This window comes from Manis javanica, chromosome 8 (genome assembly GCF_040802235.1).
Source record: "Manis javanica isolate MJ-LG chromosome 8, MJ_LKY, whole genome shotgun sequence".
Taxonomy (NCBI): domain Eukaryota; kingdom Metazoa; phylum Chordata; class Mammalia; order Pholidota; family Manidae; genus Manis; species Manis javanica.
Window position 1 is genome coordinate 32,006,941 of NC_133163.1, and position 117,295 is coordinate 32,124,235.

The window sequence follows — 117,295 nt, forward strand, 5'->3', positions numbered from 1 at the left end:
TCTTTCTCTTGGTGGGGAAACTCTCCTGTTCATTATAGGATATTTAGCAGCATCCCTGGCCTCCATCCACTGGAGTTCTGACAACCAAAAATGTCTCCAGATATTGCCAACTATTCCCTGGGAAGAGGGTGTCAACCCAGGGTTGAAAAACGCTGGGCTGAAAGCATGGTTTTAGGAGTCACATATATGTGTGTGACTTTGGACTAGTTAGCTACCTCTCTGAGCCTTGGTTTCTCTGTAAGATGGAGACAATTCTCACCTTGAATATGGAGTTTAAATGAAATAATTAGGTGAAATGCACGGTCTGTCCCATATTGGACACTTGTTGAGAGCAACAAAGACCCCCCCTCTTTCCTCCTCACATCCAAACTCAAGCTTCTCAGTTTTTTTTTTTTTTTGAGAGGGCATCTCTCATATTTATTGATCAAATGGTTAACAACAATAAAATTCAGTATAGGGGGGGTCAATGCTCAATGTACAATCATTAATCCATCTCAAGCCTAACTCTCGTCAGTCTCCAATCTTCTGAAGCATAACAAACAAGTTCTTACATGGTGAACGAATTCTTACATAGTGAATAAATTCTTACATGGTGAACAGTGCAAGGGCATTCATCACAGAAACTTTCGGTTTTGATCACGCATTATGAACTATAAATCAGGTCAAATATGAATATTCATTTGATTTTTATACTTGATTTATATGTTGATCCCACATTTCTCCCTTTATTATTATTATTATTATTATTATTATTATTTTTAATAAAATGCTGAAGTGGTAGGTAGATGCAAGATAAAGGTAGAAAACATAGTTTAGTGTAGTAGGAGAGCAATTGTAGATGATCAGGTGTGTGCCTGTAGACTATGTGTTAATCCAAGCTAGACAAGGGCAATAAACCATCCACGGATGCAGAAGATTTCTCTCAAAGCAGGGGGGATGAGGTTCTGAGCCTCACCTCTGTTGATCCCCAATTTCTCACCTGATGGCCCCCCTGCGACTGTGCCTGTCTTAGGTTGTTCCTCCCTTGAGGAATCTTACCCGTCTCTGGCTGACCAGTCATCTTCCGGGGCCATACAGGGAGATGTAAAGTTGGTAAGTGAGAGAGAAGCCATATTGTTTGAAAAGGTTAGCTTTTTACTTCTTTGCAGATTTATGCCCTGTGGCTTCTATGCCCAGCACTTGTCTCGAGGTATCTTTACCACCTGGAGGAATTATGATACTCGGTAACTTCGATATGAGGCACGAATTCTATTTAAGGGTTGTAATTAGGAAGGAAGAAGAAAAGCTATAGAGGTAAGCTTCTCAGTTTTATCTCATGTTTCTTGTCCATCCACTCTTCTTGTTCTGCCATACACTGAATACTAATGTATTCCCAAATTCATTTGTCGAAACCCTAAACTCCAATGTGATGGTATTAGAAGGGTAATTAGGTTATGAGGGCAGAGCCTTTATGCATGGGATCAATGGCCTTATAAAAAGAGAATCCAGAGAGGTCCCTGCCCCTCCTACCACATGAGGACATAGCCAGAAGGTGGTCATCTATGAACCAGGAAGAGGGCTTTCACCAGACACCTAACCACCTAATCTGATCTTGGACATCCCAGTCTCCAGAACTATTACCAATAAATGTCCTTGTTTAAGCCACACAGTTTATAGTATTGGTATAGCAGCCCAAATGGACTAAGACACCATTCCTAGCTGGATTATTGCAACTGCTTTACAACTAGTTCCGACTGCTTCCAGCAGGCCTTGATCCCCTGAGATCCACACTCCACAGGCACCCAAGGCCCTTGTGACCTGGCTACTCCCCACTGCTCCAGCCTCATCTCTTGCCCCTCCTAGCCTTGAATTTCTAGTCTAGCCACGTGGAAATGCAAGGCATTCCTTTTATACCATGTAGTTTCCTTCCCCCGTGTATTACTGACACTGTTCCTTGTGCCTGGAATAACATCCCACACTTCTCTTCATCTGGCTGACTCTTGTTTTTTAAGGCTCACTTGAATTTTACCTCCTCCAGTTATACCTGGGGCCTCCTTTCCCATGCTGGGCTCAAAGCTCCTCCTCTGTGCCCCATAGTTTCTTGCATCTATCTCATGATAGTAAGCAAGATCTATCTCCTTGCATCTATCTCATGCAGTAAATTTTTGTTTCTGTGTCTGCCTCTGCTGGGCTGCATGGGGGCAGGGATTGTCTTTTTCATCTCTGTATACATAACATCTAGCCCATCTCCTGACACACAGACTGTGCTCAGCAAGTATTTATTGAGTGGGTGAATGGATACGGCACAATCATTCCCCTCTATGTTAGGTTTAGAGCCATAGTTTAGAAGTAGTTATAAAATGCTTCATAAATCTGCTGTCTCTATGGCTTAGAGGCACTGCTTCCTCAGTCAGGAACTATGGCAGGCACAGTGCTGATCCGTAACACCTGACAGACGTGAGAGGCTGACTAATGATGCAGGGAGCATCACCACCACCCATATCTGCTTACAACAGCATCGCTGGCTCTTCTGAGAGTCAGAGGCACTTTCTTTACCTTTTCCATCTGTGGCCTTTCATATATCCTAATTCCTGGCACTTTCTGTCAGTGAATTTCTTTCTCTTAACTCCTTCACTTCTCAACTGATATACTGACATTTTTGCAGTTGACTAGGCCACAATTTTGCAGTTGATCAGGCCCACAAATATAAATTAAGCACCACTGTGTGCATAACCTATTTGCGGTCTACTTGCTGCTGTTCTTCAGTCCTGGAACCCCTTGGAGCAGCTTACCAGGACAGGAGGCAGGCAATTCTCAGTACCTGTCACTGCTGGACCAGCTGATTAGACCTTCCTCTTATAGGCCCCAAGAAGAAAGCTTAGGCCAGCACTAATGAGTTAGAGATGTTGAGTCAATCTTGCCCTCCTTCCCCCAACAACAATCAGGCTTTAGGTTACAGGGTTAGCCTATGGCATCCCGGGAACCTGCTAAATCCCTTTGCAGGGTCAACTCTTTGAGCCTCAGTTTCCTCATTTGTCAAGTGTGTGTGGGGCAGGTAGATCGCTCAGGGCCCTCCCCTCCAGTTTTCAGGATGCTGCCCAATGTGTACGAGGGCAGCCCCAGCTTCAGCAGCGCGCGGGACAGGCAGGGTAAGTCCCTAGCCGGAGCGGTCCCCTGAGCCGGAAAGGACCCTGCGGTGAGGCGGGAAAGCTCTTTTGCCTCTGAGCGCCTATTGCTTGCAAGAAACCGGACTCTCTGAGAGTAGGGGTCCGCTGGGTCGCGCCGGGCGGGGCCGGGGGGTGGGGCCAGAGTCAGGAAATTCCCAAGAAATTCCTTTCCATTCCGGCATTCCCCGCCCCTTTCTGGGCGCCAACCTCTCCGGACCCTGGGAAAGAGAAAATGAGATGCTTTTCGGGTTTCCTGGCGTCCCTTCTCCAGATCCTGGCAGCTTGGGGCTTGGAGGGCGCGTGGGAGCGCCGAACGCCCGCGCGCCGGAGTTCCGGCCCTTCCCGCAGGCGGGGAGCGTGTCCAATCCCCGGAGGCTCTGGGGGCCCCCGAGCTCGCTGCTCCCGAGCTCGGGGAGGCGTCCTCCGGCTTCGGTCCCTTTCAGCTTAAGCTAATGTCACATGAGCCGCGGGGGAGTGGGCACCCAGGGAGTGGGCGGGGGCGTGCGCGCCAGGAGAGGGGCCGCCCAGTCCACCTATATGCGCCGCGGCCGGCCTGACTGATGCCAGGAATTCCCAATGAGAGGCGATGGGGGGGAAGTTTGGGCAACTCGGCCTGGCCAATGGAGAACCTCGGGAGGGCTCTGCCCCTTCCCCCCGCCCCCGCCCCAGCCCCCGCCCGCCTCGGCTCCCGCAGCTCGAGTGTGTCCCCCGGCTCAGTGTGCGTGGAGATTAGGTCTGAGCGCCGGCTCGGAACAGGCAGTGAGTGAGCTCCAGCCGCCGCCAGCAGCGCCGCAGCGGACAGGGCTTAGAGCAGCTAGCCCGGCCGCGCCAGCCCAGCCCGGTCCGACTCCCTCCCCACGCCGGGGCAGCCGCAGCAGCCGCCGCCGCCCGCAGAGAAGGTGGAGGAAGAAATCCAGCCCCTAGCACGCGCGCACCATCATGGACCATTATGATTCCCAGCAAACCAACGACTACATGCAGCCCGAAGAGGACTGGGATAGAGACCTGCTCCTGGACCCGGCCTGGGAGAAGCAGCAGAGAAAGGTCGGTAGCCTCTCCAGCCCGCCTCAGCCCCCTGTTCCGCCCGCGGTGGTCTCAGCTGCGGGCTCCCGGCTCCGAACGGGTTCCAAGCTTGCACGAGCGGGGGCGGGAGATGAGCGGCCGCTGGGAGGTGGGGTGTTGGGTTACAGGCGTGGGTCGGAGTGGGGAGAGCCGCTGCCCCGGAGCCCGCGAACGCCGAGCAAGGAGCGCGAGGAGGTGGGGCCGCCGGTGGGCAGGTTGTCTTGGGGCCCGCGATCCAGGCCACTCGGCTGTAGCCGCACCGTTTCCGTGCGGACAGGGCGCGGGGGCGGTGCTCGGGAGGCCGGGGCTGAGTCCCTGGCTCCGTAGCTGTTTGCTCAGGATCGATTTTGCCTTCCCTTTCCCGCCCCCTGGCCGACTCTCCATATGGCGTGCAGTGGCAGTGCGCTTCCTGGGCTGCCCTGGGCTCAGTACCTGGAGGGGGCAGGCTGCTTGTGGGCTCTGCGCCTGCCAGCCCGAAAACCGAGGGGAAAGCCAGCGACGGAGGGATTGGCAGCTGCCTGCCGGTCTGCCTAGAGGTGGACCTGCTGGAGTGGGGTTGGGGCTGAGAAAACTGGGGAGCATATGCTGGCTCCCCAGTGGGCCCTGTGGTAGCGGGGTCAGGACTGCAAACCGTTTTATTACTTAACTCAGTGGGTTGGTAGCTGCGAAGGGGTGTCTATCCTGCGCCTCCGACCCCCGCTCATTCCTGGGAGAAGGAGAATTTGGGTAACTGGATCAGAGTTGAGGGGTTCCACGGCGAGAAATTGTCTCTGGGGATATTTGGGGGTCAGTCTTTGGGGATCTCTGCTTAGCCACCAAGCCGCGTCCCCAGGCGCCGTGATCCGGGTGCGCATTCTGCCACCGGGGCCGGGCCCCGGGCAGCATGGGACCCAGGCACAGTGGCCGGTGGCAGGAAGAGGTCAGAAACCACTCCTGTGGGAGGGGTGGGGAGGGAGCCCCAACCCTGCCTCTGCTTCCTGCCAGCGCTGTTAGGTCTTGCCCCAGGCGGCCACGTACCCTGAACACCCCCCCTTTCCCGCTGCCCGCTTCCATCCGGTCCCTCCTCATTTCATATTACCCCCCACCCCCGCTGATCTAGGAATGGGGGGGACAGGATGGCGCGTCCCTCTGGATAGTGCGGTTAGGGCTGGGCTTGAGCGAGAACGCTCATGTCCAAAAATGGTAACATTCATTCCCTTTTTTAAACTTAAAAGGGGGGGAGTTTAGGGAGCCGACTGAAGTTTTTTTTTTTTTAGCCAAAGGCATCCTGTATTAGCTCACTCAGGAATCCTAAGCCCTGAATCGGCGCCCTTTTAGTCACTTCATCAGACAAGCAGAGGTAATTTAAAACACACTGCACAAAGGGCTTCCTCAGAGCCCAGCGACCTGACACCCATGCCTTGGCTTCTGCTGGCACAGCCCTGCAGGGGGACATTGGAAGGTTGTGGCCCCTGTCACCACCCCCCTTGAGCCAACTTCTTTGCAGTGTGGCAGTGGCTTAAACACTCCTCTCCGTTCCTGTGGGCCCCTCAGGGAGAGCAGGGGAGGCTGTGACAGCCCCCCATTCACAGAGCTTATTTCCTGGGACAACTGGACTGTTGGTGGAGAAAAGGGGTGAGAAAGGAGTGGGTACTTTGGAGATTCCTGTGGGGGCCAGGCAGGGGTCCCTTTTTTAAAATTTCAGTCTGAAACCTTGAGAATAGATTTTAAATTGGATGGGAGGGGTTGAATTAGGGTGGTGGATGTCTTGGGATATTTAATGGGGAGAAGAGAAGAAATCCCTATTTACTGAGTATCTACTGGGTGCCTTGTTGGGACAGAAGTGACGAGACTGCCCAAGATTTAAGAATTAGGCCATTGTGGGGACTGTGGGACTACGTGGGGTTGGGGCCACAGAAACACTGATCTCCCAGCACTGAGCACTGGACCTGCACATAGTATTCAGTATTATTAAGTGAATACATCAAATGTATTTGGGGAGAAACATAAGTGCCTGCCTCCTCCCCTCCCCATATACATACATATACACACAGATATATATATATATATATATGAAAAACTCTGATCAGGGTGGTGGTGGGTGTGCACCAGGCTTCTGGGCAGCCAGGTGGGAACAGGGTCTTCTGGGAAATTTGGTTATTGGTGGCAAACTCAACAGTTCCTGGCATTGGCTGATGTGTGCACTGTTCTCATCTCATCACATGTGTTGTTTCAGTTATTACTCCCAACAGCTTTGTGAGCCAGGCACACATAAGGATGAGGAAGTGAGGGGCTGAGGGGGAAGTAATCAGCCCAGAGCCCCAACTGGTGCATGATGGGGCTGGGATGCAGCCGTGTTCTGGGCAGGTCGCTTCCCCTCACTCGTTCCTCGTTGGTAAGGGAGAGAGGAAGGCTGCGCCTGGCATCCAGAGTCTGCAAGGGTCTCTGGGCCAAAGGGAGCCAACACCTGCTGTGGGGTTGGTGGAAGTGGTGGCACAGCAAAAGCTCTCCTGACTTGGAAAACCCAAGGTTGTTTTTTCTGCCGATAATTCTCTATGTTACCCTGCATTGGCCTCGGTTCCCTTGTCTGCAAATTGTGCCTCGTTTACAGAAGGGGGTGAGGTAAGATGATAAAGCAGTGGTATTAGATGTGGGGGATCAAACCTAAAGTAACTTATTGCTTTTGACACCTTCCTCCTGCACTGTGGTAGGTGGGAGTTGAGTGGGACCAGAGCGGACAGGTGGACTGAGGCCCACGACTCCAGATGGAGGCAGGTGAGTGAGTACGTGGGAGGAGGAGGACGCAGCGCAGCAGGATACAAAGGCCACTAGGGGAGGCAGAAGCCCGTTTTTAGTCCGGTGCAACCATGACAACTTGTGAGACTTTGGGCAAGTCATTTCACTTCTCTGAGCTTTATTAGATTATCCAGCAAATACTCCAGCAAATACTTTTTGAGTACCTTCTCTGTGCCAGATGCTGAGGATAGAGAGTGGGTGATACAGACGAGGTCCCAGGTCTTGTGGTGCTTTCTTTCCCTTCCCACCTCTGTAAATGGGCAACATTCTGCCCTCTGGTCATGCCTGGGCTCTTCCAGGGAGCAGATTAATGACCTGGGAGCAAGACCCTTGGTGAGTGGTAAGTCCTGCTGCAGGTGCCTGTAGAAGTCTGTGCAGGCAGGAGGCATGACTCAAGATCCTGCATCAGTTGGCTGTGGCTTGTCACTTCTTAAAGAAGGCTTCAGTGCAGTTCACTGGGCTGGACTCCCTGCCTCCAGACACAAAATGCAGTGGATTAGGGGAGTTCACTGGCTTTCACAATCTTTCTGACCTTTGGGGCTGAGCTCCAAAGCCACCTTTTCTAGGGGCAGCAGCTGTGAATGCCCATCTTTTCAGGATGGTTGTAGTTTATTCCCTCGTGTGCTTAATGCCCCTGCCCTTAGGTGTGTGTACCACGTGCGCCGGTGTCAAGCAGGAGAGAGCATAGACTCTGAGGAGCATCCTGGCCATCCACTTTCATGCTTGTGACCTTGGGATAAATTAATTAACCCCTTGGCCTCCAATTCCTTATTTATAATACCTCCGCTTTCCCTGGGTTGGCTGGAGAAGATATGTAAAATGGCTCTTAAATCCTGGAGGCTCTAATGTGTTTTCCCACAGGTGCCAGCCCTGGGGTTTTTACATGTAGGAGCTTAATCAATATTTGTTGAGCTAATGGATGTTGAAATTAGGAGGTAGCCCTGGCAGGTGAATGAGTGTGGTTGTAAATAAGCCCAGGTCCTGAGTCTGCACCCACATCAAACTAGGTTGCAGGAAGACAGGCTGTTACGTTCATACATGCTGCTGGACTGCAAGACCCTCAGAAGAGCTGCGCAGGGCCACCAGTCATGGTGGAGGACTGCAAAGAGGGGAGTCCTGCTGTGGATGGGTTTACCTGAAGAGGGACAGGATATCTGCCTGCCCTGAAGGTGAGGACATCTAAATGCCTGGTGGAAGTAAGGCCTGCAAGAGGAGAGAATCGACTCTAGCCTCCATCCTCACAACCCTCACGGCTCTACACTCCTGTCTGCTTTACTCTGTGCTGGTGTCCATGGGGACAGGGGCCCAGCCTGTCCTGTTCTCTGCTGAGTCTCTAGTGCCTCGCATGGGGTCAGGCCTGTAATAGGTGGTTAAGAAATAACGCTGAATAACTGGATAAATGGCTCTCAGCTCCAGGCTGGTGGGTGGAGATGGATTAATGTTCCAGTCAAACCACCCCACCCTGGGGCTGCATCCTGCCTCCAGACTGCAGATAGATGTGCTCTGGGCGCAGTGGGTTCAAATCCCATGACTAGCTGCATGATAGCGGGTGAATCCCTGCTGTGTGCCTGATGATGCCGAGGGGGAAATGGGGATAATAGTCACTCCTGCCTAATATATTTGAGTGGAGGTTTAAGCCAAATAATGTATGTGGTGACTTTTGCATAGCATCTAACAGCAAGTGCTCAGTAAATGTTAACTATTTTGAGGAACCAGTTTCTATGGCCTTTACCCAATATACTTTGAGATAAAATATAGGATATAAACCCATCTCAGAGGGAGCCAAGATTGGCTAGGAGTGTATGGGAGTTGTGTTGTTCTTGATTTCTGATCCTTAAGTCAACTGGCTCATTCAATGTCCTTTCCCCGGTAGATCTGTGTGGAATCCCTTGCCTACTTTTTCCCTACTTCCTGGGTACCCAGTGTGAAGAGATGAATGCTAAAATGCCCAAAACCATTGTCAGCTGGTTATAGTTCACATATAGTGACTTCAAAGTATGAATTTCCTCTGAGAGAGACAGCCCAGAATGTCTTCAGGCCATCCCGTTAAATAGCTGAGGGCATTCTTTGGGCCTTCCTACACCACCCAGGCATCTTCCCCAGCCCTGCTTTCCTCCAGGACCTGTTGCAGCTGCTTCCTCTCCAAAACCTGCACCATGTGGGTGTGCTGAGAACAGGTGCCCCCTGGTTGGCGATGTGATTGAAGTCAAGCCTGAAGTTAAGATGGGGTGGGGGTGCTGGGGCAGCAGGGCTGTGAAGGCCAGCTGGCCAGAGTCAGGCAGGTGGGACTGTTCTGGCTGCCACTTAGGCTGTCCTAAGACAGGTGTGAGGCAGCCTGGAGCACTTTGCAAACCAGATTTTCCAGTTTTGAGGAATGGTGAGACCCTGAGGGGCTGTTGGTCCCTGGAGATGGCCTTGTAGGCGTAAGAAGCTAGTAGACTCCTGCAGGATCTGTGGTCACCAGCCTTGTCAAAGGAGAAGGAGAAAACTCATTTTCTGAGGTCTGACGCTTGAGGAGGGGCTGCCAAGGCTGTGCTCAGTGGGTGGGAGGAGGCTCTGACTCTATGACCTCTCCCCTGTGGGCAGTTCTGAATGTGAGGAGGGTAAACCAAATGGGTGTCCTGTAGCTTGGGGTTTGTGGCTGGGGTTTGGGCCTCTCCTTCCATCTTCTCCAGGAAGGCCTGAGGCTGGGCTCCTGGCCAGTGACCACAAACCAGAAACATGGCTTGAGGACTTGTCACGCCAAGACCTGGTACTGCCTGTGGGTTTGGAGCCAGGGTAGGGCAGCCCAAACCTGACATGTGGCCTCATCACAGACCTGCTACTGTGTGTCTCTGCTCCTCCACCTTCTAGTCCCTTGATAGTGTGAGAACATGGATGATTTCTCCTTGTGGAGTCAGTCAATGAATGCTGCTTGAACCCTGATTAGGTATCAGATGCTCCTGGGGTCATGGAAATCACGGTTTAGGTGGAGAGGGAACCGGAAAGACACAGAAAATCACACCAGGCCTCACCAAGAATGGCCAGAGGCATGACATTGGCCTCTGTAGGGCAGGAGCCAGCAAGCTGCCTGGAGTGGTGGAGAGGGGAAGAGCTGGCGGCTTTTGTACTGCATGTCCAAGGATAGGCAGGGTTTGAAGGTTCTGCTGGGAAGCCTCCTCTTTCCTTGGCATGCGTGCACATATGTGTGTGTGTGTGGCAGGTAGCACCAGCAGGGGAAGGGGAGAGGGCTGGATGGGCAGAACAGGGCAACAACTGCAGGGACCTTCAAGCTACTGCAGGCTGGGGAGCCCCCTGCATTGTTCTTGCTCATCTTCTTTCCCACTCTTTGTCCCTCCCAGAGCCGACCTCTCCCCTTTTTGAAAGGCCAGGCTGTTTTGTTCAGCTCACAGGTCAGAGCCCAACATCTCTGAGCAGGTGGTGTTGGGACCATCTCAGCCAGTTAGCCCCACCAAGCTGTGCCCACATGTAACCTGCCCAAGGTTTTCCTGGGACCTGGTATGTGGCCAGGGGCTGTGGTTTCAGGGCATCTTCCCCACTGGTCCTGCTTTTATCCCCTCAGAGATGGTCAGTGGGCCCACATCTCTGCACGAAGGGTTCCTATGAGTTGGACTGCGTTACTCCCCAAGGATGCTGGAGAGGCCTGGAGGCCGCCAGCCGGGGGTGGTTCGGTGAGTTTAGTCTGCAGCTCCCCAGAGAGCTCAGAGCTGAAAGGCTGTGGGCAGAGGAGTCCCTCTTAGCCTGGTTCCTTAGTCCTGGCCAGGCTGGGTCAGCTACGATTTGGCTCATGATTCAGCCCAGGTTTCTGTCTTCATCCACCGAGGTGCCAGCATCCTGCTAAGTGCTGATTGCCCAGATGTGGTCCTGGCTGAGGCAGGGAGCCTTGGGAGTGGTAGGGGCAGGAGACCCAGCAAACCAGGGCTCAGGGCCCCTCTGAAGGCCAACCTTTGTGTTACCACATCAAGGTTTCTCACTGGTTTTCAGGCTGGGTGTCAAGTCCAAGCACCTGGAATCCCTTGTTCCCAGTGGGTGGGGGTTAAACATATAGAGAAGGCTGGTCGTGGAATCTCCTCCCTGCTCCGCTGCTGTCCCCTTCGTGTCCTGGCTGGGATTATCTGGCAGGATCTCCAAACGAGAGTCTGGTGTAGAGATGCCTGGGCCCTGAAGCCACATGGACAACAGTCATGACCTCCAACCTTCCCTGTCCATGTTCAGCCCCGTTCAGCCACCCCAAGGGGCACCATTGGTGGCAGAGGGGCTGATGAGAGTGCAGGGCCTTAGTCCAGCTCTAGCCCCCTCCTGAGAAGTGAGCAAAAAACAATGGCAGTTCCTGGCAGCCTGGGCAGGGTCATCTTCCCAGACCAGGTCCAGGGGCTGGGCTGGACTTTTCAAAAGTCATGGTGGCTCACCCTTTCTGAGCACTCTATCAGGCACTGTCCTGGGGACTCTACATGCATGAACATGTCTAAGTCTGTGAGGTGGGCACTACTATTGTCCCCATTTTACAGGTTAGAACTGGCTCAGAGCAGCTCCATTTCCAAGATCATATAGCTGGCAAGAGGTGGACCAGGGATCTGAAGCCAGGCAGTGTGGCTCTAGTGATTGCCTCCTTACCACTTTGCTCTGCTGCTTAGGAAACAAATGCTGGCACATCTAGGAACATTTTAGCAAAGCCAAACATATACAAAACAAACCCAGTGATGAAAATGTCCTTGAATTATGTAGTGGTGAGGGTTGTACCATCTTGGGAATGTACTAAAGATCATATACTAAATCTACTAAAATGGAATTGCATGCTTTAAATGGCTGACTTTTATGGTATAATAATCATATCTCAGTTAAAGAAAGCCTCAGAAAATGCTAAGTAATATAAAGGAGAAATTGACAGTTGCTCATCATCCCACCTCCTGGAGGTAAGCACCCTCACAGGCGTTTCTGATGCTCTTGTTCCTCTTCCTCATTCACGTGTCACCTTTTCTCTCTTGCTCACTGTTTACTGTGCAGTCAGGGATCAGGTTCATGGTTAGTGAGTGGGAGAGCAGAAGAGGAAAATAATCAAGAAGGGCAGCTTCCCTGATGTGACCCTTTTCAGGACAACTGCTTAAGAATAGATCACAGGTAGGCGCAGGCAAACGGAAGGCTGGGCCGGGGAGGAGGGTGGCTTTCCTTATTTCCTCAAGGTCAGTCCCTCAAGGTCAGTCCCTTACCTGTACCTGTAAACCCTGATGGACAGGGCTCCAGGGGTGGAAGGGCGGTGTCCAAGTGGGCAGCTTTCCCCAGGCATGGGGAGGGCAGAGGAGGGCTAGGGTCCTCCGCCAGGAGGCAGCTGCACCACTCTCAGGTTACCTAGCAATAATGGGAAAAGGTGACTTAGCCACTTCAGAGGCAGGAGGAGAATAAAAGGCAGCTGGGGATGGGACTGGGAGTAGATGGAGAGGAAACTGTTGCCCTGGAAACTGCTTGCTTGGTCCTTGGCTACAGCGGGCTTCTCATGGGCTGGGATCTGCTCTTCACTGACAGGTTGTGGGGCTTGTCACACAGAGGGTCTTGGGGTGTGGGAACCCCACTTGGACGCAGCCTATTAGCTGTTCTGTCGACAGCCTCATTTAACATTCACAACAGCCTTGTAAGGTATGTGGGATAATCATGCTTGATAGGTGAAGATCCTGAGCTTAGAGATATAAAATAACATACTCCCAGCTTCACAGGGAGAAAGGGCTGGGAATGAAGGTGCCTGTACTCTTAGTCCTTAAAGGGAACCGTTTGTGTTGGTTTAAAGCATTTCACAAGCCCAATATCTGGGAGGTATGGAAATATCATCCACCTCCTGGTAAGGGAAGAGAAGATGAGAGAAGGAAGGCTGGAAAGGAGAAATCTGTTTTATATCAACCAACCAGTATTTATTAAGAATGTCTTAGTTCCTCAAATAAGTAAGAACTAAAAGTTCACACTGATTGAGGGCTGCATGGTTTGGATCACCTCAGTCTACCAGATAACCCTTTGAGGAAGTTACTGTTCTTTTCCTTGTTATGGACAAGAAAATTGAGGTTCAGAGAGGTTAAGTAACTTGCCCAAGACTGACTAGCTAGTAAGCCAGATTATGAATGGACCCAGGCAGATTGACCTTGGAACTCAACTCTTACCCAGAAGTACTGGCACACCTTTTGCTATTCTGGTGTCTGTTTTGAAACACAAGGTTTATATAAATGAAATAATAAGGAGCATCTCAGGGTAGTATATAATCAAGTACTCATTATATGATTCACATGTAGCTTTTGTTTCCATTAATCACGATGAGCAAATTTGTGAGTTTTATCCCCATTTTACAGACAGGGCAAGTAAGGCTCAGAAAGGTTAAGTGACCTACCAGGGTCTCTTGCGCAGCCCGAATGGGGTAGAGTTGGTTTTGAATCCAGGTCTTTGGAGGGTCTGCAAGGCTAAGGGGGTGGGCCTGGGCCTTCCCAAAGTTACTTTTCTTCTTTGAAAAGATAATGAAGGGTTCTTGTTATATTTCTCCACATTCTACAGTAGGTGTAACTGTCAGGTATAGACTCAGCCCCTGAACTCGGAGGACCTCACATGTCCCTGGTGGCCTTTTGTAGAGCTGACCCCAGCTGTTGGAACTGGCTTGAGGGCTTCAAGATTCAACCCTGTCCCTCCTCCCCGCGTCTCCCCTCCCCTGCCCCCCCTCCACCCCCTTTAGTTCCTTCAGTATCACCTGCTCTGCCTTCCCTTTGGTCACTAGGGGAACCTAACAGGCCATGAGCTAGGTAGCTGTGCCTCAATGTTTATTTTGATTTTAGAAGCCTGTGCATGTGAAACACAAAGTAGGAGGTTCTTGTTCAAGCCTTGAGACTGTTAAGGAAGTTTTGCGGGGGAAGGTCTGGGGGCTGAGGTTGGGGCAGGCAGCTCTGGCTTTCAGTGCAGTGGGCTGGGGGCCTGCCGGAGGCTGGCCTTAAGGGGAGAACAATGCCCTTCTTGACCCCCAGCTTTGAACTTTTCCCCCCAAGGTCTAAATCAGAGGCCCCATGTGGTCCAGCTGACAGCTGAAAAGCGATCCTTGAGGGAAGGGAGCTTTTGGAAAAGTGGCCACCTCTCTACCTCGTTTTTCCTGTTTCGTGGTGGCTGGTACTGTGGGGCTGTTCAGAGCGTGGTCACAGGCCTGTGATTTGAGGCCAGGCCAGGGCTGGCAGGGGAGTGTTTTTATGGGCTTGAAGATTTGTTTTCTAAAAGCCATCTGTAAAACTGATTATAGACCGATGGGAATAGAATGGAATCATGCTGAGCTCCCTTTTCAAATCAACTGTAGGTGAGATGACATGAGGGGTGGGCACATCGAGGTGGGTGGCCTCCTTCAGGCAGGTCTCCTAATGGAACTTGGCTTTCCATCTTGGAGGAGAGACAGCAAGCCTTGCATGTGGGTGGGAGGGGGCTTGTCACAGTCAGACTATCTATTCTCCTTATTCCACTGTGGGAATGTCCACATGTCACAGCCTGTGGTTTGGGGTGGAGAGAAGTGGAACTTTTAATTCTTCTAGGTCCCAACACCAGGAAATAGGATCCCTACCACCCAGCCTGTGGGGGCCTCGGGAGGGGCAGCACTGTTGCTTAGGGCCTGCTCTCTGGACCTCTGTCCTGCTGTCTGGACCTCCTCATCTGTCTGGTCTACAAGTGAGTGAGGGCACGTGTGTCTCTCTGGCTCTGAGAAGCCCCTCTGTTAATTCTGGCCGCTGCTTTGACACTGGCAGAGGAGTGGCTTCTTTTCAAACACTGAAGACATCCTCCAGATAACATATAATGGCACTTGCCAGTTGAATTCCCGATATTTCAGAAAGGCCTTTCCAGGAACCCGAAGTGCTTTTCCAGACTTGGCCCCGGGAGCCAGGAGATGGAGGAGGCGGCTCATGAATCCTGCTTTCCTGGAGCAGGGGAAGTGGGGGCAGACCCCTGGTTTCCTGCCCTTTATCCCGGACACAGGCTGGGACTGTGGGGAGGTATCTTTTGCATGTATGAAGCCCAGAGGCCTCTTCTGAGAAATTTGGACATTTTCCCAAACTTTAGCCTCAAAGAAAGCCGCCTATTTTTTTTTAAGTTAAGCAATAGTTAATTTAGAGATTCTTTATACATAATTAGTTTTTTTTTAAATTGAGGATTGCTACACTGGGGTCTTAGTTCAGTGGGGCTGGAACCCTCTTAATGGGGCTGCTTGGCACTGGCAGTGAGGCCACAGTGAGACCCAAAGGTGCCCCGTGGAAGTCCTGTCCCCAGTTCCCTTTCCACAGAAACTGCTGGGGTTCAGAAGGCCCAGTTTAGGCCCCCCTTGTGGCCCAGGGGATGGGCCTGGGAATGTGGAGCTGAGCATCCATCCCCTTCCATGCTCCAGGCTGAACTGACCTGGTCCTGTGCTGTGAGCCAGGCATGCTTCTAAATGTTTTCCAGACATTAATTTAATCCTCACTAGACCCTTATGAGTTAGATTATGAGATAGTTTAGCTGGAGGCAAGGAAATTAGAAAGGCTTGCAAAAGCTCAGGAAGCTACATCTGTTTTTTCTAGATTTTCTGCTCTTGAGGCTAGTTCACAAAGACCATAAACACCATAGATGCAGTCGAGGCCCTAGCGTTCTTCCGAATCCCATTCCTTCCCTTACTGGAGTTAACTACTGTCCCAGGTTTGATGTGTTCATTCCTAAGTGTATGTTTCTACAATTCCTGCCTGTGTGTAGTTGTCAGTGTTTCTGTGCCTGTTTAAAACTTTACATAAATGGTGTTTATGCTTAATGTGTGGCCTTGGGCTGTCTTTTCTGCTCAGACTTCCTGTGCCCTGGGGCTGTTGAGTTAACCTGGCCCCCTAGCGCCTGTTTCCAGGGGGAGAGGGCTGAACCCTGTAGGCTCTGGAGGTTTGGGGGACTTGCTCCTGTCACCCAGCTGCTTACAGGTGGCAGGTGGGACTAGAAGCTGGACTTCCTTCCTCTGCGGGTAGCTCTTTGTGTTATACCTGCCACTTTGCACCCCCGAGTTCAAAAACTGCCTGGTATTCGATGAGGGAGGGCAGGAGCGGGTATTTTATTTTCTTCCCTCTGAGGCGTGTTTCTGATGCCTGGCTCCTATCCCCTGGGGGGTACCTGGACCCTTGCTGCTGCCCTCTTTTCCTGGGGGCTTTGCGAATCTGGCTCTTAGGGACTCACTGCTTTGTCATTTTTTTCTGTAATGAAAGTGGTTGTGCTTTCATTACTCCTTGGTGAAGTGAGTATATGGTGACAGAAAGTGACTGTGAATCTGGGGGTGCTTCTGAGTGAATTTGTATTTTATGTTTCATGGTGGCATCTTGCAACATTTGCAACTTAGTTGTCTGCATGTAGAATTTTGGAGGAGGCCAGAGGTGGGGAGACATGGCTGAGCCCCTCTTGGCTGGGCCCCAGGAGCAGCCAGTGGGGTTCCAGTTCTGCCCCCCTGTCCCCACCTCTATTCCTGGCTCTGACCTTCTCTTCCTTCTCCTCTAGCCCTTGGCCACTCAGCGCCTGCCTTGCTCACTTAGCGCCTGGGTCGGGGATGGACTGGAGAGAGCTAGGAAGGACATGAGTGTTGGCAGCCTCCTGGCAGCTCTCATCACCCTTGCTTTGGGCACCATTAGGAAGCCCTCAGCTCTGACGACATGCGGAGGGCTCCCAGGGTGTGTGTGTCCTTGCTCTCTCGCCGACTTGGGGCTCCCTGGATGGCTGAGGTTGGGCGTGTCCGTCTCCTGGGCCACCCTAGTAAGGGGTTCATTATTGGGGCTCCTGGAGGCTGCGTCACTGGGATCCAGAAACACTCATGCCACACCCCCAAGCCTTGAAGCCTAGAAGGATAGGGGTGGTCTGTGGAGTACAGTATGGTGCTCAGACTGGAGCCTGAGCAGGCATCAGAGTCACCTGGAGGGCTTGTTAACATGGACGGTTGGGCCCCATCCCTAGAATTTGTGAAGGTCCAGGTTGGGGCCTGAGATCTGCATTTTTAACAGGTGAGAGGGCCCTTCAGAGTTATTTGCAAAGAGGGTAGCTATAGACAGAGTGAAGAACTGGAACTGTTTTTGCAATTGACAATAGGGGGTCTGGAGTGAAACTAACTTTGCTGCTATTTACTCCCTAGTACCTCCTCTCTGCCCCCACAAAGAAGTAAAAGCTGTGTTCTTTCTCTTGGGGGAGGGAGATGTGCTCCTATACCCTGAGCAAGGGTGACTCCTCAGGAGCCTCCTGCTAGCACACAGTAGGCGCTCACTGAATACTGGATGTGATGAATGGTGACAGTGGCTGCCTGGAGGGGGTGTAGCAGCCACAGTCCAGCAGATATCTGGCAGATACTAAGGTGCTGGGTGGCATGTCTGAGTCACTGAGGGCCACTCCAGTGACAGGGCTGAATTCAGATCCCAGAGCAGGGCCTGGGCTGGCTCCCTGGCATCAGAGTTGTGCCCTGGAGTCAGGAGGAGGCCAGAAGCCAGGGAAGCTGGCTTTATGTTTGCGATGGGCTTGAGGCTTGGATGACCTCAGGCCTTGCCATGCAATACTGCACCCCACCCCCTTCCCTGGGCGCCCAATTGTGGGGGTAGGAGGGAGCCGGCATAGGCCCCAGCTCCCTATTAGGCAGTCCAGCTGTGTTTTTTCCTCTTTTGGCCAGCAGCCCACTTCAGATTCCTCTCCTGAGGTACTGGCCAGGCTGACACGTCCCTCTGCTCCCTGCCCTTATTGTATTTGGCTGGAGCCCCTACTTTAGAAAATCTTAGGGAGTTTCTGGTCCTCTTGTGTGGGTTTGGGGGCGTCCAAGGAAGTAAAACCCAAGCCTTGGTCCTCCTTCTCTCCCCAGTCCCAGCACTGAGAGTTCCCTCTAGAGTGGTACGCGTCAGCCAACAGCCTGCTTTCTTTAGCCACAGTGTGCCTGGGGAGTGTGGAACCAGACAACCCCTCGGGGGCCCTCTAGCTCGCCAGCATGTGGAGCCCAGCGGGGACTTGGTCCACCTACCTCCTGCTCCCTTTCTTTTGGGACTCTGCAGGGTGGCATGTAGGAGAGGAGTAGGTGTGAAAAGACTGTCTTTTTAAAACTATTAGGCCAGGGAGCTGCTTGGGAGGCCCTTGTCCTGTCCCCTCAGTACAGGGAGAGGGCTGTGCATTCTGTACCAGGGCCGTGGAAGGCCTGAGATCTTGCCTTAGCATTGCCCACTGCGGCCGTGTCATGCTGGCCTTGTCACATCTGATCCTCACCTAGAAAATGAGGGCTGGCTTAAGGATGGTGCTGGTGCTTCTATGGTAAACACCTAACTTGGCCTGTCACATGGAGATGATCTCTAGGGTCTGGGTCAATGCCAGCATTCTGTGTTTCTGTCCTTTTGGTCAGGGGGTCATTTAGCAGACCCAGGCACTTCTAGAGCTGATCTTGAGGTTCACTCCCAGGCTTGCCAGCCCGGCCCTGAAATTAAGTGCTCTGCTGACACATGGAGTCTTGTCTTTAGGAGTCTCCTGTGGCCTCAGCTTTCAGGAATCTGTTTCTACCCTTCAGGGAGGGTGTGGGTGGGGCCAGGTGAATGCACTTCCCTTATGGATCCAGAGATGCTGTGTATCTTGGACCCTGAATGCACTCTTATCCTGGAAATGGCCTGCTTGGAATGCGGCCAAGTGGGAAGGAAGCCGGGTGTCTGGGGCAGGGCGCATGGGGGAGGCCTTGTTTGTGATTGGTGCAGGTCCCTTAGCTCTGCCTTCTAGCCTAGATGCTCCACGTGAGGTTGGGGGCGGAGGTGCATGGGGTGGCTCAGGACAAGTAGGTGGGGAGAGCATCTCTGCCCACTGGAAGGTAGACCATTCATAATTGGTCCTCTGTGTGGGCGTGGCTACCCAACAGGCCTAGTGTGTGGGAGGTGGCCTGCCTGTGGGCTCAGTGGGTAGGAGAAACTGGCTGGAGCCAGGGAGCAAGGATTTCAGCCTGGAGGCTGCCTTGCCTTTCACTTTATTTACTCCCAGGAACCAGCTCTGTCCCTTCTTTCCCTTGTAGTGGTTTGAAGAATCACATAATAGAATGCCCGAGCCAGAAAGGACCCATATTATCACCTGCTTAGATGAAGAGATTGAGGTCCACAGTGGTGATCTGACTTGTCCAATGATACTCTGCCATAGTTCATTCCTTGTGGGGCAGGTTTTGGTAAAGACTGTTTATTCTGGGCCCAGCCCATAAAAACTGTCTTCTGAAGTCATCCTTGCAGGTGGGCTCCAGAACACCTGCTAACAGCCAGGCAGGGTGACTCTGCTCTAAAGGCAGATGGAGCTCCTAGTGTGTGGGTGGTCAAGGTCAGATGAATCTCACACATGACAGCAGCTGTGCTCTGCCAGGTTGGAGATGGTGATGGACAGGAGGGCCCTTTGTATGGCTCCCCATACACTCAGATGTTCCTGGGACCGGCTCCTGAGTTGCAGTTGAGTAGGGAAGTGACAAACTGAGCCAAAGGAAAAGTGGTGGTAGCACTAGTGGCCCTAGTGGTTCTGGTGCTGATATGAACAGCTAACACTACCACATGCCCAGCCCTGTGCTGATTCCATTGCACACATTGTATCGATGAATTGTCATAACCACCCTATGAAGTATAGATATATTACATCTGTATCTCCACTTTACAGAAGAAACTGAGGCTTAGCAAGATTAAATTATCTGCCCCAACCCACACGGCCCCTGTGTGGGGCTCTGGCCTTTGAACCCGGGGCAGCCTGGCCAGAGTCCACACTGCTAACTCCAGGCTACCCTGCTGCCTCCTCGCTGCCAGGTCACTCCTGCTTGGTGGCCAGCACCAGCTGTCAGCCCTGCTTGGAGAAGGGAAGGCCCTCACTAGAGATTGAGCTAGGTCTCCGCCCTCCTCGGGCTGCAGGTGCCTCTCACCTGACACACTTCCCGAGGAACCAGGAAGTGGCCGCCTCTCTGGTCCCTGACACTACGCTCGTCCCAGCGCCGTGTGAGCAGTGGAGGGAGGGGAGGCTCAGGGTCACATGGGGGCTCTTTATCCCCCTCCATAATTCTCTTTGCCCTCTTCCTGTCTTCCACATGTCTGTTCTCTTTCCCTTCTGCCCGGCGGTGACAGCTCCAGTTTGTCCAGTGGACCTCACCTGGCAGATGGCGGCTTTCCTTTCCTTCCTGAAGCTAAGGGGCGCTGGCCGTGCCCTCACTGGCTGGCCCAGAGCAGGGCACCTCCGTGGCTGTGTCAAAGTTGGACTGCTCCTGTGTCTAGAGGGGCTTCAGGCCTTCACCCTCTGAAACAGCTGTGGTAGTCTTTCTCTCTCCTTGTTGCAGGCCCGGTGCGGACTGTTTCATATACACACACTTATTCCATCCTCACAAGTAGGTAGCGCTATTTACAGGGCTTAGTAATACAGGAATTAAAACCCTGGTAAGTCAGAGAACACACTGAGACTAGTACGCTACCGACTGAGTTTCACACCCAGACCTATGGGGGCTAATGTGGCTGCACCACCTAGTCTCAGAGTGAGCAGAACGTGGCAGCTGGTTCCAAAAAACAAAACCAGACCCCCAAATAACAAAACACTTACCAGCCTGGCTTACTACATCCTGGGTCCAGGGGGTGGCGGTGGTAGCGGGGGTGGGGTGGGGGGGGAGGGTCTCCTGCCCAAGAAGCGTTGCTGGCTTTCTCTGAGAGAAGAATCCAGATGGAAAGCATTTATAGGCTTGTGGGCATCTGTTACCCATCAGGCTGGAGCTGGGGCATTGCTCAGAAATCAGGAATTGTATCAGGCGGGCTGATACAATAATGCCAGGCAACCAGAGGCCGGCCAGAGCCTGTCCCTTGAATCTGGCCTTACCTCTGTGGCTTCTTCTTTGCAAAGAGAGTTTCACGCCCATTGCCACCTAGACCAATTAACATGCTGTGGGAGACTGGTAAATAATAATAATGACAATGAATAATAACAGTAGTATAAGAGTCATATGCCCTCACTCTTGTAATGATATGTGCCTGGCACTGTCCTTAGCTTTTTACAGATAAGCACTGGGACAAGGGTACTAGTAGCCCTGTTTTACAGATGGGAAAGCTGAGGCCCAGAGAGGTTGGGTGGTTCGCCCAAGGTCTGGCAGCTAGTAAGTGGTAGAGCTAGGATTCAAATCCAAGCATTTCCAGTCAATAGGGCCGTGATTACCTTGAGATCAGGGACCTCCATGTGGCCTTTATTTCTACCCCCCGCAAAGCTGCCCTACCTCCTGATACCGAGCGTGCGCTGGGAAGTGTTGTAATGGCAGAATGGAGGTGTTTAGATCCTGCCCTTTGAGGGAAGGTTGCCTTGAAGTTGCAGGGATCCTGTAGGTGTGTGAGATTGTAGCAGTCTGAGGCCCACCCTTACCTTCTTGCAGCTGCTTCGTGAATTGGGGGAAGCCCCAGTTTTGGGGGGAAACCCAGAGTAGGCAGAGTAGCAGGGCCGGGAAGACAAGCCCAGGAGACATGGTGCCTGCCATTAGCTCTTTGTTCCTTTGGGGAGGTCAGCACTGTCTTCATGTCACAAATGCCAATCAGTGCTTCATTCCCAGGGAGGGATACAATAGCAAATAATTTAGAATTTATTGAAGTTTCAATTTGTGGAAGGGGGAAGTTGTGTCTTATTTCTCTCTTTATCTACAATGCCTGGCATGTAGTAGGCACTTAAGGAATATTAGTTGGATGAAGGAATAAATTTAAAAAAGACTCTGATTATGGAAAATTCAAGCACAGGAGTAGAAAATAGTATAATGAGTCCCCTTGTACCCATTACCCAGCTTCAACAATTAGCGGTGAAACCTGCCTGGGTTTTCTGGGTTTTATTTAGCCATCTGGGTTATCTTATTAGGAGATGAGCACAGCATGTGAACTGCTAGAACTTCTCAAGTGAGAAGGGACAAGCGGAGATGAAATGATCATTACGGTACTAATGCAAACTCAGCCTTGTGACACTGCAGTGTCAGGCTCACCTGAAGTTTGAACCAACTGCTCCCTGGTTGGCCGTGTGGCTTCTGCAGGATGAGTTGGGCCAGATACATGAGATGCTCAGACATACACACTGGGGCTGAAGGCAGAGCAGCTAATGGTAGTTTATGCACTCACTTCACATTTACTGTGGATCATTATTTTAATGACATTTCAAATATAAGAAAAAGTACAGAAAATAGTAAAACAAGTACTTATGTGCTTGCCACCCAGATTTAACAAATATGAAGCACTTGCTCTTTTTGGAGCAGGGCCAGATGCGTGATCTGCCTCTGAGGAGGCCAGGAGAGACCCACAAACTGGCATTTTCCTGCCATGTCCATAGATGTCACATGCAGTATAGTGAAGGGGGCCCAAGGAAGGCCTTACTCCATCTTGGAAAGTACAGGATACAAGACTTCTTGGAGGAGATGATAACGTAAACTGAAAATTATATCTAGAATATGTAAGAGTGAGTCAGGCAGTGGGGGTGGTGGCTAGAGGGCCAGGCAAACAGCATGACCAAAGGCATTGGTGACTGCTAAGTTCTGGGAAGGGAGGGGCAGGAGGTGAGTGTGAAGCAGTGGGCAGGGAGTGGCTACAGAGAGAGGCCTGGGGGTGGGTGACGGCACGGGGCGAGTCAGTGGAGCAGCAAGCTCAGGCCATCTTCAGGGCAGTGGTGGGCTCCAGACTTGTCCCAAGTCCTGCTTAGCGCTCAGCTGTCTGAACTGCACACTGTGCATTGAGCAGATGAGAGGCAGATATAATTCCATGGGAACGGTGGGCACCATGTCACAGGAAGAGTTGAAGGGACCTGGCTGTTCAGAGAAGGCTCCAGGCTGTTTTCTAGAGGACATGCTGTGTTCGTAGGCCCAGGGGAGCAGTAGTGCTGGGTGGAGTTGGGGGGGAGATGGAGTCTAGCTCAGAATTTCTAACAGACTTCCCAAGGAAGGAATGAGCTGTTAGGCATGAGTTTCCTGGTCTTGAATGTGTGACTTGGTAGGCTTGAGCTGTTGAAGCAGGAGTGGAGAGGGAGGTAGAGGGTGGGAACTTCTGCCATGCCTGGCCTTCAAGGCCTCTTATCACTATCTGTTCTAAGGATCTGCGCTCAGGGCAAGCTGGTTAAGTGACCCTTGGACACAGGCAAATGGTATTCCAAGGAAGGCGGCTGTGGAGGGGGTGCTGGCCTGTTGCCAAGGGAGCCATGTCAGCCATGGGTTACCAGTTCCGAGGATGCCCTGGGAGGGAATGAGCTCACTCCTCCTGGAGGTGATGAGTCAGCCTGCCTCTGAAGTGCTGTTTGCTCCCCAGGGCCAGGCAGGAAATTGAGCAGCAGACCTTTCCTCTGCATCTACTCGGACCACTGACACTGCTCTGCCCCATGAGGGCTGTTGTCATTAGAGAGGAGATGGAGGCTGTAGAGGCAGACACCAGCCATTCTGGCGGCCTCCAGTGGAGGGAGGGGGAACCTCTAGTCCAGCTGGCCAAACCTTGGCCCTCAGCAGGGCTAAACCATCCCATCTGCTGGCCACTCAGCTCAGCTCACATGGAAGGAGTGCCAGCTGCAAACTGTGCCGCCCCCCCCCCCCACTCACAGCATGGAAGCTGGGGATGTGATTTCAGGTGCACTGAGGGTTTTGAAGGAGAAGTGCAGGAAGTTTGTTTATGTTGATTGGTCAGATGTGGGGGTAGTTTCTGGGGGTGGATGAGAAAGCTGCCTGGAGGGAGTGGCATTTGATCTGACCCTGGAAGGCATTTCTATGAGGAGCTGAACAGTGAAATCTCATCCTATTATTTCTGGAGGTTCAGCCTAGGTGAGGCCTCAGCTCCTGCAGATGCTCATTGGCATTTCCTGGAGACTCACTTGAACTTGTTTGATGGGGGCTGCAGAGCCCGGTGTTCAGAGGTGTTCCAGGGGTGGAACACCTCTTCTTTCCAGAGAAAAGAACTTTTTTTTGCTTTAGATGCTGGGCATGCAAGGGCCAAAGCTGCTATTTTGTTTGGAAAACTAGAGTTCGGCCCACTCCACCTTTTCAGAAGGCTGTGGAGGCCAAAGCTGTCCTCTAGAAGTACTTTCAGGCCTGCTCTGTGTCTCATCAGAGTGCTCCTGGCCTTGGGTTCTTTGCCGCAAAGCAGGGGCGAGGCTTCAGGAAGGAAACGATTGTGCCTGTTGGGGCTGGGCCCTGGCCTGGCTCCGTTACTGGCTGCCTTACTCCTCAGCTAGGTGACATACACTTAATGCTCCCATTTATTGGATCTTTTCATGGTTTCCAGTTTTTGGCTATTGTAGATAATGTCTCTAAATATTCCTTTCATGTGGACATTTTCCTGTATTTTAGGATAATATATAGGAACTGGGTTAATCAAAGGAGATGATCATTATTTCTATGAGTCCTTTTACATATTAATCAGTTGCCTTTATAAGACAACTGCTTAATGTGCCACCAGCAATACACAACCTGTTTTTTTTGTTTTTTTTTACTAATTAAAGTAATATTTATGGTGGAAAAATCTGGAAAATACAGCAAAGCACAAAGAAGAAAATAAATAAAGATTACCTGCAATTCTACTACCCTGAAAGTGTGGTTTGGTGTGATGCTGCAGTGAGCCTGTCACCTCTTGGCAGGCAGGGGTTTGAGCTGAGCCTGCCCCTGTTAGCGGCTGACCCTGGGCACCCCATTCCAGGCAGGGGGGCACCTGATTGACTTCTGACCCAGAATATCTTCTCAGCCCCTGGCCTGTCTGGCTGTGGGCTTGCATTTCTAAGGTTCTGAGGCTTTGTTAACATTTTTAGCTAGTGCTAAATACATAGAAGGTAGTTCAGAAAACTGTTGGGATTTAAATATTTGGGTGGAACGTGTGAAATATTATTAGCCACTGGCAACTTAGCAGATTCCTCAGTAGCTACCACAGGCCAGGCAAGACCTAAGGGGCTGGGGCACCAAGCTGATGAATGCCGGTAGAATCTGTAGAATCTGTGTCTGAGAAGATTTTGCCCAGACCTGGCTCCTGACCACATTCCCCTAGTTCCTGTCTGTCTATGAGGCTGGTTGGAAGAGCCAGGGTGTTTTAGTAAAACTGAAGGGAAGTGGGAGACATCACATAGGAGAACCTAAACGTGTTGTCTCCTGCTCTCACTTCCCCGGGGCTTTACTTCTCTGACCCAAACATTCCCCAGGCTAGGTGACCTCTCCTCCACCCACTTTGCTAGGAGGAGCCTCCGGGGCAGGAGAGACAGCTTCCCATGCTGGCTGGGCCCTTGCTGAACTCTTGGCTGGGGTGCTGGTTCTGGGCTGAGGGTTCCTGGCACCCCCAACCTGCACTGTTACTTGTGTCACTGGGCAGCTCCAGTGTCACCAAGCAGTTCTGTATCTGACTGAATTTCCCAGATGCTGGGATGGGAAGTAATGGCACTGTTCATAAACTTGAAATTCACTTTTCAATGATTTGACTTCAAGCAGGGAATGAGGTCTCACTCAGTCCTAGGAACTCAGAGCTGGCTAAAGACTTACCAGGTGGCTTCAAATGCCGAGGGTGAATACACTGGGAGCGTTTGGTGCCATGCAGATGGGAATGACACACCTGGATGTTTTCCATAAGTAGGGGGTGATACAGAGAAGATTCTTTTTCCCAGCTGCTCGGACCCTCCCACTGAGTTGGGTGGGATTTGGGCAGGGACCTAGCTGTAGGTCCACAGTATTTCTTGGGGGAGGAAGGGAAGATGCTTAAATGGTGGTATCTTAGGGTTATCTGGACCCCTGTCTCCATGTGTGAGACTCTTGGGCTGTCGGGAGGTGCACCTAGAAGGTACTTGATGTCCTATTGCAGAGTGTCCTGTGGCCAGCCCACCTGACACAGTGAGGGACAGTGTTCCAATGTCCAGGGGCTGAGGATGTCAGAACTTTGGAGCCATGGGATTCTCCAGAGAGAATCTTGGCGTTGGGACATTTCCTTGGGGACAGTGAAAGGGGAAGCCACCGGAATGTCTCAGCTGCTGTCTGTGTCATTTGAGTGAAGAGCTCCCTGTTGGGGCCTCCTAGCGCTCCAGCTTGTGGCCATGTGGATGGGCTGGGATTGATTTGTTCTGTCTGGTTTGTTAGACACTCTGCGCTCTTTGCCTCTCCCCACCCAGAAGGAGCCCAGTGAACTATAAGTTCTGGGCCACTTAAGATTCATGGTAATTGGGAGGGAGCGAGGAGCTCCAGAGGAGACAATGGCTTGTGCTCTGCTCTCTGAGGGAGAGGTTCCTTTGCTATGAGGAGTGCAGGCGCTCAGCCACTAAGGGCCTCCTGTTTCCACCTTATTAAATGATCAGCCACTCCAGGTGACCACAGCTGCTCTGTAGGTATCTGGTTCCCATGAACCTCTGCTACCCAAGTGAAGAGTTTCATCCAATTCCATATTCCCTAAAGTGTGGTCCGTGGCCCACCTAGGGTTCATGTACAAACTGTCGTCTCCTGGGCCTTGCCCAGACCTGCCAGACCAAATGCTCTGGGCTCAGAGCCCAGGAATCTGCTTTTCTAGCAAGCTTCCTACTTAATTTTTAGATAACACTGGAGACCTCTATGAGGGATTAACTGGGAAATACTGTTGCTTCAGTCTCAACAATAGGAGCTCATCTGAACAAATCTAGCTCTTCACAGTCATGCACTCTTCTTCCAGAACATTCTGGTGACACTTGTCTTCTTGTAGACTTAGACCATAAAATCACTGGCTCTCAAGAAAAAAAATATGAATCTGTACAGAGGCAACTCTTATGAAAGTATATTGAAATGGTTTCAACATTTTTTATGTATGTTGTTAAAAGCTTATTTGGCAAGTAAATTACCACACACAAAAAAGAAAAAAAAATCACTGGTTCTCCAAAATGTGAACCAAGTGTCTCTTCTGGACCCCATGCCTGCATGACTTAGAGGGAAAGTAAAAAGGAAAGAATCTATTCTTGTTTCCCTTGATGCAAATTGTCTTTGGCTTTGGAGCAGGTGGGCCAGTTGGTATCTGCAAGGCTGCTTTAAAACAGTATTGCAGTGAAATGATGGAGGTCATGCTCTCATCCTGGGCATTCTGAGGGGCTGTTGGTATCAGACAGGTGGCCGACCCTGCCCATCAGTTCCTCATCGCCTGCTCAGTGGGCCCTCCCTGTCACTGAGCACAAACATCTGTGTCCTCCAGTGACCTGCCAGTGCTGGTGTTCGGTTTCCTGCAGAGAGAGCGCTTTTCAACATTCTGTATCCTGCCTGGCCCCGCTCCCCTCCCTGTCCCACCTTAGTGAGCTCTAACCCTTTAGTCTCCCCTGAGCCAGATTCTAACTGTGGGCTGTTGTCTGGGTTGTAGCTTTCATCCAGCCAGTGTGACAACAGGGGTTTGGGTTGGCTCTAGACTGTGTGAATTCCTCCGCATTGTCATGATACTGCGTCAGTTCAGCCTGGGGTCTGCCAGCAGCAGCATGTTTTACTGGCACAGACTCAAACTGCCCCCCTGGAGACAGGCCCACAGGCGGTGGGAAGCCTGGCCTGTAGGACTCAGTTTAACAGGCAATCCCCTCATGACTCCACATCCCTGGGGGCCACACTGGGGGCTCCAGGCCAAGCAACCCTCTGGCTGCCTCTGCCTGGTGGGAGTTTCTTGGGGGGATGTGGCACCATAGGAGCCCCAGTGTGGAGAGTGATCTGGGGTCTCAGAAATAGAGGTGGGGAGTGTGACAGGGAAGGCCTCAGGGAGCTAGGACATGTCCCCCTCGCAGAGTGGACTAGAGTTTCAAGGATTGGTGTAGTGGATGTGGCACTTGAAGCTAAGATTATGAAAAAGGGTCCCCACAGCATGTACCCTGGAGGCCCCGAGAAGGTGGAGTCCTCCAGTTAGTACAGCTTAACTGAGGAACAACTTTAAAAGGGGGACAAAATCCAATCAGGCAGTACTCTAGTTGAACAAATGGAAGTGCTCATTTCTGAAGGTGTTAAGGACTGGTACAGCTTCTGGGTTAATTACATGGCTCATTTCTGTAGCAAAAACTATGAAAATGTTCATACCATCTGGCTTGGTAATTTCGTCCCCCAGCATTGTGTCCTAAGAAAACTGCCCAACTGAAAAAAAGAAATGGCAAAGAATATTCTCTGTGCCATCTGGAAGAGCAAAATGGGGTTGCCGGGGGGAAGCTTCCATGTCTAATAGAAGGAAAGGGTTTTAACAAACTATCCTGATACATTATAGTGGTGGAACATTTCTTTCAACCTTTAAATTGACATTTAGGAAGAGATGTACAGGAATAAAATGGTCAACAGACTGTTGAAAGTAGGAAAACATTATGTAGTATGTGCACTATAATCAGTTATAACTATAAAAACCAGCATAAACAGGAAGAGAATGCAAAAATGAAAACAGCTGCGATAGATTGTAGGATTAAATACTTTTTAAGAAAAATAGCCTTTAAGTGTTATAGCAAGTTAGGGGATTTCATTCTGAAGCACTGCCCTGTTTCAAGTATTTTGCTGCTGTCACCTGTCCCTTGGCTTATGTAATGACAGCTCCTTGAGATTTAACTGTCTTTCTGAGCATTTTCAGTGTGTGCTGTGCACCGCTAGGCCCTGTGGCATGCACAGAAGCTATTAGACATGGTCCCCTGAGCTTAAGGGCAGGGGATGTGTTGCTGGGGAGGAGAGATCTTCCTCTGCTAGCAAGCTGATTAGTGCTGGGTGCTGAGGCATGGCCCTGGCTCAGGTGGAGTGCATGGGGATGTGAGGGGAAGAGAGGTGTTCTGTCTGAGCCTTCAGCTGGGATTGAAAGCATCTGTACGACCAGGAATCTTTCAAGACAGGGGAGCTGGGAAGCCTGCAGGCCCAGCAGAGTCCACTTCTGATGTGGGCATTGTCTGGATCGTACAGCTTTGAATGAAATCAGAGTTAAATAAGATGCCTGTATTCACTCCATTTTTCTACAGACTGTAAACTCAAGTCCTGGAAATGAACTCTTCCAGAAATCGTCAGACTTCCCCAGGGACAGAGCTGGTGCATGCTCCCTGTGAGCTGGCTGCCCTCCCCAGGGGCACAGGAGCCAACCCTGAAAGGCTGCCCTTTGGAACCTTTTGGGCTGGTGTGGAGGATCAGTGGACCTTCTCCAGTGACCTTTTTAATCTGTCCCTGGCCTGCAGGGGTGCCAGGCACTCCTGGGGGGCCGCCCCATCCGCACTTGCCATTTGGGGACTTTGACATTTTGTTTAAGCAGGAATGTGATTGAGAGCGTGTGAGGGTGAGAACCGGAGGTGCTGGCTCTTTAAGTCTCAGCCTTCAAATGAATTTTGGCAGAGGAGACACTGAATGTTTAATTTTAGGGCCAGGAGGGGGTGGGGGAAGTCCCTACCACATCTGGTTTGTGTTAAGTCTTCCCCTTCAGAAAAGGACTGTGTTTATGGTTCAAATCCGGCAGAGACGGGGCGTCAGGGGTGCCTCTTTCCCTACTAGGCAGTGCGACTCAGAGAAAGCACGAAACTTCCTGCTGGTCCTCTGACCCTATCCCAAGCCAAATGGTTCCAACTTTGAGAAAACTGTGACATCCATTTTACCCCCAAAATTAAAGCAGACTTTTGCTTGCAGACGGCTTCCAGCAGCTGGACTTAGCCAGGCTGGAGCTCTGTCCTGGTGCCAGCTCAGCTTGTCTGGAGTCCGCAGGGTCCCTGGCAGGTCAGTGGTGCTGCCGACGCCCTCAGGCCTCCCTACTGCGCCCCCGGGATTGAGGGCTGCCGTCCCAGAGGTGCCCAGGCTGCCAGCGCTGAAAGGTCCTCCAGAGACAAGACCCTCTTGACATAGGAGTGAACTGAGGCCCAGAGGGCTGAAGAAGCTCATGCAAAGTCACACATCAAATCAGGACTCAAACCACACTTTCCTGACTCTCAGTTTGGTTCGGCAGTGTTTTGGGGCCCAATGTGGCTTCCCCTTCTGCCTGTTATTTGTATTAATCTTCCGGGCTCTGCTCCCTCAAAGAGCCGGCCTTGGGGACAGGGGGTGGGGTGGCAGGTCTTGAAACCTGGTGGAGGCATTCACGAGGCTGTGAGTACCTTGAAGGCTGGGCTGCTCACCGCTGTTCCCCAGCACTGGCACAGGCCCTGGCATAGGGCAAGAGCTTAGAAAATAGTGAATGAATGAATGACTGGGTGGCTTGGCCCGAGTGTGGGGGTGCTGGTGCTCCAGTTAGAAACATTGCTTCTGGGGTGGGGGATACCAGGCAGGAACCTCTGTACCAAAGCTCTCCTTGTCCCAAGGCTGTCCTGTCTTCTCCAACCCTTTCTTGGTTCTGGCACATCAGCCCACTCTGCCAGAAGCCTAGGGTTTTGGAGCTGAAAGGAGCCACTGATAGCAAATGTTCCATCCCCTTCTTGTTACAGGTGAGGAAACTGAGGCAAGGCCACACAGCTAGTCAGTGGGAACATCAGGGCCAGAGCCCAAGCCTGCATCCCTGCTGGGAATTAAGGGTAGGAAGAGGAAGGGCCCATCTTGTCGTTGGGCCTGAGGCGAACCATTTCCTCTGTCTCCCTTCTCAGGCTAGCTCCCTCCACCCCACCATGAAGGATATGGGGTGGTTTCACCAGAGCCGCCTAGGGGGAAGGTTGGGCAGGTAGGGATTAGGCCAAGTCATTCCCTTGTGCCTTCCTAAAAGGGGAAAAAGCATAGGCTGGCTCACTTCCTTCTGGGCAAACTAAAGCCAGAGTCACCTTGGAGTCAGAGCAGAGGGAGGGGCACCAGAGTGGCACTGCTTCTGGCCTGGGGCACGTCCCTCCTGCCCTTTTCTGAGGGGCGCGGGGCCAGCCCTGTAGCAGGCCCACCCCTAGGTCTTCTGTGACCGCTTTGGGTGGGGGGGTGCTTCTCGTCCTCTGTGAGGAGGCTAGCCCTGATAGTGAGGAGGGGTGTCAGGTGATACCATCGCCCCATTCTACAGAACAGCATGTCTTAAGCACCCTCATGAATCTTCAGGGCCTTTTTTTTGTTTTTAGTATGAAAGTATGACATGTTTGTGGTTAAAAAAAAAAATTTGCCCACAGGTAACATGGTTATTTTTCTATGCCTTACATCATATTTTATATGTTTATATATTTTTTACTATGGTAAAATACACAAAATGTGAAACTTTCCATTTTAACCATTTATAAGTGTACAGTTCAGTGGTATTAAATACATTCACGTGCAACGACACCACCACCCATCGCCAGAACTCTTCATCTTGCAAAACTGAAAGTCTGTACCCATTAAACAACACTCCATTCCACCCCCCACCTGTAAGTCTGGGGAGAAGAAATCCCAGGGCAAAATACCTCTAAAAACCAAAATCAGTTAAAAAGAGAAATAAAGTTTAAAACCTGTTTATTGCTTACAAACTGCAGTCGGGGCCCTTCTGTCTTTCCTGCTCCAGCAGAAGCAAAACTGGCACCACCCCTCACCTCTCAGATACAGATAAGCCCTCCAGTTGCCCAGGTAATTACCCATTGATATGGAGGTGAACTTCTCTCCACCCCCTGGGGATATGCAAATGAACTAAAGCCACACTTCTCCCCACCCTTGAGTGCCTATTGATATGCAGATGTACTAAAGCCAGGCGAGATATTCTGGAAATATTACAATTTTACCCACCCCATTCTACTTTTTCTGTGAATTTGACTGCTTTAGGTACCTCATTAAAGTGGAATCACTCAGTATTTATCGTTTTGTGCATGGCTTATTTTACTTAGCATGATATCCTCAAGATTCATCCACATTGTAGCATGTGTCAGAATGTCCTTCCTTTTTAAGGCTGAATAATATTCCACGGCATGTACTCATCACAGTTTATTCATTCGTCTTTTGGTGGACATTTGGATCGCTCCCACCTTTTGGCCGTTGTGCATGATGTTGCTATGCACATGGGTGTACAAATATCTTTCAGTCTCTTCTGCATATACCCAGAAATAGAGCTGCTGTATTTTCTGTATTTACTGTTTGTGCCTTTCAGGCAGTTTGAGTCCCTGAGGCAGGGTGATAGGCCAGCAGAGGGCCCTGGACACCACCCCTCCTTCCTCCTCCTTCTCTGGTGCTGGGTTCCTGGACAGCTGGGCTTGCCACAGTAGCTGCCTGCACAGGCGGAAGGGCTGGCCAGCTGGGTTGCCGCGCATGGACCGTGTTGGCTGCTGGCTGCTACACAGCTGTGGGAAAGTCTGGAGCCACTGAGCTAATGAGAAACTCTGGCATTTTCTCATGGAGAGAGCCATTTTGGGCCAGGTCCTCACCTTCCTCCTGCTACAGACCCTGGGAAAGGCATCTGGGGACCCCAGAACCAGCAGTCCACTCTTCTCATTGGCCTTTTTCCTTTCCTTGTACTTCTTTCTGCCTCAGGGTTTTCTCTGCCAGAGGCTGTCCTTGAAGTTTAGTGTGAGAGAGATTTTTGGCCAGTGAATTACAGAGACTAATGTAACTTCCTAGCTTGCTTTGGAGAAAAGTTTTATTTCTCGTTAACAGGGCAGGATCTCCTTTTCTGATTCCCGCTTTCCCCATGTCCATTGTGCCCACAGCTGCTACTGTCCCAAGTCAGGGCCCCAAATATGGCCACACCCCAGAGCCCTGTGCAGAACACACTCGTTCCTGCCTGCTTGCAGGTGTAGACCTCTACCACAGGCCTCATCCCTGGCCACCCCCAACAGGGAGGGGTCTGTGCATTGCTTCCTTGTAGGTGCTCGGTCTGTGACTCACTGCCAGGTGGGTAGGTATCTGCCAGCTCAGCTGTGGCTCCTGAGCGTGGGGCCATCTCTCGTCCTGGTCGTGACTGGTCCAGTACCTGTACTTGGAGATGCTGAGTGAGAGGAAAAGAGAAAGCAGTGGGAGGAATTTGGAATTTGGTGTCAGGGAATGCCTGGCTTGTGGGTGAGGGCCTGCTCTTTACCAGGCTGGATTATGTAACCCTCTAGAGCCTCGTTTTTCCATCTTTTATTAAAAAGAGGATCAAAATCTACCTCTTCAACTTGTTGTGAAAAGTACATGTGATAATCAGTTCAAAGTGCTTAGTAAATATGTGTCACTAAATGTCAACTGTTGTCACTGTTGTGTCCTCCAAGTGTAGGGGGGTTGCCAGCCTCCCGGGGAGGACTCCGTGCAGGAAGGTGGGTTCAGGCTGCCCTGCCTCTTTCCGTCTGCTGCTCAGCTGCTGGGTCCCAGGCCGAGCACTCCTGGAGAGTTTAGGTGAGCAGGGAAGGGGCGTGTGTAGCTTCCGCTGCAGGAGGACATGCCCTCCTCTCTGGGGAGCTGGCAGGTGCAGAGCTCTGTCATGGGGCCCACTGCTGCCTGCTAAGCAGGGATTATGTGTTGGGGGAAAGAAGGGGTCCAGGGTACCTTGGGCTTCATTCCACATCCATTCTTGGATCTGGGCACCCTTCCCTGCCGGAAGGAGCCCTTCACTCAGAGGCATGTTGGCTCAGAGCTCTTCCCTGCCCTGGGTTGCTCGATGACTGTTTCGTAGGTGGGTCCTACCTGTTTTCCAGATAGCAGGCTCCGGGACCCATGTCTTCCTCGTGTTTGGGGACAGAAACCAGCAGCCTCCATCCCCATGCAGGAGAGTGCCCTTTTCTCCCGCAGGATGGGTGACTCAGCACCTGTGCACAGGTCACATCCATGCTTGGGGGGATGGACTAGGAGAACAGTCCTGCTCGGAGCTACCTTCTCCCTGTTCCTCCCTGTAGGAGGGTCCATCTTGCAGAGGCTGTGAGGTGTCAGAAAAAGCCTGGTTTTGGAGCCAGCAGTCCTGGGGTGGAGGGAAGCTCTGCCATCTTGCAGCTATGTCCTTGAGCAGGTCCTCATTCTGAGCTTGTTTCTTCATCTGTAAAAAGAAGTCAGTCTGTTTTGTGGGGTCCTTGCCAAGGCTAAAAGAGATGTTGGATGTCAACACCCAGGCTGACATCCCAAGTGGGGGCTTGTTATTTTGTATGTGTGCACAAAGCCAAGCAGCACTTCTAGCAAAAGCCCTTCCTTCCTTCTCTTCTCTGCATGAAAGGTAAGCTGAAAAAAACTTCCTGTACATTTCTCAAGCCCAGAGTTGCTCAAACTTGCCCAGCTATAGGATCAAGCTGAGTACTTGTTACTTGTTAAAATACTGTATCACAGGTCCCACCCCCGAACAACTGAACCAGAATGACAGGTGTCGCGGTGGGATCTGCACATTCAATATGTTTTATAATTGGGCCAATTTGGGAAATGTTGCTACTTCTAGATTCCTCTCCCTGAGGGGCTCTATCATTTGATCTTCACAAGGGCCCATTGAGGCAGTTATGGCCCCATAAACAGTGAGAGTCTTTTTTTTTGAGGTATCATTGATATACACTCTTATGAAAGTTTCACATGAAAAAATGTGGTTACTACATTCAGCTGTATTATCGAGTCCCCCCCACATACCCCATTGAAGTCGCTGTCCATCAGTGTAGTAAGATACCACAGAGTCACTACTTGTCTTCTCTGTACTACACTGTCTTCCCCCCGACTCCCCGATACCATGTGTGCCAATCATAATACCCCTCAATCCCCTTCTCCCTTCCTCCCCATTGGTAACCACTAGTCCCTTCGTGAGTCTGCTGCTGTTTTGTTCCTTTAGTTTTGCTTTGCTGTTATAACAGTGGGAGTCTTTACCAGTGAGGCTGAAGCTTAAGGGACAGGCCTGAGGCCCTTGGCTTCCTTGTGGTAGAGCCAGAATTAGAATTCACATCTCCTGGTGCTGTGTCTCCAGTAGAATGTCCTGCAAACATTCTGCTAAAGCATGGTAAAGGTGGAGGGTGAGAGAGATGGAGTGACAGGAAAGAGGCAAATAACAAAGCCGCAGGTTGATGAGGGGTGGACAGTGGCCCCCTTCTCCTGCCCCTTGAGGGAGGCCCACAGAGAGCAGCCATAGGGAGCAGTTGGTAGATTGGCAGGGCCGGAGCCCTGACCCCCACCCACCAGGATGCTTCCCCAGATATGCCTTCGGAAAACCAGGGACCAGCTGAGCATGGTGACCTGGTGGCTTCATCTCAGAGCCCTTGGGAATCAGCAGGTGGAGGGAGATGAGGGAGGCAGCCTGGGCCAGGTGGACAGGGCCTGAACACCTGCCCAGGGCGATTGGCGGAGTCCTGGAAGTCCAGTGGGCGGATAGCGTCCACTTCTCCCTCCTTTCCTGCCTTTTATGGTCATGTCTGGAAAGGCTTCTTGAGGTACCGGCAGGGTGGGCTGCCCTGCTGAGATGGTGGAAGGCAGAGTGTGTGGGAGGTGAGGAGTGGTACTGCCAGGCCAGCTGGCTGTGCCAGGTGCAGGGGCCCACTGCCGTGCCTGCTCCTTAGGTCAAGGTTGGCCTGGGCCATAAAAGGGAACACTTTTAGGCCTTCTGAACATGCCTTAAGAAGCTTTTAATGATGATTCCCCCTGATTGTCTACAGGTTTGGTGGCGAGGCCTGGGCGGGGTGGATGGAGGTGCTGGGATGACTCCATCTGGGTGTTCTGAGACCCGGGTGTCCTCCTCCCTGATGCTCTGAGGCGTTCCCTTTCCCTTTCCCTGGGGAGCTTCCGGAGCTGCCCTTGCTGGGCTCGCTCCTGGAGGATCGAGGTGGGTCGGCAGGCAGTGAGAAGGGAGGGCCCTGTCGTGGGCCCTCGGGAGGGTCAGGAGAGAGGACGTCCAGCCTGACCACGCCTGTCTTTTAAGCATGGGCTCTGCCACCTGAACTCTCGCTCCTCCATTTACTGTTCCATGTGAACTTGGCTGCTTTGTGAGCTTCTCAGTGTCTCGGTTTTCTCATCTGTAAAGTGGGGTTGACAAAGTACCTCCCTCATGGGTGGTTGGGAGAATTAATTGTGCTACTATCAATAGAGACCTTGACTTGGGGCTGGGAGGGCACGCTGGTCTCTGACCTGCAGATTAGACTGTCAGGTCGAGGACTGAGGATCTTCTTTTGTAACTGTGGCCAGGTGCTGTGGGTGTCAGGGTGGGCTGGGCACGTGGGGCGGGGGCTGTGTGTCAGGGGATGGCACCTCCACCCATTCGTTCATCTGTCGGCTCAGGTCCCTCCCTCACTCCCTGAGATCTCTTATATCCGCCCACTTCTCTGTCTTCACCACCACCACCCTGGTCTTAGCCACCGTTGTGTTTTGCCTGGACCTTTGCATGATCTCCTAACTGGTCTTTGCTGCCTTTCTTGCCCCCTCTGATCGGCTCTTCATGCTGCAATTAAGAGTTCTCTTTCTAAGATGCAATTATGTGTAAATCAACACCTAATTCTTGTGCCCACCTCACCCCTACCCCTCAGCTGAAATCAGACCGAACCTCTTTGGTGGCTCCTGTTGGTCTCAGGAGAAGCCCTCCTACCACCCCGAAGAAGCCCTGTGCCCTATAGCCTGTGACCCCCTCACCTCTCCTGCGCCAGCCCAGTAGCCATTTCCAGTGAGCTGAGCAGGCCTTATTCCCTTGTCCCCTGGGCCTTTGATATTTTGTTTCCTCTTCTGGGGTAGCACCACCCTCCTGACCATCCCCAAACCCACACACCTACATAGGGTGACTGTAAGTCTCAGTTTGCCCCTGTTATCCTGATGTAAATATTAATTATTTTCAAGTTTCCTGGTTTGGATGATAAATTATATGACCTCCCCCTTCACATTTACAGTCTTTTCATTGAATTAAAATTCCTCAGCTTTAAAAATTCACTTCCTCAGGGCAGCAGTCACACACATACACATTCTGTCTTTTTTTTTTTATTAAGGTATCATTGATATACACTCTTACGAAGGTTTCACAAGAAAAACATTGTGGTTACTACATTTACCCATATTATCAAGTCCCCACCCATACCCCATTGAAGTCACTGTCCATCAGTCACACACACACATACTAGACCAGGTTAGAACCCTGTTTCAACCTTATGCTTCTGGAACTTTCCCTGTGTGCATTTAAGATCAGTTTGCAAATATTCATGTATTTATATGAGTCTTTGATTAACATTTGTCATCCTTGTCAGAGTAAGGGCCCCTTGATTTAGGGACTGTGCCTTCATTTGCCCATCATATGAACCCAGTTCCTGACATGGTGCTCAGGAAGGAAGGAAGGAACGAGTGAGCGGGTGGATGGATGAATCTGGCTCCAGCTCATTGGCAGGGGGGCTGGTGCCCTGGCAAAGTGGGAGCATCTGCCTTGGCGTGCTGTGAGGGAGGCTGCTGACATCAGGCCAGTCCAAGCCCAAACAAGCCCACACTCTGCCCCTTACCCACCCTGTCCAGCACTTGGCTGCCTCTTTAATTATTCATGGTCTTTCTCAATGGGCTTTGTGTTTGGAGGGCCAAAAGAGACGAGAGTTCAAACCTTCTTTCCATCTCCCCAAAACTGAGACTTAGAAGAAAAAACTGCCTGGCCCATTCTGCATCTCTAGGGAGCCACGAAGTCCAGGACCTTCTCCTGTTGCTGGATGTGGGCACTGGGGGTGCTTCTGGCCCTGTGTCCTGGGCTGCCCTGTACCTACCTTCCCTGGCCCAGGTGCAGGGACCACCTGGGGACAGATGTGCAGATCCCCCGACAGACCTGGGACTAGTGCAGGAGGGTGGGCAGAGCTGATTGGTTGGAGCAGATGATGCTGGCTGATTCCTTATTATTCTCCAGCCTGAGCAGAGGTGGAAGGCTTACCTGGAAAAGCCTCAGCCCCCAGGACAGTAGAAAGGGCCAAGGCTTTGGCGTACTGTTGACCCCAGTTCAGATCTCAGCTCTGCCTCTCACTAGCTGTGTGACTGGGAAGGTTGCTTAACACTTCTGACCCTTGGTTTCCTTCTCTACCATAGGCCTGTTGAGCGGGTTTGCTGAAGTGGTGCGTGCCTCACTGTGTGGTTACAATAGCCAGCACCTTTGAGGAACTCCAGTATCTTATCCCCCACGCCTTCCTCTCTCCTCGTGGCTTCCAGAGGTCCACTTCGCCTTCAGTGTCCCCATCTTGACCTTCGGTGTCCCCATCAGACCTTGGCTCTGGAACAAGGTGTGGAGAGCCCCTGTTCTCTCCAGCCCCCTCTCCCACTACAGTTTCTGAGGTTAAGCCTCATGCTGGGCACAGAGTAAGTGTGGGTCTCTGAAATTCCAGGAGGGCTGTGAACACACTCACTCACAGACAGAAGCCCCGTGTTCTGCCCCCACCCCCCCACCCAGCAGTGTTGGAAGGTCCTGGCCAGATCACCTGCAGCTGCACTTCTTCCCACCCTTCCGGAAAATGTGGAAGTTTCCACAGACACATTCCTGTTCCTCAGCCTCCTGCAGATGCCCCTGCCGCCCTGCCCCTGGAGCTGGGCTGGGCATGCTCTGGTGTTGGTCGGCCACCTGGCCAGCAGGCCTGCTGTGCTGAGCTGCCAACACCACAGACTGCTGACGGGTCTGGCGGAGAGACTCGGTGGGCAGTGATGGCAAGGGCCACATCAGCCTGGGCTTGGGTTGGGTTTTCCATGGCCCACAGGTTTCCTGTGCCTCCTTAATAAAGGAGCTTTGGGGTTTCTGTCTTGCTTTATAATGTGCTGATCTGTGTTTGTGTTTGGGGAGAAGAAACTTTATTTTCTTGGACCTCAAGTGAAGAGAATTGATTAGGCTCCTCAGCTCATTGCCCACTGTCATCACAGGTTCATGCAAGGCCACTGTGCATCTGCCCCATTTTACCCTGTTGTCTCCCTATGATAGGCATGCAGGTGGTCCCTAGGCCATCCCAGCCGACAGAAATACTGGAATGGAGAGCATTCTCCCTCTTGAGCAGTTCCTGGGGAGGGTGTTTCCCTGGGTGGGGATTGCTGGGTGGCACATGGAGCTTCATGACATGGTGCTGGATTGAGCTCCAGAATGGTAGCACAGCTGTGCTTCTAGATCCCTCAGTCCCAGTGACACTCTAATTGTTTACTAGCCTGTTAGATGTCAGGGGATAAATTATTGTTTCATTTGCAACTGAAGAGGAACTCTGAAAATGCCAAGCCTCTCTGTTCCTTCCTCCATTCAGTGCCCCTGGAACCAGAAACTTCTCTTAGGCCTGGGGTAATTGGTCATCATAGCTGAGAACCATGTGTTTATTCTGCAGAAAGTCCCCATTCCCCAGGGAGTAGCAGTTGGAAGAGACAGTCTGTTAGTTCCCCTTAGGAAGTGTGTGCGGCCCCAGGTGCACGTCGCTGCTGTGGTTCCTGGTGGCTTGTGATGCTTCCACAGGGCTGACTTGTGCCCTCATCCCCTGCCCTCTGCTCAGGGTATCTCTGGCATCCTGGGGCACTGGGTTCCCTGGAGCTTTGAACTTTCCCTAAGAGGCCATGCTTCTCTCTGCATTTAACGTGAGGTCATGTGGCTGTGGGTGGCAGTCCCTCAGGAGGGAGGGAGGTGGCACCATGGCATTCGTTTGAGTCTAGTGTAGACTGGTGCTGAGGTCTTATTGATGATGTGTTCTTGATGGTGTTGGGGAGAGCTGGGGGGCAGGGCCTGCTGGCCCAGACTCAGGAACACACTGGGCACTAGAGCGACCCACCTCCATCACCGCTGGATGGGGCCAGGTGACCATATAGTATCCATGGGCAATTCCATGGGCCCTGATAGTTCCTTGATCTCACTTTTCATGAGCACCCTTTTCCTTTTCTTTCTTGTATTGTAATAATGAGCTCCAGACACTATTAACTACTCACTGTGTGCTAAACTTTTTGCATATGTCATTTCACTGAACCCCCTTAACAACCCAGGGAGAGAGGTGTTACCCCTATTTTACAGACAGAGAGACTGAGGCCCAGAAAAGTCAAGAACTTGCTCAGGTTCCAGGGTTAGTAAGTACCGACCCAGATTGAAGCCAGGTCTCTGCGTCCAAGCCTGTACTCTCAGCAGGCAGCCCGTGGTCCTCAGTTTCTGAACCAGCATCGCCTGGATGCTTGTCAGAAAACGCAGTTACTCCAATTGCTCAGAATTACTGGGTCAGAAATCCAATGGAGGGATCCATAAACCTGTTGTAACCAGCCTTCCCGTTATCCTGATGCATGTTCAAGTTTGAGAACCACTGAGCTCTTCTGCTGTTCTTTTTTTCGTTTATTATTTTCTCTGGCCTGCTCTGTGTCACTGGACCCAGTCAGCATGAGTCCAGACTTTGGACCCTGTCTGCTTTCCAAGGGCTTCATGCCCACTGCAAATGAGCACCTTGTTTATGTTGGGTCTGAGGCCTCTATGGACCCCTCCCAAGTCTCTGAGAACAGCTGACAGAGCTGAGGCCCCAGTTGCCTCTAGTTGCAAGCCTGGTGACAGTGGCTGTAATGGAGGCCAGCGTTCCCAGCATTGTGCCGAAGGAGATGCCCTGGGAGGGCTGGGGTGACCAGAGTGGACTGTGGGGCAGGCTGGAACAGAAGCTCCAGTCTAGGGGGTTATTTAGGGGCACAGAGAAGACAGCAGGAAAACTTCTTTGCCCAAGCAGTATCTCTTTCTTTCTTGCAAAGAAAGAAATACTTTGTATTTGTAATAATGGTTTGGCTTCTGGAGAGGAGTTTCCACACAGGGGGCTTGGAGTTCAGGCAGCTTCCTCGTTCCCAGTCAGTAAAGCATCCTGAGCAGAAATGACCCTGGAGGGAGGAAGGGAGCTGTGTTTTATTTTCTATACCTCTGTCATAAGTCAAGTGTTGTGCTATTTAATTCTTCCTGCAACCCCAGGAGGGGTGGATTTAATTGTTCCGTTTTCCCAGATGAGACTATCAAAGCTTCAAGATGTAGAAGTTGAGGGACACACATGAGCTGCACAGAGGAGTCAAGGTAGGCTTGAGTCAGCTAGACCATACAGCCCCATATTTCATGAGTTCCAGGCTGGGCCAAATCCTTGTCATCTGGTGAAGTTCTCTATGGAATTGAGTGGTCCATAGCTCTCAGCATCTGTGCCAGAAAAACCAAATGACCTCACTTTTGGGTGGCTTTTCCTTCTATGGAGAAGGAATGTGTGGGCCACTTCTATGAGCTGTGGTCATTGAGGCCGGTGTGCTATCTAACCTACAAGGGTCATAACTGGACTCCAGACATGTGGGAAGTGTTACAGGTAGGACCAAAGTCGGAGTTAGCATGGGGAGCAGGTTGTTCTCACATGGGCCTTCGGAGCAGGGTATCACCCTGCTTTGGGTGAAGTGTGCCCAGAAGGACCTGACTAGCCTTTGAAGGCTAAGCAAATGCCCTGGGGTGTGATCTGCTCTTTAGAGTATCCACTCACTGGCAAAGCATCAATAGGGCCAGTGGTATCTGAGTGCACAGTTCAGGTCTACCTCAGGTGCTACAGATGGTCAGAGATGAGGCCAGCCCTTCTCCCCGGGGTCCTCATTCCATCTTGGGTACGCACCACTGCTCTGGGCTGACGAGCTCTCTCACCTTAGTACCTGGAGAGAGTGAGGGTCCAGGGCCTGCCTTTTAGACTGGTTTCTTGCCAGTGGGCCAAATGAAAGAAAAATAAAAAAAACCTTGATAAAAGGCTTAGTGGGGTCTTGGAACATTCCAGTTTTATTTTTTTTTAAATAACAGCTTTATTGAGATATAATTCACCCTTTTGAAACTGTACAGTTTTATGGTTTTAGCATGTTCAGAGATTCATGCAACTGTCACTGTAGTCAGATGTAGAACGTTTTCCTCACCTCCACAAGAGAGCCCATGCCCCTTAGGTGTCATCCCCTTTTTTACCCCAACTCCAGCTTTAAGCAACCAGTACTCTACTTTCTGTCTCTGTCGCCATTTTTGGTTTTTGAACATCTAGTGAGCCCTTAATCTGTGTCCAGCACTGGGCTAGCCCTGTGTGTTAGCTCACACAACCCTGCCTCACAACAGCCACACAGAATGGAGGTTCATACTTGTCTTTGTTTTACTGGTGTGAAAACCGAGGCTCAGTGAGTCCAGGATCACACAGGCTGTAGCTGACAGCCTGTTGATGGTGGGGCCGCTGCCCTTCGGGACCTGGGAGAGGCCAGGCTGTTGGGGGCAGTGGACTCTCACGGGCTAGCAGCTAGGAGGACAGCCCTTGTTTCTGCACAGAGATGACACACTGCCTGAGTCTTTAAAGGACTCTGGATTCTCTCGGGGGCCTGCAGGTTGCACCTGCACCGGCAGGGAGGTGCTGAGCCGCCCAGGCCCTGGTCTGCCTTCCGTCGGCCTTGACTGGAGGGGTGCCTGGGAGCTCTCTCCAGCCTGGTCAGACTGCCTCCCAGGGAGCCACTTGGTCCCTCACTCCTTGGCCTTGGCTTCCAAAATGGGCTGCAGGTAGGCCTGTAAACCAGGACACTGATACCCGCCACCCCCTCCTGGGAGACTGTGGTCTTGGGGTTTCCTCCTCGGTGTGGGGAAAAAAATAACAGGGCCTCTTCCCAGTCAGTAGAGCTCTGTAAATGATTAACTTTGATTAAACAGAAAGAGAATGGGAAGTGAGAGCCGGATGACAGTGGGTATGCAGCGACTTCTGCGCTGTTCTGGCCCCTTGCCCTCTGTCTTGCTTCCTTTGCCCTCATTTTGACAAAAACCCTGTGAAGTATTGCTATGGATTCCCATTTGTTGGATGAAATGATTGAGGCCTAGCCAGGTTAATTATGGTCACACAGCCAGGGTGTGATCAAAGCTTCCTGAATTATGAATTTGTAAGCACCTGCTGTGACGCAGACCAGACTGCCTTTAAGTACGTAGAATCTAACCTAGCCCTTTCTGTGCTGTGCTGTCATGGATCTTGTTACGTCCTTTTTACAGATGGGCAGCCTGAGGCTGAGACTGAGAATCCTGTCCAATGAGACAAAGCTAATGAGAGACGTAGGGAGTGAAGCCCCTGCTCTTTGTGGTTCCCCAGTCCAGCACATCTGGGTAACCCCCCCCCCCGGCCACCTGCAGCCTGAGTTGCAGGGCCCCAGCATTCACAGAACTTTGGGGTGGGGGCATGCTGTGAGAGAGGTGCCCTTTCCGAGCAGAGGAAACTGCCTGGTGGCCTGGTGGCTCTCAGCATCTTCAGCAACCACTCCCAGGTGGGCGGAAAGTAAATAGATCTGGGTGGAGGTGTTCCTGAGGAGTCTGCTTTTCATCTGTGAGTGAACCAGCTGACAGTTTGCTTTGAAAGGCTGGCAACCAGCCCTTGATAAGTTAACCAGATATTCCTATTTACGATACCAGAAGAGCGGGCATTTGAGATCACTTCTGGGCAGTTCTTGGCTTAGACAAAACACCCAGTGCCTGCACCCTGGCCAGACTGGCCACGTGTGGGGGTCAGAGGGACTCCAGGATGGCCCGAGAGAGAGAGAGTGCACCCCAGCTGTGTCGCAGTGACTTTTCCTGCACCAGATGCTGCAAAGAGTCCGCCCTGTGCATACGTGCTGGGGGGCCTGGCCGGAAGCTCGTGCACCATGGCCACAGCAGATGAGGGGCAGGCTCTGCTCTGCTGTGGCTGTGGCAGGCTGCCTGCCTGGATGGATGGGGGTGCTAGCAGAGGGCTGGGGAACTGAGTTTGTGCTTCATGAGCCTAGACCAGGGTCCTGGTTACTCTACTCCAGGGAGAGACAAACCACCTGATGAGAAGCCAGCTTGTACAGGAAGCCTTGTACCACCTTCAAGAGGCTGAGAAGCTTGTTTGGGGTTTCTCTGGGCTGGGGGTGCTGCCCTTCACCCTCCCTCACAGTTAGTTTACTAGCTGTGGGGTGGATGCATGTGCATGTGGATGTGTGCTGATTTATCCTCATATTCTGGGCCCTAATAATGACTTTGTTTATAGTATTTTACACTGATAAGGTATTTAAAGTTTTTCAGAATCTTTTCTCTATAAAATATTTGATTCTCTTACTCTTTTGGGTATTTCCTTTGTCATCTTTTTCTTGTTCTTTTTTATTTTGGAAATAACTGTTTTTTCCCCCAATAATACATAAGCATTGACCTCACCCTACAAAAAAATTTCCCAGAGAAGTGAGAAATCCTCTGTAGTCCACCCCAGAGGTCTCACTTAACAGATAAATACATAGACTTTTCTTACATCTGCATAACCTTGTTTTTTTTTAAATAGGTAATGATAGGAATGGTGTAAAATTCAGAAGAAACAAAAGGGTATTCTATGAAAAGCAATGCCCCTCTCTCCTCTGTCAGGAGCCTCCTAGCTCCCCTCCCTGGAGGCAGCCACTGTTCCAGGTCCTTCTGTGTCCTTCCAGAGGTATTCTGGCATGTAGCTTTTATGGACTGTCCAGTAAACTAATAACAGGTGTCTGGTTGTGAGGGTAGGAGCTGGTAGTCTTGAGACTGAAACACTGATCTGGCTTGGAGTCCATTGAGATGAAACTGTCCCTGGGAAATTATTGGCCTCTTTTGACAAGGCTCAGAGCCCACCAATCAGAATCAGCCGTACACAGAAATAGAGATTGTCCCTGAGTGCTCTATTTCGTTGTGTCTTTTAATTAGGCACATTATGATGGGAAAAGCTGCTCGATTCCAGTCTGCAAGGTTTGACGGGCTCGTTTGGGGTTTCATAGCTGGACCAGGTTGAGGTGACTTATCTGAGGTCACACACAAGCCTGACTGAGCCAGGGCAGAGCCCGGGTTTCCTGGCCCCATCCTCTGAACAATGGCTCCCCTGGAGTGAACTGTGGCAGGATCCCAGGGGAGCAGGAGGATGTGGGGATCAGCACGTGAGCCCGGACTGTGGCCAGGCGAGGTGGCATTGCCATCCACCCCCGTGCTGAGCCGGGCTCAGTTGGCTGCAGGTGGGTTCTCTTGTTTACCCTGCTGCAGCCAGTGGATAAAGCACCTTTGTCAACAGAAGCTTCTCTGGTGAGGTCAGCCAAGAGTGGATGGCCCGGATGGGGCACCGAGGCAAGTAAACATGAAAAAGGAGAGTGCTAGCTGGGACAAGGGTAGGGATAGATGGTTGACCAGCCACTATGTTTGCAGACAAGGAAAGCAGAGGAAGTCTTGTTGAGCACAAGCGCGGTTTGCATTTGGATGTGCTTTGGTTCCATCGTTTTGTCTATGTTTGTGCAATTGCTCACACAGTTGTAAACCTACAGTACTTACAATTTTGTATCCTGCTTCTTCATTAATAAGCCCTTTCCCTTAACAGTGTATAGTTTCAGAACCCATCATTTTGTCCATGTAATGTTCCATCAAGTGGATCAACCGTAATGAACTAATACTTTATTGGTATGATTTGGGCCTATTTCTAACTTTTTCCTCTCAAATAATGTTGGCAAGAACATTCTCACTCTCCTGGTCGTTCTTTTATTTTCCCTGGATAGCTAGTGCCCAGCATTGGGCTGAGGGTTTGTGCTCATTTCAGTTCCCCTTGGGGAGCTGCTTTTCCCAGGAGTTGTACCAGATCAGCCTGCCTGCTTGGCATGTGGTAGGCTTTCTCATTGTGCCTACCCTGCAGTGGGAATGAGCAGAAACTTATTTTTGCAAATGTAATACATGAAAATTGGAATCTTTTTTTTTTTTTCTAATTCACAGAACAAGGTGGTGTGCATGCCCAAGTGTGCAGCACATTTAACTGAGGCCCCTGGTGACAGGTATCAGTCCATAGTCAAGCCCAAAGGAGGGGATCCCTCACTACCACTCACAGGACATCCCCTCAGCTCTTACATCCAGATTCCCAGATGGCTGATGTCGGCTGTGGTCTGTTAGCTGCGTTAACTGCACTGCGCCAGACATGGCTGTCTGCTGAGTGCTTGTGTGAACACACCGTACGTCCTGTGTGTATAGCTTTTTTTGTTAGGAGACTTACACATTTTTCCACTGTGGAACCAGAGACTCTGTGAGTCTTAATTCAGATTTATCTTATTGATGTATTTTTTTGGTGTTGGGGGGTGCTTGCGGCATGTCTTATTTTAAATTGTACCAACATTGAAAAACTAGGGGAGTCTCAAAAAAGTCCTCTAATTTCTGGCTTCTCTCTGTTGGAGCTCTGGCAACTGAGAGCCCATGTTCCCAGGAGGAGTCAGGGAGAGGCCACCTCTGTCCCTTTTCTACCTACCTGCTGCTGAGACCCTGTTCTAGTTGCCATTTATCAGCCTGCATACTTGCCATCATTTTCCTGTGCCCAGGTTGCTCTTCTGAGAAGAAAAACAAAAGCTAACCCGAGAGACTATCCATGAGCTCACGTGGAGGTGAGGACTAAACCAGTCCTGCTTTTCTTACACGTCTCCCTTTCGCCCATTCATTAAACCTCTCCCTGCCTTAGTCCCCTCATCTGTAAACTGGGGAGAATAATAACACTTGGCCCCACAGTGTTGTGTGAAGGTTCAGTGAGTTAGAGGGGGAAGGCATCCAGAAGAGGGTCTCACATGTAGTGCTGAAGGGATGGTAGCTGCTGCTGTTAGTATTTGTGGCACAGGTGTTTGTCTCCTCCCAAATGGGGTATTTTTGGTTGTCATGACTCGAGATGGGGGATGTCACCTGCATTCAGTGGGTAGGACCTGGGGGTGGTGCTGACCATCCTATGACATGTAGACACACCCTTCTGCCCCTAGCAAAGAAGTGATCAACCTGAAATTCCAATACTACTGAGTTTGAGAAACCCTGTTGACATTTAAGTGTGACTGTTGGCAACTGAACTCTTCAAGCATATCTCTAAACCACCATTTTCAAGGGCTGCCTCAGTCTCCCAAAGAATCAGAATCGCAAGGAATGTTACTTAGCTCAGCCCTCAGTGGGTGCGTGAATTCTTTCCCAGCGCCCTCATCAAGCGTGTGCCTTCGGACGGTAACACACTGTGCATCCAGCTTTTGGTCTTACCTGGATCATGTTGAATTCTAGTCTCCTCTGAGGCTTCCTGCCTTCATCCTATTAACAGTAGTTCCCATTTATTGAGCCTTTGTGTGAGCAATTGTGCTTATTAGAGTTGGCATGTGTTGCTGTGTTGAGCCTTACTTCCCTTCAAGGTAGGTTCTGTTATTACCCATTTTACAGATTGAAAAGTGAAGTCCCTTGCCCAGGGTCACTCAGGCAGAGCTGGGACTGGATCCAGGTCAGTCTCACTCTAAAAACCTTGCTCCTCACCACTGCTGCCTGCCTCGTTCGGCTTGGGCTGTCCAAGTCTTTTCATTCATCCCTGGCAGGGTCTTTCAGATATTTGAGGTGAGCCCCCAAGTCCTCTTTTTTTCACCGGAAGAGCCCCAGTTCCTCTGATAGACATGTTTCTGTCCGCTCCCCATCCAGAATGATCTCCCACCTCGAGATAACCATCTGCCTGCTTCCAGGCTCTGCTTTCCTCGCCTCTCTACCATGCTGCCCCCAGAGAGGCCGCACCCCCCCACCCTAGCTCTCCTGATGTTCCATCAGCTCAGACTCTTTGTGCCACGGCTGACTAGAGTCCTCCAGATTCCATCTGGTTGGTATTTTCGCTTCACAGGTACCCCTTTTCAGTGACACTCCACAAGATTCAGCCCATCCCAAATCTGTACCTGAAATCCACGGTGTCCTGGTGGAGCACAGAGTGTGTGGGACTTGGAGTCAGGAAGCTGGATTGTGAACATAACCCAGCTTTGTGGCCTGGGAAAAGCCACTCACCCTCTCTGATCCTTTTGTCGTCAGCTGTAAAGTAAGGGTTTGACTTGAGTGATGCCCCTCTCTTCAAGTGCTAACATTCTTTGATGAAATGTGTTGAACAGCAAGAATTCGTAGTAATTGTAACTCTAATTATTTTGTTAATGGTGATGATAGGTAATTATTGAGCAGTCACCTAATTGCAGGCCCTCTTCCCAGTGTTTTGAATGGGTTGTCCCATTGAATCCTCCAGCCAATCCCGTGCTATTATTACCCCCTTTTCACCAGTGAGGGCCTTGTGCAGAGCTGTGTTGAGTCACTTGCCAAGGTTACCACTGGTTGGATCTGAGGTTTCTTTGGGGTGATCGAATCCTTGTAATCTCTTGGATGCTTGCTCTGCAGAGGGATCCTGAGCAAGTCCTGTAACCTTCCTGCGCTTCCTCATCTTGTATTTTACCCCTCCCACCAAATCAGAACTGAAAGCCGCTTGACTTGAAAAGCCCTGCTCCTGACTCATGCTTATGTGGTGATCCTCCTACCCCAGATCCCAGCTGAGTGTGATTGTTCAGACATCCTTTAGAATCTAAAACTTGGCCAGGGATGAAGATGGCAGTGACTCCTTGCGTACTTAACTACATTTCAGACACATATCATTATTAATATAATTTAGCAATAATAATATGTTGATGTTATATTTTTTCCAATTTTTTAATTATGGTATAATACACTATATTATTTAATCTTATCACAGTCCTGCCTGGTAGATGATATTATCCCCATTTTACAGATCTCCTTCGCCTCCTCTGCCGGGGAGCCACGAGGCCACCATCAAAATGACCAGCTTTCTGCACCAGTTTTAGTCCTTTCCCATAACACGTCAGCACCGATTGGAAGGAAGAAAAGTTGTTAGCCGCAAGGTGTCATCTTAGCAGCATGGCAGTGCAGTGTCGGCAGTGGGGAGCTGGGACGTGGTGGTGGCTGGGTGTAGGCGGAGGCGTGTGGGCCAGGAGACCAAGGGCTGAGTCTTCCGAGGTTCGTCCACGGGAAAGTGGCAGGGGAGCTCGATTTTCTCCTCCTCCTCACCAGTTATTGAGGACTTCCTAGTGGCAGGCGCTTTAAAAATATTTCCTGGTTAATCCTCCTGACTGAAGTGCCGTCACTATCCTTATTTTATTGCTCAGGCAACTGAAGTTTAGTGAGGTTAATCTGAAGTCACACAGCTGGTGAATAGTGTTGACTCCAGATCTGGCACAGCCCAAAGTGCACGTTAACCATTGAGTCACCTCCACCGTTTCCTAGTTGGGCCTGAACTGCGTGGCCCTGCTGCTTGTTGGGGGAAACTTCCTGTTTGGGAGGCACTCAGAAGCCCCTTCAAGGCAGTCGCCCAGGGGGCCAGGCCTGGGGGCTTGTGGGGTTTAGCAAAGCGCCCTCCCCAGCTTCAGAACTGGGGCTTTGTACAGGAGACCTGAGCAAACACAGGTGCCTTTCTGTGTCTCAGGCCTCTGAGCCTGGCTTCCCCAGGAAATGGGGCTGGCTGCTTTCAACAGCACTTTTCCTCTTGCAAAAGCAGAATCTCTTTTTACAAAAGCAGCCTCTACCTCCTCTTATCCCCAACCCCGCTCCACGATGGGGTGATAAACAGATGTCACAACTCCCGACCGTAGGTGTGCTGACAATCCCCACCAGGACCCTGGCCACATCGGACCTGCTGGGGTAATCCAGTCCCCTCTTCGCCTCCCCACCCCGCCGCCACAGCCCCCACCTCTCCGAGTCTGTAGAAGACCCCAGGCAGAGGCCCAGAGAGATGAGAGCCAGGTGTTGTGGACATACAAGATGGTGGCAAATGAAGAAGCCCCTCCCCCAGGGGGGAACACAGTGTGAAGACACCTGGGGAAAGTACATAGACAGGTGACAACTGGAAGAGACTGTGGAGCTGCAAAATAAATTATTTTCCAGATCAAAAACTTCTTTAGTAATCTTTTCCCCCCAAAAATTAAAAGAAAATAAAAGCTAAGTATGCTTTCATCTCCCGCCAGGTTGGCAATGCAAAAGGGGACCCAATGAGTGTTTTCTTGCCCTGCTGCATCCCTTCTGTGCCAGATCTGGAGTCAACACTATTCACCAGCTGTGTGACTTCAGATTAACCTCACTAAACTTCAGTTGCCTGAGCAATAAAATAAGGATAGTGACGGCACTTCAGTCAGGAGGATTAACCAGGAAATATTTTTAAAGAGGGTTCCTGGGAGCCTGTTTGACCCACTGCCCCCTGCCTGATACCATCCAGCAGCTCCCGAAGGTGTGGTTGGCTCTCCCAGGAACTGCCTCCTGCGTCTGTTCCTCACTTGCTTCTTCACCCAGTTTTACCTCCACTGGGATAACTGCTGCACAGGCATTTTTGCTGCTGTTCACTGCTCGTTCTTGACTCTGTTCCCTAGGACTCTAGGAAGAGCACTGAGTCCATCCCTTCGGGAGTGCCCATTTGGGGTGTGGAGCTGACAAGTGGACTGGCTAGGACCATGCAGTGGGGGCAGGGTGCTGTGGGCTCTATGCTCCCAGCTCAGATGTGTTGGTGGCTGCCAGGAAGGCTTCCTGGAGGAAGTGATGGCTTAGCCTGATCTTGGGAGATGACTGTGAGTGAACCAAGCGTGACATAGAGGACATTCCAGGCCAAGGAATCAGTATATGTCCTCTGCCCCCAGTCTGTGTGCCAGTCTTCCCAAAGCTTTGGGATAACACACTGTCCCCTCTTCTCTATCACGGGAGTGGGCTGGCCCACAGAGAGGAGGTGAGCCTGTAAGCAGCATGAAGTGTACTGTGTTAGTAAGTTCCTAGTGCGACATGAATTAAAGATGAGGCCCAAAGTTGGGGGAGTCATAATATAATGTCACCCCACATCCCCACCTGTGTGGATTGATATCTCCCCTTCTTGTTTATGCTCTTCAACTCTTGCCTATAAACCTAAGCATCCATTTATTTTCCCCTAATAATCCCTGTGTGGCATTCCATTGCCACTTCACGTTGTTCCCCAGAGCAGGAGGAGTTGGTGCGGTCAAGAGTCTGGTGACCTTTCCGAGGAGGAAGGGTATTTCTAGTGTGGTTGCTGCTGTCATGATGCATAACACACTGTTCACCATTGCGGGGCAGGTGGGACAGGAGCTCACTGGCCCTGCTGGGGAGAGTGGACATGGGCTCTTGAGTCCCCATGTGGTTGAGAGCACCATTTTGTGCAGAGAATGCTGCAGTTACCAAGGAGTGGGTGGGATCTGAAGCAAGAGAGCTCTTCTTGCTGTTTCTTTGGAATGTGACAGCTGGGGAGAGACACTGGATCAAGTTTTGGAGGGTGTGGGAAAGGGAAGCACACACTTTCATTTGTCATGTTTGTTTGGACCACTAGGTGGTGGCATCGGCACAGGACAGCTTGGCTGGCGGCCTGCCTGCCTGATCATCAGCATCATGTTGAAGACGCTTCAATATTATTTTTCTCCCCCCACAGACTAGAAAATCACTGATGAAAATGCTGATGGTCTTTCATTTAAAATTATTACATTCCCTTTCTAGAATTCTTCCTCATACTTTTGCAGCTTTTGGTGCCTCTACCCCACACTCCGAATACACTTGTATGCACATTGGGGTACTTGAATTTCTCTCTCCTTATCATGGCATCATGCCTCTGAACTCTGACCCAACAACAGTTATCAATTCTTTCTCTTAGCACGCTGCCCAGTGGAACAAAGATTTAGTAAACTAATTTACCCCAAGGTATTAATGAGGCTTAATATGTTACCTCTGGGGTACTCTGCCTTATAACCATGAGGATAGAAACTAAGCCTTCTAACCTAAGAGGTACATTGTCAGCCCTTCTAAATGTGGGTGGGGATGATGTTTTTGGAGGAAGGTCAAGAGGGGAGGCATTAAAAGAGGGTGCAGCTTCATCCATCCCACCCAAGCCTCATAGAGAACATCTGGAAAGATGGCACGGGGCAGGCGAGCTCTGGAGACCCGCTGAGGCCCCTGTGAGGGCCTCAGGCCGTGTGACTTTGGGGAGCCTCATCGCTTGCTCTCCTTTCTTTGCCCAGACGTTCACAGCATGGTGCAACTCCCACCTCCGAAAGGCGGGGACACAGATCGAAAACATCGAGGAGGACTTCCGGGATGGACTGAAGCTCATGCTGCTGCTGGAGGTCATCTCAGGTGCGGCGGGCCACTGAACTTGGGAGAGCCCGGGCAACGGGATTGCCGGGTGGGCAGGGCTGCTTGGCTCAGGAGAAGGTGCTGCTTTCTAAGTTCTGCCACTTTTTTTTTTTCGCTGCTTCTTTTAATTTAAGTGTCATTGATTCACAATCTTATGAAGGTTTCACATGAACAACATTATGGTTTCAACATTCACCCTTATTATCAAGTACCCCCCACCCCATTGCAGTCACTGTCTATCTATAGAGTCACTACTTGTCTTCTCTGTACTGTACTGCCTTCCCTGTGGCCTACCTATAAGGTGATTGTGAATTATATAGTGCCCCTCAATCTCCTTCTACCTCCTCCCCCCTCCCCACCCCCCTTCCCCAACCCCTCCCATTTGGTAACTGCTAGTCCCTTCTTGGAGTCTGTGAGTCTGCTGCTGTTCTGTTCCTTCAGTTTTGCTTCATTGTTATACTCCATAAATGAGTGAAATTGTTTGGTACTTGTCTTTCTCTGCCTGGCTTATTTCACTGAGCATAATACCCTCTAGCTCTGTCCATGTTGTTGCAAATGCTAGGATTTGTTTTCTTCTTATGGCTAAATAATATTTCATTGTGTGTATGTACCACATCTTCTTTATCTATTCATCTACTGATAGACACTTAGGTGGCTTCCATATCTTGGCTATTGTAAATAGTGCTGTAAACATAGGGGTGCATATGTCTTTTTGAATTAGGGATCTTGTTTTCTTCAGGTAAATTCCTAGGAGTGGAATTCCTGGGTCAAATGTATTTCGATTTTTAGTTTTTGAGGAACCTCCATACTGCTTTCCACAATGATTGAACTAATTTGCATTCCCACCAACAGTGTAGGAGCATTCCATTCCCCTTCTCTGCATCCTCACCAGCATTTGTTGTTTCTTGTCTTTTGGATGTTGGTTCTGCCACTTTCTAAAAGAAGTTGAGGATGATGTGTGTGGGTTCAGACTAGGTGACTGGGTTTGGTCCTGGCTCTGCTGCCAACCACCCACGTGACCTTGGACAAGCCACTGCCTTGCTGCTTCGGAGTCCTCATTTGACAACAGAGAGAGTTTGACTGATGGCCTCTGAAGCCCCTTCTCCAAAACACTAGGATTTTGTGGTCAAGAATGTAATCATGACCAACCATCTGGAAACCTTGTTTCCACTCCTACCTGTCTACCTATATCCAGGTGATCCCAGTCCCTAATCTGGCCCCCAGCTTGGGGAATGTCTAGAAATCCAGAGGGACAGCTCCCCTTGAATCCACACATCTACTTTCCTGTGAATACCTTCCCTCCACCATCTCTTGAACGTTGGTGGGCCCCACGGTTCTGGCCTTGGTCTCCACCCTGGGAGGTCTGAGCTATGCTCCCTCTTTGTGGGACCTTCCACATTGATGCTGGTGAATTTCAGACCTGTCAGTCCAGCCTTTTCCCTCAAGCCCCCCTTAAGTGCTGAACCACACTGGGCCTCTCCACCCAGATGTTCAGTATGACCAAAATTGTGCTGACCACCCCTGGCCCTGGCAAACCTGCTCCTCTGGACTTGATCTTGTTCTCCAAACCGAATCTAGGAGTCATAGACAGCTCTGCCCTTGCTCTTTCCAATGTGGCTTTCAAGTTCTGTTCCTTCTATTTTCTCCTCCTATTATCCCTTTCCCCCTGCTACCATGGTGTACATGTGGACCCTCATCACCTCAGCTAGATGATGCCACAGAGGCCTTCAAACCCCCACCCCCCCACCGCCAGCTCCTCTCTCACCACTGCGGTCCATCATCCTCACCGCTGCCAGGGGTCCATCCGACGGCCCAAATACGGTTGTGCTGTTCCCTGCTTGAAACCCTTCATGCCTCCCCAGGGCTTTGAGCCTGCAGCCCACATTCCTCAGCATAGCTTGCAGGATCCTTCGTGAGCTGGCACCTGCTTTATTTTCCACTAACTATTCCCAAAAAGGTATCAGACCTCATACCCCCTGCCACTCTGAGGGACGTGTAGTCCTGCGTGCTCTGCTCTCTGCTTTTGCATGAACTCCAGCTGCCTTTCCCTTCCGATATTTTTACTATTCCCTTGCCAGTGATATCTGTGTGAGGTGCTTTGTATATGTGTGTTTATCATTTTGGCCATTTGTAAGTGGACACAGAGGCATTAAGGACAGTCACATTGTTGTGCAGCCATCACCACCATCCCTCTCCAGACATCGTCATCCCACACTGAAACTGTCCCCGTTAAACACTTAACTCCCCACCTGATTTCTCCCCAGCCCCTGGCAGTCACCATTCTCCTTTCTCCATGAATTTGACTGTTCTGGGTATCTCGTGTTAGTGGAATCATACATACAGTATTTGTTCTTTTGTGTCTGGCTTATCTCACTTAGCACAGTGTTTCCCAGGTTCACCCTTGTTCACATGTGTCAGAATTTCCTTCCGCACGAGGCTGAGTAATAGGCTGTTGTATATAGGCACCACAGTGTGTTTACCCGTTCATCTGTCGATGAGCACTTGGGTGGTTTGCACCCTTTGGCTATTGTAAATAATGCAGCTATGAACATGGGTGTATAGTTATCTTTTCAAACCCTGTTTTTGGTTCTTTTAGGTACATACCTAGCAGTAGACTTGCTGGATCACATGGTACTTCTATTATGTTTAAATTTTTTTAGGACATGCCATACTGTTTTCCTCTAATGGCCTTTCAGACTGTCCTTCCCTGCTGCCTCCTCCAACATTTCTTGATTTAAACAAACAAACCTTATTATTAAATCAAGAGCCTCCACTTTTGGCCCTCCCAAGGCTGCGGCCTCTGCCCAGCCTTCCCAGCAAGGTTCCCACTGTCCTCCTGAGCAGGTGAGATGCCCCAGGGGCCCCTTCCCACAGGATGGACAGAGGCAGCACCATGTGCCCCCAAGAAGGCTGCTCCTTCTCACCACTGCAATGCATCGCCCACACCACTGCCAGAGGTGTTTTCATTCTTCAAAACACAGCTCAGGGGTTTCCTCTGGGAAGGCTTCCCTGACCACCCCCATCTGAGTGCCTCCCTCCTCTGGGCGCCTGGAACACCCCATTAATTCCTCTGTTGTGTCATTTTCCTCATGCCATAATCTTTTTTGGCTCACTTGTCTTCTTCCCCTCTCTACACTGAGCTCCTAGGGGCAGAGATGGTTTTAGCTCTGTGTCCCAAGTCCTTAGAACTGTCCTTGGCACATAGGTGATGCTCAACAAATATTAGAGTGACCAAGTGCCCTGAGCTGGGCTTTTCTGCATAACCCCCAGTGTGTTCCCCCTGAATGGGCTGGCCTGCACCCAAAGGGACAGGGGCCATGCATATCTGCAAAGTGGGCTCAGGTCGTTTCTGGGGCTTGGGGGCTGGGTGAGATTGAGGCATTGAGATACTGCCATTTCCTTCTGAGCATCTCTGGAGATGGGTAGGATTACAGGAGAAGGAAGGGGGATGCTTCCTGCAGGCCCTCTGGGTGTCTTCCCTGGACCACCCCTGCTGGACTCAGCAGGACTGTATGTCAACATGCAGATTCCCAGCCCTCCTAGATCAGACTTAGGAGGCAGGGGAACTGCTGTGAGCAGGACATGTCACAGACTTAGGAGGACATCTGCCGCTAGCAGGTTCTCTGGGTGGGTTTGTGCTCACTGAAGTGGGACTTACTGGCCCTGCCACTTCCAGTGTCCTTGTGGAGAAGTCCCATTCCAGCTGGTGTACACAGCTTGGGGGCTGCTGGGGAGCTTAGGCTTAGTGGGAGCAGCCTTCTTGGGGGCACATGGTGCTGCCTCTGTCCATCCTGTGGGAAGGGGCCCCTGGGGCATCTCACCTGCTCAGGAGGACAGTGGGAACCTTGCTGGGAAGGCTGGGCAGAGGTCACAGCCTTGGGAGGGCCAAAAGTAGAGATTCTTGATTTAATAATAAAAACCCAGCTGCTTCCCTGGGAGCTTGCTGGCCTAATCACAGCTGTAGCAGGGAGTCTGTTCTCCTTGAGAAGCTGGGGGGCTGGAGGACCTCCGGAGAAGCGCTGCTCTAAAACGTCATGGCTGCCAGCCCCTGGAGCCCTCTCAGCCAGGCTGGCGGGGGGGAGGGGTGTGCAGCTGGCCTGGCCTGGAGGACACAGCAGGGGCAAGGGTGCTGAGTTTCAAGCTCTAGGATAATAGTTCCCAGCCTTTTGGGGTCCCTGACCTCTTAGGGGCTTGGAAGTCTATGTGTCCCTTTCCCAGGTATGGACATGCATGCTGAACATAATGAAATTTTCAGATAATGTCAGGAGGTGCCTGCATGCCTCTGTTTCGGGATAAAAGTGCTCTTAATGGAGTGTTTGGAGGACCGGCAACTGCACCCCCATTTCCCTCAGCTTCTGATCCTGCAACCTGAGCAGCAGACGCTCCCACGGGGCAGCTGGAGGGAGGGGGCTGTGGCTGAGTGAGGGGGAGGTATGACTTGGAGCTGGGCCAAGGGTGCCCACGGGAGGCAGCAGTTCTCAAATGAGAGGGCCATTGTAGGCAATGCCTTAAAAACATCCAGGAGCTTTTTCAGAGTACCCTTGAGTGACCCAAACTCCCTCCCAGGCCAGAACAGCCTAGATGAGAAGGAACTCAGTTCCTCTGCACGTGCTGTTCCCTCTGCCTTGATCACCATTCCCTGCTGTGAAAACCTGCTTACCTCCCACTCAGAGGCTGTACCTGATCTCTCTGTAGACTCCTCTCTCCTACTCACCCTCCTTTGCATCCTCTTTCTAAGCATTTATTTTAAGCATTTATCCTTCTTGGCACTTGTTCATTTGTATATATTCATCTGTGGGACTCTCTGCCGAAGGTCTGTCTCCTTCTGGACGGTAAGTACATGAAGGCAGGAAACCTCTGTTCACCCCATATCCAGTACCCAGCCAGGCCCCTGATGTATATTAGGGGCTTAATACAAATTACTGAGGGATACAAGCAGTTTAGATCTGAAAAGTGGAAGAAAGAAGAGACAGGTAGACTTGCTGTTGTTCTTTGCTGGGGCGGCACAAGTGTGTACCCTTGCGGCACACGTGTCACCTTGCGGTGTGCCTGGATGAGGGTGTTGTGAGAACCACCCTGGCTCCTGGATAATTATGTCTCACCTTTTCCTCCCTGTCTGTGTTCAGGTGAACGCCTGGCCAAGCCAGAGAGGGGCAAAATGCGGGTGCACAAGATATCGAATGTCAACAAGGCCCTGGACTTCATAGCCAGCAAGGGGGTCAAGCTCGTGTCCATTGGAGCTGAAGGTGAGTGAGGCCTGACCACAGGCTTGTCCAAGGAGCCCGATGTTCTGCTCTCTGGGTTCTCTGAGTCCTTCCTACCCTGATTCCTGGGCCCACACATCCCTGGGGCATTTGGAAGTGGGGCTCTCAGCACCTCCATCTGGTTGGCCTGTGGATTCTTCAATCTGGTTGGCCTGTGGATTCTTCATGTAATCACAGCACTTTCTATCTAATCTGCAGCCCTGCCCCAGAAAACCAACTGCCCACTTCCTGGATGGTGCCTTGGCATCCCTGCTGCTGAATCCTAGAGCTGCGGGATCCTGCATGTGTGGGACGCCACCTCCCTCATCCACAGGCCTGGCTGCACTTGGCTCCTGCAGCGGAGGATTCTGTGGTTGGGGCGAGTATGCAGGCTCTGGCTGGGTGGAGGCTGAAGCTGCCCTGAGGCACCACGGAGCCCTGGGTAGGCTATGTCCAGAAGGCTTCGGAAACATTCTTTGTAGCATCTCCCTGCAGAGTAACTTCTTGACTCATTTTCCTTCATTTGGAAAAAATGTTAAAGCTCATTTTAAACCATTATTAGCATGTTCTTAATGGTTAAAAGGAAGCAGCACAACTTCTTAATGCATTGAGGTGGCTCTGAAGATTATTAGAATAGAACACTATACCCCAGCCCTGCCAGTGCTGTGTCCCATGGATTCAGCAAGTGTTCACCTGCCTGTGGTGCCAGAGATCTAAAGATGAGTAAGTCTCCATTCATTCATCCATTGATGGTTTAACCAGGGTTGTAACTCCTGAGCACGTACTCTGTGGCAGGTACAGTGCCCAAGACCTTTGCGTCTGTGACTCATATAATCCTCACATCAGCCCTATGAAAGGGCTCTAACTATTATCCCCATGTTTAGGAAAGAAGACAGATGCCTACTGAGGTTAAGTAACTTGCTTAAGGTCCCTTGTTTGGTAAGCGGCAGAGCCAGAGCTCAGATCAGGTCAGCGTGATACCAAAGAAATGCCTCAGAGAGTGGCCTTGCCCTGAAAAAGGTGGGGAACTTGCTCCAGGAATCCCATTGGAGCAGATCTCTTCTCTCATTGGTGACTTTAAAGCTGTGCGCCCCCCTCCCCATGCCTCCCCACCCTGGCTTTTCTGTTTTCTAGAAAATGAGGGATTTTATATTGCTGAGAAGCTGAGAAACTTCAGCACAGGGGTTGAAAAACTACAGTCCAAGGGGTCAAATATGGCTGATATGGGTGTTTGTAAATATTAGGACATAGCCATACCTGTTCATTTACATATTATCTGTGGCTGCTTTCTGTTAAACTGGCAGAGTTGAATAGTTGAGATGGCGACCGAGTGGCCTGCAAAGCTGAAAATATTTCCTATTAGGCCTCTTATAGAAAGTTTGCCAACTCCTACCCGCCTTACTGTGGGTGGGGGGGAGTCAGGCTAGTGCTTGGAGCAGGTATAAGGCAGAGCCTTATACTTCCCCACATGCCCTCAGTGTGAACAGAAACCATGTCTTATACATCCTTGCCCAGCTCCTAGCAGCACGATGCACACACAGTAGGTGTTCAGTAAGTGTCTGAAAACCTTGCACATAGCAGGATGCTTTGCTTTGTGAGTGGAAAAATATTCCCTGCCCTTTAATAAGAAAAGAAGATAGTTTGTTCTATTAAGAAGGAATAAAGACTTGGCAGAAAAAGTTTTGACTAAGCAGGACTGGGAAGCCAAAGAAATTGGCACTCAGGTGGTCTGGTGCCAGCTCAGATGCCCTCTGGGGCAGGGAAGTAAAAGATGTGTGAGCCAAGCGTGGGCAGTAAGGGTGGGTGGGGACTGTAGAGAACTGAGAAGAGCATGCCCTTCTAAACAGGACAGCTGCCATGTAGATTTACTCGATTGTTGCTGTGTGAGAATACGGGTCTAACATCGCTAGGTCTTCCAGTTTTTCAAAGTAGCCAAAAAAATCCAGATTTTTAGAAAGAAAAATCTAACAACTACCTAAAAAAAAATTTTTTTTCATGAAGACTCTGTCCTCCAAAGGGGAGGAGAGAAGGGGAAGGTGGGAGAGAATGGCATTTGGTAGCAGGTCTGTGCCTGGCTAGACAGGCTGCCTTGTGTGCATTACCCCCTTCTACCCGGAACAGGCCTGTAAGTTGGGTGTCGCCAGCCATGTTTTATGATCAAGGAAACTGAAGCTTAGTAGTAGAGTTGCTGGAGTGGAAACATGGGGTGCAGTTGAGCATAGGCTCTGGGCAAATGGCTCCCACATGTCAGAGCCAGGACTAAATCTGGGGGTTCAGGCTCCGGAGCTGAGGTCTGAACCTCTTCCCAACATCTCAGGCATTGCTGCCTCCCCTGTGGGTGCCTAGGACAGAGCTCTCACGACGGCTTTTCCTCAGCCGTGCAGTGGCAAGTCGGTCGGCTGTGCTTACCCCGCAGAGGGCAAGGGGCAAAGACAGACACTGGCAGAATAAACCCCACCGGCACCTCCACTCTTCTGGGAATTCACTTACCCTACTGGCTGCGGGTTTCCCATTCCTTTAACAAGGCTCTCCTATTTAAAGATTTTTAAACCTCCTGTAAAGACTCCTTTAAAAAGAGATATTCCTTACCTTATCACTACCCTGGGGGGGCTAGCACTCTAGGCTGAGGCTTCCCACTTTGCAATCATCTCCATTTCAAGCTGAGCGCCAACATCCTGCTGGAATGGCCGCTCTGCTGCGCCAGGAAACTGGATGAGGCCCCAGATGGGTTTTACTTATTTGATGAAATGAAGTTTACTGCTGTAGACTATAAAATAAAAGGCAGTGGAGCAGATCTCCTGGAATGGGCTCTTTCCTAAGGGTGGGGTTTAGGGTTGGAGGACATGATGCTAGTTTTCCTAACTGGGGAGCATCCTGGGCCGATGTGCTGTGGGGCCCGGGACCAGCAGGAGCAAAAGCCAGACCTTTGAAGGATTACTGTGCAGTGCAAGACTAGACTCTCTGGTCCGCCCCACTGGGCAGAACCATGCCCAGAGATCCTATGGGCAGGCCAATCATGGACAACACGCACAGCCTCAGGGAATGGAGTGGGTGCCCTGGGAAGGGCATGCATTCTCTTCTCCCATAATGGTTCAGATGGAGGCTGGAGGCAAGGAACTTCGCACATCAGGAGAGGCTAGGATAGATCCTTACAATTTCTTGCAGGGTACTTGATTCTAGAATGTCCAGACCTCATAAACTGAGATTTGCCCTGGGTGAGTGGTTGAGATTTAACCCGATGAAATGACCTGGAAGGAGTTTTTAAGCTCTTTGGGCGGTGAAGGCTTGATGGCTTTGGGTGCCAAGAGCCTGGGGTGGTCTCCATGATTTAGCATCTGTCCTCAGGACGAAGTGGTGGGGTGGGTGGTGTAGCTAAAGTAGTAGCCTGGGAAGTTGGTGACACCCTGGGGGCTAGGTTCTGTCCTGGGGCATTTCTTCATTCTACCCTCTGAATAATGCTGATGACTGCCTCCCTGGAGGTGGGACAGGGGAGAAACAGGTTCTGAATAGGTGCTGGCTGTGGCCACCTTTGCCGCTAGCTGTAGACCAGCAGTGGCAGACACGCGCCCCACCTCTTTCCATCCTGTGGTAGAGGTTGTTAATCTATCACCAGACTTTCCCCACAGGGCCCAGCTGTGACCTTGGGACCCCCTTTTGGATCCAGCTTTCCCGACAGCCCCCTGACAGGAGGTTGCCTGTGAGATGGGTCCTTATTCTAGACAGAGATGCCTGGGAAGAGGATGCACAGTTCTGGGGCCTGGGGAAGGAGGGCCTCCGGGGAGGGGGCGGGAGGCAGGTGGGCCCTGGAGCCAGGCTGGTGCATGGGGAGTTAACTGAACATACCCCACCCCTTACCTATGGTCAGCTCCTGGAGAATTTGGTATGAGTGAGAGCTCAGTAGGTAAAATTACCAGGAAGGTTTCTGGGGAAGGATGAGAGGAGTAGGTGAGACCCAAAAAAGAAGTGGCGTTGTCTCCTTCAGTGCCAGAGGGCACTGAGCTGAAGGCCAGCAGCAGGCCCAGGAATTTGGCCTTCAAAGTGGAAGGTGGCAGGAGGCCACAGGGCTGCGGAGGGGGCTGTGTGCAGCCTCCACTCCTGGAAAGGCCATGCGGCAGCCTTACTCCTGGAGCTGCTTGTAGACTTCATAAAAATGCCCTCTTGTATGTGAAACGTTGTCTATAAAATGTCATACTTCTTCCACCTTCCATATTGTAAAGATTTCTCCAAGCCATTAAAAACTGGTAAACTTTTAATGGCTGGTTTAATCATCTATTTGATGAGCATAGCTGTGCTGTCACAGACCTGGGTCTGCCCTGGAGGTGTCTGAGCCTGAGCACTGTTCTGTACCCTGGGCCACATGTCTGCCCTCCGGTGTTCATTCATCCATCCATCCAACAAATGATGATGGGGGGCTTTCTCTGTGCCAGGCACTATGCTGGGCACTACGAGTATCAAAACAGAAAAATCGTCACCCTCATGGAGCTTATGTTCTAGAAGGGGAGAGAGAAAATGTACACATCCATCCTTCTGTCTGATGGAGAAAAATAAAGCAGGGAGAAAAGTGGGAGATCAAGGAAAGTCTCAAGGAGAAGATAAGTGGAGACAGGAGGGAGGTGAGGGACAAGCCAGGTGGATGTCCAGGGAAGGAAGAGCAGGAGGCCGAGTGACTGGAGGGTCTTGAGGAGCCCTGAGGGGCCCCCAGCACCTGACCTTGGCTCCAGATGTGGTGGGAAGCTGTAGGGGTTTGAGCAGAGGGCTGACAGGGTCTGGGATTTATTCAGTCACACTTTGCACCTTTTACATTTCCAGGGTTTCCAATTTGGGGCCTCACTCTATGTTTCATATAATTGCCTAGGGGTAGATTCCTAGAGGCAGAACTCTACTGTCAAAGGTTGAACAAGTTCAAGATACTTGCTCCCTCTTAACAGATTATTTCCCAGAAAAAAAAAAGTCAAACCAGTTTACACTCCTAGCCACAGCGGTAGGCTTGTGACCATCAAGGTGTGTGTTTGCTTGTTTTTTAAGTTTGCTAATTTAACAGCTGGGAAAATAGTGTCTTATTTCTTTAATTACAAGTGAGAATAAGCATTCTTTTGAGTTGGTTATTTGTATTGCCTGTTTTGTGACGTGTCTGTTCATGACTTTCCCTACTTACTGTGAATTTAGACTTTCTTATCAAACTAGGGAACCTCTGTGAATGTTGCAGATGTGAAACCATTGGAAGTTGCAAATGAAAAGGCATTTTTAAAATATCAAACCTTTGTGAGCTGATTGTTAACTGACGAATGGCCTCCACTGCCCCCAGTGTGCTCTGCAGTGCGCTGGCTGGCTGTTCTCTCTGAGGAAGGTGATTGTGTGACGCCATAGCTCCCTGGCTCTGTCCCAGGCCCTCTGACTGAGTCTGTGCTCACTGGGGCCTGGGGCTCTGGGAGGGGCATTTAACAGGAAGTTACATCCATCCCACGGCCACTGTGGACACTGTGCCTCCTCAGCACGCTGCAGCAGACTCGACAGCGTTAGCTGCCCCCCAGCCCCTGGGAAGCAGCTCCTGTGCTGTGTGCCTCGCTGGTCATCCAGCAGCACGCAATTTTGCTCTGGCTTTTGAGGAAGGGAATAAGATCTTAGAATGTAATTTCCATAATAGAATCCACTCTTGTTTAAGGGGTTTGTGGGAATCAAACCCTAATGAATATGGGCTCAGAGAATCAGGAGTCCCTGGAAGTTTCTCCTCATGGTTCTGGTGCGTCGCCCCCAAAATTAGCACTGCAGGTAGGAAAAGGTAAGATATTTATTTAAATGTCTTACTCTTAACGGTGAGAGTACCTTACCATGGGGGAGGGTTACTGTCTCCTAGTCTGGAAGCAGGGGAGTATAAGGAGTCTACATTTGATTGTCATCTGCTCAGCCTACAAGACAATAAATGGCTTCATATCTTAGGCTCTTTAAAGATGGGAGTTACTTATGTTTATATTCCTGGCCTCTGGGCCTGGTATAGGAAAGAGAAAAAGAAAAAATCACTTAGAATTTATAGCATTTTTATAAAGTCCAAAAAGTGCTGCTTGGACTGAATTCAGCAGGTTATCTCTTATAAGTCATCTTGAAACTGTTGTTTGATTTCTTAAAAACATGTATTTTAATACCCAACTAATGGCATGAAGCTGATCTGTGAGTTAGTGGATCCCTCAAGCTGGGCATTTTACAAACTTTTGTTAGGTTGGTCACTTTGTGTCCTGGCTTTCTGGGTGTGGATGGCTATTCTGAGAACTGTTTTGCCCTGAGTTCCCCAACTCACAGAATTTCTAGAACATTCGTGATAACTTAGAAAGCCTCCCCCTTCTTCTTTGTCTGGCTGGTGAATACGTCATGGTTTAAGACACACCCTTCTCCATTGCCTTTCCTAATGCAGGAGAATTGACCACACCTACCTTGTGCCCACCGCAGGCACCCCCAAGTAGATTTCTCTCCTGGCACCTGTGCGATGTAATTACAACTAACTTTTAAAACATAACTTAGTTCTCTCCCAAGTGGAACTGAACTGTTCTTTGATTTCCTGCATGGAGCATGCAGTGACATGGGCACTCAGGAAATGTTATCTGTCCTGCTGAGACCCCGCCTAATGTGTCCTTGCTGCCCTTCCTCTAGAAATTGTGGATGGGAATGTGAAAATGACCCTGGGCATGATCTGGACCATCATCCTCCGCTTTGCCATCCAGGACATCTCTGTAGAAGGTAGGTCTCTTGCTCTGTTCCTTATGTCCAAAGCCCCTACCTCTCCCCTGCCTTCACTGTCAGGACATCTTCCCTGGGCTCGGCCTGGAGAACTCTCTGACCTTGGGCAATGGAGCCTTGCTCATGGGCCACATCCTGAGCTTCTGACCTGTTGCTGATATCTCCTGCCTCCCTTCTAGTATGTAGAGTAGTAAGAACTGTGTGGGGTGCTGTTTCCCACAGGTATGTTGGCCCCAGGGAAACCCCTCACTTTGGGGCAATCCAAAGTTGCTGTGGGGAAGTGTACTGGAAACTTCGCCTGGCCCTTGGGGTGTTAAATTCGCAAGCATAGGGTAATTTCAGCCAGTAGGGAGTGTCCAAAGCGCAGAGTTGACCCCAGGTCCTCCAGTTTGCTCCCATAGCACCCTCTGGTGGCCGCCTCGCAGATCTGCAAGAGGCTGCCATGGTTAGGGCTAATCTCTAAACTTTTGGTTCCACGCTCCAGCACTTTTTGAGTTTTATGTCTGACGTGTATGTATTTATTTTGAAACAGATCATGTTTATGTAATTCCATTCATATTATAAAACACATATAATATGAACATGCTAGTCACATAATAAAAACAAATTTAAAAAGATGCAGTAGAGTTATTTAAAAAATTTTTTTAATTCATTTTAAGAGCCCAGAAATTTTATAAAGATTTTTATTCAAAGTAATTTTTTTAAAGAAAACAAATGTGGGTTAAATTGCTTTGTTATGGAATTCTTGGTTTGACACTTGATACAGCAATGAGAAAGTCTAAGTTTGGTTTATAGATATTTGGTATTTAGGGCTGAAGTGGTCAAAAAGATGCCTGTAGTGGTCACATGAGGTGTGACTTCCGTTAGTAATGGTGGATATAAATCCATTTTCAAATTGCCTTCTTAATGAGTTGGATTTTTTGGGCACACTCCTTATCAGCTTTGATTAAATTGTCATTGTTTTAATCTTATCGCTGATGAAGAGATTGAACTAAGAGTAGAATGATTAGCTTTGCTGACTCTTTTTATTGTTTGCTTGTGCTTGAATTATTATATTATCTTTGCAGGAATCATTTCACATCATTTTATAAAGTCCATTTTGTGAATTGAAAGTAAATGAGATCATTTATGAACCACTTCTCTGGCTACCATAACCTGCAATCCACAAGCATGAATATATGGAGGCAGTGAGGTTCGCAGTCCTTTAGTACTAGAAGCTTCTTTAGATACCTGCCTGCCTTATCAGATGTTCCCTATGCACATCCAGCAATAGTGTCAATCTGTGCATTAAATATAAAGAATCCTTATTTTTTAGATGAACACTAAATCTGAATAGGAGGCCTAGTGCTTTCTTCCCACATGGCTGTGTGCACTCCACAGGGCACATGTGCCTCTGTCCAGAGATTCCTGGGCTTCAGATTTGATAGACCAAACCTTCCTCTCCAAAGTGGCCACATGACATAGGTTGCCAACTTATTGTTTTGCTAATGTTTTTGAATAAAAGGGAGGGATTGCTATTCTGAAAGTTTGGCAGGCTGAGATCTTCGTATTTCAATGTGTGACGTGGCTAGCTTGTTTTATCTGTGTTTCTCAGATAACTTCTCTGACTTTGTCAGGGAGTTATACTTGATGGCCTGGTAGCAGCTGGGTTAGAATCTAAGGGTCTTTGTGTGAAGCTCCATGTGAAAGCGAGTGGTCATGGGGGCTTTCCCACGAGCCAACTCCGCTCCCTCCTCTGAGCCAGTCCTCTGACCTCTGCCCATCGTCCCTCCCCACAGAGACTTCTGCGAAGGAAGGGCTGCTTTTATGGTGTCAGAGAAAAACAGCCCCTTACAAAAACGTCAACATCCAGAACTTCCACATTAGGTGAGTGGTGGTGGGCCGAGGGCCTCTGTGGAACCTAAGCCGCCTCCCCACGGCCCCTGGGCTCCCTTGGCTGGGTCGGTGTCAGCCCTATAGAGCAGAGCAGAGGCCCTCGGGGAAGAAGTCACCTCTCATGGGAAGGGAGTGCCACAGACCCTTAGATGCCCCCTCTCTCTCCTGGCAGTGTCTTTGATGTGGCTGCTGCCTCCTACACAGTTGATGCTTATAATACTGGAGCTTCCCAAGGACAGTGTCCAGGAAGTTCTAACTTGGGCTTCTGAACAGAACTGATGGGTCAGAGTCCTTGGCGGGTGGTAGGGTTGGATGTGGCGAGTCTGTCTTAACTTGTCAAGCCCCACAACGCCGTGACGCCAGTGCCTGCTGGCAGGAAGAAGCCTTCCTTCCATCCTGTCTTCTTCTAACCCTTGCTGTGAAACATTATGTATTCATCTCTGGAAAAAAGGACTCCCCACTTCCCCTGTGCTCCACCAGTGCTTGGCCCCACCAGCTTGCCTCACCTTCTCTCTCCCTGTGCAGCTGGAAGGATGGCCTTGGCTTCTGTGCCTTGATCCACCGACATCGGCCTGAGCTGATTGACTACGGGAAGCTGCGGAAGGTAACGTGTGCCCCCCTGGCTGCCGGTCCCTGGTGAGGGGGTGGGCGGGGATGGGTGGGGAAGGGCAGGGCTCGGCCTCCTGTAGGACAGCTCCTTCATACCATAAATGCCAGCATGTGTGTCCTTGTTGACAAGAGCAGGCAACCAGGAAAACCCCGGAACCACTGCAGCAATTTTCTTTGGGAAACACGACTGTTCCATCACCCTTTCTCTTTTTCCAGGCTTTATAAGGTGGAAATTTATTACTCTTATAATTTGTGATGTTTCATACCCTTAGAGGCATCTCATCCCATCCAAGTCCAAGTCCTGGGCAGGTTCTCACCATAGATTTGGCTTCTCTCATTTCTGAAGTTTGGCTGGAGGTTTTCTTTGCCTCTGCTTGATTTCACTGATGTGTTTGGCAGGAAGCTGCTGGAGGGCAGGGGTGTTGAGGAGCAGACCTGGAGGCGGGAGCTGTATTTCTAGCCTTGTGGTTCCTTACGTCCAGATGGGTTAAAGGAGCTTGGCCTAGACATTAGGGCAGCCTGTCCAGGACACCCACCATCTTCCTTCCACGCCAGTCCCAGGAGGCTGGAAATGTTCCTGCCCCTGGAGCCCCCACATGCCCCTGCCTGCTGTCTGGAGCTTGGCTGGAATGTTGCCTGTCTGTGCTTGAATTTCTTGGCAAGGTGGCTTCTAGGAATGACTGTTCTTATATTTCTTCACTTGACCTTGACACTTGGAACACACAGTGTTTAGGGAAGGCCCCCACTTCACCTATGCCCCCAGAAGTGAGGCTTGATATTAACACCGACCCATGGTGACGTCAGGTCCTCTGTTGCCAGGGTGTGGGGAGTGAGCTGCCAAAAAGGGTTTGTGAGGGAGGAAAGGAGCAGATTCCCATCCCCTCTGGGCACCCTAAACTGGGCCAAAGCTGGGGCCTCTGCCCACTTGGAAGGGTCCACATGCTGACGGAGAGGAGCATGGCTGTGTCCAGGGGTACATGGACAGGGGCCAGCCCTTCTCAAACTAACATCTTAGGTGGTAGGGGGGTTCCCAGCCCTCTAACTCAGCTGCCTAGCAGTGAAAAACATGAGTTTGAGAAAGCCCCTGACTTACCTGAAAGCTGTGTGGCCAAATCCAACAGTGCTAAGGTGGGCGATCCTAGAGGTGGTGATTATTTTCCTTTGGAGGCATCCTCACATACCTGCTATTCGGCTGATGTGCTTTGGTGACAGGTGTGCAAGGCTCTGGGTCCCTGCTGGATGTGCTGGGGCAGCAGCAGCCCTAGCTGTCCCCACCCCCATACCAAGTGCGGCCATGCTGGCTGTGACCCAGCCATTTGGGGCTGAGAGTCCAGGGGCCTTTGTCTGATTCCCAGCTGGCTCTCTCCCTACCCTCCATCCTGCTTTGTATCTTTTCATTTCTCCCTGTTTCACTGAGTCTGTCTCCCTCTCTCTTTAATTCAGTAGCACCAGTAAACCCCAGCCCAAATGCTGGCACAGAGCTGGTCCTGCTGAATACTTCCCAGAAAGCACAGGTTGCCAGAGCCAGCTGGTGCTTGGACATGGGAGAGCCGCAGGGCTTTGACCGGGAAGCGCTTCCCTCCTCCCACGGCAGCCTTAGGTGGGCGTGGGCACCTGGCAGTCCCAGGGAGTTGAGTGGGGCAGGCAGGTGACATCCAGCGCTTGAGGACTGCTTAAGGCCCTGGTCAGAAATGACCTTGGCAGTGTTTTCCATTCTGGAAGCTGTCAGAGACTTTTCCAGAAGGACTTCACCTTCTCTATTTTGAGCAATTTCTTCCTGAAAGTGTCCCCAAAAGAATGTATTAATCCCTTTGTTACTGTGTGATCTCACCTTAGCAAATGGGGAAACTGAGTCCTCGGTTGACAAAACCAACTTCAGGATGGTCTGGGGAACCAAGAATAGAGCTAGAGGTCCAGCAAGGAACTTCCCCCAAGTAGGTTGTGGGATTTTTGGACATTAAAAAAAATTTTTGTTTAAGTCGCAGTAAAATACATGTAACATAAAACATACAAAAAACACAAAATATGTATATAACATAAAAACTTGAGCCTTTCTTAACTGTACAGTTTAGTAACATAGGTACATTCCCATTGTTGTGCAGCCATCACCACCATCCACCTCCAAAACTGTCTTCATCTTGCAAACCTGAAGCTCTGAACCCATAAAGCATTACTGTGCCTTCCCCTCCGCCAGCCCCTGCAACCAGCATTCCACTTTCTGTCTCCACAAATCTGACTACTTGGGAATAGGTGAACCCACACAATATTTGTGACTGGCTTACTTCACTTAACAAAATGTTTTCATGGTTCACCCATGTTGTGGCACACATCAGAATTTCCTTTTTAAGTCTGAACAGTCGTCCATTGTATGGCTAGACCACATTTGATGTATCCCTTTGTCTGCCTGTGGATATTTGGATTGTTTCCACCTTTTGGCTGTTGTGAATAATGCTGTGAGCATGGGGGTAGGTGTCTGTTGAGTCCCTGCTTTCAATTCTTTGGGATAGACACTCAGAGGTGGGATTGCTGGGTCATGTGGTAGTTCCATGTTCCACTTTCTGAGGACTTCCACACTGTTTTCCACAGCAGCCGCACCATTTTAGTTCCACCAATGATGCACAAGGGTTCCAAGTTCTCCACATCCTTGCCAATCCCCAGTAAGTTTTCTTAAGAAAGCAGTAGAAATCAGAATAGTCAGAAGGCTGTGGCTATTGAAGGTGCCCCAAAATTTCATGGAATGTGAGCACCAAATGGACTTAGCCCAACTCTTGAGTATGGATGGGGAAACTGAGGTCAGATTACTTACCCACAAGGCGCACTGGCTGGTGGCAGGGCTGAAACCAGAAGCCAAGACTAATGACACCCAAACCAGTGCTCTGCTCTAAGCACATTTTTCTTAGCAGTTCTTTCTTGGGCTGTAGACCAGTATTCTTCACCCCATTTCTCTGACAAAGAAACTGAAGGTTGAGGAGAAACGATGGTGTTTTAAACCCATAGCCAGTGAGTACTGGAAGTGAGGTCTGCCTTCTGTGCCGAGAGGTGGCCCTTTGGGACCAAGCCTGGGGCCAGGGCGGGGAGGTGGCGACAGTAGAAGTCCCCTCTGCTTCCAGTCTTGGACATCACCCAGATGGGGTGGCCAGGGACCTGCCATGCCTCTCACTGTCTGACCGCTTCCTCCTCACCCCTCTAGGATGACCCGCTCACGAATCTGAACACAGCCTTTGATGTGGCGGAGAAGTACCTGGACATCCCCAAGATGCTGGATGCTGAAGGTAAAGGCTCTCTGCCGCTGGCCCCCCAGCTTTCCTTCTGCTGCCATCCAGTGGCCAGGAGGGGTGGGCCAGGGCCTCTTTTAGGGAGCCAGAGTCACCTGCCTTTTAGGGTTCCGTAGTTCCTTGAGAAGGATTTTTGGGACTCAAATGACTTCAGGTCAAAATAAATCTTATGTCAAAGTGGCATGTTTTGGACTGGCACATCCTGATACCCTTTGTTGTCTACCTCCTTCCTGCCCAAGGCCGGGACTCCCCCTTGCTGAGGGGTGCCCTGCAGAGGCACACTACCTAACCTTCCAAGCTCTGGGTGGTTTGTAGACTGCTGAGCTTAGGGGTCCACTGTGCCCCAGCTGTGACAGGGGCTGGGGAGGCATTTGGTCTTGACACCAAGGTCTTGGCAGCCCTGGGCTCGCCCTGTCCCCTGCCTTACAAGGAGGGTCTAGAGAGCCGTGTCTGGACTTCTCCCTTGGGAGAGACCCGGCTTGCTCAGCTCACTCAGCCAGAGGAAGTGGCTTCATGCCAAGTGGAGAAGGAGAGGCCAAGTTAGTTTGGACTTTTCTGATTCTTGCTGAAGCCTGTGTGTCCCAGACCTTGCTGGCCAGGCTGTGTGGATGGGTCAGGTTTGGGGTTTGACACAAGAGCATCCTTACCAAAGAAGGGGTCTTAGAACTGGAAACTCATGTCTTCAGGCCACTGGACCAGGCCTTATACCTCTCACTGTGCAGAATGGCCTGATGGGGGTAGATAGTGGTTGGGCGCTAGGGGGACAGCTGGGGACACACAGAGGCCCGTGAGCCATGAACCGGTTGGTTGGCTGCCTCCGTCTGGGCCTTCTTCCCTCCACCTCTGCCCTTGCCCCCTGGCACAAGCCCGACATCCCTGGTCTACTTCCCTCTGGCGCCCTCCCTGACCCCAGCGGCTCAGGCGTCATTTTGAAGTGTGCCTGGTCAGTGTTGGGGGGCTGGGCAGGTACTGTGGGGAGCAGGAGGGACTATGGTAGCATCCAAGACTTCCCTCCACCTCTGTTCCCTGCTACCCTCATCCACACTAGTAGCCTTTTTTATTTCAAAATTACATTAGGAAAATTTTCAAACGATTTCAAATATACATATAAAAACAGAGAAAATAGTATAATGAATTTATGCATAGCCATTATGCAGCTGTAACAATTACTAAGATTTTGTGACATTTTTCTTTTGTTTTCTTTGTTGAAATCTTTTAATGAAATCCCAGATATCACAGCATTTCACTGCTTCATATTTCAGAATATATGCCATAAAAAGAGATATTTTCTTAGACAGCCATAAAGCAGATTTCACACCTAGCAAATTAACGGTAATTTCTTGATACATCTGTCCAGTTAAAAATAAAGTTTCCCCGTTGTTTCTTTATAGAGCTGGTTTGTTTTAATCAGGATCCAAACAAGGTCTACACATGGTATTTAGCTTATATATTTCTTATGTCTCTTCTAATCTGTAGCATTTCTCTCCTCCTTCCAACCCTTCTGATTCCTGACATTGAACTTGTTCCAGAAATCGGGCCAGCTGTCTCATGGAATGTCGCTTATCCTGGGCTTGTCTGCCTGCTTCCTTGGGGCACAATTCCACTCCTTCCTCTACCTCTCCAACTCGCAGGAGTGGAAGCTGATACCAGAAGCTGGTTAGATTCAGGCTCAGCATTTTGGCAAGAAGACTTGGTGGTTCTGCGAGCTTCTTTCCCCATCACATCAGGAAGTGCATGGTGTGTTCACCGGCTGGCTTTAACTCCAGATTTTTCTTGACAGACATCGTCGGAACTGCCCGACCGGATGAGAAGGCCATCATGACTTATGTGTCCAGCTTCTACCATGCCTTCTCTGGGGCCCAGAAGGTACCTGGGGCCCCCTGCTCCTTCCTTGCCCAGCACACCTCACGCCAGACCCCAAACCATATGTTCCCGCTCTCCTTCTCCCCTCTCTCCTCAGTAACAGGGTCTGGGCGGCCTGTCACTTCGGTGGGGTCGGCCGCCGGGGCCACCGTGGTGCAGTGTTCTTGCTCCACTCCTCTCCCAGCCTTCCTCTGCTCTTCCTCTCATCTTCCTCCCCTCTGAGAAAATCAGGCAAGAGCTCACCTTCTGGGACTCAGATGGCTGGCTTAAGCAGGAAGGGCTGCCTGCGTGAACTCACAGGGTTCTGGAGGCCTGGAAGGTGCAGTGGGCGGAAGCCCCTCCACACTCACCTCTATTGAAGCCACAGGCTTTAACAGAGCAGCTGGACTTCCTTTAAGGAGGCCGACCTAGGGAGGACTGACCTAGGCCAGTCCTCACTGGCCTATTTTACAAAGGCATCAAAAGCTCCACCTTTCTCTCTCATGGGCATGATTTAAGAAATCTATCCACAGCCTTTTGGGTCCTGTTGCCCGAGACCCCTGTGTGTAGTTGCTGTGCATTCTGTGTTCCCGGACATAAGCACAACCCCTTGGAGGGAGGAAGGGAGCAGGTGGGCATCTGTGAGCCCCTTCAAATGTCCTGGCCCAGTTTTGCTCATGGAGGTCTGAGGTTAAAGTGTAGTTGTGCAGGTTTCCCACTGCACAAGAACACCATTCATGCTGCAGACATTGGAGATTTGAATATTTTCATTACCAGGCTTAGCTCAGACAACAGAAGCCCCTCCCTCAGGTCCTCCTCCCAGGTGGGATCCCAGAAGCATAGCATCCAGGTCACCATGACCATAGACGACAGGCTTGGCCTTCATGGCTGTGGGCCAGGGACCTGTCAGTGTCACATGGTTGAGCTCAAGCAAATTTCCCACCCTCCGCATGGTGTCTGAGTGGCTTGTCTTGAAATGCATGCTGGGGGTGCTGCTGCACCTCCCCACCCGCTGCCTAGCCTTCTCCTGCTGCTCTCTCCCCCTATCCTGTCTCAGCTGTTCTCTCCCACCCCGCCCCCTCTTTCCTCTCTCTGCCCGCTCCTTCATCGTCTGTCTGTCTGTCTTGTGCTCTCTCTGTCCACCATGGCCATTTGGGTTTATCTGTGCTGTTGCTCTGTGCACCTTCTCCTCTCAACCTCTTCTCCTTCTCTGTGCAGATGTGTAGGCACACTAAGGCCGGATGGGAAGGCCATGTGATCTAGTGTTTCATGTCACTGCCACGCCTTCTCAGGTGCGCAGAAGGTGAGCTCTCCCTTGGCCTCGCCCGCGCTCCCTGCCGCCCATCTCTTCTGTCCTCCCTGGATCCTCCAGCCAGCAGCCCCCAGAAGGACAGGAGGATTAGAGAGGCCCCCTTCTCTTGTAGATGGGCAGGATGCTCTCTGAGCCATGGCCAGAACACTTGAAGATGCCAGAGAACCCCAGTCTCTGGATGACATCCTACGCCTCTATCCCTACACACTGGGCATAGGGGACACTATGAATGGGAAAGAAATTTGGGGTCTCAGCTCCTTCCCTAGACCCTGAGCCCTTGGCTCAGCGCAGCCCTTGGCTATGCTTCCTGACTATTCCCTTAAACATCCAGAATCCCCTCACTACTTCCTCTCTGTCGTTTCTGCTTGGGCAACACTATCCTCTCAAAGTACCCAGCAGCCAGGGAAGGAAGAAGTCTTCCCGACTTTTCCCTGGTGCTCAGGCCAGAGGCTCATACCCCTGATCCTTCCCAGCCAGGTCTGCTGTGGACAGTGGTACAGGTTGCACGCTGCACGAGGGTGCCGTGTGTGCACCATAGACAATAAAGATTTGAATATTTATCCTGCAGATGGCAGTAAAAATGTCTTCAAACATAATCAGTATGATAGTTTTCCAATAGTGGTGTCTTGGGAGGTGCCTTTAGGACATTACACAGGCACCATATGGGCTAGCAGCAGCCCTGTTCCCTGCCTGGATGGGTACCCAAGACCCACCTCCCCTTCCTTCCAGGCCTCCTTGGTGCTGACTGAGACATTAGAACAGCCCCTCCTGGAGGCTCCCTCAGGAGTCCTGGCCCCCCCAGCATACTCAGCCCCTTTCAGCCTCTTCTCTGGCTTGCCTCTGGCTTCTTACTTCTCTGTCCCACTTCTGCTGCTGCTCTCTCTTGTCAACTTCTGGTCCCTCTTCCTCTCCATCTTTTAGTCAGGATGTGAGCAACATCATCTCCTTCCCTCACAGACCCTGAGAAGCACAGTCAGCTTGCCTCTGTCCATGGCTAGCCTGACCTTTCTGCCTTGTCTTTCCTTTCTTTCCAACTGTCCTTCCTCTCTGTCTCCTGCTTCTTCAGGGGGTGGCTTCTGGGCTTCCTACCTGCTGACACTGGCCTTCCCTGTCTCTGAAGCCCCCCCTGTGTCCTGGCTGATGATAATGCTTGGAAGGGGGCGTGTGCATGAACATGTGTGCGTGTGCGTGTGTGTGCATATAGCAGCCTGCTTTTCTCCCTCCGAAATCTCACGCCACCTTCCCCCATGCCCTCTTCCCTATCACTCATCCCTGCTGCAACCATTTCATGCTCCTTTTGTCCACATTTGAGGACAAGGTCACCAGCTTGGGGGTGGGGGGTGGCAGGCGTGGGATGGGGTGGTGGTCTTCTCATGTCCTTGGTCAGGACCCTCACCCAGAATGGCCCCTGACCACTTCTAAGGATTCAGACAACTGCTCAGAGCTGAACAGGCCAATGGGAGGCACATCTTCGCCCCTCTTTGGATGAAGGAGGTCTTTCAGGCTCACAAACTCTTCTTGTCTTGACTGTGTCCAGGTCTGGTGCCAGTGGGGGGAAACCTTCTGAAACCTATGCCCAGTGCCTTCCATCCTCTCCACTGTTTCCTTCTCAAGCCTTGGTTGGTGGAACTAGAAAGGCAGCAGAGGCTCACGTGTGCATGCATGCTCATGTGTGTACACGTGCAGCTGTATGTGTGCCCATGCAGGCATATGGTGCACAAGTGCGCGTGGTTGATTTTCCTTGTCAGATGAGGACCAGCTTCTGTTTTGTACTTTGGTTTGGTTCTAATTCTGTCTCAGCTTTCCTCTCCCTTCCTCTTCCCCTGTAGGGATTTAGAATGGGCAGAGAGCAACCGATTTTGTTTAAAGTATTTTGTGCTTTAAAGTTTATGGTCTGTTGGTAACTCTCTGAGAGACAGCCCTTTAAGGCAGATCTGCTGTTGGTGTTTCTGGATGGTTTTAGGAGAAGGTGGTGCTGTTTGCATCTGTTCATTTTGTCTGTTGGTTGCTTTTTTCACTACTGTGAATTTTCTAAGAGAAAGAAACCTCATTCATCCTTGAGGAATACATGGTCCATCTGGAAAAAAACAAAAAAAATAGAAGCCAACAATGGCTATGGTCTAATCAGTGCACTGCTCCATTACTGACCTGAGCAGGAAAGGGCAGGCCATAGGGCTGTAGGATACAAGGCTGTCTTGAGCAGCAGACACTTGAATTTGAGGATCTTAAAGGTGGAAGGGGTTTGCAAGTGAAAGGCCCAGGGAAGGGTAGGAAGGGCAGTGCTGTTGAGGAAGGCGGTCACAGCTTGTGTGAAAGCTCCAGCGTGTGACACGAGTGTAGCCTTCCAGAGGGGAGTAAGTTAACGCTGGTCTGGGGCTCTTCCCACTGCCCAGAGCAGGGAGTATGGGGAAAGCCAGAGGCAGCAGTGGGGGAGAGGCTGAGCCACCGTGGAGCCAGCTCCCTCTGCCTGGGGGGCCTCCTGGTGGGATACCAGACTGGGTGCTGATTTGCACGTCAGGAAAGGTTGGGCATGGGTAATTGCTGGAGGAAGGAAATGGGCTCTTACAGCCTGCTTTTGACAACAAATGGCACAGATGAGATCTTCCTGGCTTTCGTGGGAGTCTATGGGTTGTGGATGACAGAGCCATGGTCCGTCATTTGACCACATTTGGATGTCTGACATCACCTTCATTGAGGATGGTTTCTCTCCAGACCATGCCTAGACCAACTGATTGGATGCTGATTGTTAGAGTAGCACTTTGGCTTGGGTAGCTGAGAATTTGGGATAGCTGAGTTATTAATATTCCCAGAATAATCACCTATAATTTTTAAAAAGTAGCTCTAATGTAAAACCAAACATAGTGTTCTGTGTTAAGTTGTATAATAATACAACTTCAAATAGATCATGAAAATAGGAGCCAAGGAAAGGTTAACACAAATTTCTCGAAGTCTTTTCCTTTGGCATTTGGAAATAATCCTTTTGACTAGCATTATAAAATATGTTTTCTCGGCCCACTGAGGGTATTTGTGCTTACATCCCCTATCTTCTGCAAATTCTGTTGGGATCAGGAAGGTCTAGGCGTTCTGGTTCTGCTTCTTAGGTTCCAGAGCATCCCTTGTCTTGCAGGAATAGCCTGAAGCCAGCGCTCTCCTAGGGCTCTTCTGCCGTCACTCACATTTCTGAGTCTCTTGGGGAGGAATCTTTCTTCTCCTAGGACAAATCTCCTTCTTGCAGAAGTCTCTTTATGACTGGTGATGCTGGGTGCCTCTCTCCTACATCCCCTGCAGTGCCTGGGGTTCTTGTAGCTGTGGGAGAAAAAAGCTAGAAGACTAGAAAATTGGGATGACTAGGGTAGGCTGTCAAGTGTCTACTCACTGTCAGGTGTCTGGCTTGCTTTGCACTCCAGGGATCGTGTCCTGGAGGTCTTTCCAAGCTTGTCCTTCCTGAGCTGTCTCTCTCTCCCCTTCTGGGCTGGGATTGGTGGGTGATTGAACCCCTCTTTAGAATGGGACTGATGTGGAAGCAAGTTTAACCCATCACCTAGCAGGTTTCTGCAGGGGCGCCTCTGCCTGCCTATGGGAAGGAGTCGAACAGTGAGCACAGGGAGGGCCAAGGTTCTGAGGATTCTGCCTGTCGCTTTTTGTTTTGTTTTATTTCTAAAATCAAATCTGGATTCCAGGAGCCTGCTTCCTAAAGGTAACTGGGATGTGGGCTGTCCCTTGGGGGGTGGGGATGGGGAAACCCTGATGGAGTTTGTGGATAGGTCCTTCCTGGCCTTTTCAAAAAATCAAAAGCGTCCTTGTTCCATGATGCCCATATTTTATTTCCAAAGCTGGATTTCAGTTATAATGATTGGTCTTCTCAGTCAGTCTCTCCTGGTGAAGCCAGCCTGGGTGGGGGCAGGCTGAGACACTGGCCTGGGAAAGAGGCTGGGTCTTTGTGAAAAGTCCCCAGGAGGCCCACTTGAGAACTCCCTCAGACTTCGTCCAGAAAGAGTCCCCTTTGGCTGGAACAGTCAACAGGCCCTGAGGGTTGGGCAAGGCTCTTGAGGCCCCCAGGACATACCTCCTAAAATCCCATGTCCACAGTCTTGTCTCAGGCCACCAATTTGACGAATGGACACACAAATCAAAGTTTATAAGCACTGAGCCCAAGATTTCAAGATGACTCAGGATAAGAAGGTTACAGAGGGCTGTATCTATTCAGCATCATAGCAGCAGCTGCTGCTTGCCTGCAGTGAATGGCCACCTATGATTCTTACCCACTTGGCCAGTATTTTGGGCAGGAGCTTTGCAACCCCTTCCTAGCTTTCAAGGGAAGTGGCCCTAGTGACTTCAGGCAGATTGCTAGCCCCAGTCATCCTCATGGGGCTACGTTGGCCTGGCTCCCATGACCAGGCTCTGTCCAGAGCCCTACATCTTCTGGACAGAGTCCAAGAAGGAATTTCCCTCCTCATTGCCTCTTGGGATTTCCCACAGTTACTTCTTGGTTCTTAAGAGGAAGGACAGTGAATCAGGAGTTCTGTGTGAGAAGCAGCCATGGCATGTCCAGGACAGAGTGAAGTTAGGGGGTAGGGGATGAGGGTCTAAGGATGTGACACCTTGCCTCAGTTTCCTGAGACCTGGGACTTGAAGTTCCTGTCTCAGAAGACTCTCCTGGTTGAGGCCCACCCGCTGTGACACCTTGTCCTGCGGGGTGCAGTCTCTTAACTTTGACCTCATTCTGCCCCCTCACACACATCCTAGCAGTGACATGCAACCACATGATTTGGTGGGAGTATGTTCTATTTGAAAAATTCTGTATGGAAAGAACATTTACCTTTTCTTAGTCATTCCTTCCTAATTCAAAGCACCGTCATTCTCAGCTCTTCCTTATGCCTGGCCTCAGTTTATCTTGCTGCAGTTGAAACCCATTTTGTCTTGTTCATCCAGCAGTTGTGAGGTCCCATCTTCCTACCCCTTAAACCTTTGTCGTCTGCACGGTCACCCTTCATCAAGGGCCCTGGAGTGCACATCTGTGTTCTCATAAGCATTATTTGCTGTCCCACCCCCAGGCCTTTTAACCCAGGACCCAAAAAAGACTTTGAGTCACCCAAACCCTGGACTTGGGTTAGGATGTGCACAAAAGCACAGCTTGATTTAAAAACCACCCAAGCAGAGTGGATTTAGGGCTGTGTGGCCTCTGCTGGTGTTAGGAACACAAAGCCCTGTATGGCCAGAGAAAGCAATGTCCTCTGGGGTGTCCAGGCCTTTGCATCTGATTGCTGTTCAGTCCCCCCTTGTTCCTCTTGCTGTTGAGGCCTGCCTTGGGGTCTGCCTGCCCAGTCTGCAGCATGGGATGTGTGCCCTGCTTTCCCAGAGGCACCTGTGCCTTGCTTTCTTGACACCCTGCTCATGCTCAATTAATCCTTAAGCCTTGTCCTTAATGCAGTACAGGGTCCCATGGTCTTCTGTGATGTTCTTTGGGCCATGTGCTTTGAAAGATTCTTCAGGGGATCCCAAGAGACCCCGCTGCTTCTCAGTCAGCACCTCTTTCCAAGACTCCCAGATTTGAATTCCTACATTTCCAAAATCCTGGCAAAACCAGTCTGAGAACCTGAGCCTTGGGATCCCAGGGCCTCCACTTGGAATTCCAGGACGGACATGAAGTTTTTTCACCTTTCTATCTGAGCTGAGCGTTTTGATCATATCAGTCACTGGACTAGTTTCTTCCCAACACACATGTTCGGCCTCAAACTCAGCCTCTCCTCCCAGTTCAGCCTGGACCCCCAGTTTGCTACCAAGACCTCTCTCTCATGCAGTTGATCCAGGGGACACAGCATGGACTGACAGAGGGTAGTGAGGAGGAGTGAGGAAGATGGGGATTCAAAACTTGCACAGCTGCCCAGCCTCCTGGAGCTGCGGGGGTGGGAGAGGCTTTGTCCGTGCAGGCGTGGACGGTGCAGGTGTGTACCGGGTGTCCCTGTGCTGGGTGACTGACCAGACCCTCTCTGTCTTACTGCCAGGCGGAGACAGCAGCCAATCGCATCTGCAAGGTATTGGCCGTCAACCAAGAAAATGAGCAGCTCATGGAGGACTATGAGAAGCTGGCCAGTGATGTGGGTACCCCCTGGGTTCTCCTGGCCTGGCCCCAGCAAGACCCTGCCACCCCACCCTGAGAGGAAAGGAAGCCCGCAGAACCTGTATCTCCATATTCATCTCTAGGACGGGTGTGGTCCGTGGGATCCCAGTGCAGATTCCCAGGGCAGCTTCATCTCTGCTCTGGCTCTCCCAGAAAGCAGGGAGATGGTCAGGGACCACTCTCTGGGCTTAGAGAACTGAGCTCCAGGCTTTTTTTCACTGACAGTGAGCCTGGGAAATCCCTTTGCCTTTCTCTCCAGTCTTGGTTCTTTCGCTAGCCAAGTGAGAGCTGAGCCAAGGGATCTCAGGCCTTTCCAGCATGAGTCTTGCTTGAACTGGAAAGGGGCATGTCTGGGTCTTAGAGGATATGAACCAGGGCTGGCTCAGGCTAGGGCAGCAGCTGGCCCCACCCAGGAGACAGGAGGACAGGGCTGGGTTTGTTACTCTGCCATTGACTACCTTCGGGTTAAGGTGCCAATTGCTTCTTCCTAAAAGAATTCAGCCCTCCGAACAGCTCAGCCTGGCCTCTTGGTGGATCATAGGAAGAACTCCAGGGCCTAGGTTTCATCCCTGCACTACCATTCTGCTTGGTCACCTCGGCAAGATAACCCCAGAGTGGCTTGGTCACCTGCTCTGTAACCCGGGGGACCACAGCACACAGTCCCCAGAACTCCTGTCAGTATCGAGATGGGTTAGTCTGGGTGACGTGCCCAGCACCTGGCAGTGGGGGCACTGTGTTTCCCGTCGTCACTTCCACTCCTCTCCAACTTCTGTACTACCATCCCCCAATCAAGGACAATAATCCAGACTGTTCCCTGCCTGTACCCCAGGAGCAAGCCTCATCCCTTTTGAGTCTAGGACCCACATTCTAGAATCCTAGAAGGCCTGGTAGCAAGGGCTTCAGGGAACAACTGTTACATGGTATAGATGTGGGAACTGAGGCCCAGCTGGGTAGTAGACCTAGAACTAGAACTTAGGTCTTCCCTCCCAGGTCTATGGTTCTTCCCCTGGCCTTGTGGCCTGGGAATGGCCTAGCATGGTAGTTGGGCAATCAGGAGAGATGCCCCCTAGCAATTCCCCACTGGGAGGCCTTCAGGCGGAGAGGGAAGTGGGCCGTGCCCCTCCCCACCAGCTTACTCATCACTTCCGCCCCCAAGCTGTTGGAGTGGATCCGCCGCACCATCCCATGGCTGGAGAACCGGGCGCCCGAGAACACCATGCACGCCATGCAGCAGAAGCTAGAGGACTTCCGTGACTACCGGCGCCTGCACAAGCCGCCTAAGGTGCAGGAGAAGTGCCAGCTGGAGATCAACTTCAACACACTGCAGACCAAGCTGCGCCTCAGCAACCGGCCCGCCTTCATGCCTTCTGAGGGCAGGATGGTCTCTGTGAGTGCCCGGATCTCACCATCCCTCCATTCCTCAGCTGCTCCTGGTCACCATCAAATGTAGCATCGCGGGTGGGGCAGGCAAGCCCGTGTGTTCTTCTCCCGGCACACATGCTCCAGGAATCCTTTCTCCCTTCCAGATGACCACACAGGCCCAAGCCCACCCTCTCCTGACTGTTCCGGGTCAGACTTGCCCTTTGGCCCCCTGAACAACAACCTGGACCTCCCCAGGGCTACTAACTGCTCCCCACCCCTCAAAAATCATCCTTGCAAACAAAATGCCTCTTGACATACTGAACCAAGCAGGGTATAATTCAGTAGCAATAAGAGATACTTTTACTCCTATGGAATCTTGTTTAAGCACTTTAAAAAAATGTATTACCTTAAACAAGTAGTAGATGTTTTGGGGGGGTGGATATTTCAAAGATATAGATAAGCAAAATACAGAAAATAGAACTACCCACTATTGACTAAAAAATATTTTTTTTGAAAATGTTTTAGGTTCTCTATGTAAATAAAATTTTGCAAAGAATCCTAAAGCATGTTTTATATGCTTAAAAAAAAATATTATGACCAGCTCTCCATGTTGTTAAATTCTCTTCCTTTATGTCACTTTTTGTTATTCCTCTCTCTCTATCCTCTCCTCAGGACTTGAGGAGAAATTTTATGAGCCAGAGAAACATGTAAGAGAATTTTAAAAATTCACCAAGATAGAGCTTTTGGCTCTTTAAATCACAGGGCAATGAGGACGCTCCGAGCATATAAGGCAGGAATGGAAGGGAGCTGGCATAGCACACAAGCAGCATGGGAAAGAGGCAGGATGGGGCATCTGGAGGAGGGAAGAGGCCTTGGCATTATGTATGCAGGCTCCAGGCCACAACCCAGGCACAGAGGCCCGAGCCCAGGAGCAGATCCGCACATGTGGGGGTGCTGAGAAGCTCCCACGCCTGCTTGCCTTGTTCAGTCTGTTGATCTGTTTCCCAGCTGGCCCGAGGACCTCTGTGATTGGTCAGAGTCCTGTGGAAAGCCTGTCCTGGGGCACAGAGGTCCATGGGGTCTCTCTCCACAGGGCTGCACACTCAAAGCCCTGTAGCTGAGTAGCCCCTGTGGACTTGGGCTCACTCCCTGCCCAGAAAATACCAGTGGGGGCTGGGTATGTCTGGCTGAGATGGGGAGGAGGCTTCTGGAAGGCATGGAGCAGCTGTGGGGGTCTCAGAGGATATGTGTGGCTGACCCTGCATCTCCTATTCCTGTAGGACATCAACAACGCCTGGGGCTGCCTGGAGCAGGCTGAGAAGGGCTATGAGGAGTGGCTGCTGAATGAGATCCGGAGGCTGGAGCGGCTCGACCACCTGGCAGAGAAGTTCCGGCAAAAGGCCTCCATCCATGAGGCCTGGACGGATGGTAAGGCCGGCGCAGCTCAGCTTTCTCCTTCCCCAACAGTTCTGGCTTTCGTGAGCCCCCAGCCGAACCACCTGTTACAATTTGTCTGTCTTGCTTTTTTTTTTTTTTTTTTTACATGTCTTGCTAGTTCCTTGACGTTAGGGAGGTTCCTTGCCTTTTGGTTGCCCTACCTACTCATCTGTAAAGTGGGGATAATAATAGTACCTACCTCATAGGTTCATGAGAACTAGATGAATTAATATTTAAAGCACTAAGAAGAGTTCCTGTGAAAGTACAATGCTATGTGTGGGTTAATTTTTCTTATCACCGTAGTGATTTCTTCTTCCCTGATTCAGTTCAGTTGGGCTTCAAATCACTCCTCTGCCACTTAGAAGCCGTGTAAATTTGAACCAGTAATTTAACCTCTAGGTCTCATTTCCTCGTCTGTAACATACAGATGGCAACAGGTCCTCCTATTTAGGTATCTAGGGCTGCCACAACAGATTGCCATTAACTGGGCAGCTTAGCACCACAGAAACTGTTCTCTGATGGTTCAGGAGGTTAGAAGCTCTAAAGTGCTGGCAGGTTGGCTTCTCTTGAAGGCTCTGGGGGAGGCTCTCCCAGGCTGCTGCCTAGCATAGGTGGTTATGGGTGAGGCTCGGTGCTCCTGACTTGTAGCAGCAGCAGTCCAGCCTCTGCCTCCTCCACCCCTTGGCTTCTCTCTCTGTCTCTGAGATTGAATCCCCCTCTCCTCTTTCTAGTAAAGTCATAGAATTTAGGGCTCACCCTAATTCAGTATGACCTCATCTTTCTTACATCTGCAAAAGACTCTATTTCCAAAAAAGTTCACATTCTGAGATTCTGGGTTGATGTGAGTTTGCGGGGGGCACTATTAATTTAGTACACCTCCTCATGTCATTGTTGAATATGTTAAATAGTGTAAGTACATTTTATACTTAACTGAGTGCCTGACACATCAAACATACTCAGTAAATGGTAGCCCTTGATATTTTTCCTTCACTGCCTTCTCTCTTTGTGTTTCTGGCCTCCAGCTGTAGTGACCTAAAGCCCTTGCCTTAGCACATGTGTGTTTCCATTATTCCCACCTGGAGCTATGTGGGGCTGTGTCTGCTCTCTGCTTGTTGACAGCTAAGGTTAATGCCAAAGAGAGCAAATCACACCTGGAATAGTCTTTTCCTCAGAACCTGGGCCAGGGCAGGAGAGGGAACCATGCTGCCCATCTAGGGTCCTGCAGCCTTTTTACCTGGAGCCCCTGGGGCTGACCCCATTGGCCAGTGGAGCTCAACGCCCTAAGATTCCCCATTTGGCTCCATTGTGCTCCTCAGGCCTTAGGCTGGACATGGTAGGGATGGCCATGCCCTGTGGCCCCTTTGGAGTGGAGTGGCTCAGCTTGGTGGGGAATAGAACTCACTTGATTCAGCCAAGGGGGTTGGGTTTTAGCTCCCTATTGTAAGTACATTTGCTGAGCATTGTACACAATGATATGCGGTTGCTTCCCTACCTTCCACTGTGTGTGTGTGTTTGGAGTTATTTATTCAGGTGTGGAGGGTGCAGAGTGGAAGTGGAGTGGTGGAGATGCACTGATTCCATTGTGTCCTCTCTGGGCCCAAGGAACAGAAAGGTACAGGGTAAGGATTGGCCCCATCAGCTTGCCAGCCACCAGCAAGGCCATGAGAAATGACAGCATGCTGGCAGGAGACACTGGCATAAACTCTGGGCTAAGTGATCTGGCTGCATGTATTTACACCCGGCAGCATTATTGCCCACTGACCCGGGAATTCCGTTTCTTGAGACTGTTAAAGAACTAGGCCTACTAGGTTTGCAGTGAGACCATCCACAGTAGTGCAAACTGAGGAGCCTGAACCGATGGCGAGTGGTCACACCATTGGTGGTTCAGCCACTTGGCAGCATGTTATGCAGCCATTGGAGTGGCACATATGAAGGCCATGGAGCTAAAGTAGAAACTCTAATGATGTGCTGCTGTTCAGTATTTTAAAAGCAGGGGCATAATTTATATACAACCTCTGGTTGTAGCACAACCACCATATAGGAAGGACTAGAAAGGAGTAGATGAGCAGGCTCATCTCTCTAATACTTTTCCCTAATCTTGTCATAAGGTTATTCTGACTTAAAAAAGAATAGAGAGAAGGAAAGAAATGGCATTTGGGCACAGTCCTAAGCCCCCCAGCCCAATCTGCATTTGCTGAGTATCTCTGACGGGCACAGATGCCAAGGGGATGTGCAGCAAGGCCAGGTCAGCCCTGTCCTGTGCCAGTCACCTCTGGACGCAGCTGGTGAACATCATCTCACATCAGAGAATGACTGGGAGGTCTTTTTCATCCCATTTCCTCCTGGAAGCAGGAAACCGAGAACTGCAAGCCCTGCCCTATCCCGACCAAGAGAGGGTAGTGCTCCTGCAGGTCAGAGAGGTCTGGCCACTGATGGGTTATGTGCGGGGTGCACCGGACACGCTGCCCACACTGAGAGCAACTGAGGGGAGGGCTCCCTGCAGGTTGCAGGCAGCTCATAACAGTAACTGGAGAAACTCTAAAGATGGGGTACCCCTGGTGTGCTTGGTCTGTGTTTTTCTGGCTATAGCACAAGATAGAAGCAGTTTCCTGTTGAAGAAGTTAGTGATACGCCCTCATGTCCCCACATAGTCCTGTGTAGCCTTTGCACATAACCACTCTTAGCAGACCCATATGCCCTCTATGGAAAGTAGCACCTGCATATGTGTATATATCTGCCGTCCTTGCAGATATTGATCATTGTACAGAGGGCATCTCCTTGTGACGTGCCTCTGGAAGTGGGGATCCTGGGGCCAGAAGGGTGGGTGGTTGGGGTCAAGAAGATGGGGCCTCCCAGCTTCTGCTCAGCCTCTGCCCCTCTCTCTCGAATCCAGGCAAAGAGGCCATGCTGCGGCAGAAGGATTATGAGACGGCCACCCTCTCAGAGATCAAGGCCCTGCTCAAGAAACATGAGGCCTTTGAGAGTGACCTGGCCGCCCACCAGGACCGTGTGGAGCAGATCGCTGCCATCGCGCAGGAGCTCAAGTAGGCACAGCCCAGCGAGGGGCTGGGGCCGTGGTGGGGGAGGGGTTGTGGCCTGTAAAGTGAGGAGGGTGGGTAAGAGGGGGTGCCCAAGTGGGGTGGGCGCCAATACAGAAGACTGAGGATGTCCCCCAAGGTGGGCAGTGAGCCTGGGACCCGTTCTGTTGCAGGCATGATTCTTACCTGTAATGAGTGCAGGAGCAGAGGATGACCAAGTCTTGGTTCTCAGCTCTTGCCTGGGCCTCAGTGGCTCCCTGCCCCTGGGCACGGGGGTCAAGACTGGCATCACCTCCAGCCACAGTTGGGGCTGGGTGCCTTGGAGAGGAGAGCCAGCCTTCATTGCTCTCCTCCAGCAGGCTCCTGCAGAAGCCAAGGATTTGGGGAAAGGAGGGGCTCCTGAAAGTCTTGATGACTTTCTGACTAGCAGGCACACCTGGCCTTCCAGTACCACTGTCCAGGGGGAGGAGAGCCAGCTACGGAGGAACCTGGGTCACCTGACTTCCTTTCTCTTCCCTCCCAGTGAGCTGGACTATTACGACTCACCCAGTGTCAACGCCCGGTGCCAAAAGATCTGTGACCAGTGGGACAATCTGGGGGCCCTAACCCAGAAGCGGAGGGAAGCTCTGGAGGTAAGGGCCCCCCAAGGAAATGGAGGCTGCCTCTAGCAGCTCTGTGTGCTCCTTCCTGCTGCACAACTCCCTTTGCTTTGAGCTAAAAGGCTCTCCTGGGCAACCCAGGCCCCTCTCAGTCCTGTCCTGACTGGAAGGCTGCTCCTGATGCCTTCTCTCTTGCCCTGATCATCTTCTGGGTGTAGCACACTTCACAGCCCAACCCCCAGACATTTCAGAACTTTTTCTGTTCTGCAACCAGACCCTGGAGGCCAGGTCGGGTGGCTGCAGAGTGAGGTGGTCCATACACCCCACATTAAGAACCAGCTCTGCACAGAGAGGCTATTCTTTCTACCTGAGTTAGTCTGGTGCTTCCAGACCTGGACCCCTTGGGGCTGACCAGGAGGATCATGGAGGCTCTGGCTGAGGGGTCAGCCTGGATATGACTTTACTAAACATCTCCCAACCCTCTTTCCCCCAATTTGTCACTCCCAGAGGACAGAGAAGCTGCTGGAGACCATCGACCAGCTATACTTGGAGTATGCCAAGCGGGCTGCACCCTTCAACAACTGGATGGAAGGGGCCATGGAGGACCTGCAAGACACCTTCATCGTGCACACTATTGAGGAGATCCAGGTGTGCTGCAGCCGCTCCCACCCCCAGAGGCCAGGTGGCACACACTGTGCAAGCCACTCTCCTGTAGGACTGTGTAGGAAGAGGACTGTGGGATAGCATCCCAAGGAATTTTTAGATTTGAAAACTGCATTTCATTTATTTTGACTGGGTATTATGTGCATATGGTATGAAATATAAAAGATAAAAAGGATATCCACTATGTTCTCCCCCCTCCCCTTGTCCCCAGTGCCCCTCCCCTCAGGTAAGCAATATGACTACACAGTCTCTGCATATGCAAGTAAATACATTTATTTATTAACATGTTCTTCCCCACATCCTTTCTTTTTTTTAACACAAAAAGTAGCTTTTAATTAGATTAATGATAACAACAACAAAAAAAAGTAGCTTTTATTATATTCTGTATCCTGAAATTTTATTTTTAACTTAACAGTTATATTGGACCTCATTTCATAGCAATAATGGCTTCCTCATTTTTTATTTAGCTGCAGAATATAAGATTTAAAAGGTTTTACAAAGCTTGTGAGGAAACATATTGGGGGAGGTCACTTTTGGGGAGACCTCAGGGCACCCCTCATCCCAGACCTGACTGTGGGGTGGTGAACACCCCACGGGGTTGCTACCGACTTCACCAGCCCTGCCGTCCTGGTTCTCAGCCGTGAGAGTCCTTGGTTGATGCCTCCAGGCCTCCCAGCTGCAGTGGGGTGGGCCTCTGGTGGCCCTTCCACCCGCCTCTACCCTGGGACCCACTGGGCATCTTGCCCACGGCAGGCACCAGTTCCCCCAAGTCACTCTTCTCCTGCATCCCCATGTCTGTCTAGGGACTGACCACAGCCCATGAGCAGTTCAAGGCCACGCTCCCTGATGCTGACAAGGAGCGCCTGGCCATCCTGGGCATCCACAACGAGGTGTCCAAGATCGTCCAGACCTACCACGTCAACATGGCAGGCACCAACCCATACACAACCATCACGCCTCAGGAGATCAATGGCAAATGGGACCACGTGAGTCCAAGGGCCAGGTGGGATGCTGGCTGAGCTATTGTAAGGTCCACAAGGGCAGGGATTTTTGTCTTTTTCTGGTTATTTTCACTGTCACATAGTAAGCACTCGTTATCTGTCAAGCTAATGAAAATGACTGAATTTCTGGAACCGGTCAGCAAGTTTCTGTTACTGTGTGGGGTGCCCTGGACACACTGGCCACACTGAGAGCAACTGAAGGGAGGACTCCCTGCATTTCGTCTGAAATATGGGGCAGGTGGCTGGCCCATCCAATGTCCCATGATTATTCCCGCCGCAGGTGCGGCAGCTAGTGCCACGGCGGGACCAGGCACTGTCGGAGGAGCACGCCCGCCAGCAGCACAACGAGAGGCTACGCAAGCAGTTTGGGGCCCAGGCCAATGTCATTGGGCCCTGGATCCAGACCAAGATGGAGGTGCGTCCCATCGTGGGTGGTAGGGATAGGGGCCTACCCCCCTTCCCAGCACCACCCTGGCAGGACCCAGGGAGGTCTGTGGGTCCTGAGCTCACAATTGGTCTATTGCCCAACAGAGGGTGTGGAACCTATCAGGGAAAGAGGGAAAGCCGGTGGGTTGATCCCACTGTTTAGTTTGGGAGCCAGTACCCACAAGGGACACCACCAAAGAGCCACACGAGAAAGTCCCACAGAAGGCTCAGCACCTGGGTGACTGACTTAGTTTACCCGTTGGCTTATCTGTCTGACCAGGTCTCCCTTGCTTGGCCAAGTATGATCTTCTCAGGGAGAACTGAGCCTTGGGCAAGCGTGGAATGTTTTGCTGAATTGTTGGGCCAGATATCGGGGTACTGTAGTTCAGGGAAGGGACACCACTTGGGTTAGAGCACGGTGTCCCTCTGAGCTCCTTGAGGGCAGAGACCATGTCTATCTAATTCACATTGTGTCTCCCCTGCACACCACCCCCACCTGCTTAGCACATCATGCATAGTAGATGCTCAGGAAGTATTTGCTGGGTTGAACTGAGTGCACAGAAAGTGCTTTCCACATACAAGGTTTGTTTACATGGATGAAGGATGGCCAGAAAGGGGAGAAGCCCTGGCCCACAGGGACAGGTGGGATTGAGGTGGGCAGCCAAGGCAGGCATCCTAGGAGTGAAACGGCAGGAGCATGATCCCTGAGGAGGTAAGCCAGGTGCACTGAGGCTCAGGGGACACAGAAAGAGTCCCTGATGGGCACTAGTCAGGAACAGGTCTTGGGAAGGGAGTTTGAATGGCAAGCTGAGGAGTGAACATTTAGGCCAGCAGCTGCCCTTGCATTCCCTTCCTGAGGCCAGGGGCTACCAGGGAGATAGATGGGAGGCATTTCATCTGGTGATAACAATGCTTATAATACACCCTCATGTTACCATTTCCATTCTACGGTATCTTGCTCTGGGTTTACTAATTACCACTGATGGGGTTCCTCATACTGGGGTGGAAACTGAGAATTATTTGAGGAGTTGACCAATGCCCTGGGGGCCCCAGTCACCATCTTGGGCACAGAGTGGAGTGGTCTGACAGGGGCCTTGTTCCTGGATGAGCAGGAGATTGGCAGGATCTCTATTGAGATGCACGGGACCCTAGAGGACCAGCTGAGCCACTTGAGGCAGTATGAGAAGAGCATTATCAACTACAAGCCCAAGATCGACCAGCTGGAGGGTGACCACCAGCTCATCCAGGAGGCGCTCATCTTTGACAATAAGCACACCAACTACACCATGGAGGTGGGTGGTGCCGCCTCGCTTCTCGGGCTGGGGGCCCTGGCACCCCTTGTCTCTGCTTCTGGGCTTGGGTGAGGGGAGGCTGCTTTACTGATCTTCCAAGGAATCTGGACATAGAAGGAGGGTGAACAACTGTGTGGTAGTGAGGGAATCCTCATGTCTCACCCCTGGAGCTCTGTGCCTTCAGTCCTCAGTGCCTTCTGAATTTCCCAAGAAGCCTGTTGAAAATGCAGATTTCTAGGCCTTGTCTCCAGAATTTGATTTGCTAGGTCTGGGATGGGGCTCAGGAATGTGAACTTCTAACAGGCACCCCGATGAGTCTGATGCTGCTGGTCTATGAACACTGGCTCAGCCACCTGCTTGCTAAGTGACTAATGGTTTTGACCAGGAAGGCGCATCTGTGTGGTTATGGAGCAGCATGTTCAGAGAATTACCCAATTTTTTGGCCTCTAATCTTTCCACTACCACATTTTCCCTCCTTCCTGACCTGACCTGTGCTGTCAAGTCTGGTCTCTGCTGTCCCAGGCATAGGCCATTCCCCTGCCCATGCTTCCTCCTCCATCATATGGGGCCTCTGGTGTGTTGTCCTTGCCCGGGTCCCATCACTTCCGGACAGAAGGCCAGGTTTCATTGCTTTGGCCATGTCAACAGTGACGGGGACGAGTCGGCAGGGCCAGCTGGGCCCAGGCCTGGGGCCCCTCTGCTGACAGGCCCTGCACCCACCCGCAGCACATCCGCGTGGGCTGGGAGCAGCTCCTTACCACGATCGCCAGGACCATCAACGAGGTGGAGAACCAGATCCTGACCCGGGATGCGAAGGGCATCAGCCAGGAGCAGATGAATGAGTTCCGGGCCTCCTTCAACCACTTTGACCGGGTGAGAGCCCTGTGACGTGCACTTGCTTAGAGCAGCCCTCATCCCCTGCCCCGGGCCCTGGAGGGCACTGCCTGGGACATGCGCAGCCGAGCCTGGTTCCTGGGCAAGTGGGGGAGGAGGAGTGGGGGCTGCTGTCAGCCTGCCCTGACATGCTCGAAGCCAGCCTTAGAGAGTCTGTCCTTGTGTCCCATGAGCTTCCCTGATTTCCTTTGAAATGACCTTTGACCCCTGACCCTTGCTTTCCCACCATGAGGAGTCAGCCCCTGGGAGCAAGGCTACCGTAGCCTCAGGGGAAGGCCAGCTGCCTCCTGGCTGTGGGGACCACGCCTCGCTACAGAGGAGCACCCCGGGCAGCCTTTGGGACACTCTCTCTGGGGTGTCTGAGTTGCCAGTCCTGGGTTCTCATCCCAGTTCTGGGACAGGCCGGATTTTATGTGGGCTGCCCTCCCAGTGCCCTGGGGCTGTGGGGTGGGAGCATGGGGTTGGGGTCTGCCCCACTGCCCCTGCCTGCTTTGCGGCCCTCCAGACACCTGGCTGGGTGAAGCCCTCCTGGAAACCTGGGTCAGGGCACTGGGGCTGGAGGCCGGCTGGGCACTTCCTGGGGAACTTCTCACCCTGTGGCCCCCCATGCTCCCCTCTGGCCTGCTTCCTGGAGCGGGGCTGTGCGTGCCTGGGAGAGGGCACCCTCTTGACCTCGTCTGTGTGTCTAACTGTGTGCACTTTTATTTCCCCTCCTCCCCTGCCCCTTCCACCCCCCACCCTCTCCCTCTGCATGCCTTTGTCCCTGTGTCTCCCCACACATGGCACCTTCCACCTGGGGCATGGCCCAACCCCTCCCCTCACGGCCTCCACCTCCCTGGCACCGCATGGCTCGCTGCCTGGCGCACGGCGGCCCCAGGATCACTCCGGCACGCTGGGTCCCGAGGAGTTCAAAGCCTGCCTCATCAGCTTGGGTTATGATATTGGCAACGACCCCCAGGTACGCGCCTCCTGCATGGAGCACGCTCAGGGGTGGCATCTGGGGCGAGAAATAACTCGTGCTCTCCTTTCTCTTTTCTCTCTGTCTGGATCTCCGTCTCCCCTTCCTCTGGGCCGTGGGGCTCGTCCTCTCCTGCTGTCCCTGCCTGCCCCATGTCGGGCTCCTCTGACCTCTGCCCTTTGCCCTTGGTTGTCTTCCATGGGAACCTGCTCCATGCCCGCCTTCCCCTCTCCTTGCCACTCTCCATCCTGTGGGTGGATTTTGACATCTCCCTGCTCTGTCTTCCTTCTTCCTGTGGACATTCTCTCCGATGTGTATTTGCCTCTACTCCTCCTGTGTTCCTTTCCCCTTCTGACCCCCAAACTGTACCCCTCAACTCCCCTTCTGGCCCTCTGTGCCCTGTCTTCCCGGCCCTGGGCTGGCCCTTCCTCCTCCCACCTCTGACCCCCCTTGTGTCTTGGTGCCACTGGCCCTACAGAAGAAGACAGGCGTGATGGACACGGATGATTTCCGCGCCTGCCTTATCTCCATGGGTTACAACATGGTAATGTAAACCCCACCCTCTGTCCTCGTGAGGGGCAGCCAGCTGGCCGGAGGGACCAGGTCTTGGCTGTGGCAGGCTCGAGGCCTTCAGGCTAGGGGCTGCCCTTCCCAGAGGGGCCTCAAGATTCTGGTCCATGGGAGGAAGGCGCCCTGAAGGCTGCACCCAGCCTCAGGGCCTATGTGTGCCCCTGCAGCCTGGCCCTCCCACCTCAATCTCTGTGCCGGCTTATCTTTTAGGACTTACTGTGGTGATAGGCTTTTTCAGTCCCACACTAGACGGCAGTGCTGGGCCTGAGGCTGTCAGGAAGGAGGAGTGGTTTGGACGTTCTGGGTCGAGGTTGGCTCTGCTCTGTCTTGCATGAGGCATGGAGATTTCCCCCTCTGCCTGGTGATAGCCCCATACAGGCCTGCCACCCACTGCCCTTGCCTTGAGCCCTTCCCCAGCTCCTCATCTGCCTGCCCTCATGCAGGCCTGAGTAGGGCAGGGGCCTTCGTGAGCAGCCAGGAGACTCTCGGGTCTGGATGCAAAGTGCAGAGGCTACAGGCTGCCCAGTGAGGGGGCAAAGGCATGGGCTCTAGAGGTAGTGAGCCCTGGGGTCCACCCCAGGTCTGCCATCACCAGCTCGGGGGCTGGGATGAGGGGAGGGGAACCCTGCAGGACTGTTATAAGGGTTAAACGAAAGAACTGATGTGAGTGCCATGCACGCTGACATGGTAGGCAGAACACAGGTTACGGAGCCTGACCACCCGTGTTCAAACCCCACCTCTACTATCTACTGGCTGTGTGACCTTGGGGAAGTCACTAAGCCTGTCTGGGCCTCTGGTTTCTCATCTAGAAACCTAATGGAAATAATAAATACGTACCCAGTACGGTATTGTGCCCCCTATGATGTACTCCGTGGGTGTTAGCCATTGTTGCCGTAGTTATTAGCACTATCAAATAGTCCATGGGGAACCCACGCGTCTGTAATGGGTGGAGAGCCTGAACTGGGCCTTCATTGTTGAGTGCTATGGCCCTGTCATATCCTCAGGACGGCCTAAGATGGATCAGGGGGCCACTGTGCCTCCTCTGACAGCCCCAGGCTACTCTGAGCCCTGAGGAACTTCAGGTCCATGTGAGAGATTGCGAGCAGGCCATGACTGAGAGGTTGACAGGCCTGGGGTTGGCTCTTCCCTCCAGGGAGAGGCAGAGTTTGCCCGTATCATGAGCATTGTGGACCCCAACCGCCTGGGGGTAGTGACATTCCAGGCCTTCATCGACTTCATGTCCCGGGAGACGGCTGACACAGATACAGCAGACCAAGTCATGGCTTCCTTCAAGATCCTGGCCGGGGACAAGGTGGGTCTGCCGTGGTGTGGGCGCCATGCTGGGTGGGCTCTGCTGTCGAGAGGAGCTCATGAGCTCCCCTGCCACTGCTCCTCTCTACCAGTCCTCTCCCTGCTGTCTGCTGGGCCATTGCTGTGACACCTTGGGGTCAGCTATGGTGTTAAATACAGCATTAACATGCAGGGTCCCTGGCTAGGGTCACGGGACTCTGCGTGTCATTGAGGGACTCCTTCATACTTGTTATGAAATTCTAGTGATGATATGATGGGTGGTGGAGGGCCATAGAGTGCAGTGGGGCGTGTGACTGGGTGATGGAAGCTCCATCTGAGGACTGGGACTTTATCCGCACATCATGCCGGGCACAGGCATGAAGCGGAAGGAGGAGGGAAATGCCTCGTCTTTCCACCCAGAGCAGCGGTCAGCTTTAGGTTTCCAGATCTCCCAGGTTTCCTGCAGTGCCCTCCCTGGCAATGGAAAAGTGAGAGCACCCAGGAAAATTGGGGACAGGGATATCAGATTTCCTTTCTTTAAAATTCACAGGATAATCCTTACGCCATCCTTCCTTTAGAACTGAAAAGATTGTTATGAAAAGAGAAAGCCAATAGAGAATAGAGTTTCTGAATGATCTCAACCTGTAGGGGAATAAAGACTGCAGCTTTACAAAGAAGTTCCTGAAGGTCTGATTTAAGTTCATGGAAAAGTCACACTGCCTTTGAGCTGGAAGGACCCTCAGAAACCACCTACTTGAAGTGACTCATTTTGTCAGGAGTCCTCTGAGGCTCAGAAAGGAGTCTGGTCGCCTGATGTTTAGAGTGACCCGAGGGCAACCCCACCCTCCTTCAACCTGGTTCCTAGGAAACCCTAGGAGAAGTGGGGCATGGCGCTGGAGGCCCATTCTGTGGGTCAGAACCCCTGAGTGAGCTCTTTGGAAGCCTCAAGCTCCCAGCAGAAGCAGCTTCCAAGTAGGTTGGTCATGGGCAAGCCCAGGCAGGGAGAGAGCAGAGACCCAGGCTGGGAGCCAGGTGAGGTGCGACAAGGCCCCCATTTTGCAAACATGGGTCAGATAGCTGTCTGTGGCAATGCATGCTCATTGTAATTGGCTGAAATTATGTGACCTCCACAGAACCCAGCTGAGTGGGTGTGGTGTGCTACTTGTTCCATCAGAGGACCTGCTGATACTGCTCTAGTCTGGTTATTACAGACTAGAGTGATACATGAGATCACAGTTGCAATTAGCACCTCTAATTAGCTTGGAAACAGGCTAAAGTAGGTATTGAAATGGAAGTGAAATTTAAAATACATGTATATATTTTCATGTGTATATATGTGCATATACATGCACATACATATGCGAATCTATATCCAGAGGTACAGGAGGGGGTCAGAATGGGGTCAGGACAGTATGCCTAACATTTTTGGCAAGGTTCACGACCTCGGGACTGTGCAGCAGAGTGGCTTTATGGCCGCGGAGCTCTGTGGCCACACTGACCTGTTCTCCCCGCAGAACTATATCACCGTGGACGAGCTGCGCCGCGAGCTGCCGCCCGACCAGGCTGAGTACTGCATCGCGCGAATGGCGCCCTACACCGGCCCCGACGGCGTGCCCGGGGCTCTGGACTACATGTCCTTCTCCACGGCACTGTACGGCGAGAGTGACCTCTAACCCGCCCCGGCCCAGCGCCCTTGCCCCAAACGCCGTGTGAGCCCCGCCCTGCACCTCCGCTGCCCCCCTTCTTCTGCCCGGGTTGATTTCCTCGTTCAGCCTCAAACGTGGCGAGCTGGGACCCATGTGGCATCGAGCCTCCCTGCCCGCGAAGTGACGGTTTACAAAATTATTTTCTGCAAAAAAGAAAAAAAAGTTATGTTAAAAAAAGTAAACAAAAAACCACATATTTTATTATAGAAAAGGTATTTTTTTCTCCACCAGACTTAAGTGGAAAAGAGGAAAAATTAACTATTTGCACCGAAGTGTTTTGTTGTGACATAAGAAAATAACCAAGCACAATGTTATATTCCATTCTTTCTATCAATTTTTTTTTTCTATCTGTACCGTCTGCTGTATTCATTTCTCCAATCTTATGTCCACTTTGATGGAGTAGGGGTGGGAGTGGGGGTTAATCTTGTCAAAGGCACACTGGTGCATGTGTGTTTGCTAGCTCACTTGTCCATGAAAATATTTTATGATATTAAAGAAAATCTTTTCAAATGGCTGTTTTTTAAGGAAGAGAATTTATGTCTTATTCTTAAGTCCAGAGGAATGATTAGCTTCTGTCAGCACTTTTTTTTTAAGTTTCAGTATTGCCTATTAAAAATGGTCAGGACAAAATGGGTGAGTGTGGACAACTTTGATACTGCTTGGTGCACACACAGTAAAGCGACAATGTCCCACGACAGGTCTTTGCTTGCTCCTTGCTTGAGTTTCAGAAGTGGTCTGTGCATGTGTGTGTGTGGTATTAAGGATGGTGTGGTGCACCTGTACCCACCCCTAAGATAATTTTGACCCTGGTATGTTCAACCTTCTTACACTTCTCTTTGTTGTAAAAAGGAAAACGTGGTTTCCTCACAAGGCTCCTATGAGTTGAAAATAGGGTCGTGGATGTGTAAGGGACTCCTTGATGAGAAGCCCACCTTTGTTTTCCACAGTATCAAACAGTTCTGTGATGCCCCTTCCCCCATTCCTTTTATTTTGCACAGGACAGATGGAATGTCTGTCTGTCCAGCATCACCTGTGAGCTTGTTGGACATCCTCACTCCGGACCTTATGAGTCAGAATCTACACTTTAACAAGCCCCCCTGGAATCTGTGTCCCCTGCTCTACCTTGTTTTGTTTTGTTTTCTCCTTACCTGTCTCTCCTCCCTGAGGCTTTCACTCAAAGTGCAGGCAATAAAGTGATAGGCAATGACTATCATTAGTGATTTTGTTGATAATAGTGCAGGGGTTTGCAGAAATGCTGCTTAGCAACTGAAGCCATAGACCTGTGTTCCAGTCATGGCTCTGTTCAGGAGTTAAAACAGTTTGGTACAAGCAATTAGAGTGAATTGGGTCTGCAGTTCGTCACCAGAGTTCAAATCCATGACTGCCATTTCCAAAGTGGCAAACTGTGTACTACCATTTCCTTTGGGAATAAGTGTGCTATTGTAGAGTTGATGTAGTAACACATAGAGCTCCTAGAATATTAGTACACATAAATTTCAGCTGTGATCATTCTTAAATTTCAAGGGATTAACGTTCTCTTAAAAGAGAATCCTTAACATGAGACAGCCCCTCGTGTAAGAGGACTAAGTCAGAACTCACTGGACTGGAGTGGAAGACGGCTGCTCGTGGGGAAGGATATGGGGGGAGAGGCTGGCATTTCCTTTGGGAAACATTTCCTATAGATTTTACCACTGGCTGGTAAAGGGTCCATAAATGTTCACTGTCAGTCTCTTGTGACTGCAGCCCCATGGGGAAGCGCATATGACAAAGCCAGAGCCTGGTCTCAGAGCGTCAGTTTTTTGAGACCAATACACAAATTTCCGTGTTTTAACCATTTACGTGCAGGTCTAACCAAGGGCTCAGGAGGAGGGAAATGAGAAGGGGAAACTGTTCCAACCAAAAAGTTTCCTTAAACCCAGTGGGCAAGCATTTTAGCATGCTTCAATTTCCAGGGGTGTGATCAATCAGCCTCCTTACCTAAAAAATATTCGTATGAGTCATTTGAATGAAAGTTCTTGCCAAGTATTCCACAATTTTTAGAGAAATGCCCTTATTTGGGTTTCTTAATATTCAGCCATGCCTATGTGTGTGTAAATGACTATAGTTACTTTAAGGTAATTTTCCATCGGTTAAAGAGGGAGAGATTTAAAAATCTAAGCTTCTAAGGTCATCATGCACATCTAATACTTAATTTTTTCTGTAGAAATGAAAACACTCCTGCTTGTCCTAATCATTCATACATTAAACAGGTTAAATACCCCCAAACAAACTATTTGCAAACTTCGTTAAATTCCTTAAACTATATTAAGCATATTTACCAGTTTTAATCTTTCCAGGACATCAGACTCCGTTGCGCAGGCAGATTCAAGTCCTAGCAGCAAAGTCTTGTTCAGCCCAAAGCAATTGGAATGTAAATGCAGTAAATCAGGTTCTCTGGAGCAGTTCAAAGATGTTTACTAACAATTCTCTTCACCTGCAAAATTAAAATCACATGTCTAATTTCAATTATGCATTTCAGATGAAAACCACAAAACTGATAGATGCCAGGTTCTCTTCGGTGTTCAAGACCTTAGGTTAACCCACTGGTTGTCATGATGCATGTGAAACTGCTCAACACCAAACTACTAATACTGAGAGTCTGAGTTACTTCACCTGATTACGTGTTTCTAAGTAGGTGATTTCAGGTCCCCTTACTAATTGCTGGCTTGTTGGGTCAAAGGTTCAGAATTGTGATGTACATCTCTTGGAGATTCTAACCCAGGCATAGGATGAGGCGCTCACACACTTTCAGGTTCCACATAAGGCACAGGTGAATTCCTGGCATTGACTCTAATAATGAGATGCCATCCTCTGTGTCACCAGGGTCCGAGTCATGCCTTTCATCTAGCATTTGGCAACCCATTACATTGCCACTCCCTAGGCATCTTAGGTCTCACCCTTGCCCATTGTTCATCATAACGTGTTCCTGCTGACTAAGTGATTGGGTAGGTGGGATCCTTTACCCTGACCCAGGTGGCAGTTAATTGTTCCCGTATCAGTGGAAGAGTTCATTGCATCTCTTCCTATGTGGAGCCTGTATGTCTCTTGTATTTTTATCTGCCTCTGCCCCATGTTTATAGGGGCTTTGTTGACAGCCTTGTAAAGGCCAGTCTACAATGACTCCTCTGTCTGTGGTCCTGTCAAGCCCTTAGCAAAACCCTAAAGACCATTCAAAGGACCGGGCCTGTCTCAGGAACATGCTGTGTACTCCAGTGGGCCAGCTCAGAGCTGTCCCTGGACACAGGAACAAGGCCCAAAGAGTGCAGTCTGTAGGCTGAGTGACCAGGACTGGGAACAGGTAAGATCTCCTTAGGTTATATGGAGAGACCAGAGGCTTTGCTCTCCGGCCCATGCAGGCCCTCTGGTGCTTAGTGTGGAGGGTGTCCACGAGGGGCATGAGTGTGGGGAGTGCCTCTGAGCTGTCTGACCTCAACCCAGCCCTAGACTAGGGCCTACCTGTGGTCACCAAGGGAAGTACAACCTCTTTAACATCAGTGCCTTTCAAGGGACACACCTGGGCTCCAGGGTGCCCTGCCACTTACTAGCTGGGCAGATCACCTCCCCAAATGGGCTGATCATGCTACTTTCCTCCTGTGCCTGGCACATGGCAGGCGCTTAATAAACAGTGGTAAGTGTTAATATAGTTTTTGAAGTACTAGCTGTGCTTTGTTTTTGTGCTTACATGTTCTTAAAGAAAAGGAACTCTCAAAAGTACCTTTAAGGGGAGTTGTCTTCCAATCTCCGAGCTCCGTGGTGGACGGAATAATGGTCCCCGCGGTGTCCATGTCCTCGTCTGGAAATGTGTGGTTCTGTTCCCTGACACGGCACCTGGGACTTTGCAGATGTGATTAAGGGTCCTGAGATGGGGAGTGATGGATTGGCCCATTGGCTTCAGCCTGGCCGATGTTATGTGGAAGGTGCAGCCCTGACTCAGTGGGTGCGTCAGGACTCCATTGCAAGCAACAGAAAAGACTGCCTCCCCACAAAACTCACATAAGAAGGGGATTCTCCAGCTGGTGAGACTGGCTGGCCAACAGGTATGACCTCATCCATGAGAGTGCAGAGGAATGGATTCCCACCCGGATCTGGGGCTGTGGCTGGGGGCAAGGGGAGTTGGGGTTAGGATGAAGGGCAGCCAGTCCCTGAGTCAGAGGGGATGTCTGCCTCTCTTAGCTGTTGTGGCTGCCCCGCCTGTGTCCCGCAAATCCAGGCAGTGCCTGCATCTCTGTGCCTGGAGGCTCTCCTCTCAGAACCACAGAATGCTACTGTGCCTGCGGGTGGGGCAGGCCAGGAGGAAGTAGGCCCAAGCGCCCCTTAGGGCTTGGTGAGAGTACCCCATGGGATGATTCTGAGGCATGCGTTTTGCACTGTTTCTCAGCCTTTGCCCCTGGGATTAAGTCCAGCTGCCCGTGGAGTTCACAGCACACCATCGTCTGAGGTTGCTTTGGGGGCTGCGCTCAGTGACATGTCTGGGAGAGTGACTTCGCCTGGGAGCCCCCGTTTAGATCCTTGAGATGGGCTCCAAGGGAGTCCTGGGACACTCCTCATACAGAACTAGAACACTGGGACCCACTGGCTGGAGAAACTAACCCTGCTGCCACGTTGACAAGGGAACACTAGTCTGCAGCCCACCTCTCTGGGCTGCCTTCATGTTTCTTCTGTGCAGCCGGCAGCTGACAGAGTAGGAAAATAAGGAGCCTCCTGTTTGCTTGATGGACAAATGGGGGTGCCTGGTGGTCAGACACGTGGGTACTCAGAAAGCTTGGCACCTGTGGGAGACCCAGGTTTAGAAGCAAAATTCTCATTTTATAATTCAAACTGAGTTAACTGTTCTTTAGGCAAAACTTATCTCTGTAAATTAAATTTTAGGATACAACTCTTCACTAAGGGCTTCCAGGAGTAGGGTGGGCGTAAATGAAATCCTAGGATAAATCAATTAACCCAGAGCTCAGAAAGGCCCTATTAGGGCTCCCACCTTACCACACTATCAGAAAATGCTGCTTTGGGGGAAAGCTAGTCTTAAAATAGCTAGCGAGTGCTGCCCTCCAGTGGTCAAATACGTCCTTACAGAGTTTCACAGTTAAATTGCTGGGAACAAAACCGAAGCCCTCACTCTAACTTCGCCTGCTTCCATTTGCCTTGCCCCCCATGGGTTCCAGTCAGGTTATTTACAGGATGTGGGGTGCGGGGCCTTGATCTGTACCACAGAGGAACAGCAGAAGCAACCAGGGAGGAGAAAAACAAGGACTAATTTTTGATGAGCACTTTGTGTTGGCCCAAGTCTTAAACAATTTGTGTGCAGGTAATCTTTACACATAATATTATTATTCCCATTTTAAAAACCAAGTAACCATGGCATAGAAATCTGAAATTAGTGGTAGAGCTTGGATTTGCACCCAGGTTTCTCTAATCCCCAGAAGCAGTGTTTCTTTCACCTTACCAGTAGTTCTCAAGCTTTGCCATGCCCAAGAATTGTTTGGGGAGTTTGTCAAAGATACAGAGCCCAGGCTACGTCCCCTGAGACCATGATTAAGTAGATATAAGAGGAGCAAAGACAACAGGGGATCTGTCCCTAGGACATTCCGGGTGGAATCCAGTAAGTAATCAGATTGCTGGGCGACCCTTTGAGAAGCACTAGATTAAGATTTCATCATTACCAGGAGGGAGATTGGCTGGAGATAAGAAAGAACTTTCTAATAGTCATATTCTGATTCAACTAATATCTACATGCCAGGAATTTTTTTCTTTAAGATTTGTGCATTTTATTGTATGCACCTCAATATATATTTTAAAAATGGGTGATCCTTTTGGTGTGGCATCTAAGCAATCCCTGCTTAACTCAGTCACCAAGATTTTTTTTTCTGTTTTCTCTTATACAAGTTGTATGGTTGTAGGTTTTATATTTAGATTGATGATCCATTTTGAGTAAAATTCTTTATATGGTGAGAGAGATGAAGTTCATTTTTTGCCTATGAATGTCTCATTATTCCAGCACCATTTGTTGAAAAAACAACAACACTATACTTCTCCGAATTGCCTTGTACCTTTGTTGAAAATCAGTGGGCCATGTATGTGCAGAACTATTTCTGGATTCCTTACATACCAAGCATTTTGATAGATGCTCTCACACACACCATCTCATTTCCCCTCCTTGGTGCCTCTTGAAGTTGGACATCCCCAGTCTGCAGATGAGGATGCCAGGCTGTAAAATGCCAAGAGAGAACAAATCCTTCCTCTCCCTTCTTCTAATTTGAGATCTAATTTGAGGTTCTTTTCATTTGGCATTTCATTATGTGTTTACAGTGGGTCTCCCCTAATGTCACCCCAAAAAATGCCACTTCAGCATAAGGATTGTTTTTAATTGAGAAGAAGCAGGTACAAGAAAAACTGTCTGCCCTCCTCCTATTTGCCTAAGTAGGACATGAATTTGTAAAGGTGTTCCCTCTTCCCTTTCTGCCAGGAAGGACAGAAGTTAATCACTGGAGACAACTTAGCAGCCCAGAGATGGCGCCAGAGGGATCTACATAACAAATCTTGCTAAAACTAGCCCTTATCTACCACTAGTTTCCCCATATAGTTTGCCTTCCCACAATTTTCTACCCTAGAGGCTCGAAGGCTTTTTCCTGTGTCTTGTTGCTTCTTTAAAAATTTATTGTTCTTCTATTAAGATGCTATGTAAGCCCAAGTTCTAACCACCTTTTTGAGTTACTCAACTCTGAATGCTCCCATTAATAGTGGATGCACATGTTAATAAATTTGTTTGTTTTCCTCTTGCTAATTGGTCTTTTGTTTAATTTATAGAGTCCTAGCCAATAAACCTAAGATGGGTGGAGAAAAAAAAATATTTTTTTCCTCTCCTACATACCCCCATGGATAAGTAATGACATTATTGGGAACCTTTGAATTGTCTGGTGAGAGGCACAGAGTCAGAGCTGAACACCCCATCTGCCATGAACAGGCTTGAGTGAGGGTCTGGTGGACCTGTGGAGCAATACTGGCTACCACTAGGGTGGTGTCCAGTGGTATCCGGAGCAGCTAATCCCTGAGACAGGCCCCACAGGGGAAGATGAGGCGCTATAACAGGCCATGTGGGAGCCAAGTCCTGGCAACTATGGGGCTCCTTTCAGGGAAACCCCAACGGTGCTATGAAATCAGGACACAACCTGCACTGGGAAGAGATCCCACGCAGGTAAGCCCAGGGTTCATCTGGAGCCCACGGAATCCGAGCAGCGTGGAAGCTCTGTGGCAGGCTGTGAGGAGGGAAACTGGCTTGTTCACAGTTTGGCGCTACTGCACAGTGGGGGCTGCAGCTGCACTGCCTATAAAAGTCTCTCATTTTGTACAGGTCCTCCAAGCTCCTTTCTACCTGCTAGACTGGATGCTGCCTGTTCAAATTGATTTTTGTTCAAATAGCCTCTTAAAATCTTTAATAAGCCTGTTTGTCTTTTAATAGGTTCAAAATAACCTCCATTTTTCAGCCTATGTGGGGGATTAAACAGGCAGGGAGCAAAGCAGCTGGCACATGCTGTAAGCCCTCCATAGTTAATCTATCCAATCCCAATATCTACATGCAGTCGGACTTGGGTTCAAATCCCAGCCGGGCCACTTTGTCTTTATTTCAGCATCTCTTTTCTGGAGAGGAAATGTTATCTCCGCGGGGTTCCAGGGAGGCTGAATAATCGAGGTGAAACAATCGGGCCTGTTGTGGCGCGTTTGCAATTCGCTCTATCAGACCTGAGGCAGGACTCGGATGACGGGGGAGTTTTTGTGTGCGGGGGATGAGCCGGGCGCGAGGCCCGGGAGGCTGTCCCGTTTGCAGGGTGGGGCCCCACTTTGCAGCCCCAAAAGGCTCATCCTAGGTGGAAACCAGAAACGCAGACCCCTAGCAAGCTCTTGCCCACTATGTGGCCGGAGGGGAGAGGCTGTCCTCTGTCGTGGTCCGGGGATCTCCACCTGGAGCTAGGGCTGGAGAAGGCATTGGGGCCCCCGGCCACCTGGCACCTGCCACGTCCAGCCCCTCGAGCCAGCTGTACTCCAAGGGCGCAAAATTTTAAATACATATAGAGAGGCACACTTACATATACTTACATGTGCATGTATATACATACATACATATATGGAGAGAGAGATGGGGCCGCACAAACCCGCAGCTACTGCTCGTTCATTAATTGGCATCTAGAGCCATGGAGATCTGCCTCATTTTTTGGCCACCAAGCCCTAGTGCTTGGCAGTTGATTTAACCATCCACTTACTGAGGGACGTTTATGTTGTAGGCTTCGGATATTACAAACAACGACCCATTGAAATTCTTGTGTATTTGTCCTTGGGCAGCCACAGAGACCACGTTTCTCAGTTTTTCCTGCCTCTAAAGCAGATCGGCAGCTTACAGCCTCAGCAGCCAGGCCAACAGTAACATGATTAGCTTGTTCCTCCTCCTAGCGGACACCTGTGGGTGGAAGCTGCCCTCTCCTGTTGATTTGCGTGTTCCTGCCTCGGCCCCCACCTTGTGATGGGGTTTGTCTGCAACTAGCTTGGGTCCCCTGCTGAGACTTCGTTAAACTGTTGCAATGAGGCTCAAGGATTCTGTAAGGTGATTGGCTTACAAAGTATCTTGTAAGGCAGCTTTGTAGCGGGAATGGTGTATATTATCTTATACAGAAGATGGCCTTCTGGGTTAAGTTGCATATTGTTAATGCAAAGCCTTGCTCTGTTGGAAGTGAACTTCTTGGCTGGGTTGTCTGTGGCCTCGGGGCCTAAGGGTCCAGTGGGGTCAGACTGTCCTACCCGGGGTTCAAATCCCAAGGGTACTAGGCTTGGGCAAAACATTTCACCTTGCTGAACCTCAGTTTCTCATCTATACTACACATTGAAGTTGATGAAAGAGAAGAATATTTCATGTGAAGTTGTCATTGGGCTTGTTCCTTGTTTTGACAGTGTCATGCCTAACTCTTCCCAAAGAACCTTCTCTGTGTGGCCTCCCCAACACATCTGCGGCTGGCTCATTGAGCAATGCCTGTAGTGATTCTCACACTTTTTTCTTTCTTTTTTTTAAAATTGTGGTTAAATACACATAACAAAATTTAGCATTTTAATCACTTTAAAGTGTAAGATTTGTGGCATTAAGTACATTCACACTATCGCACAACCATCACCATCATCCATCTTCACAAGTTTTTCATCTTTCCTAATAGAAACGCTCTATGCATGACAAACTAGCTTGCCTTGTTCTCAAGTTTTTTGGTCTGAAGACCCTTTATACTCTTAAACAATATCCCAAATCCCAGAAAAGCTTTTGTTTATAGGGGTTGTATCCATCAATGTTTACGATAGTATAAATGAAAATTAAGAAACAAAGATTTATTGCTTAAAAATAAGGAATGTAAATATTGTTATATTTACATTAAAATAATTTTAAAGAAAAATAATTGTCTTCTGAAACAAAAATAGTGAGAAGATCAGTATTTTAAATAGATTTTTGCAAATCTCTTTAATGTCTGACTTCAAACAACAGCTGGACTCTCATATTTGCTTCTGCATTCAGTTTATTGCCATATTATGTGTCATGTAGCATCTGGAAAATTCCACTGTACATTCTTGAGAAAATAAGGGGGGCAAAATAGTAATGCCTTAGTATTGTTAAAAAATAGTTTTGATCCCACAGATTTCCTGAAAGGGTCTCAAGGACCCCTGTAAGCAGAAGAGCAAAGCCTACCCTCAGGGGCTTTAAGATCTAGGGGAGCCAAGCCTCCAGTCTGGGTGTGTTCCTGTAACAGATGCCCCACCCAGGTCTTCCTAGCATTTACCTCTATTTCAGGCAGGCTGCTTGCAATGAACACCTGCCACTCTCAGTGGGGAGGGTTTTTCCTGGTGCCAGGAGCAGGGTGTGTCCAAGCATAGAGCCTGCTGGAAGGCCCAAGCAAAGACTGCCATGGGCTGGGCAATAAATGCCCCGACCTCTTGGTGGCTCTGTGGATGACTGAGGTCTGCTCCTTATTGTCTGCTATCCCCAGGATGGAGCTCCCATTGCCATGGTGGCAAATGGCTTGTGTAATACCCCCTTAAAGAAGTTCCTTCCCTTCCTTGTTTGAGTGCTGTTATTGGTTGCAATCACCTTCCAAATGCACCATGTGTTCTGAAATCCTCAACTTAGAGTCTGTTTTTAGGAGGAACCCCAGTCAAAGCAGTGGTCCTCCTGGGCCCCTAGGCCTTGCTATGCTCCTCACACAGTGGCATGCTGGTACATGCTTCATAACTTGCTGTCTAGGGAAAAGAAGCTCTGGTTTGCAGTGTTTGCTGATTTCTCTGGTGCAAATACTCCTGCTGTGGCCAATTTCCATCTTCAAAGTTGACATCACAGACCGCAGCGTGGGGAGGTGCCCACTGCTGGCTCCTGGGAGTGCTGTGAGCCAGCTCCCACCCAGTGTGGCGGCTGGGCACTTGTCCCGTCCCCTGTAAGAGTCTGCCCCTGCTCCACGTCCCCTCTGTGGTGTCCTGTCACCTCAGCACCTAGCAGAGTGTTGCTCATCTTGGGTACAGATGTTTGTTGAGCCAGTGGGGGTAGCAAAGCCAAGATGGTGGTATAGGTGACAACTGCTGTGGGGGAGGTGTGCCCAGGCAGAGGAGAAGGGAGAGCTTGGCCTGGGGAGCTGAAGGCTGTCTGAAGGTGGTCTTCCAGCCAGACTGGACACTCCAGGCATAAACTTTCAATCCACCAAGCCTAGCAGGGAGAACTGAATACACAGGGGGCAGTGAGAACAAAGCCTGAGCAGGGCTGTGGGGGACTGTGGGGAATGTTTGGTCCTTGGGGGGCAGGTGGCTGTAGCATAGATAAAGGAGAAAGGAGAGGTGTCCCTTTGTCTGGGGGACAGCAACCTGGTTTGTCCTGCTACCCCGGGGCTCCCCTGAGGCTGGGACCCAAACAGGCCTTGCACGCAGTCCCTTCTGTCACCAGCTGATTGAAAGTGGGAGCCCTGACTGGCTGTCCTGCTAGCCGATTCCAGTCTGACAAGAGGATTTGCAATTATTGTCTTTCCCCAAACAGCCACCTTCCAGAGTTCCTGTGGCCTTTTTCCTGAGGGCCTGGAGTGGGCGGAGCAGCAGGGTCAGTAAAGACCCCAGTGGGCCTGGGAAGTCAACAGGAAACCCACCGTGCGAGCTAGGGAGGACAGGAGGTGGACAGGACTGGGGGCCAAGTTTCCTGAGCTGCTCCAGAACTGGGTGAGCTGTGAACTGTACAGGACCTGAGGACAGAAATGACAGTCTGATGGTGGCCTTGACCCCTCACTTTAGAAGGAAGGAGATTAGGACAATATAATGGGAAGCAAATGGGCACTGGGCTCCAACGGAACTGGGTTTGAATCCTGCTTCTGCTGCTAACTAGCTCTGTGACCTTGGAAAAGTTACCTGTCCTCTCGAGAGTCTCTTCCCTCATCTGTAATGCAAGGCTTTGGAGTTGTATGATAACGTATGTTAGTTTACCAGCTTGGTGCCTGTGACATCATTAAGGCTCAATAAGTAATATTGGATTTCTTGGAATCTGACATGCCATCATTTTTTCCCCCAGTTTTATTGAGATATTACTGAATACCACCAATTTTTTCCTTTTTTCATTTCTTTTCTTTTATTTTTTATTCATTTTATTATCATTAATCTACCATTACATGAAGAACATTATGGTTACCAGACTCCCCCCTTCACTAAGTCCCTCCCCACAAACCCCATTACAGTCACTGTCCATCAGTGTAGTAAGATGCTGTAGACTCACTACTTGTCTTCTCTGTGTTGCACAGCCCTCCCTATACATGCTAATTGTAATGCCCCCTTTCTTTTTCCCTGCCCTTATCCCTCCCTTCCCACCCATCCTGCCCAGTCCCTTTCCCTTCGGTAACTGTTAATCCATTCTTGGGTTCTGTGATTCTGCTCCTGTTTTGTTCCTTCAGTTTTCCTTTGTTCTTATACTCCACATATGCGTGAAATCATCTGGTACTTGTCTTTCTCCGCCTGGCTTATTTCACTGAGCATAATACCCTCTAGCTCCATCCATGTTGTTGCAAATGGCAGGATTTGTTTTCTTCTTATGGCTGAATAATATTCCATTGTGTATATGTACCACATCTTCTTTATCCATTCATCTATTGATGGACATTTAGGTTGCTTCCATTTCTTGGCTATTGTAAATAATGCTGCGATAAACATAGGGGTGCATCTGTCTTTTTCAAACTGGGCTGCTGCATTCTTAGGGTAAATTCCTAGAAGTGGAATTCCTGGGAATACCACCAATTTTAAGAGGTATCTTTAGGCCTCAGGACTTCTCTGCCCCTGGAGTATTGTCGGGTGTGATATCCTGTTGCTGAGGGAGTGCCCCTTGAAGACGTCTTTCTTGACCCTCTACACTCACTCTTCTTTTTGCATATGGCTTGTGCTTGGGGGCCGGGATGTGCCTGTGGTTTCTGGCTGTGAGGAATGCCTGTCTTGACATCCCCGAAGCTGCCTGGGCAGCCCTCCCAAGGCTGGGGAAGCTATATTCTATTTCTCTGGTCTCCTCTGCAGTTCTTGGGGCAGAGCTGAGCACAGACAAGCTTCTCCAAAGGGGGAGGTGAATGTGTAACCTGCTGTGTCCAGTCCTGACCTTGCCACGAGGCCTGTTACAGTGTGTTGGCAAGTACCTGACTGGATCCTCTTCATCACAGGCCCTGGGAGGAAAGCAGGGTAACCTTTGGGCTGCCCATGGCACAGGTGAGGAACCAGAGTTAGGGTAGCCTGAGTGATTTTGATAGCATCATTTATCTTGTAAGTGCACAGCTAGATCCCAGGTCAATCCTAGGGGCGATCTTCCTGCATAACAAAGGCACAGTGGGCCCCTTCGTGCAAAGCTCTCTGTTGAGACAGGGATGGAAAGATGTAAGGCTAGGAAGGGGCCAGGTTGTAGTGTGGGCCACTTGGAGGGATGTTGATAGACAGGTTGGGCCAGAGCCTAGGCCAGCACTGTCCAGTCCCCTAGCCACCAGGCCCACTGTGGCCAGTGAGCACCTGAAATGATGTGACCAGTCCAACTTAAGCTCTGTGCTCTACATGTGAAATACATGCTAGATTTCAAAGACTCAGTATGGAAAAAAGAACATGAAATATCTCAATAAAGTTATTAATAGCTGAGTAATTTTTTTTGTTTGTTTTATTTTGTTATAACAACACAAATATAGTTGTTGTTAACCATAAGGATTTTTTTTGTTTGTTTTTTATTTTGTTATCATTAATCTATAATTACATGAAGAACATTATGTTTACTAGGGTACCACCTTCACCAAGTACCCCCCACAAACCCCATTACAGTCACTGTCCATCAGAGTAGTAAGATGTTGTAGAATCACTACTTGTCTTCTCTGTGTTTACAGCCCTCCCCATGCCCCTCCCCCAGATTATACATGCTAATCATAATGACCCCTTTCTTCTTCCCCGCTCTTATCCTTCCCTTCCCTCCCATCCTCCCCAGTCCCTTTCCCTTTGGTAACTGTTAGTCCATTCTTGGGTTCTGTGAGTCTGCTGCTGTTTTGTTCCTTCAGTTTTTCTTTGTTCTTATACTCCACATATGAGTGAAATCATTTGGTATTTGTCTTTCTCCGCCTGGCTTATTTCACTGAGCATAATACCCTCTAGCTCCATCCATGCTGTTGCAAATGGTAGGATTTGTTTTCTTCTTATGGCTGAATAATATTCCGTTGTGCATATGTACCACATCTTCTTTATCCATTCATCTACTGATGGACACATAGGTTACTTCCATTTCTTGGCTATTGTAAATAGTGCTGCGATAAACATAGGGGTGCATCTGTCTTTTTCAAACTGGGCTGCTGCATTCTTAGGGTAAATTCCTAAAAGTGGAATTCCTGGGTCAAATGGTATTTCTATTTTGAGCTTTTTGAGGAACCTCCATACTGCTTTCCATAGTGGTTGAACTAATTTACATTCCCACCAGCAGTGTAGGAGGGTTCCCCTTTCTCCACAACCTCGCCAACATTTGTTGTTGTTTGTCTTTTGGATGGTAGCCATCCTTACTGGTGTGAGGTGGTATCTTATTGTGGTTTTAATTTGCATTTCTCTGATAACTAGCGATGTGGAGCATCTTTTCATGTGTCTGTTGGCCATCTGAATTTCTTCTTTGGAGAACTGTCTATTCAGCATCTCTGCCCATTTTTTAATTGAATTATTTGCTTTTTGTTTGTTAGGGTGTGTGAGCTCTTTATATATTTTGGATGTCAACCCTTTATTAGATCTGTCATTTATGAATATATTCTCCCATGCTGTAGGGTACCTTTTTGTTCTATTGATGGTGTCCTTTGCTGTACAGAAGCTTTTCAGCTTGATGTAGTCCCACTTGTTCATTTTTGCTTTTGTTTCCCTTGCCTGGGGAGATATGTTCATGAAGAGGTCACTCATGTTTATGTCCAAGAGATTTTTGCCTATGTTTTTTTCTTAAAGTTTTATGGTTTCATGACTTACATTCAGGTCTTTGATCCATTTTGAATTTACTTTTGTGTATGGGGTTAGACAGTGATCCAGTTTCATTCTCTTACATGTAGCTGTCCAGTTTTGCCAGCACCATCTGTTGAAGAGACTGTCATTTTCCCATTGTATGTCCATGGCTCCTTTATTGTATATTAATTGACCATATATGTTTGGGTTAATGTCTGGAGTCTCTAATCTGTTCCACTGGCCTGTGGTTCTGTTCTTGTGCCAGTACCAAATTGTCTTGATTACTGTGGCTTTGTAGTAGAGCTTGAATTGGGGAGCGAGATCCCCCCAACTCTTCTTCCTTCTCAGGATTATAGCTGAGTAATTTTTATAGTGAATATATGCTGGAATGACACTACTTTGGATATGTAGGATTCAATAAAATATGGTAAAGTTAATGTCACTTGTTTCTTTTTACTTGCTTAATGTTACTACTGGGAAATTTAAAATTATGTATTGTATGTGGTTCCCATTATGTTTGTACTGGACAGCGCTGGCCTGAGAGACAAAGATAACTGCCTTCCTGGCCAACCCCAGTCTCTCTGGAACTTCTCTGCATTCAAACAGTGGAGTGACAGCCTTTTGGCTGGTTACAATAACCTGTGGGGTCAGATGTTTGGTTCAGAGGACCCTGCTTCATGTGGCCCAGGAAAGCAGAGTCTGCAGTGACTTTGACTCTGTCTAGGCCCTTCTGCTGGTACTGGGCTGTGGGTGTTGGCCCACGTGGATCTCCCATTTTTCAGGAGGCTGAAGGCCCTTCTGATTTCTCCTTGTTACTGCATGCAAAGGTTTAAGACACAGCGAAACAGACTGCAAGCCCCTTTGGCCCTGGTTGAGCTGCAGCCCTCACCATTTGGGTCCCAGAGGCTGATTAAGGCATGTGGGGGGTGATCTTTGAATCTGTTGCCAACCCAGACATAGGCCATGATTTGGCTTTTCCATGAGTTCTGTTCTGTTGAATGTTTTCCTTTAATACACAATTCATGACTTTACTTCCCTTTTGCACCCTCTTCAGGTCAGACTGACAGCTGTAACTCAAAAATTTATTTCTAAAATATTTGTTGCTGTTTTGAGGTATCTTTGTTAAGTGGTTGGTAGTTTGTTTTCTGTATGGAAGTTATATCCGCATTTCAAAACCTATTGGCCAATTCATGGACCCACTTAATTTGTTCTGAAACCCTAAATGTGGCCCTTGGTACTAGGACACCTAGAAAGAGTTCTTTTTTTTGGAAAATATGCCATAGCCTTTTTTTAATTGAAGAGTGTAGGTTTTTGAATTAGATGGACCTGGTTTTCTGTCCTGGCACTAACTGGGAGACACCATGGGCAAAGGTCTTAGCCTCTTGGCCTCAGTTTCCTAATGGGTCAAAAAGAGACAATAATAAGTCCTCTTATTGTGAGGACTGAGTGAAATCATCTGTTTGAAGTGCCTGCTTTGCTCTTAGTAGGCATGCAGTCCAGGCTGCAGCCACTGCTAGTACTCAGAGAAACGGCTGTCTGTGCCTGCTGCAGGGGCTGGGCCTCCCATTCCCCACTCACCCAACTGGTGTGACCGCTGTGGAGGGGGCATCAGCAACCTGTTTCCAGATTGTTAAAATGAACATGTCCTTTGATACTCCAGACATTCCATCTCAGGAAGTCAAACCTAGGGAAGTTGTCAAAATGAGCATGGAGGGTCACTGCAGCACTATTTATAAAGCTAAATTCTGGAAACAGTCTAAGTGTTGCACAGGAGTGATGGGGTAAACTAATTAGATAATGTCCATAGAATGTAACAGCATGCATTCAGTGAAAAGTGTGTTACTGAAGAATGTTTTAAGGTCATGGGAAATTTTTCATAACATGGGAATTGGTGGAAAAAATGGGACACAAAATAACTTTAGTATGTTCATAACACTGTAAAACAGAAAATACATATACATAGGAATAGGCTGAAAATACACCAACATGTTAGGAGTTGCTATAATTGGATCAGATTATAGATGATTGTTGTTTACATCTTTTCATATTTTTCTCTATTTAAAAAATTTCTACAATAAATAGGTATTGTTCTGAAAATTCGGAGTATTCAGAAAAAAATACCCTCACTGTGTATGCATGTGCTTAATCTGGGTCTCATCACCATAGAAAGAAAGAGGTTTCTTCAAATGCTATTTATAAGGAAGTAAGTACCTTGTGTATAAAACCTACATCTGGTGAAAAAATTCCTTTTTTTCTTCAAGTTCTTTAAATATTAAAATCATTTCTTATTCTCCTTAAATCCTTGGATCAAATGCAGCTGCAGGAACTAGGGAATAATGAATGCAACTAAATAATAACTTCTTGAGAGAGTATGCAAGCTCATAGTAAAAATACATTCATATTGTACAAAGTGTCTCTGATAATAATTACACACCCCAAGATTGCATACCTCCCCAAGAAGTAACTACTAAGTTTCTTATGTATTCTTTCAGAATTTTTCTGTGTATTTGCAAGCATATATATATATATATATATATATTTAGTTTTACAGAAGAGAGTAAGTGGCATGTTATGCTATATGGTCTCTTAAAAATAGCTTTATTGAGCTATTATGTACTATTTTATGTACTAATTTATGTACTATGAAAGTTACTCCTTTTCAGAGTAGAACTCAATGATTTTTAAAGTAAATGTACAGGGTTGTACAACCATCACCACAGTCCAAAGAGTCATTGTGGGGCTTTTCACTCAGCATTACGTGTTGGAGATGATCCATGCAGGATGGATCTCCCTCACTCTTTTCAATGGCTCCGTCATTTTCCATCACATGGATGTACCACCATTTATCTAACCAGTGCCCTCCCGGTGGCTCCCAGTGTTTTGCTATTATCAGTGAGGCTGCCCAGGAAATCCCTGTACATCCACAAATGTAGATGTGTCCATAGGTTCATTGCCAATAACAGGATTGCTGCAATGGTGAATATGTGCTTTTGTAATTTGGTAAGATCAGAAATCATTTCTAATTTATGTTGCCACTTTAATGTCTGAGAGAGCCCATTTATTTAAAGATGAATTTAAAACAATCTAACAGGATAAAAGCTGCATAATCTAATTTGATATAGGAAGTGGTAGAGATTGTGGTCAATTAGATGTCAGTGTATTCATGTGTTTGTGTATATATATAATTACATAATCTTCTCATTGCTTAATGTTTATGAAACATGTATCTGGTGCTTACAAAAAAACTATCCAAAAAGCAGTGGCTATTTATCATATAGAACTTTATGTATTTGCATTTGGTACTTTTTGTATCTCTCCATCCTTGGAAATCACATAATTAATGTATGTGGGGGCAATAAATTAGACATCACTGTTGTGATTTTAAAATGGGAAAAATCGAAGCTGGCTGGGACGGCTGAGCCCGGGGCTGGGTTCTTCCACCTCGGTCCTGTAGGCTCTGCTCCCACCTCCTGAGGACCTGGCCGGAATCCTCCTTTGAGCCAGCAGATGGCGCTTTGATCCCGGTGGCCACCCCGCTGGGAAACTGTGCTTAATATAGTAACCCAATGTTACCCTGAACCTGTAATTTTCAAACCTCCTATCCCACCGCAAGGAAAACCTCGGAGGATTTTCTTCTGGGAAGAGCAATTAGCCTAGCCTCTTAGGAGGAGAAATTGCATCGCCAAGCTTGTCTGGGAAAGTAAAATAACCTCCCTGGGCAGCCCTGCGGGTGGAAAGAAACCGCCAAAGGCCTTGCACACAGGGCCGGGTGCTGGGGAGCGCTGGGAACTGTAGGACAGGGGTTAGGGCTCCCAGTGGGAAATGCCCCTGTCCAAGGGCATCAAGTCCCATCCGGTGGGCCTCTGGGGTTAGGCTGAGGCACTGGGGAGTGCAGGTTACTCAGGGTGGGTGAGGAAGGGGCCTCTCACCTGAGCTCTGCCCAGACCTCTGGGGACCAGGTCAGTCCAGCCCAGGACACCCCGTCCTCCTATCCATTTGCTGTGATTAAATGCCCTGGGGATGCTCTGTGGCCAGAGGGGCCTGTCCCTGCCCTCACAGAGCTTGGTGCGCAGGGGGAGTGTTTGGAGGTGGTGGGAGCAGAGCCACCTTTGGTGGGGTCTCTGCCTGGACAGGGGCCCAGGCTGGCTGCTGTAGAGTCTGGATGCCCTGGGGTGGGAGAGAAGGCTGGAAGCAGCGACCTGGGAGCAGAGATGAGCTTGAACCAGAGGGGTACCCTGGAGAGGCCTTCATCAGCAGGCGAGAGCCAGCTCCTAGGGGTCACTGGGGGAGAGTGGGAAGCTGCAAGCTGGGGGGCACCCCCGCCAGAGCCCTGTGGGAAGGACGAGTGGGGCATTCCAGATGCGGCTGGGAGCTGCATGGGCGCTGTGTTCTGTCCTATTTTGAACAAGAGGCCCTGCTTTGGCAAAGGCTCTGATGGGGGATGGGGACTGCAGGAGTGGGGAGAGAGGAAATTATCCTGTCCCTACTCTCAAGGACAGTGTGATCTCATGGAAAAAGAAAACGCACTAGTGTACCAATGTGTACATGTAAACACTGGCTGTTGCCAAAAGGCAGTTGGTAACTGAAGCCAAAAGAAGCATCCAGATGGCCAATACTGTATAACCTGGGGAAAGTACTTAACTTCTCAATACCTCAGTTGCCTCATCCATAAAATGGGAACAATATTAGTACTAACCTTATAGGGCTGTTATAAGGATTAAACACAAAGGAATGCTTGTAAAGCAGGTAGCACAGTCCCAGGCACCTAATGAGGTCTCATAGTGATTATTGTTGCTATCATTTATCATAATTATTAGTTGTCCTCTGCTGGAAGAGGAGGGATGGGAAAAGGTAGGCTGTGGCTGGGCACAGAGATGATGAGCTACAGGGTGGGGAAGGCAGTGCAAGCTGGGAGGGAGGAAACAGTGCAGCAAAGGTGGATTGTGTCAAATGACAAAACTCAAACACTTTAGTAGCAAGTTTGATGTCCTTTATTCCAGGGATAACTTATGATCCATGGATGGGGGGAGTGCAGAGTCTCACAGGAGTGGAGCACTTTTCCCCCAGGGCTTTGTGACAGGAGCAAGGTTTATAGAGTTTAGAGGTGGAACCTTGGGACTCCAGCAGGATGGGCTAGGTGGTTGGGGATTTCCTTATGAGGCCAGCAGGTCCTATTTTCTAGGGTCAGATAAGCCAGCTGCAGCTGAGGTGGAGGACTGCAATTAGTTTAGGTTTCCTTGACAGAGAGGGAGGTGCTTCCTGAAAGTGTGGCCTGACAGGTTTAGGTTTAGGTCTGTGTCATGGCCTGGCCACTGGGGCAGCCTCCATTCTGTGGATCCTGATATATGAATTACCTTTATCAAAAGGTAACATCCTAAGTCCTTGCTACGCAAAGTGTGGTTGGATGTCCAGCAGCGGCATCATCTGGAGCTTGTTAGAAATGCAGACTCTGGGGCCCCAGCCTGGCTTGCTGACTTGCAACCGGCATCTTATCAAACCTCCGGGAGATTTGTTTGTGTGTTGGAGTTTGGGAGGCACAGCGCTCAGCCACAACTCATGGGAGTAACCAGTTTGGTGCACGCAGAGAAAAGGCTGGAAAGACAGGTTGGCACCAATCATTACACTGCCCCCTGATACTTCCACATGCAGGTTAACTAGGATTCAACATTTTTAACATTTGTTTATTGGTTTTTTTTCTCTTTGAGGTAAAACTTATAGATCATGAACTGCACATATTAACTGTCCCTTTGAGTTTTGACAATGCATCTACGCATGAAACCTGACTCCAATCAAGATAGAGAACATTACCAACAACTAGAAAGTTCCCCCATGCCTCTTCCCAGTTAATTCCTGCCCCACTGCCTACAGGTACCTGCTATTTTTTTCCCCCTCCATAGATCTTTTTCTTTTTTTATGCCAGTTTTAGAACTCTATATAAATAGGATCATACAATGGATGGTCTTTTGTAACACTTCTTTCACTCGGTACAATGTTTCTGATACGTCCATGTCATCATGTCTATCAGTAATCTGTTCCTTTTTCTTGCTGAGTGGTGTTCTGCTGTATATGTGTGCCACAGTCTGGTTATCCACTAGGCTGTTTCTGATTATTGGGTAATATGAATAAGACTGCTAGGAACATTCCTGTACAGGTCTTTTTGTGAGCACACGTCTTCATTTCTCTTGGGTAAGTACCAGAGAAGCAGAATTGCTAGGTCATAGAGGACATGTACCCTTCGCTTTTTAAGAAACCACTAGATCTTTTCCCAGAGTGGTTGTATCATTTTATACTTTTACCAACAACGTATGAATGTTCCAGTTAACATTCTCATCAGCATTTGGTTTTGTCAGGCTTTTCAATTTTCACCAGTCTGGTGGGTGTGTCAGGCTATCTCACTGTGGTTTTCCTAATGATGACTAATGATGATGACTAATGATGTTGACTATCTTCTTTTATATGCTTATTGGCCATTCATATATCTTCCTTTGAGAAGAGTTTGTTCTAGTCTTTTGCCTGTTTTTAAATGGGATTATCTTTTTATTACTGAGCTATGTGAATTATTTCTTTTTTTCTGGTTTATTAATTATTTCAGTCCCTTGTCTGATATGTTTTGCAAATATTTTCTGTGAGATTTTTACATGAACCTTGGGTAGTGGATTCAGCCCCAGGTGGGGCTTGTGTGAGTGTAGGGCTGGAAGTTGAGTGGACTGCTGACTCGAGTGCAGATTGTACCAGCTACAGCCCCTCCCTCACAGAGCTGGTGTGAAGCGCAAATGAGATAACACAGGTGAAAGTCCTTTGTCAAATATAACCAGATAAACAAGGTGTATCATTGACTCTTAACCATGAGAGGAGGAAGGGCCGTCTGTCTTCTCCCCAACAGCGCAGCCTCTCGTGGAAGCAGGAGGTAGGAGAGAAAAATCTACCCCTTGGCTGGAAACAGCCTCTCTTGTTAAGATTGTGCAAGCCCGCATTCATTTGAAAACTGGAAATAATAGCACCTACCTCACCAGGGTTATTGTGAGGATTGAAACAGCTGTTACTCATGGTACTGTCATTATTATTATTATTATTTGCTGAATGTTATACTAAGAGGGCTGCAAATGTTATGCAATCCTCATAATGACCTTTTGATGTAAGTCACACATCACTTGTATTTTTTAAGGAAGCTGCTGGTTAGTATAAGATGCTGTAGGCGGCTGTATTGAGGCTGTGCTCCTCCCAGCCCTGTCTGGGGAGTGTGTCTCTATGAGTCTGTGCCACAAGAAGCCTCCAGAGGGCGCTCGCTTCCTCCTCAGGGCCTGTGCTGAGATTAGGAGGTCCCCTGTCCCAAACTCTTGCCTCCTCGTCGTGGCATTTTCTAGGATGGAGTGTAGTCTCCATTCGGAGATAGGGAGCTAACAGGCCCAAGAGATGCTGCGCAGAGAGGCCAGGGAGGGCAGTGCTGTTCTCTGTCCCTTCAAAGCGTTCTTTGGGGCAGGGGGTGCAGTGGTGGGAGCCAGGTTCGGCAGTTTTGTGTGCACCTGACCCCCACCCGTCACACACCCTCCCCGGACCTCATCGCACAAGCATCCCCGCCCCTTTGGGGGCAGGGTGACCTGGGAGGGCTGTGCCTGACCAGGCATGACTCAGGGCCTCCTGGATCCCTCTGTCCCAGAGCCCCTGGCATTGTTCTCTGGAGACAGGGGGGCCCCCCGCCTGCGCCCAGCTTGCTCCAGTCCCCCCAGGAGCTGGCTGGGGGAGGGAGGGGGAGACCTTCGGTATGCCCTTAGCCCGTGGAATTGTCCTTGGCTTGGTCCAGTTACCTTCCCTTTGGCCTCATGGAGGGTGTTGGGGGTGGGCTCACAGACCCCCGAGGCCCTCCAGCTCCTAGGTACTCAGATGCACAGCCCACACCCTCACTCCTCCTGCCACTTTATTCCCGCACCTGGGGCCGTCCAGCCCGCCCCTCCCCCAGTCTAGAGCCCACATGGGGCCTTACCCACAAGGAGGGGTCCTTGGCCCTTCCTCGCTGTGGTAGTGACGCCTTGGTGAGCTTCCCACCCCCTTAGGCAAACAGGGGCGGCACTGACCCCGGGGCCAGTGGCACAGGGTGCTGTCCTGGCCAGGCCTCCTGCCCAACGGGTGGCAGTGAGGGCGCCTCAGCGGCCCACCCCGCCTCCACCCTGGGCAGGGCCAATGGATCTCTTGCTCTTTTCCTTCCAGCAGGGACGGGCAGGTCGATACCTGGCTTTCAATGGCCCGTCGATGATTGACCAGGCCAGCCATCACTTGGTCAGGGAGGGTGCGTGCTTCCGCTAGCAGGGGCCCTGGGACTTCCGGGGCCTCTTGTTCTGGAGGCCTGCTGTCTAGGGAGGGAGACCTGGGGGTTATTCTTCATGGTGAGGCAGCTATCATGGGCCACCACGTTCTTCAGAAACCACCCTCCTGCCATTTTCCCACAGGCCTTTGGACAGAGCAGCTGTTGCCTGTCCCTCCGGCTGAGCTTGTAGCCATCCTACCACGTGCTTACTCGTCCACTCGTCCACTTGCGCTCTGCCCCACTCACTCATCCACTCACCCACCCGCTCGCGGCTCTAGGAGAACAGGATGTACTTCCCCACTCACTTATCCCTTCACTGGGCTGCGCCCTGTCTGCTCACCCCCTCCCCCGGTGAATGTCTGGACTTCTGCATCCGGTCCTGGTGCTGGGCACAGCCAGGAGGGAAGCTCTAAGGGGTTGAGAGCAAAGCCTTTCGGGTCAGAGGGGCTGTGTGTGAATCCTGACTGAGCTGTTTCCTGGCCACGTGACTATGGGCATGTTTCTTAAATCTCTGAGCCTCAGCTCCTTATCTGTGAAATGGGAGCCTCATATACCTTCCTCCTCCCGGGGTGGTATAAAGATTGGCTTCAGGATCAATTAAAGGGCTTTAACCGGAGCCCAGGAGATGGAGCTATGGTCACTGGGCCT

General features: G+C 50.2%; 1 protein-coding gene and 1 long non-coding RNA gene across 4 annotated transcripts; one reads left to right on the plus strand and one right to left on the minus strand.

The window, feature by feature from the left end:
* The first annotated feature begins 3,829 nt into the window (after nt 1-3,829).
* ACTN1 (actinin alpha 1) lies at nt 3,830-94,351 on the plus strand. Of its 3 annotated transcripts, XM_017651645.3 has the most exons (22): nt 3,830-4,190; nt 51,481-51,595; nt 56,722-56,841; nt 63,481-63,567; nt 65,346-65,433; nt 65,968-66,046; nt 69,242-69,323; nt 71,107-71,192; nt 78,486-78,578; nt 79,758-79,988; nt 81,244-81,391; nt 84,294-84,444; nt 84,962-85,070; nt 85,545-85,685; nt 86,504-86,686; nt 86,982-87,116; nt 88,240-88,419; nt 89,146-89,292; nt 90,191-90,271; nt 90,750-90,815; nt 91,995-92,153; nt 93,646-94,351. In XM_017651645.3, exons 1-22 carry the CDS (start codon nt 4,086-4,088, stop codon nt 93,802-93,804), a joined length of 2,745 nt encoding a protein of 914 aa, XP_017507134.1. In that variant the 5' UTR covers nt 3,830-4,085; the 3' UTR covers nt 93,805-94,351. The 3 variants fall into 3 exon arrangements, with proteins under 3 accessions (XP_017507134.1, XP_017507135.1, XP_017507136.1); XM_017651646.3 differs by lacking the exon at nt 90,750-90,815; XM_017651647.3 differs by lacking the exon at nt 90,191-90,271 and having other exon boundaries at nt 3,831-4,190.
* A 1,804-nt stretch (nt 94,352-96,155) lies between these two features.
* LOC140850729 (uncharacterized) lies at nt 96,156-97,583 on the minus strand. Its single transcript, XR_012133780.1, has 2 exons — nt 96,490-97,583; nt 96,156-96,310 (listed from the first exon to the last, which is right to left on the minus strand). It is a non-coding gene; the product is annotated as an uncharacterized lncRNA (long non-coding RNA).
* Between the last annotated feature and the right edge of the window lie 19,712 nt (nt 97,584-117,295).

Coding starts and splice junctions, on each gene's coding strand:
- ACTN1 (XM_017651645.3), top strand. CDS start 4,086: ATGGACCATTATGATTCCCAGCAAACCAACGACTACATGCAGCCCGAA. Junction 81,392..84,293: donor CCATGAGGCCTGGACGGATG/GTAAGGCCGGCG, acceptor TCTCGAATCCAG/GCAAAGAGGCCATGCTGCGG. Junction 86,687..86,981: donor TCAATGGCAAATGGGACCAC/GTGAGTCCAAGG, acceptor TTCCCGCCGCAG/GTGCGGCAGCTAGTGCCACG.